Source organism: Lathamus discolor, chromosome 2, assembly GCF_037157495.1.
Source record: "Lathamus discolor isolate bLatDis1 chromosome 2, bLatDis1.hap1, whole genome shotgun sequence".
In the NCBI taxonomy this organism is placed as follows: domain Eukaryota; kingdom Metazoa; phylum Chordata; class Aves; order Psittaciformes; family Psittacidae; genus Lathamus; species Lathamus discolor.
Genome location: NC_088885.1, coordinates 126,480,522 through 126,624,700, shown reverse-complemented (window position 1 = coordinate 126,624,700; position 144,179 = coordinate 126,480,522). Strand labels below are relative to the sequence as shown.

General features: G+C 39.0%; 1 protein-coding gene across 10 annotated transcripts; it reads left to right on the top strand.

Moving 5' to 3' along the window:
- The first annotated feature begins 24,586 nt into the window (after positions 1–24,586).
- On the top strand, positions 24,587–114,119 carry EYA1 (EYA transcriptional coactivator and phosphatase 1). Of its 10 annotated transcripts, XM_065669395.1 has the most exons (19): positions 24,587–24,636; positions 30,147–30,196; positions 31,585–31,712; positions 33,552–33,614; positions 43,419–43,499; positions 45,414–45,483; positions 45,854–45,999; positions 50,174–50,311; positions 56,749–56,831; positions 57,240–57,426; positions 68,577–68,719; positions 69,862–69,945; positions 75,985–76,074; positions 100,533–100,591; positions 100,780–100,940; positions 101,145–101,259; positions 101,578–101,699; positions 103,650–103,750; positions 111,902–114,119. In XM_065669395.1, exons 3-19 carry the CDS (start codon positions 31,589–31,591, stop codon positions 111,980–111,982), a joined length of 1,848 nt encoding a protein of 615 aa, XP_065525467.1. In that variant the 5' UTR covers positions 24,587–24,636; positions 30,147–30,196; positions 31,585–31,588; the 3' UTR covers positions 111,983–114,119. The 10 variants fall into 10 exon arrangements, with proteins under 10 accessions (XP_065525467.1, XP_065525466.1, XP_065525465.1 ...); XM_065669394.1 differs by lacking the exon at positions 33,552–33,614 and having other exon boundaries at positions 45,857–45,999; positions 50,189–50,311; positions 68,580–68,719; XM_065669393.1 differs by lacking the exon at positions 33,552–33,614 and having other exon boundaries at positions 50,189–50,311; positions 68,580–68,719.
- The last annotated feature ends 30,060 nt before the right edge of the window (positions 114,120–144,179 follow it).

Here is a 144,179-nt window from a genome sequence, read left to right as displayed (position 1 = left end):
TTTCAACTTATGCCCATTGTCCCTCATTCGCCCATCATGCACCACTGTAAAGAGCCTGGCTCTTCTCTTATTGATGACCTCCTTGCAGGTACTGGAAGGCTGCTATTAGGTTCCCCTTAAACCTAGTAAACTTGGTAGGGTTTGCCTGATTTAATCCACTGGCTGAGCCACATATTACTTTGAGGAAAAAAGGCTGGTTTTAACCTTTACATAACTCCCAACAGCTCACTGTTGGCACATGTTTATGTCCTTCAGACTTTTTGCCCTTGCATTTGTTTATTAGTACTGTGCCTATCTGCTCTGGACGATTACTGGTCTGACATCAGTGAGCAGCTGTGAGTGTTATGCCCAGAGTTTCAGTGTGGGAAGATGTAAAAGGCTGGGGGGGATGTTTAGGGTGTGGATGCTCGGTATTCTTTGTTGGCTGCAGACAAGTTTTGGTTTCAAGTGCCTCTTCGCATAATAGGAGTAATGTGCTATTTACATTAGCCTCTCAAGGTTCCTCCAAAGGTCAGTGGATCTCTCCTCTCTTGTGTTGTTTCCACTTAATCTATTCAGAAGGACATACCCTCTTTGCATCCTTCTTGATTTCTGCCCTTTTGCGGGGATTTTAAACTCTAAAATGAAAGTCAGATCCACAAAGCTACTGGGAGCACCAGTTCATCTTCAGAGAACTTCTATTTAGCTCATCTACATCAGATTATATGCTTATCTGACTACTCAGTATTTCATAAAACTCTTAGGACATCCACTCCTTTTCCTCTATTATCCGCTTTGCTCTGCATTTCTTTAGCACATTTAATTTTCAACACAGGGTGTTTGGAAATGTTCATACTATGAAAAGTTGTTAGTATGTTTTTATAAACAGCTTTTCTTTTACAAATGAATGAATCTCAGCTTCTGAGAATATGTTTCAAAGTTGCCATTAGCTGTCTTCATTACTTTGCATTCAAAATTGTTTTGCTCCTGTGGCTGGATTGAGACTGGACGGGAGGGAGTAGGTGGGGACGTTCCCATATGTACTCAAAGGGAATTCAAGGGTGTGTCTTACATTTGTTTCAAAAAAAAAAAAAAAACAACACCCCAAATTGACCAAAAATAAGCATTATCTATATCAATCCTATTTTTCACATTTTCCATGTGAAAGAAGAAATCCTGCGTATGCCTAAAGATAAAAGTAAAAATCTGTTACTGGCCAGCAGTTTAAGAGTACAGAACTGACTTGTACGGCTGTATTAACAAGTTTGCATACATCAGTTACAGCATACCAGAAATTACTGCATGTAAAATGTTGGAAAGACCAGATTCATAGATATTTTAGGAGTCTTGCTCATCTGTCACAACCTTATGCTTGGCTCCAAAATTTCTACCCTTCCAGGATTGCTTCAGACTTGCATGAAGCTGAAGTTTTCATAAAGCCTTAGTGAAGTATATCCAACAGGTTCTGAGCACAAAGTGTTGACAGGAAATGTGAGAAATTCCTTGAGATTCTCTGATAGGTTTCTTTGTAGATTTTTTTCTTCAATATGTCATATTTCTAATGTAAAGTCTCAGTTTATTGTGGCTAGATGTAGAGGTGGAAAGCTTTTCTTTTTGATTTCTGCTTTCATGGAAATGATTGACAGGATAGCATTTTGTATTCATGTTCGGAAGACTTGTAGGAGATTTAGTGCCACATGAGACTGGAGATATATATAAGATGGATGGATAGAAAAGCATGAGAAAGGAGGGGAGCAGGTCACCAATATTCTGAATATCAGAAATTGTGATGATTTAGATTTGGTGATAGCTACTGATGAAAAGTATCTATGTATGGATAGATGGTCAGTTTGCTCTTTGAGCAGACTTTTTGACTTCTGTTTGATAGCATCCCCTCCAGTGCCTTAGGAAGGCTTTAGTTAGCAACATATACCCAGTCCAAGTTCTACAGATTTTGACTGATTCTATCAGAGCATCCCTCCTATGCTGCAAGCAGGAAAAAATCTCAGTGTTTTTATTTCTTTCTATTTTAAGTAGACTTTTTCTGCAGTGTAACTGAACTTTTGTTGTTCGTTATGCCAACTAGGATGTCTCATGGAGAACTGAGGTCATGGAAATCATTGGGGGAAGGACTTCACAGCAGCAGGAAGGAGTCCAGAAATGGCAGTAAAACTGTGGTTTTTCATTTGGTTATTGAGGCCTATTAAATTTATGTTTAAGTGAGCAAACTTCTGAGATATGAATCGGTACCCTGAAAATAAAAATTTGGGGTCCTTCCTGTATTTTGATCTTTAGCAATTGGAAGTATAAATTCAGGTGCTGTTGCTTGTTGTTTTATGTAAAAGCCAGGCTTGGATGACAGTTCATGTGATTTGTGGAAATGCTAAAATATATACTTATTTGGGAAGTAATTTTCAGGTTTAATCTGTATATTGTGCATAGGTCTTGCAACGTTTATCCCAATGTCATCATAAAATAGATTCACTCCTGCTTTAAGTGATAGCAGTACAACAAAGTTTTGTTTACAGAAGTAGATTTCAAAAGGAATACCAGAGAAACCAAATAATGGGCAAATGCACAATATCTTAGGTACAAATTAAATTTTAATAATGAGTTTGAGGATGCATTTAATGGGAAAAATATTACATGTATTTCTTCTCCCTCCTTCTAGTTCCTGTGCATTGAGAGTCAGTAACGCATGCAAAAAGCAGAGCTTTATGAAAGCATTAACTGGTATACTCAGTGCCAGATACTGACTTTTTACTAGAAGACGTTGACATGTTAAAAGCATGTTTTCTACATTTCACTAGTTAGAAAAAAACTGGATTTTCAAGCTCAAGTTACAATATTTCCATACTATACTGTGATGATTTTAGTGTTTTAGAATACATGGAGACACTATTCAGCCACATGGCAATGTTAAATTTTGCATAGCGTGGCTATTGCATGAAAACTCTTGACTGCCAAAGTTCGGAATTTCAGCTAGTTGATGGGAATTTTCATGAAGAGAAACCATGAAAGAGGGAATTCTACTTGCTAGATGTACTTTTGATTCCCACCAAAATACCTCCATGTTATTTTCCCATTTGAGTCTTTTTTCTTCTCTTATGACTTATTGGAACTTCTCTTACAGTCTGGGAAAGCATTGTGAGAGGGAGTAGAAATCACAGATTATAATTTAAATCTATGGTATGGTCTCTATTGCAGTGTTGGATATAGCTGTCTGCTGAGGTTTTGGTATAATAATACTAGTTCCTGGGGGACAGCAGAAATACAGATTTTGTAACTTAATAGGAAAAATAAATAGAAGGTCCCACTCTTAAACAAACAAAATTCTTGCCCCTAACCTCTTAAAGTTTGGACACCATTCAATGTAATTCAGAATTAAAGTTTTACTCCTACAAGCCATAGTGGAAATGCAACGTGAAAAAGGTAGAAATAAGAGTCTTATATATTTGTCCTGTATTTTATATGAAGCAGGGAAGGTTTTTGTTTTATAATGCCTCATGTATATTTAGTTTCATTTAGCAGAGGTCTCCTTAGAGAAGCAGAGACATGGATGGAGAACTTCATTAGTTCTTGAAGGACAGAAAAGATTATTGAATAATCAGCAGAGATCTTACTTCCCAGCTGTTTGAATTAAATAAGCTGTAATAAAATGTACACAAATCCTCCCAGAGATTTAAGTAGATAACTGTGCCTGAGGAAGTTGAATTATAGAAGAGAATATCTTAATTTCAGTCCACTGTTCCTGAAGCTCATTTCATAGGCACTGAGAGTATTTCGCTCTCATAGAAATCAGGCTATTGAATTCTGGGCACCCAAGTCAGAAAATACAGCTCCTTGTATTTTCCCAAGACTTGTAGGAAGAAGTTCTCTTATAAATGTAAAAAAACCCACTTTGCAATAATTTTTCTTAGGATCCTTATGGTAAGCCCCACTAGAATAAAAATTCCATCCAATTATTCCTTTTGTTAAAACCAAAGCATTAATCAGTCAGGCTATTAAACTGTGAGAAGCTAAATGTGATAGTGGAGAAGGGAAGAGGCACTACATCTCTGTAATGACTCATGAAGGATTCATTCATGTTAGTGTAAAATTAAACACCTACTTTTCATACAAGGTCGAGGAACTGTTTGTGTTTACAGTGCTGAAGGAGGTGCTAAACCAAATAATAGAACAGCAGCAGAAAGCCAAATGACATTGTATTTGTTCAGCTTAAAATGGTTTGGTTAAAAAAATGAGTAGCAATACTGGAAAGCATTGAGACATATTTTTGTTTGAGGTAACCGGTGTGTGTGGAGGTGTAAATCCCTTGGAGAACATATATGAGACACAATGAGGCTTCCGTGTTCTTCATGTGGGTCACTGAGACAGTGAAAAAAAGCAGACAGATATGGTTTATTTGGGTTGTCAAAAAACCTTTTGATTCTCACAAGAAGTAATTCAGGAAAGATGTTACTGCACAATTTCTGTGTGGATTGAAAAATAGCTGGTATAATAAAGAGCGTATTGAAATAAGGGGTTGATATTCATCATGCAAAAACTTCAGCAGCTATACTACAAGTATTTTTATAAATACACCTAAAAATAGGATGAGTCAAGCAATGGCAGTTTAAGACAAGATAATTTAGGTGAAGAAGACTGAAAAAGACTGAAGAACTCCTGTGGGACCTGATATAGCTGGCAAATATGTTGCAGTCTATTTGGAAAGACTGTGTGAGCTACTGTAGCCAAATCTCCTAGAAAGATTCAAGCATCCTTTTGTGTAGCTCATTGCCACTTCCGCTCAGACCATGACACAAATCAAAAATTAAAGTGGTTTCATTCGTACTAGAAAATCTTTTCTTTGTGCAAGTAGTAAGCCTGTGCTATCCATAGAAGAAAAATTACTTTTTAAGTTCAGAAAGATTTTAAAGAATATTAATACAGATAACAAGAGCAATGTTTTTTGTTTCTTTTTTAATGCTACATAATCCTTACGCTTCAGAAGGCAAAACCATGGGCAACTGTATCCCTTTGTTGTTGTTCTAGAAGAGCGATCGACATCTCTCTGATGAAAATGTCTGGTACCCTCAGATGGGTGAGACCCTCTGGAAGGGACAAACCACAAGGCTGCGGCAGTACAGCAGTCATTGTGTTCAGAGTTCACCAATAAAGAGAAAAGTTTCTAAGTAAGAAAATGCTTGTGCGTGTACAGGTCATTAGAGAGCAGTTCAGACTGCAAACCCACTCCATTTAGCTTTTGATTCTTTCACATTTACTGTCTGCAAGATGCCACTTTTGTCTTATCTGAAAAGATGCAACCTTCACTATTCGTATTAATTCATGACTGATCACCTGCAAATGAGCTAACTACTTAGACTTGTATGGTTTTAGTATCCAAGCCTAGCTAAGTGCTTCTGGAGACTTAAAGCTCAAAACTCAGCCCACTCAAAAAGCTTGTTAATAGGTCCCACATGACACAGCTATCAATTTTTTAGTATCAGATATACATGCTGTATCCATTATAACTTTCACTTAGGGGCAGGCTTGCCCTAACTGTATGGGAGCTTGTAAGGCTTTGCTCTTATTTTTTGGTCTGAAAGAAGAAAAGAAATTAATAACATTAGGAGAGAGTGAAACGGTGTAGTGCAAAACACAATCCTCACTATGTGTCTGGCAGAGGGAGGCCCGATGCATTGCAAAGGGTTGCAAGATTCTCTCTCTGTTTTTAACATTTCCCAGGTTGTTTAAATGTGCATTGTAAGCAATGATAAAATGACAAGTTATCATTGATCTGTCCTTTCCTCCATCTCAGAGGGATTCATTAAATAATGCATGCACCCATGTGAATTACCCTTCTTCACTATACTATCCCCAGACCATTAGCCAAATATAGCAACAGCAGCATCTTTCAACCCTTAGAAACCCTTTGGCTTTCATTTAATTAAATTATCCCATTATGAAAACTCTTATAATGAGATTAAATTTAATTATTTATTAGACACTTATTTGCACTAGGGAACCTATCAATTATGCATGGTTGTGCTAAACATTTTTCAATCCATCACCTTTTCTTTTCATGGAAGGTGCAATTTATTAAGTGCAAGTGAAGTACTGTAACAGAAGAGCTCTAGCAGAAATGTGCATGCCATCCTAGTTCAATTAATTGCAAATGTAATAGGAAAACAGAAATAGGGAAATTTATTCTCTCACCTTCTGAAATGCAGCACACTGACAGAATTGCACATTTTGCAGTTATTTGGTGCGCCTCCTTTTTATATCCTACCTGGTAAAGCTCACGGCCAGCCACTTTAATTCATAGGTTTTGGGTGTATTTTGTGTGCTAATGGTTCCTAATTGCACAAAATTCAGATGCAATGCCTAATTAGAACAATTCAAAGAAATATTTGTAGCATATTGTGGCTTTTACATATGTACATACAAGAATTTAATATAACTTATAGACTAGACTAATATTCTCTTAATGTAAATTAGTGGATTGTGAAGATTAATTTTAGGTAAATTGTTAATTCATATAACCATAAAATGCCAGTCATACATCTTCTTGATAAGAATTTTGTTTTGAAGGCGAAAACATATAAACTACCAATAACTGTTTCCAGCAGAATGACATTTTCTGATGAATCTTAAGAAGAAGATATAAACGTCAATACAGCTCTGAGCTATTCTTTTATAAGTCCTTGTCAATATGTAATTAATTATTCAACTGGAGATCTGTGTGGCTCAGGGCAGCATTTCAAAGATCTTTCTTTTATAAATTGCAAAGTCATCATAAGATCGCTTTTACTTTTTTCCTTTCCTTTTTTTCAAATTTAGCAATACTATGTGAAGAAAAGCTCATAGACACCTGCAAGGTGGCATATGCAGTGCAGAAAGAAAGTGAGGAGCAGTAGGCTTTTTAGAAGCAGTAGGCTTTAGCAGATGCTTTTAATACATTACAAAAATTCTCCCTTGCTTTAAATGTGATCATGTTTCATGTTCAGATGTGAATGGGGGTCAAACAGGAAGATTTATGTCCCTTTATTCCTCACTTATGCATGTAAGAGGATGTTTGCTTCATTAACTTTGAAATTCACTGGCCAAATAGACTGCATATTTTAGAGGATTTGAGTAAATGTGCCCCGAAGTTCACACAAATTACTATAGATTATTTCAATCCTCAACTTGAAGGAATGAGACATGATGCATCGGTTAATACAAAGAAAGGGGTACTGCTTGTTCTTGGCAAATCAGTCATATATTGTACTTATGGCTTTATCGATGTCACTGGATGTTTTATTTGGTGCTTTCTTTTTGAAAGTCGGACTGTTAATTTAATCTCAGTGTACCCTAGTGGGCTTGGTAGGACGGTTTTATTCCTGTAAGGGAGATTATGTGCCCTGGGACAGCTCTCCAGACAATATTCAGAATTGAAGTTCACCTTTTGGTATGCTGCTTCTGCCAGCCAAGAATCTAGCTCTCATTTTTCAAAATACCCACCGATCTTCCACTTGGGTAGATATACTCATATGTGATCATAGAATCATAGAATCATAGAATAGTTAGGCTTGGAAAGGACCTCAAGATCATCTAGTTCCCCCATACTTTGTACATGGTCACACACAAGTATGTTTCTTCTGTTGAAAGTCCCATGATCAGATATGAAGCGAGTAGTGGTATTCTAACTCGTAATTTTGGTCTCTGACACTTCCTCTGCAGAATCAAACCTCTGAGTGAAGCTAAAGAATAGTATCTAGACGAAAACCTTTGCAACATTACACTGCAATGAGATTACGTTCGACATCTTCTCATCCCAAACCCAGCAATTTAATATATTTTTCAGTAAGCTACGGCAAAAACTTCATTTTAATTTTGGCAAAGACGTGATGATTGCTGTATTTTTCATTCTGGAACCTCAGTGCTGCAGTTAACTGTGGAACAGTCCATCTTAGTTTGGTAAGTTGGCAAGGGTTATTCTAATTTTTCCCATTGTACAACCAGTTGGCAGCTTTGACTTCTACTTTGAAATCTCCTTTAAGGATCATATAGGCTATATACTACAATATGTTAGCAAATAATTTTAAATGCATACATGAGACATGAAAATGAGATAAAAATAAAAATGAACGTGAAAAAGCATGCTTGAGACATGACATCTGTCAGCCACCTGCTTGCATGATAGCTATCCATTCAGGCCAGATACACTGGTAGGTGTACAAAATTTTTACACCTACATTATATGAAGGTTTCAGTGTTTGCAAATTGGCTGTGGTAGCAAGTCTCCATATACTCCTCTCTTCTTTTTGCTTGTAATAATATCTTTTTTTCAAAGTGGTACAAGAAAGGTGAGCCTTCTAAGAGCTTCAGATGCTGAAACATTAAAGAAACTCTATCGCCAGCTTATATCATAGGGCAGATTTTTGATACAGCTTTTCAATACTTTGGATAGAAATTTTGTTAGTTTCACCTGGGCAAATACATGATCTATTAGGAAAACCAGAACGGCAGTGGTGATTTCATCACTGGTGTCAAAACTTGTAGGCAGGCTTTTCATTTACAGCTTGCTAACAGCTTGTTAACTTTCATTAACATCCTTTTGCTTTCTAATTTAATAAACCCAGCAATTAATAGGATACTGCATAGGTATCCGTATGTTAAAAAGCTACTAATTTCAGCTGTGTACCTTTTGAGCTTTATTTTTAATACCGATGATGAAGACGTGTGATGTGATCCAGTCTAACTTGTAATAATCTTTGGTCTCACATCTTTATTAATAAAGAACAGCATGAACTTTGTATGGTTCTGAATTAATAGGATTTAAGAATTTTTTCAAAGAAAAATATTGAGTTTAGTAGTAATATTATAGAGAGGCATGGGGTTTCCACCTTTTTGTATGTTTATTGCTTTCCCCTTCCAAAACTGCTTAACTAGAATCAGGTTTCTATGGAAGAACAAAAATAGGAGTGAAAATAATGTTGTATCAGGGAAACCATGTTAAAAAGAAAAAACTTGTTAAAAACGGAGGGAAGTGTGGGTTTTCAGAAAATTGCAGGATGCAGTAAAATTTTTAGGACGCTTAAAATGCAAAGGTTTTTTTTATTCTTACAGTTTTTAAAATATTTTCAGACAAGTGAGACTTCGTTTAGTTTTGGTGAAAAGGCCTCTGAGTTAAGATTGGCTTCTTTCAGGAAAAGATTCCTTATCAACAGAACATTGATGATTTTCTAAAAACAGATAACCAAGGCCGGAAATCATCAAGCTATCAGGTCATTAAGCCAGAGAGAAAGACTTGCTTCCCCTATCCCTAATGCAAAGCTTTTTTTTCCCATCATGTGAGGCCCTCAGGTTGCCAACACGCTTCTCTTTTCCCTCAAAACAAGCTTACATCCTAAGGCTTTCCAGCGCACTGTTGTAACAAACCCCTTTCAAGACCTACTTGATGTAAAATCAGGTTCACCATGAGCTCATACATGGTGTCTATTCTTGTGGCTTTTACTTCTAGTGGTCTCATCCCTCACTACATTCCTATGCTGCCTTTGATTTTATTTTCTGGTATTCATCAAAGCAGACCAAACAAATGTGTGGAAAAGGAAGATCCTTTTCACTGATATCACTCTTACTCATGACCTGCTGCTGCATGGTGAAGAAGACAAAGTCAAGCTGGCCTGTGTATGAAGTGGGGCAGTCCAGCTGTGTGCAGTGTCAGGTCTAAGACGCAAAAAAGTTCAGGTGATCCATAATATGGAAGAAGTGACTTCTTGATCACAGCTGTAGCTGGGCTTTGATAGCAGGCAATGTACAACCAATCTGGGGAAGGATTTTGTGTCTGTAGTATTGTTTTCTTTCCTTCAGCAGCTCTATAGGGTGAACTTGATTTCTTGAGGTACAGCTTTGCTTGTATAGATAGGGACTGAAAGGATTTCCTGTGACAACTGACAGACCTCACCCTCTGGGGAACTGTCTTTCTATGTAAAATGAAGTTGCTTTGTCAGCAAAATTAAAAATTCATTAAAATAACTGAACAGAACTGTAAATGGAGTTTGGGCAGTTTCTTGTTGTAACCTGGTTTCCTAAAGAAAAAAACCTTTTGCAACCACATTCTTTGTACATGTCTGTCTAGCTGTATGTCTCCTAATAATAACTTTTCAATTTGCTGGGAAATCTCAATCCAGTCTGACAGAGAGTTAGCAGCCTCAAAAATATCACACTCCTTCAAGTTTTATGAAAACAGCCAAGTGAACTGTGGGGAATGTGTGTAGATGTCCTTGGCTGATGAAAGGCTACAGGCAAATTTATCTTTCAATAGGCAAATCTGTAAGGTAGGACTGCCAGGTACTGATGATGGCAAGGTTGGAGGGCTGTGGGTCTTCAGTACATGCTAGCTGCCTTTTGGCCCTAGGGGGCCCGTTGGTGGGCACAGCTCATTGTGTGTCCCTCTCCCCAGGCTGGGGTTTTGGTAAGAGGTGCATGCTTGGTCTGTGCCAGCCTAAGCCATACATTCACCCTCAGTGCTCCCAAGCCCAGAGACTGTATATTTAAGCAACTTGCACCCCAAAAGCCAGACCCTTTAATCTTAAAAGCTACAGCAATCTCATCAGCAAACCTCCCCTTCCTCCATATCTCCTGATTCCTTTCACTGAAGCCACATCATGATCTTTTCATGTTTTCCAGCATGGAGCCTTCCAACCCATTGTATCTGCTTCACCACTAGATTTCAGACTGTTTTAAGGTGCTGCTTTGAGCCAGTTGTGCTCCTACTGGCTACCCATGTTCACTGCCCCCACTTCCATGGCTGCTGAATCTTTTGAGGTTATCTGTGTAGGGAAAAAAAGACTTCCCTTCCCCCACTCTTGGCTTCCAGGAGATGTAAAAAAAGCTGGTTAGCAGCAGCAACTGTGAAAAGTGAAGCCTATGAGCTATAAAACAGAGGGAATCTCTGGCAAGACAGTGTAAGTAGCTCTAAGCCTCTAATTCTTTCTACTCACAGCCTTGCTTGAAAATACCCTGGCCGACCTTCTTGGGACATTGTGGGGAAAGTTCAAATCTAGTCAAAAATCTTTCATTTATAACTTGCTGTCATTAGCTTCTGGGGAGGAATGTCAAAGTGCAGTTTCTGGGACTGTTTGATGGGTTACCAGGTTGATTATGTCTTATTCTGGTTTTAGTGGTTCTTTTGATCCTATGTTTTTTGGTAATTGTGCTTTTAATTATGTCAGAGGTTCCCAGGATATTAATTTTCTGTGTATCTAAATAGGCATTTCAGCAAAGGAATTAATGGAAGTATCTTTAGAGATGAGGATTGGGAGCAGCAAGAGGAGTTCAGTAACTCTGATTAGGCTGGAGACTTTTTCTTTTGGGTATAAAATGCCACCGGAGCATCCTGAAGTATCTATGTGAAAAGACTCCATGTCCCTTGTGTATTTATAGATTGTAGAGTGGGAGATGCAGACAGTGCATACTTGGAATTAGTTATGTCAGATGGTGGAAAGCAGGAGGGAAATTTTCAAATTAGAGTGTGAGAATGTAACCATGTGACTCTTATTAAAATTAATAGCAACTGCATAGCATGGTCTCTATGTACCACTTTGAAAATTTCCCTGGGTGTTTCTCTATGAATATTTATGCAATCAGAAATAATATGCAGACAATGAAGCAAAAGCCAGTATAAATACAAAGTGATCACGTAATTTACGTGGTTTTAATTATTGACATAAACTCTACATTTGTCCGGTAATAAAAAATGCATAGGAATGAAGAAAGTAGTTAAACAGCAAAGAAAACAGTTTCAGCAGTTATTTAGAAAGGAAATACTTCTCTGATTTAGTTTCTAAAGAAGTCACTAAACCTGTTTTCACTTTTAACAAAGATACTTAAAGTCTATAGTCCAGAATATGTTTAGGTGCTTTTAAAAAAAAAGACAGACGATTGCATCACTCAGGAGGAGAGGTTTATGTCAATCAGATCACCAGGTATCAACTGACCTTCTAGTACTGTACCAAGAGTCTTAATTTGATCTCACCATAGGGTTAAACTACTTCTTTTTATTCTGAAGATTGTACCTGCACTGAAGGATATGGGAAAACTGTAGGAGGGAAAAGGAAAGGGGTACGCATTTGCTTAAGAACCCACCTATGTACAGTGCCTTCTGATCAGTTATTAATGGCTTACTAAAAGACACAGTGCTTATCTTTAATTAACTCATGAAGAATGTAAATTTTACCATCCACTGATCTCTTAGTTAACAGTGTAAATCCAAAGCAAGGTTCATGGTTCCTGATCACCAGTTCAGGCAAGGAATGAAAGATGAAGCAGTTAGGTCTGAAAAAAATTACTGTATGGTGCCTGCACCCCATCCAAAACTCAAGACCCTCAGAACCAATTTCAGTTGTTAATGTTATTGTACTGTTGTTGCTTTTCCAAGACAGATACAACAGATAAAAGAATAGCAATACCTGAAAGATAAGAATAATTCTGAATCAATAGAACCTTTAAAAGACCCGTCAGGAAAAGTAGATATTCTGCAGCTTGCTCTGTGCTTCACTGTCTGCCAAGTGGTTTCTACATTTTGAAGTCTTGTCAAGCCAAGCAGCAATCTTCTGCCAAATAGTTCCATCACCAATTAGTCTGTCATAGGCTTTGTCAGTTTATCTTAACTTCTCTGCCCTATGGACTGAATACTGGATAGCAAAGAAAGATTAAGAAAAAAGAAATGTTATCTGTCCGTATAACACTGCCTTAATCCAAGCATCCTTCTCCCCTGAAGTTGTGAAGCAGTGAAATTCCGACTCAGGACCCCAGTCTGAAAAAGGAAACAGTCACAGCTCTGGTAGGACTGAGCTGCTTCCAGTGAGACATAGTGTAGGAAGAGTTAAAGGGTAGAAATATATAATAAAATTATCTGTATCAGACGGAGTGATCCCTTATGTGTCACAAAAGAAATATAAGCACCCTCTCTATCCTATGGAACATCTAAGAGATAGATTCCCCCAGGAAATACATGTGGTTCTTCCAGAAGAGGAGAGTTGAATTGGCTTATGTAAAGAAAGACAAATTGTGTAAACCAAAGGGTAAATTAAGAGAGGGCTGGAAAATCATTCTAAGTGAATGTGGGCATCCTCAGCTGTTGACAGCAGCTCAAGAACAGCTGGATAGCAGAACCTGCTATGAAAAAATGCCAGCCAGCTTGTGTTGCCACAGGACTGTCCCTGCTGCCAATCTGATTCAGAATATCTGTGATTCCTACTTCAGCGGTTCAGATCAAGAGAGCTGATAGAGTGAACACAGAGATAGAGTAAATACATCCACTTGCTTCTCTCATCTTCAAAGTCAAGAAAAGGGAAATAAGCTTGTGACACACAGTAAGGCAGTCACCCTTGTGTGAGAGAATGGACTCCTCAGAAAGTATTTATAACGTGGGTAGGGGTGAGACTGGCACGTTGGGCAACACATTGGCTTCTCTGACAAACATTTTCTGAAAAGTAATTTCCAGAGCTAACAACGAATTATGTAAATGGAGAAATAATCAGGTAAGGTGGTCAAGACTGAAGAAATGAAGCACTCTCTCAGGGTGCAGTTACGAAAAGATGATTGGGTTGCATTTAGGAGATTTCAGCTAATGAAGTCAGAGTTGTGATTGCAGGCAGGTGAGGAAGCCGAAAGATTTGTAAATGGTAAATCAGTATTTATGTTTTCTAGACTTGCAGGAAGCTGGAGTTTCATTTGTTTCAGCTCAAATATTTAATAAAAAAAAAAAAAAAGGAAATTTTGAAAATGCTATTTTTAGGAATAGCTTTTTTTTTTTTCTGGGGGACAGGGTTCCCTAAAAAAATAGCTTTATTTTCACCATCAAGCCAAGCTGTTCTGCTGTGCTGCAAGAGATGAGGTGTCTGGTCCTGACAAATTGCATTTGCATGAGGGTGTGGGTGTTGTGATGTCTTCTGAATCTTGGCAGGCTTTAGGCAGCAGAGAATGGTAACCTTGGTGCAGTGCTCAGCTCTTCAAGTGGAGAAATGTCACTCAGTAGGACAATTTAAGCACCAGTTCTTATCTGACATCATTAATCACTTCGTTTGTCTTATATGATGTCCAGCACAGTATTTGGTAGTGTTGTAAGTTAGGTTGCAAGCTAAGGCCAGTTCATGGATGTGGAAGGAGTCTGGGGATATTGATGGGCTTTTAATAGTAAACTAGAAAAAAATGTTCCTTTCACTTTGTTGATCCAGGTCATAATTACCCAGGATATTTACTTATTAATACCTTGTCATAAATTTTATTTTTCATTTTGACTGTTAATTAACAGTCATTAATAAGATGCTAACCTTTACTTGGTATTCCAGCTGTAAATTCCAGGAGTAAATTTTGGGGGATTTTCAAACCATGGAGCTAATCCAAGATTCATTCAAGTGAACAAAATTTACTGGATTTACTTCTTATTTCAGTAGAATTCACCGTACGGAGATGTTAGTTTTGACATCATTGCATTCGATGTTAGGCAAGGCTTATTAGTTCTTCTAGGGTGGGATGAAAGAAACACATTTTCATATGCTAAGGAGATATTAAATGAGTTAGTCATTCTCTGGAGCAAATGACACCTATGTTCTTGTGGCATGTTGATATGTGGAAATCTCATAAAGTCTGGATGTCAATATTTTTATTATTTATTAGGTTATCACATTTCTACTGATGTCTGCACATGTACTTCCATGTCTGTTGACTGTTAAATGACAGCACTGCTTTCTGATTGCCAATAGTTCTCATTACCATTAGTTCTCAGCTATTTGAAGGAAGATTTATCGGTATTATCCACGGTTCTTTCCAGCAAGAGAAAAGCCATATCTTTGTTTAAACAGTGCTAACATCAGAAATTTGGCAGTATCTTTGAGGTCTGCTGTGCACTTTTAGTAAAACAAAGATACTCATGTCTTGCAAAGTTACAAAGAAACTTATGAGAGTGTGAAGGTTTATCAAATCACTGTCTCAAACCAATCTCTTAAATCACTGTGATTTATTTTCTTTTTTAATTCATAGTCATGAATTTCTAAATCAAATGTAAACAGCACTCTTCAAATCTCTTATTCAGGGTCTCTGAAGTCCACTTTTCTCACTAAATTAATAGGAAACATTTTTACTGCGTATTAACTTTCAGCTATTTTTCATTGCCATTTACTTCAAGTCATTTTATGGTACGCACTCAAATTTTGAGATTCTGGTTTCATAGCAGACTTCAGTGCATTCAGACATGAAGAGATAACTGGATCTGGATCCTGCAACCTGGGCTGCGAGGACTGGGTAGACTCCAACATTGTACACAGCCCTTTTCAGGTCAGAAGGACTATTAATGTGTACCACAGTCCTCCTTTAGACCAGACTGCAGGACGGTGGCCTGGGCTGAAGCAGACCCCAGCACTGCCTGACAGGAACCTCATAACATAGGACCTACTGAAATGTATTTCCTCCTGTACATTCATCATATGGCAAAAAGAATTTTAGGCTGCACCATATTAGTTTGATGTAAAAAATAGTTGACCTACCAGTTGTTACTTTATGATGCATACTGCATAACTATTTACTATTATTTACTTACTGACCAGAAAAACAAGAGCCAAATTTATCAACTAATAGAAAAAGATTTGTCTAAAGCTCCTGCTGTGCTTGGTATACCACATATGTCTGAGGCCAATTCCATAAAAACAAACAACATGAAGTTAATCCTATATAATTCAAGCTTTAGAGATGCATACATAATATTTTATAGTATTTTAGAGCTGAAAATATTAGTAATATTTTCTTATCTAAAAAAAAAAAAGACTTTGAACTAAAAATAATGGGGATTTTATAAGAGGGTAGACAGAAGGAAAGGGAAGAGAAATGCACTATAGGGTTATTATTGTGGCAGCTTTCTGGGGTCTTACAAAGGAATGAAAGCTTTATAGTGCCCCAGCTGTACCCAACTGAGGGGCAGCCACTCTCCATGCCTTGGGATTCCCCCTTCTCAGCTGTAGGCACCATGCAGTTCCTAAGACTCTTTCTGAATCCAAACCCCTTTCTATAAATGAATTAAGGTTCAGCAGGGGAAGCCTTTATTCTGGATGCTTGTTTTCCTTTGCAATGAGGAGTGGAGAAGCAATTAATCAGTAACTGTAGGAGCTGGGGATGCTTTCCTGCATGGCTACAGCTTGTTGCAGCTTGGTGGAGCAGGCAGCAGCACCACTGGTGTCCTCAGCCAGGGCCATGGAGCCCTTGTTTCTGTCTCAGACACCATAAGGCATCACCTGAAACACTCAGTCTCCAGCAGTATGATTTTGACTTTATTTCGATAAGTAGTCATCTGTGATGGAGTACATTGGTGGAGAATGTTTCAAACTAAATCTACCAAGTTTTCCTAGGTGCCTCTATTTGTAGGTGCCTCTAATTGCTGCTTTCCAGAAGACCTATTAAAAATCAGCCTAGACACACAAAGGTACCCTGCTTTGAATATAAGGAAAGTGGCACCAGATGCACCCAAGATAAATAAGCATTTCTTTACACATTCCTTATACTGATAGCTGCCAAATCACAATTTTTTAAAAAATCAAATCATGAGCATTAAAAACTGTTGATGAATCTCTGCTCACCCACCTCTGTTTCAAGTTCTTCATACTGTTGTCTTCTGTTGTCTGCATTTCTCTGTCCTCTTCTCCTTATGTTCCTGCATTCTCCCAGTATCACGGTGTGAAAAGCGTTCTGCCTCTGCTCCCTGTGCAGTACCTGTGCGGTGTCTTTCAGCACACAATTTGGCAACCAGTGCAAGGTGTGTCTTCATTTGTCTGTGTCTAGTTCAGCAGCATTATTTAATGGAGGTTGTTGTGTCTAGGGATTCCTGTATTAAAGCAAGGCATCTTTAAAGACACATTTTCAGAACTTCATCAGGTGAATCACTTGGGTAGATATGAAGGCTCCAGTCTTTTGTGCATGCAAATGTGGTACAAGACAGAAGGGTGAAGTATACGGTTTGGGGTTTTGGATACTGAAATAAAACTTTTGCTTGTTCCTAATTCTTGTGAGACCCTCTTGAAATTCTTATTTTAACCTATTTCCCCCTAAATTAATGACAGGTTTGACTGCCCTCTGTGATTTTTTTTCACCTTGAACCTAGATTTTAAAGGAATCTCTCATTTTATGTTTGTGGGTTGAAAAGGTTTGTGTGATTATGAATAATTGCTTTAGGAATTAAATATTTCTTTGGGAAGGTAGATTGTTAAGCAGGAAATATATGTAGAAAATCTGTATAACGCACTTAATTAAAAAAAAGTCTGTATTAGTAGCCTGGAAGTATCCAAGCAGTAAAAGGAGTTTAAGCTTTGTTTACATTTTGGCTGCAAGAGGTGCCTCTCTTTAAGTATTTAGATAAATAAACCAAAGCTGCTGCTTTCATTAGCATGTGACACAGAGCCCAGTTCCCTTACCTTGGAGAACATTAAACTAAAATTCAGTGGCAGAAAGCAATTTGATCTCTTGCAAATACGAGTCCTGATAAACCTTACAGTATAGAAAAAAAAAGCCAACCAACCTTCAAATTTTGTACCTATTGACATTGCCTAATAAAAACATCTAGAGTGCTGGTGCTTCTGGGTGTGTTTCCAATAGCAATGTGATTGCAAGGCTCTGTGGATAAAGTTACCAATCCTTTGAATTCTGACCTTCAGTCTAAAACAGCTTTAGAGGTTACTCTTTTTCCGATTTGTGAGATTGCAGAGAAAAAGTTAATGCTGCTGGAAGGAAGCGGGGGAGGGAGCTGGGCTTGGAGATGAGAACTGGGACTTTGAAGCCATCTGAGAAGTCTTCCTCTGGCCTTGATTTGTAACAACAAATATCGGCAGTCTGACTCTCTGAGTAATTATGCGAAGTTTCAAAATCGAGCATGCAGCAATTGAAATTTCTGTGAATACAATTGCTATTGAGTCTTAATTGATTTTAAGGCAAATTATATTGTTGGGTTCAGCAAAGTTTGGATTTCTGGGGAAGCTATAGCCATCAAAACCTGGGAGCTACCTTGAGCCCATCATCTGTGTCTATGCGGAGGGGAAACCTCAAAATCGAGCTCCCTCTAGACACATTGACTGAAGGTCGCCCTCCCTCAACTGAAGATGAGGGTTGGGATGGTCATCTTAAACTAAATGCTTAATTGTGGATGGTTACAGTTAGGTGAGAATCTAACCTCTGCTGAACAAATGAGGGCCGTGATATAATTGCTGTGCAGCTCAAAAGAATTTATTGTAGTAAATTTCTAAAAAATGGTTTACAAGAAAATCAATTGATGTGAATATAAAATAAATTGCCCTTGTAATGATTATTTTAACTTAGACTTCCACTTTTTCCTTTTCATTACAAGGCCCAAAAATGTGGAATGTTTATGAACTTCACTTTTAGAAGATACTTCACCCTTCCTGACCATCGTAAGAAAAATAAGTGTGACAATGTTTGAAGGTTAAGGACGTACATATTTACTGTATTCAACTAATGCAAGGTTTGTGATCTGACTGTGTGTTTATGAATCACGTATATTAGTCATAAATGCAGGCTTGCGTTAATTACTTGTCAAAATAATTCATAATTCTAAATGCTTTTACTAACAGTTATATATATATATTTATTTGCCTGTGCAGTCCTACAAGTCAGCAGCTGAAAAATTATGCTATAATTGACACAAATAACTAAAATACAGTAATGTTCCACTGCTCCATCTACTGTTGAACAGTAACATGAATAATGCTCCAGGAAAAAAGTACGGAACACATTTAGGAAATAATAACAAAATGGAGTTTGCAATAAATAAACCTATTGTTTCTGTGGTTAGCAAACAAACATATTTTTCTTGCAGAATTAAGAATTCTGAGTACAATTTTAATTCAGAACTGAAAAGCAAAGAGGAACTCCCTTTTCACCTTATTGGAGGTGCTGACAAAACTGGTTTTGTTCATGTTAATGGAAAATACTTTGAGAAAAGACAGTCTAGCATTACTGAGCTCACTCATGTTATACAGTGCGCTGTATTTATATCACTGGCAAAACGTAAGTTATTGCTGTGAAAAAAATTTGCAATGGTTTGTAAATTCTAACTTTTTTCTAGTAGCACTAAATGAAAGATGAGGAAGGCTTAAGTAGTCATGGGAGGATGAATTACAGAAAGATGGCATGTGTGTGAATTGCTGTGTTTTATAGTATTTAAAGAACAACAGGACTTGATTATTTTGTCAGCTCCCTGGTAATTTCTCATTTGTACTGCGTTCTTTGTGCAACTTTATCTTCTAAGGAACTACCAAGTATAGCTTTTATCGCCTCTTAAGAGTGCTAGCAAGCTGCTCATCATCATCCCTGGTGCCTTTGATTTGACTTTTTCATTTTTTGTAGGCAAATTATTATTCACACATGACAGTGAAGGATGATTATTTTCAGTTTTTAGGCAGTTATGTTTCCATGCTGAGCTGGAGTAAGAGCTTGAATGTAAACTAGAAAAATTAGCTCTTTCTCAAAGATGCTCACAGGTTGCAATTTGCTCCTTTCATTTCACCCCCTATCTTGCAAACAGCTAATTCTCCAAATAACTTTTTTCGAAGATAATTACATTGCCTTCAGCAGGACTACTTTTATGAACAGTTACTAACATGTTTATGAATCTTCTGAGCTGAGGTTTTTATGGAAAAAAGAAGTGACATTCTTACTGGTTCTTAGGACCGTAGACGGGATTAAAAAAAACCCTTGTAAAATTATTGAACCTTATTAGAAAATGGAAAGTCATTTAAAGTCATTTTAATCTTAATAGTTAAGGCATTGCTTCAATGAAAGCTACTGTAGTTAGAAAAGCTACAACACTACTCTTAAATCAAGAGATCTCAGAGCTCTGTCCTCAAAGTGTCACAGACCTTGTGGCTTAGTCTTTAGGGAAGAGGAATGCTATCACTTTCGGGTAGAGCATCTACTCCAGAAGGTCTGGACTCCAAAATATATCAGTGTTGTTGTGTGGTGATCATAAGAATAATTAACTTCGTGAGATTTCTAGAAGAGAAAAGTGATGTAGGAAGTTTTCAGTTGGGTGTTACAAAGTACCAAAAGAGAGGTGACAGTATTAGATGCATTTAAAACTTACCTTCATGTTGGAAATCTTCCCTTCACCTTCAGCTCACCCAGTTTGTCTCCATAAGTGGCAAACTACATATTTATTTTACAGTTTGAGTACTGAACATACTTATATTTCACACTGTGTCTATAAACATATGTATATATGAAATGTATTTTCCCCTGTTACATAATGCTCTTAAGATGCAATGAATGTATTGAAAAAAACATGATTTGGTGAAAAAATGAGAAACTCTAAGGTATTTGCTAACAAACTAGACTTTGATCGCTATATATACGTTCATTTATATCATAGCTGTCAAGGGCTATTTCAGAACATATGAAGTCATGTGTTCTTTCAAAAACCTAAAGCAGTATCTACTGAAGATTAATAAAGACTACTATTTTGAATTATACAAAATGATCCTGTAGTTCATACTGAAGTTGCTGATTAAAAACAAGTGCAATTGCATGTAAACTGGCAAGGAAGTCACTGGGGCCAGCAGTTTATACACATTTTGACTAAGGATGATGGTTAAGAGCATGCACCTTTTCTTATAACATATTACACATTCATTATTAATTTCATCCAGTGTATCTTGACAGAAAAGAATGAAATTGGCCTTCTCAATCGCGCTACTAGTTTTTTAACAAAGCCGTTAAAATGGTGGATTTCTGTCACTTTTTTCTTGTTTGTATTCACCAAGGTTTTTCTACTTTTGCTCACGTGAGCAGCATGAGACAATAAGGGCTCCTGTCAAATGCTGCAAACTTCTGCTCCAGCCAGGGACGTCTCTAGGCAACAGCTGCTATGTGTAAGATAAAACTTGTGTGGAAACATAGGAGGGATATTGCCAGCTTCAGAGGGTTCTGACGTTGCATTGCAGTTGTTACCGGAAGAGCCAGGGGGTGGCTTTCAGGAGCTATGGGGGACATCTTCTGCTTTAGTGAATTGTGGTCTTTAGGACCTATTTCTAATGTTGAATATTTCAGTAGCATTTACTGCTTGGAGACAAATGTGCAAACAGCCCACTGTTCCATTTCCATCTTATAATTATTTTTTCTTAATTATTAGCACAACTGATAATAAGTGCATCTAAGCAGCCAGTAAATACTGTGTTCAAGACAGACACACTTTTCTTGTGCTACAGCATGTGACACTGCACATAGAGTTAAAAAACATGTTGCATGAGTAATAGTTGTAAAAATATACCCAATAGCTTGTTGTGCGTTTGGTATTACATATTGGTCCTGCCTTTTCTTCTTATGACTCTTGAGATGCCAGCAGCATCAGCAGGAATGCAGAATCAGGGCAGATTCAGGCATGATACTAACATACACAAATCCCACTGAAATCCCTGTTCCAAACCCAATGTTAGTGTAATTGTGGTTTAAAATTGATGTTGGGTGCCAGTGATCAACAATGCAGCCTTCACTGATTTGGTATGCAGTTTGTTGGAAGAATAAAACAAAAAAGCTAAGTAAACAAAGCTCTTTCAAACAGGTTTCAAATAGGTGAGGTGTTCAGCTGGCATTATTAGATTAGCTATTGAAATAAAAAAAAACTGTACTCACTTAAACCAAATGAGGATCTGGTCCATGGTATCAGCTGTAGGATAAGTTCATAGGTTAGATCATACCATGGGGTAATGATATACACTAATCTGAAGTCCAATCTTCAGACATCAGATAAAGAACTTTAAGACACTGTTTGATGGCTGTATAAACACAGAGGACCCCACTTTATCTTATATCCCCTATCTGGATCATTTATATGGCTTCAGTTCCCATACTGCCTACATGCCATATTACAGAAGAGATTAAAAATTCAAAGCTGATTCTTTTCTTGCAATGCATCGTCAGCACCCTTTCCCTGTCATCTTAGCCTCTGTGTAATTTATCCCGTGTTTATCATCACATCATCAAGCTCTGTATGTGTGTGGGGGGATCTGTCTTAGTTTAATTAAATACAGACTGGGCACACTCCTGAAGTTATTACTCAGACAAAACTGCCATTAGGGACTAAAACCTCTGACCAACAGTAAACCTGTTTCAGTAAGCTTTACATTTAAAACAAGAAAATTTATTCATCTATTTGTGCTATTTTTGGGTTGTTTTGGTTTGGGTTTTTTTATTTTTTTTCAAATATGGAATGAAATAGGTTCCTGAAGAAATGCACATGCATCACTGGAAGTTGCAGTCATATTTTTTTTAAAGATCATTCTTTGATTTCCATAGCATCATTTAAGTGTCACTGTTTTTGAGAAAGTGTTTTGAGTTACATGTACAACAATACGATATTTTTCTATTTTTTTTCTGAAAAGAGTAGAGCTTCTGCTTCCTGAAAATATGTGCCTGATCTTTTTCATGTGATAGATGGGGCTCCTAAAGACAGTGAAGCAAGATATGTGTCTTTATCTAGGATTCCGTAGGGGTTTTAAAATGATCTTATTAACACTGGTAAAGACTTCAGTGGTAAGCATTTTCCAGAGGATCATGGCTGTTCCAAAAAGCACGTAGTTCGGAATGATTACATCACCTTTTATTTCAGGATTTCTGTGAATTTTACCTGACAAAACTGCATGTCTCTATAATGAGTAATTTACATTTCGTTCACAGTTTAATGTAGAACATCATAAATAGTTTTCTTGGCGCGAGATGTGGTCTGTGGCTACAGAGAAGTGAAGGGATTGTGTTTGTGCCGGCGATGAGGACGGGCCCAATGGAAAGCTGCTTATTTTGACCTGGTCTCCCATATATGGTGTGTGGCTTTCCGAGATCCCTTTTCTCCGCTAAACAAAATTAAATCGTAGGTGTCTTTTCAGCTTGAGGTTCATTTGTAGCTTTGCAAACCGAGCTGCTTTCCTGAAGTATTCCCCATGTACTTGCTACAAAATAATGTCTCACTTACTGGGATGTAGTAGCCAGAAGACATTTCTCCTCTAGAAGTATTGCTTTCATTCACAGATTAGTTAATTGAAGGTAAGGATATACTAGTAGTGAATAACCACGGATTTTTGTAAAGAAAAAAAGTACTGTTTCGATCTATTTATACCGTATAAAGTTATATTTTTTTCATTTAGTGCTGTAGACCTGGCATAGTATTAAGACTTCTTTTTTTTGGTACTGCAAACCATTATGCTGTTTTCCTCATCATATTTGGATTACGTGTACTGAAAAAGTGTAGAAAAATCAGTGTTACATGAATTGAAAGATACTGCCCAGAGAGTGGAACTGCTCCAGAGAACCCTGGTCAAATTTAGTTATTGTGTATGTTAGGATGTTTTGTAGCATAATGTATGTATCTTTAAAAGAGGGTTTTTTTGAATTATGAGCATCTGAAAGTGCTGTAATAGAAATGTATCATAAACCCATTTCAGTTTAATGGTTTACTAATTAAATTACTTAATTACTTATTGATTGTTAAAAGCTAAGCTTTGAAGAGTTACTGTTACTTAATGCAACTGCTGCTCTCTTCTTTGGGAGTGTTTGTAAGCTCTGTGAAAAGGGCCTTTCCACAGCAGTAAATTTTAAAACTTCAGTGGGTGAGTAGTAATAATTTAAAATGCAAATTTTACCATCTTTACAGTTGTTTCTAGGGGCACAGATACTGAACATACCTACATGGTTTAAACCGTTTAAAAAGTTCCAGACACTTTATTTAATAAATACATTTACATCGGAGAACGCTGGCTTAAATAGTTTTAGCAGACCCTTTCTTTACAAAGTTGCAAGAATCTCAGATATTTGAGAACAAATCTGTTACATATCCAATCAAAACTGCATGTCCGGACGTGCATGCTGGTTGTATGCCTAAGAGACTCTGTGAGTATCCTTATTTAGCTTCTCTCATTGATAGAATGTTGGTTTAATTCCAGTTATTCTATTAGTACGGCTTTTGTTTAAACCCAGCTTACTAGAGGGGACGCATCTACGCGCAATTAAGCTTTTTAAATGAGGGAGGACCCGAGGGATTCATTAATTGTTCTGGGGTGAGGCTGAAGAAGGCGCAGAAAAACAGGGGTTTTGCCGTGCGGGCTGGGGGCAACCGGCGGCCAGGGGCGCTCAGCTCCCGCGCTGGTTCCGAGCCGCCGGCGGAGCGCGGCAGCGTTTCGCCCGAGCAGGAAGGTTGACTTCAGACCGCGCAAGCCTCGTTGCAGTTGTTGCTTTTAAGCCAATAAGGTTGGGACAAGAGAATAGCTGCGGTTTGCGTTACAAAAACAAAAACAAAACCCAGAGAAGGGGGGGGGGGGGGGGGGGGGAAAGGAAAGGGGAAAAAAAAAACCCAGGCGAAGGGGAGTGAGGAGCAGAGGCGCGGAGCGGCGGCGTGCCCCCAGGCGCTCCTGGGCAGACCCACGAGGCTGAGCAAACAGGCGGCGGGGTTGGGGGCAGCCTCCTCCGCCTCGGCTTTGTCTGCTCGCCAGCCCCGCTCCTCTCCGGCTCCGGCCCCGGCCCCAGTCCCGGCCCTCGCCCCGGGGCGCGCCTGCCCCGCCGCGCCATGGGAGGCGCCGCCGCCGCCGCCCTGTGAGCCCGCGAGCGCGGAGGCTGCGCGGCGCGGAGACGGCGCGCCCCGGCACCGTGAGTACAGGCGGGCGGCGCGGGGCAGAGGGAGAGGCGGACAGGGGAGGAAACGAGAAGGAAAAGCCCAGTGGCAGAACAGCCCCGAGCGGGTTCCGCAGCGGCAGGGACTTTCTGCCGTCCCAGTACAAATCAGTGGGTGCAGGAGTTAATTTTGGCTGTGTTTCAGGCCGGGGTTTGCAGGCTTCCCACCAAGCAGATATTAGGCGTTTCTGCTTACTGTGATCAGCCAGGTTTGGGGATTCCTCCGGTTTGATTTCCTAGAGTGCTAATGGTTCGGCAGATAGGAACGACGTGACGGTGAGATGTTAGATGGGGAACTGGAGAGGGGGGAAATAGGCACGTAGAGTCGGAAACCTTTCTGAAAGGGACAGGAGAGCGTGAGAAAAAGAAAGAAAAAATTGGGAGGAAGAATGCCCGACAGAGATTTTGACAGCGCTTTCTGAAGCAGGAAATCCTGTCGCTTAATATGTTTAAATTTCCCAAACACCAAGGAAAACACACAGATCCCCACAGGAGAATTCTTCAAGATGACAGAATAAACATCTATACAACTGGAGTATTTGACGTTTATTGACATTTTAGGTGGCTTAGATAGAAAGACAGTCTTAGAATGAGGAAGTCAAATACCTTTTGAAGCCTCATTACATGTACCTCTTGCTTTTGAGCAACCGAACCCCACAAAACATCCCTGCGTCTATATTTCTCTCGGTGTTTCTGACAAACACCAGCAAGACGGAGGACTGTACCTTGCACCGAAAGGTTTGTTCTGGAGAAGTAAAGGTGTTAGTGCGTTTAAAAGTGTTTCTTAGAAGGTGGTTGGGATTGTTAGTTTTTAATAAACACTTAATAATAAAGCAAGCAGAAGAAATAAAAGTTTTCAGGGAAAAAAAGAAAAAAAAGGATAGTATATTTCATGTACTTTGTTTCAATTTAGAAATGACCACAGAGAGAAATCTGGGGTAAGAAATGCTGTGCAGTATACCACTGGAAGACTTTAACGTTAGATACCACGTATAAGGAATCTTTTCTTTTCCATCCCATACTGAGATGGTTTGCAAAGCATCTGCCGGAACATAGACTGCTGAGTTGGGGTGTAGAAGAGATTCATGATGCATAGATATATCAGTAAATATGTATATGTGTGCTTATAGACATTATATGCTTTTGTGTATATAAACGGACATTCACACAGCATTTTACATACTGCTCACAAACCCAAAGCATGCAGTCTTTAGGCAGGCACCTCGCTGCCGTCTGAGTTTTCCCAAGGCCTGGTAGGGTCTGGAAATGAGCAGCCATCCTCTCTCAGCAATTCTGTGCAGTGACAGGCAGCTGGAGTCATGCTTTGCCTTTGGAGAGCAGAGAGAAAAAAGAATGAGTAATCATTTTGTTTGAATTGCAATAAGTATTAAATATTTCTCGGGAGCCAAAAAAATCTTGGAAAAGCAGAAAGACATTCTTAAATGGCTGGTCATAATAGCAGCATTGTCACATTGTAGTACTTCTTTCTTAAAGGGAAGAAAGTGTTCGGATTTCGGAATGTTTCATTCATAAGTGTATGAAATGAGCATGCAGGATAGCTAGCGCTTTTAAAAGAATTTAAACTACCAATTAAAAATGAAATAACTGTAATTACCTGCTTCTGCTTTAATAAGTGCAATTTGTCTTTGATGTATTTAGTGAAAAAGCCCTACCTCTTCCCTTAGAACCCAGCAGCAGGATTATTGGAAGAGTGAAAGTATTACCAAGTTTTATGTGTTGCCAGCAAGGTGCCTTTTTGTAGCCAATTTGCATTTTAGTTTTGTAACATTTTGGCTGTTGAAGCCATTATGTCTGTAGATACTGATGGTGTAGGGCTTTTAAGGAGGCAAAGAGTGCTGCTCTAGGGGAAAGTCCTTTTCTCTCCCTCCCTCCATCCCTTGCTAAAAATGACAGATACATATATATGTGTGTGTGTGTATATATATATATATATATATATATATTTATCCTAAGGAGAAACAGTCTGATTTGAAAACTGCCATTGTCTTTGAAATGTGCTCCTTTAAAGTAGAACCGCACTTTAAGAAGAAGCGCGTGTGCTGGCTGTAGTTTTCTGGGTTAACTTCTTATTTTCACTTAGAAAATTTCTTTTCAGCTGAAAAAAATGTTTTAAATTATAGCCATTAAAAAAAAAAAAAAAAAAAAAAAAAAAGAAATTGCTCCTAGCAAGCAAAAATGCTGTGGAAAACCTGTAATTTAGACAAGTACCTACATTTTATTTGCTTTGTGCTGCTGAAATTTAGAATCCCTTCCCATTTACAGTTTACTTTTCATAGAACATTATTAACTTTTTGGCTTCATACATGATCTTCTGTCAGATGCTTTTGATTTGTAATTTAGCAAAGTATAATAAACAGTGCAAAAGTCATGAATTTTCCTCCGCATCCTGAGCTCTGTGGTAGGGAAAATGTGATAAAATGTGTACCTTAAGTCTTGTTTGATGATCTCTCAAAGCAAGTTTGCCTTCTGGAAATAATTTCTGGGGTTGAAGAGCATGGTATTAACAGATTTAATGTGGCTATTCAATGGATTGGTGGAGTACTATGTGAGGTTTAACAAAATGAGAGAGACAAATTGAACATCAACAAAACCTACATCTGTGAAGAATTATAAATTTAATTAGGAAAAAGGCAAACTTAAAAGACCTCATTAACTAATCAGAATTTGATGTTACTGATTTAAGAGTCTTAACTGGATGAATTTTAAGTAGCTTTGCTATCATTGTCCTTTTTTTCTCGCCATGTACTATGTAGTGCCCAGATTTGCAACATGTATTAAGGAGAATGATGTGAATGTTACTTACAACAATCAGATTATGCACAGTAATGTTTTTGAGCTATCAAGGAGAATGTGTATGTCATTTAGCATATAAGGCATTTCTTAGTTTAAGCAGAGTGCAGAGTATGAAGGGTGAGTGACAGCTCCTTTTTTCTCCTCTTGATTTTATTTATTTATATATCTAATGTGCCCCTTTGGCTGGCTGGGTAAGGCCATTTCATTTTATTTTTTTCTTTCACTTTTTGTTTGATATGTGAGTTATGTCGCAGTTATCCAGAAATCTGTTGGCAAAGTGGGAGAATATATGAGAGCAGGCACACACCACCCAGAAATGTTTTTATTCTATGAACCGGTCGTCATAAGTGTGGTTCCTTACTACGTTGTAATTTTGCACTACACATAAAAAACTGAAAGCATGTGAAGTGTAGCATTTTGTAAACTGTAACTAATTTCACTCACATCTGTGTCTAATTGTTGTCTGCATTCGCATTCTTGAGAGTAGATTTATTTTTCCTGGACCACTCTGTGGATTCAGCTGACCAGCCTAAGTGAGGATTAGTTGTTTTAAAGTTATTTTGATTAAAGAGTCATTTTTAAATATGGTAACGTGCAACACATGGTTTAAATAATCCTTGAGACACAAAGGAATATATCTGAAGTATATCTAATGAAAATGAAGATTGTGGATATGAACTTTCACAAATCATGGAGTGTTAGAGGACATATAAGGTACATATTTAATTCACTTTGAATGAGCTGTATTATTATTTTTTTTCCCTCTCCCATGAATCTGTAAATGAAATCTCTCTCATTATACACACACATCCATGTGTGTGTATATATATATTTGTAAGTGTACAGAAGTTATTATTGTTTTTAATTTGGGTAAATAAAATAGTGAGGATTAAATGTATTTTAGGGGTTAGTGAAGAATAAATAAAATTGTAGCGTACTTTGGAAAATATCAATGAATTAAAGCATCTATTTGAAAAAAGAAGTTTTTTACTGTTATAAAAGATACGTTTTTAAGGATCCTGTGCAAAAGGGAGTGAAGATAGCTCTGTAAGCAGACTTAGTTCTCACCTATAATTTTTTCCAGGTGTCTAAAAGTAGCAGCAGAAACATATCCTAAGGCACTGTGCTGCAGTTTCTGGGGTAAAGAACTGGGAAAAAAAACCCACTTTAAAACAAAATGCACAGTTTTGAATGTATCTGCTCATCTAGTTTGATTTGGCATGCAATGATGTATTGAAAAGCATGTTATGCAGTACTTTACCCAGTTATAAAAAGATTGATGTTTTTCAGTGTGCATTATTGTATGCTTCTTGACATCATTTGTAATGCTCTGCATTGCCTGGCTGCCCCTAGGAGTTGTTTACTCTTGCTAGCAGTAATTCTGTCGGTGATTAAAAATAACAAAAAAAAAAAAAAATCAACCCTACAGACACATAAGTAGGATTTGCTTGGATGATTTTTATGGCACTTAAAATGCCTCATCTCTCTTGTCTTTGCTCTGTGATCATTTAAGAGATGTCAGTTCAGGTTGAATGCAAACGCACATGAAGGATTCTCAGTGCAGACATTAAGAGGATATATACCTTGCTTGGAGAAACTTTGGTGTGCTTTTAAGTTAACAGCGTCTAGCAGTGGACCTTTACCTGAATTTTATCATCTGCTGACAATCGTTACTGGGTACAGAGAAGAGTCTGTTAGCAAAGCAATGGTGTTTTTTCTAATAGGATATGAAAATCTATTACTCACCTGAGTTATAAAAGGAGTCATTTTATTAAACTGGAAAATTATTGCTGGGCTTCCCAGTGGAACCAGATTCCTTTCCTTGATGAGTGACCTCAGAGGTAAATGCTACAGCTTCCTCCTATTTATTTAGCCAGAAGTGTTCTTTCAAGTCATTTTATCAGAAATCTCATTAGCGACTGGAATTTTTACAAGTATGACTTTGTGCAGTAATGTGTGGGGTTTTTGTTTTAATTCACCCCAGCTGGAGATGGGCTCATTTTGGAGATAATTGTGTAATACTGTTTGTCACAGATTGAAGATCTTTACCATAGGTAGATCTGCCCCTTGTTGTCCCCCCAAAAAAATTAATGTCAGCCGCTCTGGCTTTCTTCACCCCTCACCTTTGGGGTGAGCTGACTTGTGGGTTCCCCGTTGCCCAGGTGCAGAGGAAGGATGGCAAAGAGCATAGGAAGAGGAAAGACAATGTTATAAGGGCAAGAAGCTGTCAAGAGTTAAGGGGATGGGAGGAAAAGATAAACTCAGCTAGCAACAGCAAAAGGCAAGAGGGGTGGAGGATGGTGGGGGGCTCAGGGCTGGAGCGGCGTGGTGGGGTTACCTTTGTGGGGGTGCGTGGCAGAGCCGTGCCGTGCCGTTCTGTGCCATGGGAGGAGTGAGCCCCTCTGCAGCTGTCACGGGCCCCTGATGAATCACTATCCCGTCACTTGGCCGCCATCCCCCGGCACGGGGAGGAGGGAGAGAGACCTGCCGGGGAAACAACAGTTGAGCCTTCAATTTAAAGACAATATGCCTTTCACGGGCACTGCGCCCTCCTCCTCTCCTTTTGGCTTTAAAGGACAGAGTTGTCATCCGCGGTAATATCCTTTCTTTAAATTAAGGCCTCATGGTAAAGTGGAGTAATAGAGGCTTCTGTTTGTTTCCCTGGTTTACAGGTGCAGAAGTCCCAAACCAGTTCAGATGTTGCTGTTTCATCAAGCTGCAGGTAAGCATTTGATTGAAATTTGCTATTTTTTCTGCAAGCCTTTTATTCTCTTTTTTAACTTCAGGTGATAAGTAAATATTTATCCGTGTTTTCCACATTAAGCAGATGAGTAAGTGCTCGAGCATCGCTTTTAGGTGCATGCAGCCAGGTCTATAAACCAGGAGCACATCCACTTCTTTACTAAATTGTTTGACTTTATATTAGATACTGGCTTTTCAAACTCATTATGATATCATCCTTCTTTATGTGTAGGTTGGTTTAGGCAATTAAATGTAAAATGAAGGATTTGTGTTTACAGCTTGTGATAAAATCTCACTTAAAATGTGAAAGCTTCATAGCTGATATGACAGGCTTAAGGATATTTATACATTGTGGTGGGAGGAATTTTTTTTATATAATTTTATAGTCTTTAAAAGAACCTAAGCATTTCTTTTAAAGTGAAAAATTACTGATTCAAATGCCTTGGAGGCAGAGTAACCTGTGAAACTTCTACAGGGAGCAATTACTTAGATTGAGTACATCAAATAACATTAGCAAAGGTTTTAGGTATAAATAAACGAAAGGTTTGGGCACTTCAATCATAAGCTTCCCCAGCATATGTCTTGGTGGCCACGGGTCTGGGCTTTTTTTATATAAGGCTGTTGAAAACACAAATCGGAGATATTCAGCTGCTTGTGTGCTTTATAAATGTGTAATTTTTGCTTTGAATCGGAATTGCTCTCTTCTTACTTTGACTAAGCGACAGCTGTAGAGATACAGCAGAGTGCTAAGGCATACTAACGCCTATATGGATCCACTGTATGTTGGTCATATCCCTTTTCAATTGGGCACGCTTTATGTAATCCACAAAGCAAACAAGTGAGCAGACATAATAATGTTTTAATGCTGCATTTGTTTCAGCGGAAACAGAGGAACAATTAAGTAGTTTGCCAGAGTAAACACATACGTCAGGAATATCTCATTCCCTGTCAGTAGATGATAGGTTTCCACAATTGCTTCAAGTGTTTTATTTGGTTTGGAGGCCCATTATATTGCCACTGAGTGGTAAATCTTGAAAAAGCAGAGTGTTAATTTGTTTTTAAGAGAGTCTTCATATATTGGTGGTTCTGTCTTTTTACGTATCTTAAAAATAGAAGGTGACACAACTGTTCAAAGTACAGTACTTCATATCTAAGATTTATTCTGTTTGAAGCTGCAAAAATAATTATGGTAAACTGGTCAGTCACATTTTGGAGAGCTACAAATGAGTTTTGCACTAGAAATGACCAAGTTAAGAGAAGCTGTTCATTTTTTTGCTGTTTCCAGGATGTTGATTAATAGCAAGCTGCATCTCATATAGGTAATTCCTATTGAATATGTCACTAAAACTAGCTGCATATTATTTTCAGGTCTATGGAAATGCAGGATCTAGCCAGCCCACATAGACGACTAAGTGGTAGTAGTGAATCCCCCAGTGGTCCAAAACTTGATAACTCCCATATAAATAATAATTCCATGACACCCAATGGCACAGAAGGTGAGCCACCATTATTTTTAGTCTTTCATGGTTTATTTGTTCTTCTTGGTGCATTGATGTTCTTGCAGTAAGTAAGCTACATAGAGAAAATGTTTTACTATTTTAGGTGTTCTGTGCTTATGTAATATTGTGTGGGAAGCTGATGATCAATGTTTATCAGTAGTTACTCTAATCAAGTTTCAGCAATAGCTTTCATTCCAGGTTTATGTTCCTTTCATGGAGTTTGAATGGACTGAGCATGTAGTATGTTCGGAGCTTGAAAAAACCTCCAAAGAAACCTGACAGGGTAGTTTAGACATGAGAAAAAAGAGCGTTTACAGTTGTACTACAAAACTCAGTCTTTCAGTGTTTTTCACTATATGGGTATTTCTTGATGTTCTCCCTTTTTTTTCAAGCTCCTAAGGCTATGAAAGTTTTCTCAAGTCGGCTAATAAAACTAAGTGTTGAAATTTCCTCGGGCTAGCTTGCTGCTCTGATGGAGTGGCCAAAATTCAAACAGGTGTAGTAATTCAATGGGGTAAACTGATACCTATTTTTCAAGAAGCAGTCAGGCAGTTTATAAGTTATGTTTGTTCTCAATAGAATGCTAACAGCAGAGCAACCTAACAGCTTGGCCAGTAATACAATACATATATAATACATACAATAATACGTATAATGAAACACAGAAGGGTTTATATAATAAGCAGCAAAAAATAGTCTTTCCTGTAACATTTCTATGGTTATAGTAGGAAAGATTGTACATGACATTTAGGTAGCTATGTCAATAGAGATTTTAATGCATTACGAGAAAAGTCACACAGCTTCAATATTACTGTTCAGTATAAATGTATAGTTAAACAACTGTTGTAGCAAAGATAGGCCTTTTTTTCCTAAGAACTGGGTCATATTAGTGCTGTCAGACTGTTTAGGATTATGGACATGCGTTGCATTCATCCGGGAAAGGCACATGTCAATCAAACAGATGTCATCCCCCCTCAATTCCCCAAACATCTCTGTTATTCATTCTAATTGGAGTCCTCTGTAGTGGGGAGGGTTTATGGGTTATCAGATTAACAGGCATTTGTGCCAGAGTTGTGTATAATTTACTTTTTGCTATTGCTATAAAAGTATTGCTGCAAGCAAATTTTAAGTCATTTTGGAAAAAAAAAAAACAAACCCACCAACCTCCAAAACTTGCTTTTTAAAGAATAAATAAAGTGTTTAATGTGTTAAGTAGTTCAAGCAAAACAATATTTCATGTCCTTAGATGAGTCTTCTTCCTTTTAAAAACCCAGGTATATTATTATATTTTAATATTAAATTATCAGGTGTATACTAGTTTTGGTATAGGATAAAATTGCTTGACCCTTTCAAATTAAAATGCCTCTAGGTCACAAAGGCCTTTGCTGTAAACTTGACCAGCTTTTGTACCTTCTGTGTTGCCTGAAGGTTCTCTATTAGCATAGAAATAAGGAGTGTTCCTTGAAACACGGAAAGACACTGATCAGCTGGCTTGACTTTTTGTTCTAAGTAGTTGTTGTATGTAAGCATACACCCTGAAAAATGGTGTGCTTAATATTACTTTGACAGGAAGCAAGCTGTATGTTGTATCTAGTCATGCACTGACCTCAGGTAGCAAATAATTTTGGAAGTAATATCCCAACTTCTGGGTGGGTATCAGAGCCTATTGAAGAAAGTAAATTAAGCCACGGTAACTAATTTATCTGACATGAGAATCTTAAAGTTCATGTTTATTAATTTGGGGCGAATTCTACCCAGAAAGCTGTAACTTGCAATCTGTGTTTACCTTCTGAGTTGAAGCCAAACGGTTTTCTTTTGTTTGCAATTTTCCCTCAGGTGACATGACCCTCCTGAGCACTGCAGACTGGTTGCTAAGCCCTAGCACACAGAGCCCTGCAGGTTTGGGGGGCTGTGGTGGGCGCAGCAGGCGTGGGCATTCAGCATGCGGTTTCAGATGTTGTCCAGATAGCGTCCTGAGAAATAGCTTGTGCTTGGCGATTCTGGTCTAAACTTTCTAAATTGAAAATTCCTGTCTCTGATTGCTCTTAAGTGACAAATAAGGAAAAGTTTGTGAAAGAAACAGAATAATTTATTTCTGAATTAGATGTGTGCCAAGAGACAAAATTTGTGAGTGAAGCAGATGCCTAAGAATCTGAAGGTGGAATTTTTACTGTTAATCTGTTTTATCTTGGGAAAATGCTTGGTTTGGGTTCCTTGAGCTGCTAAACAGGCTTAAGAAAAAAAAAATGGAGTGAATGAAGCTAGGGTTTCATATATTTTTTTTTAATGAAGGGTGAAGTAAAATTATTTTTTCCAAGATTCTTGAAGCAGAATCCTGCTGAGGCACAAGTGGCTGAGGCACAAGTGGCAGGTTGTAAGGATGCGGTTGTAAGGGCTTGCCAAGCACCTTTCTTAAAATGCTGCAGTGTGGTTTGCTTGCTTTTTGCATGTGGAGTGGAGATGTGGGTTGCTGAACATTCACATGTTAAATAGAGTATGTGAAAATGACTTCTAGTCTAATACGCACTCATGCTCACTAACATGAAGGAGCCCTCCTTTTCTGGCATAAGGGACCTTCATGTGAACAAGAAATAGGGCCTCTAGGTATTTGCATGTTACAAATATCTTGTAAAGATATGTTAAATTTGATTTGACTATGGGTGTGATTTCGGCAGGTTTCCATACCCTGAAGTGCAGGATATGTTCACTAGATGAGGGGTAGGAAAAAAAAACAAGGAAGAAAAAAACCAAAACCCTGTCCCAAAGTGAAATGGCCCTGTTTCAAACAAATGTTCATTAATTCCTCTAAGGCACATTTTCAGACTTGTCTCTTATTGATGTTCTGCGAGAGGATGTGGTTGGAAGATAGCTCACTGTTATTAGCTAATATTTTTAGCTTCACACTTAGTGGTAAATTTTCAAAGCACTGAATAGGGATTTAGTTGTGTGATTGAGTCTGAGTTTAATCTCTGCATGCAGCTTTTATATAATAACTCTTTGTGTGCTTAATTTCACTTTGGTAAGCAACATTCCTCTTCTCCGGGCCAGGCAGCATGGTCTTTAAACCAGTGATGGGGAAGTAACAAGGAAATTATAGACCTTGACCAGTCGGAAATTTCCCAGGATCAAATGCAGAGGAGTAACACTAAAATGTCTGGCTAAAGGCACTCAGACAAATCAGTCCTGGCATGCCAAGGTGGTGCTGATGATACAAATACTGCAGTATTTGACTTTTCCATGTCCTTTTTAAGTGTTTTTTCCACAAAATCCCCTCCTTTGTAGGGAGCAGCAGACACTGGACACCTTTCAAATATTGGTCCTGTATGACTTGCCTGAGAAAACATGTTAAAGTGGAAAAAAATCATATATAATTGAAGTAGGGACCAAAATGTTCGTAGTTGTGCCTTATCTCTAATCTTCCTTTGTCAGAGAATTGCTGTGGTGGCTTGATACTGAAGGAGTTAAAGAAACAATAACAACAGAAGCTAATAAAATTGTCATTCATTAAGTTTTATCAGACAGCTAGTGGCTGTTCCAATAACAGTGCCCACTTTGGTAGATATACTTCAGAGGTGAAAGGCTGAGAGTAATTAATAAATTTGGAAGGAGTAGCAAAGGTGTTTTCCATAGTGGACAACTGCATCCAGTTTCTGCCTACAGTGATCTTGCCTTTTATCTAAATAAGGTAAATCAGTTCTGATGGATAACACAGAGTGAGAAACAGATGCCTATGGCCCACCATGGTGATGTTTTATGCACCTGGAATGGAAAAGAATAGATGAAGATGGGGAGAGAAGGAGCTGTGGTTTTCCAAGCAACTACTCTTCATTCATGTTAGGAGCATGGAGCTACTTCTGCCCTCATTTTTGAGTGTTCAGAAGGAAGAAGAGAAGGCATTTTCTTACCAAGCAATAAGGGAAAATGGATAACAAATTGAAGATCAGATTTTCAAAGATACGTAGGAAGGGAGGCTTCGAAGGGAGGCTTCAAAGGGAGTTGGACATCAAAAATCCTTTGGAAAAAAATGTTCTTGCTCTTTAAGTACCTGCTGCAACATGAGAATGAGATCCCACACAAAGGCAGTCAGAACTCCCCACTACGTGACTATCTGATGGGTGGCCATTAAAAAGGCTGTTTACAGTCTGGTGAACATAAATCCATCTTCAGGGTTTCAAAAGGCAGTGCTGTGTAGTATGTTTGCTGTCAAGTTGCAATATTACAGAATGAAGAAAAAGTTGGTTTCAGTATTTTCTGAGATAAGGATGGAGTAAGATGTTGAAACCCATAGAGAAGGTATGAGCTGGTCATTGTTATGGCACATTATGTAAGTTTCTGTAAGTAAATTATATGTTAAGAATTCATTGTAATTCTAACAATACTTTGTAGCACTCTTTCAGTATTGCAATCAAGCCTGCGCATGGGCAATGGATGATTTTAAATTTTGTGTAAGTTATTTGTAGTTTTTAATAGTTATTCATAATTTTGTGTACTTTGGCGTATGAAGTTGCAGTAGGTGATGGCAATCAGAATGATTCTCCTTTGGGAGATGCTTGGGTTCTGCTACTTTTAATTGCTCGTTTCTGGAGTTTCTGCCAATTATGTATGCTGAAGCTTCTACACTTCTGTTTGTGATGAAGAGCTTGATGGTATGAATGTAACTGAGGCAGGAATGCCTCCATATTTAGACATCCTGAAATAATAGTGCTGTAAAGGTGAATCTAGTGTTTGCATTTCAGAAGGGTGTATCAATAACTATTGATGCTAACTTCTTTACTCGGCCCCAGAAGAACACAAAAGGACAGTTGTGTGGCCAGAGGCAAAGACTGCATTGGTCCCAGGCCTCAGACTGGTAAAAGCAACCTGGGGCTCTGTAGGGGTTAGTAATAATCTTCAAGATGCAGCCACTTCTGGAGGATAAAAATCAGGTACACATTACTGCCCATTTACATGAAGGCAAGGGGCTGACTCGGACTTTTTTTTCTTCTTTGCTCCTTACCTTTTTCTTCTTGCTGTGTTACATTGGCTTCCTTCCAGACTCTTTGTCTTATCTGTGCTTTTATTCTCCTGCTTCCCCAAGAGTCCTTCTGTCTGTTCTGAGCACTTGTAGCATAATGCTCTATTATTCCTCTTTCATAGGTTTCTGGCCACTGAAATAACTACTTGTCTACTCCTCTGTTGGCTCAGTCCAGCAACGCACTGTTGCAAGGTCTTGAGGAGGAGACTGGCTAATAAACATTTCTGTATTTATTGTCTTTTCTGTGTGTTTGTGCATCTATTTGTGAAAGCTTCGCCATTTTGTTTTCTCCCATAACATTTTCCTGGAAGGACGGACCTCATTAAAGGGAAAAGTTAATAGCAATACTAGTTCCCACAGACATTCAAGGGAAACAAAATACTGTAAATGACAAATGACTTGGAAAAAAGGAACATCATGGAAGCACCATTTATTTTCATATCACCTATTTCTGCAGCTTCTCATAACCCTTTTCACAGCACATGCTGTTCCAGACCCTGGATGGAGAGCGTGGTGTTGTGGAAGGACTCTCCTGAGTGTGTCTGAGGGTCCCAGAGCCCTGCTAGCACAGTGGCTTTGCACAGGCTACGGGATGTCAAGGACCTGTAAAGATATACAGTACTTTACTGAAAACTGTAACTGCAACACTTCATGCTAGGTGCAGTGTCTGCCCAGTGGGACCAACCCGTTACGCACGATCTGCATGTGTGCAGTCGTGTGACTGCAGTACATAAGATAAAAATATCATGCACCTGGCCAGTAATACCAATGAGAAGGAAATCCAGCCCCTGCTGTCCATGTGCACCAGCAGAAACTCCAGGGAACAGGAGTAGAACATCTTGATCTAAGATCACACATAAATAGACAATAAGGTGGTATTTGAAGAGCCTTTGCATCTTCAGAGACTTGTGAGTTGATGTTTTAGCACTTGCATTTGCATCTTGTAATCTTCAGAGGGGTTTTGCTTATCACAGGTAGATAAAAAAGCATAAAACTTGGTTACACTTCAGGGTTAGCAGTGTCTCCCTGGTCACTGAAGGAAGTACCTGTGCCACCTGGTTTGGTGAGACAAGTTGAGGAGTTTGCTGCTGCTGGGTGGAGGGGAGTGCAAGCTGCTGCTATCCCACTTTGTCCAGGTGAATTTGACTTTAAGTCTGACAGTCCTGGAGTTCAGACCCTGGCCAAAAGTAGAGGATATTATTTCCCACTTGTGGAAGGTCCCACCCACTTTATCATTCTGCTTCTGTCTTCATGTCTTAGTCTTGTGTCTTGTACACCTTACTGACGGAGTGGGCTTGACTTCTCCATGATGCTCTCTGTTCACTTGAAGCCCTAGAGGTTCCAGAAATTAGCTGAAGGCAACCTTTTTTGCTGTCAGTGTCTGGGGCTGTGAGTCTATGTGGTCATTCTGTCTGTTTTTAGTTAAAGAGTACAGATATTTCACACAGATGCCTTGCAAACTGTTATACATGTACTGGGGAGTTACCATGGTCAGATTCCCAATCAAGGATCGGGAAAATAAAAGAAAATAAAAAAATAAAGGAAATAGGCCATAAGATCTTAAAAAGGAGTGTTTCTGGGTTTATGCTGCCTCTTTTGTGATAGAAGAGATACAATCATCAGGTATAAATTGACGAGTGAGTGTGAAGGGGTAAGAACATTAGTTTGACCCAGATATTCTCACCTTCAACTGCAATGAATGAGACTATTTTAACCCATGACTGTACTTGTCAGATGAATATCCAGGTTAAATCTTGATTACCAGCTACAGATACAATCAAAGCTTGACTCCACCCAAGTGTTTTTGAATTTTCTTCCTGATTTTGCGCTGTAGTGATGATGCCATTTCTTTGCAAATGTAAGGTTTTTACTGTTAGATGAGCAGGTTCAGGAATATTAAAAGCTTTTTCAGTTGTAATGCTCAACAGAAGAGGAGGATGAAGGTCGTGGGGTAACCGTGCATGCAGGGAAAGCTAGGTGTTAGGTTAGTCACAGCCCCGGTACTCAGAAGTTTTGAAGCCTCCTCACATCAGTGGAGGGGGCAGCAGGAAACAGTCTGGGCTTGAACTAGAATGTGCTGCTTTGAGCAGGGACTTTCTTTCAAAAGAAAACATAAATTTAGGCTGGAAATTACCTTGTAGTAATTAGCATCTGGTAATTTCCAGACAATGAGATTCAGAAAGTGTCCTCTGCTTTGAGAAGCAGGAGCAAGTAAGTTTATCAGGCTTCACGCTCAGGAGCTAACAATTTGATAGTCTGATAAAAAAAGAGTATGTCCTGAATAGAAATTAGTGTAATTGAGTAACCTGTTTTATAAGTAGCTTGTAACCTTTATTATCTGTTCATATTTGCAAGATTCTTCAGTACAGAGGAGATATGGAAAATATCATCAGCTTAGAGATTCAAGGTAGAATTTTTGTCCCATTAATGACAGTTGTCTTTGAACTTTTAGGATGAGCTCTGTGTTTCTAGTGGGCAGAGAAAGAGCAACAGTGTATGAATAGTAATGGGTACATAATCAAGATATCTACGTGGTGTTTAGCTGCTAACATTATTTTAAGACATCACCTTGAGACAAACCAAAATAGGGCTAGCGATTGTAGTTATGTATGTCTATAAAGCTAACAGCCTTGCTTACTTTGTTCACTCCTTGTGCCCCATATGTTGTAAGTCAGCCATGTTTACAATATTTTTATTCTGATTTAATGTCTGTGTCATAGCTGTTAACAAAGACTGTTCAGTGGATCAAGTCTTATGTCTATTTTAGATAATGAAAGTAATTTTAAAAAGATATTTTAAAAACTCTTTTTCATGCTTGCAGTCTTTAAGAGGTTTTTGTATGACTTTTGTGTTAACAATGGCCAAATGTTAGGTGTCTAAATCCGTATTTAAGATAACCAGCATCTCATTCTTCATAGCACTCTTTACTGCTATATACACCAGTGACTGCATGACAAGCTGTGAACTCAGGAAATTGTTATTTGGCCAATGAACCACATGAACTTGTAGGTTCTGGTCTGAAGTTCTTTCTCTTGGTGGAGTTCAGAAACTGCCATTTAAGTCATTTTTAACCATCTTTTGTCATATGGCTGACAAAACAAGGCACATTGCACTTGCAATCTCTGGGTGTCTTAAGAAGAAATATCTTGACAATTGATGTAACATTAAATCAGCAATTATGTTATCTCAGAATTTTGTGCCTTTTTTTTCTCAGGGTTAGCATGTGTGTTATCTGATAATTATTTTTTTCTGTTATTCTGTTGTGGGGTTTTTTCTTGCACAGTTTCTTTTTGAATCTTGTTTTTATAATCTCATAAATGACTAGATAAGAAAAAGAGGGAGGAAAAATGTCTCTCTGACATAGCTTCTTAAGCTCCTAGGTATATAAACCAAATCTGTATCAGTAATTCTAAATGTTGAATTTTTGCAGCACATTAGGAATATGTTAGATTTCTTCTTTAACTTCTTACTGGTAATCTGTTTTATTACATGAGTGATTTTGCTGACACTAAAACTTAGCAGCATATTACTGAATCAGTCAATCTCTATAATGTAAGTCTGATAATTCTGCACCTCAGTAAAAGTCTGTTTTGATAAAGAAGCAGCAGAAATGGGACCTCTCCTGTTTCACTTTCTGCGGTCTCTGCCACAACTGGGCACGCTGTTGGTAGTTACAGGCAAGCTTGCAACCTGTTCTGTGTAGATATTCCCACTCATTGCCCAGTGTCATCCTGTGAAAGCTTAGGACATGTTGCAGAAATGTTAACTGTCATGGAAAATGTGGAGAGCTGAAATCCTGAGTATGCTGAAGGAGTATGTGGCAGGGTCAGATGCGTGACTGTCCAAAGCCTTGCTTCCTTGGACAGCTCCATATGCCTCTCATCATAGACATGGATTGCTGATGTGCTACTGTGATAGACTGGCAGATTTTAACCTCAAGCAATCCCTTCACAGCTCTCTTTCCTGTGATTTTGGGGTGAAATATGCTCCACTGAAGGTCAGTTTTTGCCTTGGAAAAATTAAAGACATTCCTTTGTGGTGAAAATACACGTGGTAAATATTTCCAGTGGGTAAAACCATGGCTGTTCTCAGTTTTTTTCTTTGTATAGCAAGCTTTCATCCTCTTGAAATATGTTGAGGCTCAGATACAAGAAAATACGCTGTCATTTTCTGCATTTTAATTCAAATGCGTGGGTAATGGATGGCTTTTCAGTTCCTGTCCATCTTTAGTACATTCCCAGCTAGCTGTGGTGTCAAGGTCCGTTAAAATCTTCAACTGTAACAAATGATGCTATAGGTCTTTATATTGTGTGAGGTGGCTCAGCATTGTCCTTGGACTGCTACTTTGCCATGATCCAAATAATGATTTTTTTTTTTTCAAGGATTATAGATAATTTTTTCTCTGGAAAAGTGAGTAAATGTTTGGAGAAAGTGTATACTGAAATCTTCCACCCTGTACCCCAAGTTAGTTGTCTCCCTCTCTTTCCCTCCCCCACAGCTGTCAGCTGTAGAAAAAAGCATGTTTTTTTGGTCTTTCCAAAAGTATAATTGCATTATGGAATTTAGGTTCAGAAGACTTGCATATTTTGGGGAAAGCTGGAGTAATCTACGAGGGAAATATTAGTCTGACTGTAAAATGCAGCTGTGATAAACATCTAAGAAAAAGGAGAAGATAACGTAGATGCTATAATTCTTTGTATCTAGATTAACAAACTAGAATTTGGTGCAAAAATCTGGCCATTTCTGGAATTACTTGAGATAGACACTGCAATAACTATTTTATTGTATCTGTGTGTTAGACGTTCAGTATTTAGTTATAAACCGGATGTTGGATATGTTCTATGCTGTGATTTTAAGAAATACATTTGTATTAGAGTTGAAGTTCAGATCATGAGTGCGCTTTTGAAGTGAACTTCCTGGCCACCCTTTCTTACCACACAGAAATTCGCCATGAATAAATTCACCTTGGAGTGGTTTCTCCACAATGGAGTCTCTCGGACTTCACTTCTTTCAGAAAAAGTGCTCTGCAGAAGTGCAGCTAATGTTCCCCAGCTGCCGATGGGTGCTCACTCCTTGGGCAAGTCTAAACTAGCATGTGTAACCCCCCCGAAAATGCCTAAACTGTGGATAGGGGACCCTCTGCAGCAACCATTTAATTCCATGAAACTTCTTACTGTGCTGCACTGCTTGCTAATACAGGCGTAGCAGAGTTTTGTTTGGAGCTAGCATGGATCTGTGTAAGTGTGTACAGACAGAACATCCTGCATGAGAATCAGAAGAAAATAGTGGGTGATTAGGAAAATCTTGAGAGATTGCATATAAATCCTGTGGATGACATTGTGCGAAGGGAATACTTAGGCATGCAGAAATAAGAATTTGGATTGACAAGGAAAAGAAAGGTCCTTTGTCAAAAGGGAGAAATGCCTCTCCCTTGCCCTTTCCAAGCCTGGTACCAGAAGGGTTTCTGCTAGCGATGGTTGCAATTCCTGAACACACAAGTATAGTCAAACATACCTACATTTATGTACACCTATGTCAAGATGGCACTAAAGCTTTGCATGTCAAATGAGGTACAGTTTACCTTAGTTATCTTCGATTCATGTTCTGCAGTTTTGCTGAATTGCCTTGCTGAAAGGTCAGGTATGCACTAGTGCTGGTGCATGGGCAGTGGTGGCTGTGTGTGTCAACAGAAGTGAAAGCGGTGGGATGTTGCTAGTAAGATCAGCTCCATAGTTTTCTGAAACATCCTCCTCCATTGCTTTTGGTGTGCTGTGACTCCAAAAGCTAGGGGTGTAAAAATGGATCTGAGAAATTGCTGTGCTGATCTGATAACTCCCTGGGAGTAGGTATTGTGCCTGTTTGCATTCATGCCAGGTCAGTCCCATCCTTATGCCGTGGATTGGAATACTGATGTTACTGCCATTGTGCTGGAGTAAGAAAGGCGAATCTGTTTATTTACTTCAGACTTTGTTAAAAGTCATTAATTAATAATAAATTATGAAGCAGTATGAGCCAAGAGAGAATATCTCATTTTTTTTACTCTCTGACAGCCGTGTTGGGTTGCAGAGGAAATAAAATGTAAAAACATTCTCTGATGGATCTGCTTCGGGCTGTTTCCCCTTTGTTTATTCAGGGTTGCTGAGTATAAAGTTGGTTTCCATTTTGAGAGGAGAAATTCACTACAAGTAAGGTGTTTTACTTCATCACAAATTCTCATTTTTCCTCTGAAAAATTATTTGGATGGAGAAAAAATATTGAACAGCACTCAGAGAAACCCATTTGAAAACTATTTCCTTTTTTGTCTTACTCAAATTGCTGTCTTTCAAGCCTTTAAATGTCTGCATGACCTGATCTAAATGTGGACCCTTATTGTTGGGTCTGCAGGATTAAGAGGAATCAGGACAGGTGCAGCAAGTTGCATGGGGACTTCTGGTTTGTTACAGTGGCTCTTATTCCCTGGGGACAGAAATAACCCTCCCGATCATTTCATATGTATGTGTAAATCATAGCTGCCAGTACTTTGCATTGTTTGTATACAAAAATGCATAAATGCAAAATGTTGATAGCCATGATTTAAAACATTTTTTGAAGACTTTTGTTTTATTGAATTTGTGGCTGTAGTGAGTGTGTGCATGTGTGTGCCAGAATATTAGGTGCATATAGAATATATTTTGTTTATATTTCTGTAGTTAAAACTGAACCAATGAACAGCAGTGAGATTGCTACTACTACTACTACAGACGGGTCTTTAGACAATTTCTCAGGATCAGGTAAGGAAAAAACAAAGATTTAAAGCTCAGCATTTTTTCATTTGCTATTTTCTTATCCCATGTGGTCTAAACCTGTGCACAGCTGTTAAAAAGCCTTGTGCACTTCGCAGTTTATGCCTCTTTCTGTTCATCTGATGCAGCCAGTGTAAGTCAATAGGCGTTTTCCCCAAGTAGAGAGAATTACAGCATCGGGCTTATTAATGTCCATTGGTGTCTTCAGTGGGAGTCTCACTGGGGAGTATTCTGGCCCAGAGTAATTACTGTTTTGTTTTCTGTGAGTAAACATACCTGCCTCTGTGATTAGTGTTGCAATTGAGGGGTAGGTCTTCCTCATTTATTATAATTTATTATTATCAAGGTATGCGTTCTTTTGTCAGGCTTTTTTTTTTTTTATTTCTGGAAGCCAAACGCAGCTTTTAACATACAGGACAGAAACACTGTGAGAAAAATCCTAGTATGTCTGCACAGTTTTGCGTACCTATGGGTTAACTGTGGTATTTCCAGCACATCGTTTTTATGACGCAAATCAAATAAAAAAGGATCTATGCCATGTTGTGGGATTATATTTTCAGAGTAGCAAAATTCGACATCTCGCAACCAGTCAGCCTCCAAGTAGGCTACCCTTTTCTGGTCTTGTCGCATCCTCCATTTTCTGCACATGCTATTGAGTATGAAAGTATCAAACTTGAAAGCCAAAATGTTTCTGGAATATTTTAGATCTCTGAAAGAAGAAAAGGTAGTGTGTTTAATAGTAGCTTCATATGTCTGTGGTGGTCTGACTAAAAGTCAGACTGTAGTATTTGATGTATCTGCAGCCTCACGGGCCACAGGAAAGAAAAATTTATCAGGTGTGGAAGGCATGGAAAGAGATTCCCGGCTTCCCTCCATGCTTCGCTAGTGCTCCTGGAGTGTAAAGATGATGGATTTTCCCTGTAGTTGGCCAGGAAAAGGGTAGCTGGCAAAGGGTAATTATCCGTGCCTTGTTTATTTCCAAGTACTTAGCAATAGGGCCTGTTGTTTCTCTGGCTGTCTGATTTTACAGTAGTCTCATAACCTGCCACTGACCCCTTCCTGGCAGAGGCTTCAAAACCCACCTTGGGACGTAGAGAAGAAGTGGCACCCAAACGGTAACCAGAGAGGGAAGAGCTCCCGAACATAACCCCTAGAGCAGAGCATGCCAGCACATCTGCCACGCTCTCAGCAGCACCCAAAAATACCGAAAGAAATTGGTATGGATTGGCTTAAAGCTCTGTGTTAACAGTGGCTGGGCTGCAGGGGAGAAGCTTACTATTTAGCCTCCTAGGCTTCGTTGTTTCACTAAGAACATTTGCACATTGGACATCTTTATGCAATGCTGACTGTTTTGACGGTCTGAAAGCATTTTAGAAAGCAGATAAGGTGGGGCAAAAGAGAAGGAAGTGTAATATGGTAATACATCATCTGTATTATGGATTATTAAAAAAAAAGGAAGCATGTGCTCTTAAGCTGGCCATATGTTTTCAATTGAGGCATGCATAAAGCTCCTTCATAAAATGTAGGTCTTAAAAATTCTAAAAGTTAATAAAATGTTGCACTTGAGATATCAACAATCCTTTGAAAATATGGAGGGAAATGTTTCCATTCGGAAATAGGTTGTTTGCATTGAAAATGTTGTCTGTGTGAGAGCAAAGAATAAACTATTGCTCAGGAGTTGTACAAAGGGGCAATTTAGTATTTGAGATTTGTAATCAAGATTTTAATGTTAAGCATTCTTGCATAGTTCCTGGTAAAATATTATTTTCTATCTAAGGTATCAATGATATTTGAATTTAATTAAAATCTTGTTAATACTCTGAAATTCTATTAGGAAAAATAATATTTATCTTTGGTGTGTGTATTTACACTTCTGTGTGCTTTCTTTTCTCCTTGGTGCAGCAATTGGAAGCAGTGGTTTCAGCCCAAGACAAACACACCAGTTCTCCCCACCACAGATTTACCCTTCCAAGTATGATATCTTTTAAAATAATAATAGTAGTAATAATAATAACTGACATAGGCAGATTTTAACTTCATTTAAAACAATAATTGGGTCCATCTGTTAAGTCATAATTTAAACTGCAGCAGCTTCTGGGGAAAAAATATATTTTTTTAAATGCAAAGAATGTATTTGAAAAATATTTGGAAAGTTCTTATTTTACTTATTATTTTATTCTTGATTTCTTATTGTTGTTTTGTCTTTGAGAGGTTCTGTTGTTTAGCACAGGCTATAATTATGTGTTAATGAAGTAGCGGGATAATAATAAGGCTAAAAATAAGTACACAAATGTCTGTCTAATGCAGTGTCTGTCTTATTTTATGTCATTTGTAATCAATAGCAGACCATACCCACATATTCTTCCTACCCCTTCTTCACAAACGATGGCTGCATATGGGCAAACACAGTTTACAACAGGGATGCAACAAGCTACAGCTTATGCCACTTACCCCCAGCCAGGCCAACCCTACGGAATCCCTTCATATGGTAAGAGATCACATCCGTGCTATTTTATTCCTGAGTTAAATGTTTTTTAGATCAAGATTATGTGATCCGTGCATTACTGCTTAGTGGGACAGCTGTGCTCTCTGGTGTTTCTTGTGGAAGACTGGTAATTTCCCCATTGGAGAGAGTAATGCTTATTTTATGTAGAGCTAAGAAGCTACTCAGGAGGATGACTCTGTCTTGGGATCAAGGGGAGAGATTCGTTAGGATTTTAATGATGTTAAAAAACAAAATGGGAAAAGAGGTCTAGGGACTTCCTTTACACAAGCACAGCTCCTGGTGACTTGCTGAGGAGCTCTGCTCTCCAGCAATGCAGTAGGGTACATTGGTACATAAAACACTGAATAGCAGCTGATCCAGATTACGGAAACCCAAATGAACCAGTGAAGCTGTCTTGATTTTCAACAGGTGAAAAAACTGATTCAAAAAGACCCCCTCAAATGATAAAATAAATCTGACTTCCAGTGTTTGAAACTCCCTGGAGGTGAAAATTGAGGTAAATTGCCACTAAAGCCCTGTCTGCCTGATGAAGGAGATAGCACTAAGTAGAAAGATTTCCAAAAAAATTTAATTTAAAAACAAGTGGCTGTGGGTGAGACCATTTTGCTGCCAGACTGTCTGCTGGCAGACCACAGAGCAGTTCGGCAGCAAGGATGCATTATTAGAAAATAGGTCTTATATTCCTCTGGTGGAACGTATTAAAAATATACAATCCACATGTTTTTAGCAGTATATTTTGTAAAGCTACATTCAGGTAATGTGAGTTTTATACCAAAAGAACAGAATTTACAGTACAAGCTGTACCCCTAAAAATCAGTAAAACTCTCCAAGTGCAAAACCGGTGAATCTTTCATCATGAAATCTGCGGTTGAAACAAATGGGTCTCAAGTATATCCTACAGCAGACTATTGTGAACAGTAGGTACAAGAAATAGATTATTATTCCCCCTTACTTTAAAAAAAGTGTTTCATTAGTATATCATCAATAATTACAATCCAAGGAGACATTCTTTCTGTGGCTACAGCCTTGATTATTTACTGCCAAAAGTATGGCTATAAACATGAATTGCATGTTTCAGTTTCACTTCAAATCCACATATTTTAGACTTAAAAAATACTTTAAGGATATCCAAACTACATTTTCAAGGCTACAAAAATGGAGGTTCTTGCCCACACCCTCCCCCGCAAGCTCATGCTGCTGATGAGAGCTTCTCTGCTCTTTCCCACTGGATCAGGTGGTGTGATAACAGACAACTCCCTTCCCCACCACGGTTTTCTTGACCTGTTTCTCCTGTGGACACCTTATGCTCATACTTGGCCGGCTGTGGTGGCTTGGGCAGCCCTAACAGTGACTTTCTGTTTTTTGCTTGGTTCCTCTGGATGAAATCCTGACCTCACTGAAGTCAACTATAAAATTCCCACTGACTTCAGCAAGGCCTTGATTTCAAGATTTCAGGACTTGAGTTCAGCTGTCTCACTGTCGTCTGAGCTACAACTGAGAGTTGTTTCACTTGGCAACTGCTCACCGGGGGTTAACATGCCTGCCTCCTCCTTTGTTTTGTTTTCTTGCTCAGTCCATCCCTGAGCCTAGGACCTCAGGTAATTTTTGCCTAACTTTTTATGTTGCAGAGATGATTTTGACCACTGAAACCCCTAGCTCCTAAGCTAAGTGGATTTTAACACGTTTTGTTCTTTTCAGACAGTGCTTCATGACTGGGGCTAGGGTGCTCCTTGCTGATGTACTTTATAGGAGTCATATTTAAAAGTAAACAACTATTAAGAAGTTTTGGGACCTAACACCATATATATTTTGATATAGCTAAGGCACATCATGCAATCCGTGCTCCCAAAATAAATTACATGGGGAACACTGGGATGCTCATTTGCCACAGTGAAACCTGTTTAGAGCCAAAATTCTCGTCTCTGGTCTGAATCTTAGACCCCATGTTCCATCTGCCTCTCCTTTCTCTCATCTAGGCAGAAAGCTTCCAGCAGGTATAAAGAGAGTAGGCTTATGACATATGTGAAAGGAAAAACTGAGTTGGAGTGGGGAACTTCTTTCTTTGTGTTTCTTTACTCTGGAGCTCACTGGAAGAGAAAATATTCATGAATTCCCGTATCAACCTTCCTCAGGTTTTCTCTCTAGGGCAGAGTTTGGAAAGATGCTGTCTCGAACGCTCCTCTAGCCTTTTCATTTTTCCACTCCCCCAGCTCCACTGTGGTGCAGCCGTGCAGGCAGGAAGGGGGGTGGAGGGGAATGCCACTGACAGCTGCCTCCCAGGGGCTCCTGGCTCTGGTTCATCTGCAAAGCCCCTGAGGAGGCTGGAGAATTTCCTGAAGCTCCTTCTTCCTGCCTGCTCTGGTACCAGCATCTAGCGAAAGCTTATCTTACCAACTTTTTTCTTCCCATATTTTGGCAGTCCCCTTATGTTTTCTCACTGTCCCTTTCCACATCCTTGCATAAATTAGACTTGGGAGAAGAAGAAGAGAGCATCAGGGTATGATGAGTGAAGGCCTTCTGGATGAGAGCAGGTGGGAAGAGTAAGTCCCAGGAGATAAAAGGGTCTTCATAGCATGGAGGTTTGCAAACGAGCATGTTGGTGCCAAGTTGTCTTCACTCAAGTGGCATCCTCCTGCTGTTGCCTTTGATTGTCTCCTCCTGCTTTGTCTGAGGTGGAGAGTTGAATCAGGCTGTTAAACCTGGACTAGAAATTTAATGCTTGATCTAGTTAAACTTTCTCTAAGCAATATTTAATCAGCATTTCAGAAGTCCTTAAACAGGACAAATAGAACATTGATACCAAAACATCCATAGCAGGAGTTTCCCCTTGGAAATGAGGTGTCAGATTCGTCACTGGGATTGTTTAATTGTAACTTGAAACAGAAGAAGCAAGCAAACAGGGTCAGTCTGGCAGTTAGCAGGTCTGGCAGAAGGAATTAAGGGTAATTAATGACAGCAGTTGAAAAATAATGATGTAAATGGCAGAAGAAAACATGCTGCCAATTGTATATAGGGAGATATTGAGGCTCTGCAAGCACAGCGACTTCTCAGACCTCTCCTACCTTCAAGCATTGAATATTGTTTAAAAAAAAAAAATCCAACTAGGAAATGGACTTAGGTTAACAGTAATTTTCAAAGGAATGTTACTAATTCACACTTAGTTAATTCAGTTCAAATAACGGTGGTTTCTGAACAATGAGATATCACTGAATGCCACAGTGAAACCTAAGAGTATTGTATTACTTTTCCATTGCTTTGGCTATAATTATTTTTAAATGGTAGTTCATGTTGGGACAACCTTATAATTAAAACTAAGAGACAGAGGCCAATTCGTGTGTGTTTCCTCAGTGTTTCACTTGCTGATATTTACTTGCTTGTTGCCTTACAAACTGGGGGAAGAATCGCTGAAGTTGGGAAGCAAGTCATTCATTTAATCGGACTTTGGATTCTTTTATTACAAAATTTGGAAATGAGAGGGTAATGTGACGTATAATGGATTTCCCTGTCAGTGCAGATTAATGACTCTCTGCTATGTTTTTCCCAGTATGGGAGATCGCTTTAGGAATAGTTCCTCTCTATTAGGTGTTTATTTGTTAAAAGACTGAATGCCTCCTATAGTGTTTAATTAGCTTTGAAAATCATCATTATACTTGATACTGCTAGTTCTCTTTATCCACTTCCAATTCCTTAGAAAGCCTTTGCACTCACAGCCACGTAATTTTCATGTAGGAATATTACACAATGCAAATCTCAGTTATGTCAGTAATGGGTAGATGGCAGGAGGGCTTGGCTATGCTATGCTTCATTAAAATCTTATAAAGTTGCTGATCTGCCTCTGTGAAATGTCATGAATATATGGAAAAGTTAGCCTCTGGCAGGAAAGGAAAAAAGGAATAATGCAACTTCCTGTTCATGTATAAATTTCTTTTGCAGTTATTGGAAACACAGTTTTGAATTTAACCTCTCCCTGGTGAACTTCAGTTTTATGTGTGCTTTTAGGCTGCCCTTACCCTGTTCATTTGTGTATGTTCTCGATATTTGTTCTCTCATGCATGCAGTAATACTTACATGTTAAAAATGCTGTTAATTAAGTGATTTTATTTTCCATCCCTGTTTGAATATGAACAAATAGATTTGCTGTCACTAACTGATTTAGGTGCATTGTGGGCAGGCATCAAGACAGAAGGTGGATTGGCACAGTCACAGTCACCTGGACAGACAGGATTTCTAAGCTACGGTGCCAGCTTTAGCACACCTCAACCTGGACAGGCTCCCTATAGCTACCAGATGCAAGGTCTGTATGAAAAGATATTACCATTAATTAGATGTATTTAATACAATGTTTGGGTTTTTTTCCCTTATTTCTTTACATTCTAGAATAAAAGTGAATGTTTTCTTGAGCACTTACCTCGGATGTTATTGCAGTTGGAGTTGCAATGATGATTGCCTTTACTGAGAGCAGCGACAGGCCAGCTCTCAGTAATTTCAAAGATCACTCGCTTCATTAATTTTTAAATAGTGAAGTGTTGTAGTGTTATTACAGTAAAAATTTATCTCCGAATAGTAATAGTTCAGCAAATGAATGTGACAAAGCAAGTCCTGGAAAACATGTCAGGATTATGAATTTAGGAAGTGCCAAATATAATTTGACACCTGAGTGTGTTTGGGGAGGGAGAGGAAGATAAAAATACTTACTGCAGCTGTGGAAGTAGCTAAGTAATGATTGAAGTCTGTCTCTTTGAAGTCTATTTAAAAGCTGTAAGCCTCTGTATGTGCGGGCTATTATTATCAATTATACTTTGTAGCCTTACTTGCCTGTTTAGTTTACTTAATATCTTTTCACCTTGTTCTCCCAATTCCTTGTTCCCCTTCTATATCAGGAAGTCACTGGGTGTGCCTGGTTCTGGGTTTCCACCACTTTAAGGGATATTTAAAAAAAAAATCTTTTTTTACTACAAATAGTTAATTTTGGGTGTCTGCTGCAGGACTTTTCACCCCCGAATTTGTCGGTTGAAATCAGGTGTATTTCAGATTTTAGGACTGTTGAAATAACATGATCGCTGACAGAATCAGACCACATTTTTTTTAAAAGTTCGGTGCTTCTCTTTGTTATTATCATGTTCCGTTTAAACTGAACACCATCATGTAAATGCTCCATGGTATGTCTTGAGGCAGAAGTGCTTTCAGATACCAAATGAATGAGGTTTTGATTTTGTTACAAGGCTTTAGAGGTATATTGATCCAGTTCTTTGCTCAGATAGAAGGGAGATGTTTTTTGCTTGGTTCTGTTTGGGGGTTTTTTAAATCCCTTTTTGAACTATGTGTTGAGTAGTTCTGTAGGGCAGAAGCTACCATCTGACATCTGAAGTATTGCTTACTTGTAGTATGTTCTGACAAGTGAGAGGAAGGTAGTATGAGTAGTATGCAAACTTTCATCTACATGCTGAGTAGTGATGATCTACTCATCAGAGTAAATATAACCATAATCAGGCTATTGGTTTTGCTTTCTGCAGATACCCACACTAAAAAAACTAAACACACATATCCCCTTGTAAAACACTACCTGTCTGTAGGACAGAGCTCAGAATGCTTGCCAGGAGCAGCAGCTATGAGGAGCTCCTGAATCAACATTCCAGCTTTTAAGGAACTGATAATTCATGGTCGCTAGGAAATAGTTATTGAAAAAATCATGTCTATGTTTCCTATAATTTCTACTGCAGTAGTGCCTTCATGCCACAGTCATGTATCAGGATCTTCTTGTGCCAATTTATACAGCCAAATGAAAATATAGTTCCCACAGAAGTTGGAGGCTAAAATAAAACACATGGGCTAAGAAAGCCTAATGTAGCAATAAAGCTGACACTGCTTAGGCATAATAAACAGTCGTCACCCCATACTGTTTATCTAGCAGTTCCTAAGGTGGGGATTTTGTAAGATATAGAACAGAGGGATGTCAATAAAAAGTGATTTTAGGGAGGACAATGAAATAGTTTTGCATATGTCTATGGGAAACTCATTTGATGGAGAGAGGAAAGGGCAAGCAGCACGTGATAATGTGAAAGAGTGCTTGTTAGAAAATTTAAGTGAATTCTGGTATTAGTAGAGCAAAACTAGGGCTTGGTCAATGGACTACATAGAGGTCTGTCATAAAGGTTGTTGCTTTGTTTTCTGCAGTGTGCAAAATGTGTATAAGACTGGAATTGTCAAGGTCATGAAAGGGTGGCAGTTGTCAAGAAATGGAACAGTAAGATCTTGGAAAGCATTTCAGCTGCACACTGAAAGGCAAAGATCTAAAAATATTCTGCAAAAGAAATGTGTTAAAGATGACCCAGTTGTGAAGCTCTAATGAGAGAAGGGTCAGAGGCATTGATTTCACGACAGTATTGTCTACAGGGTTGAGAGAGGAGGGGGTTTGAGCCTGGGTTCTGCTCCAGCTGTGCTGTGCTTAGGCTGAGAGCTCCCCTCCCGTGGAAGGCAGCAGAAGAGCTGTGCTTGGGCAGAAGAGACACAGAGTCTGCGAGTCTCTGTGGTGGCTATGTCATTTTTGTTGTGCTCAGAAACAGCGTTTCGTGTGGATGAGGGAAGGATTGGTCTCCTGCAGAAACCTTAGAGTCCATAAGTATGGAAATAAGGAGAATATTTCAAATTAAAAACTTGGCAGAGTTGTTAGAAGCTAAGTAGAAAATAATCGCATTGCTGAACTTCTTGCAGTTGAATGTTGACAGTATATATCTATACTGTACATGAGAATATATATCTTTTTAATGTTTTCATTGGGCTAAATTTTGAATTTGAAACAACTTTAAATTAACTTAATTCTTCCATTGGATTGAACAGATGTTAAAAGTAAACAGGAACATTTGTTTCCCTTTCCTCATTCAATTTTGGAAGGAGAACCTATTCATAGTTTCAACTATTATTTAAGGATGAAATTGATTCTCTTGACAGAAGACGGGGGTAGTGCTGCTGCTGTTCGCTGTTCAGTTGTTTGTGCAGAAACCTCCAGAGGGAAATGAGTTTATTCTCCCTTTCCCCTCTAGCACTAGATGGGCAGGCTGCAGCCTCAGCCTTGTCACAGCCTGCAATAGCTGTTCTTCATCTCCTGCGCGCGGCTGCTGAGCTGCTAAATGGGGATAATGGATCCCACAACCTCCTTCACAACCAAGCGTTACATGACAGTGTGCTTGGGGCCCTGCTGGCGTTCCGGCTTGCAGTAAAGGGGATTTCCTAGCAGCCTTGCAGTTGCCATGACTGTGCTTCCTGAGTGGGGTTACCTTGTGCTCCAAAGCCTAGGAGTTCTTCAGGTTCCTCTCCCTGGGGTGAATGTCTCCCTGCAATGTAAAGGCGCTGCCTCGCAGTGCGTGTGCAGCCAATTAAACCCAGTGCTTTTTCTGACCCTGCTAAAATTACAGTGTGATTAGTCACAAAACAATAGTGGAGGGAGAGACTGCCAGCTTCTGAAAAAGATGAGGAAAATTGCTGCCTGTGACTCCTTGCTAAGGTTATTCTGGTAATTGGATTTTTGTTTGTTACAAATTTGTAATTCCTATAACAGGGGGTGTGGAGGTGAGAGGGTGGGAAGAGGACCTAGGTGGTTCTGCCACCCCATCTTCCCACTCCCTCCCCCCTTACTTTAATATGTTCCTTAAGCTGTTTTTCATATAAGTTGCCTCATAGATGTTGAAAGACCACTTACATGACTAACGGCTGTGGGAATGGGCAGTTGTTCCTATATTGGCAGAGTTGTAAGGATTGCTCATGGAGGATAAATGAAGTGGAGAAGGGCTTGGGGAAATGCCAATAGATGATCTCCATTTGCAACTCTCTTCTTGGGTATCCTTTGATTGTGACAGAAGTGTGGCTTTTACCCTGCACCCACCACTGGAAAGGTACTAGACCTGTGATGAGCACCAGCATTGTTTTAGTTACCACGACTGTGATGGTTGAGAATATACTAACCAATTGGTTTGGGAATTCTACCATTAAAAAGTAAATGTTAAGGTATTCGGTTATTATTATACGGTATAAAAATATTATGCTGGATGGCTAAGCAGTTACTAGGACAACAAGGGGGAGTTTGCCAAGGATTTTTAAACACTGTAAGTAAACGGAAGAAACCTTGAGCTTAAATAGCCCATCTGGCCATCTTAGGCTTTCCCAGGAGAGCTGCGCTAAACTTCTGCCACATACATTGTACCCTGATGATAGACATAGCCCATGGCAAGGAGTCTGAGCTAGAAAAGCAAATGGACTCTTGTGGCAAATACCCAAGGGAGGACCGCATCCCGCGCCTCGCAGCAGCAAGGGGGCAAGCTCTGCGCCCTGGTCCCAGCAGGGTCCGGCCATCTTCCGATGCTGACTGGGATTCCCAGCTTTAATGTGAGTCTGCGCTCTTTGCAAAATAGACCTTTGACCTGCAATTTACAGCTTTTATCACATTTTAAAGCTACGTAGCTGGCCAACTTGGGGCAATAAATCCTGTGCGTTTTGTAGCGGTTCTTATTTTTGTGTTTGCTCAGCTAAGGCAGGACAGCAGCCCTATGCTCTGCTGCGGCTGAGTATTTAAGAAACAAATGGCAAAATTGGAGTATTTTTAAAACAGCTTTAGGCCAGTAGTTCTGGGTGGCCCACAGAGCTGTTCCTGAGAAACGTGCTTCGTGTTTGTTACGGTCTAGGAGACCCCTACCCCTCCTCCATAGGAGCCGGTGCTGACCATGAGATGAAAGAGATCTGCATGTTAGTATGTGTGTGTCTTTGTCTGAGAGGGAGAGAGGCTGGCTGGCATGTAATTACTTTTCTCATTTGCTCTTGCAAATTATTTGCCAAACTTTCTGTGGAAAGATAATGTATTCCTCAAAAAAAAGTTGTTTTTTTTTCGTTAGTTTTTTATTTCTTCTTACAAGAGACCTTTTATATCTTTTTAGAATGGCTCAAACCGTGGACCTATAAAACCTGTGTTTGAATGCATTAGTGCGTCACTCAGAAATAACTATAGAAATAGACACAGCGACTTACATTCTTCCAGCCAAAGCACTATTAGAAATAAAATAGTATTTCAAAGTTTTGCAATTTAAAATATTTTTCAGCTGTATTTTGGCTCTGGGGTTTGTTATAATAAAAAATAACATCTGTTTTCCAATTTGAAATTAAACTTAAAACATGTTTTTCTCATTAGTACTGTTTATCTGTACTATCTGCTAAACTTGGATGTCAACTCTTCAGCTGAAGTAATCTTATTTTAGTTCACAGGATTAGTGGCATCTATCAACAATCACAGAGCTTTTGCACTAATAGCAAATACAAGGGAAATGTTTACAGTCATTATCACACACACCTTAAGTTTAAGCTTCATTTTTTGCTCCCACTGCTGTTGGACTTCACATCTCCTACTTTTAGGTTTAACTTCTGTGTGGTTTTAGTATCTTTTGCAATCAAAGCATGTAAATATTTTTCCTCCTGACTTCTTATGGCTAGGATAACTATTGGTTTGGGTTTTTTGTTTAAAAATGTAAATAGCTCACAAATGCCCTTGAGGGGTTGTACTAAGCATGCAGCCCTGCCTGCATTCCTCACTGTTTGGAGCTGCAAGAAAAATCACTTTTTCCAATGAGTAGCCACTGCATAGGATTTGGTTGTTAATTGGGTCATGTTGGGGATATCAGAGGACCAGTGCATCTGCATCTAGCTCCCTGTTGATTTCCATCCCTTCTTGCCTCCTCTGCTCACCTGCAAGCTTTTGCTCCCAAGGTCTGAGTAGATCTTTGCACTGAGGCAGATTTTGGTGGTGAGAGAGGCTATAAACAACCTGCGCACTGGTGCTCTCCCGCTGGACGAGTTCAATAGGTTGCCTCATTACAGACTTTCTGGTGGCTTACGTAGCTTCACCCTGTGCATCCATATGTCTCAGCTGGTGGCTGTGTCACTCCCAGGTTATAACCAGCAAGGGAAAAACAGCTGAAAGGGGGTTGCTGCCCTTTTAGTGGAACAGCTTCTCAGGTTAGGTATTAAACAAGAGCCCCATCTGTCTATTTTTGATGGCTCATGAAGGGGCGGTGGAGGAGGTGAACATGGTAATTCAGTCCCTGGGTTAAATTCAATCTATCTTGGGTCTCCCTTCTCAGAGAGGTACTTTTTTCCCTTGTGTCATGCCCGGTAGACTCTATCAAAAAAGAAAAAAGTTTGCAGCCCAAGGCTGTCTATGATCGATTAGTGAATCCTAATGGCTTAGCAGTCTTGCCAAGCTTCGGAGCAGGGAGCTGTGGCTTTTGCTGTTCCTGTGAGGAGCAGGCTCGGGGAGAAGAGAGGACCGAATTCTCAAAGGTGGTAGGAGAAATGGATCCAGTGAGCTTCAGTGAGGGGAGATGGCATTTTCAAGGTAAAGCCCACGGTTACTGTTCAACAGAAGCAGAATGTAAAGAAACCCTCATTACTTCCAGTGATGGGTATTATTTTGAGGGTTGCGATAGCCTAATAATCAGATCTGAGATGGCTCCAAATTCCTGTCTAAATTTCAAGTTTTATCTTTTTATTGCAATAATGAAGCACAGGGTATAGCAGTGATGAATTATCACTTTCCATATATTAGCATGTTACAGAGATGTTGACAACCAAATCGGTCAACATATGGGAATAATTACAAAAATGCCATATCCTTATGATATAATCACATGGTGGAAGTTATTTTCTGATACTATGTTTTAGTAATTCACATAATTTTTCATTTCATTTCAGGCACCAGTTTTACAACATCGTCAGGAATATATGCAGGAAATAATTCACTCACAAATTCTACTGGATTTAATAGTTCACAGCAGGTAAATTTGTAAATATGAGTTGAGGAAACTTAAAATTCTCAAACACTGAGAAGAATTAAGCCCTTAAATAGCTTTTTGAAAGAAATTAACATCCTTCCAAGTTAAACTAATGTTTATAAATGTTTTTCTTCAATTTGTCATCTTCCAGTAGAAGAACTAATTGTCTGGGGTTGGTGTTCTTACTTATATACCTTCCGCAGTGTATCTAATAAACTATTTGCATGAGATTATATGTAATTTAGATTTCATTTTTATGCCTCACAGTTTTAGGACCTACAGCATCTAGTCCAGGAAGCATACGTGCTGAAAGTCTGACATGTGTTTGTAGTTATATTTTGGAATTTGTACTAAAAGGTAGCAAACCTTTGATGGACTATTCAGTTCCTTTTTTTTTTTTCATTCTTGCAGGAATATCCCTCTTATCCCAGTTTCGGCCAGGGCCAATATGCGCAGTATTATAATAGCTCACCATATCCTTCACATTACATGACAAACAGCAACACCAGCCCAACAACACCCTCCACAAATGCAACATACCAGCTTCAAGAACCACCATCTGGCATCACCAGTCAAGCGGTTACAGATCCTACAGCAGGTAATTACATAGATTTTATGGTCCCTATGAGGCACGTTTTTGTAAGTTAAAAGGGGATTGAATTGGATTTTTTTTTTTTATGTAGTCGATTTTTTTTTAATTATTATTTCTTAATCCTGAGCCTGTGGCACATCTTGCGCAGATTCTAACAGAAAATAGACTAAAGAAAAACCAGGATCAGTACCAGCTTTAAAGCTTGTGTGAAATACAAATTGTTTGTATTTTTTTGTAAAATGCTTGTGTTAAAAATTGCAAGATATGAGAAAGTCTTTACACTAAACCAAAACCTGGTGCATTTAAGCTCCGTTATTATTAAGATAAACTCCTTTGATTTTTCCTAAGTAAGACTGAAATCAGGCAGCCTTCAGACCAGAGCCCAACTGTCCACTTGAAAGAGAACTTTCGTGCTTTTCACTTTCAGGGGACATAATAATGCTTGTAATAGGGAGCTGAAATGGCACAAGTGTTTCCATTTTGAGGAAAGATTTTCAGTGGTTTGTCCTTTTTCCCAGTCGTTTTACCTTTCTTGCTGGAATTTGGCAGTCCTTTACAAGTTGAGATATTTTTTGAACATTTATGCCAAACTGCTCCAGCTGGTTTTGGAAATGAGGGATGAAAAATACTTTTCCCATTATTAAACACCCCCATTTTTTAACAGTTCAAGCATGTCAGTAGTTGGTTGATGGCAGAAGTTTGAAATCTGTCAGAGAGAAAATCTAATGTTGCAGATATGTTTTTCAGGAATGCAGTAAAACCCAGCTATGATTTGGCAATGTTATCAGGAGGTTTTGTTTCGAAGTTTTGTTGGGGAAGGTTGTTTTCAGTTTTCTTAATGTACTTGATGGGACCAGTCTTGCATGTGCAATGTGAGTTTAAATTTGCTAGGACTCTCGTTTTTCTGCATGTTTATACCTAAAGAAAATGTATGCAGTGTTGTCTCCTTTGATACATTTGCTGAAAGTGAGTAGGGAAAAAAATACAGTTGGTGTGTGTGTTTATATGCAGAAGATCACATGGGTTTGCAATGTATTTGAGAAATGAATCTTTCTAAATATATAAATGAATATTGGTGTGCAGCTTTTAGAATATATGGATGCATATTGGAGTCTACATAATTACTCTGCTTTTCACTTTGTTGTTAATTCTTCTTTTGTTTGTTTTCTTGTGGGTTTGTTTGCTTTTCTTTTGAAGTTGGAAACAGTGAGTTCCTCTTACACCCAAAACCAAACGTGATCAAGTTTTAGCTTTTATGAAGATACTGAAGTTGAATCGTTGTATCATCTGGGTCTTGATCTTTTGCAAAATCTCTGCATATATTTTTAAAAAGTAGTTGATACTTGCTAAAAGCAACAGTAAATGCACATACAAAGAAGAGAAGGTATATTTTTCCCAAGCTCAAACTGAGTGGCTTAAAGGCTGTTTAGTTTTCTGTGCTCTATAAGCCTGGAGAAAACTTTTCTATCAGTTCCTTTTAAAGAACTCTTTCTTTTTTTCTTTCAAAGCTTCCACACTGTTATTAACAAAGTTTTGTCTAAACATTTGAAAGAGTTAGGTAGGCACCTAAGAATTTGTCTTGCACTAAGCCCTCTTCTAGTTTATGCTTTCACGTATTGAAAGCTGTACATCTGTGATTCTCTTCCTTAGCCATTACTTCGACATGTCCTCCTCTGGCATTGCTGGGACAGTTGGCTCTTTCCCTGAGATATTTATGTTACTGATTTAACAGTTCTGAAAAAGTTAGTTCAAATGGTTTGCAAATAAGAATTCAATGTGGCTATGGGGTTATCTTGGGCTGGCTGCTTGTACTGCAGGCAGGGACACTTTTGGGAAAGTACCTGCTGTGGGCCACTTTTTATTAGAAGGAAACCATCTTTCTGTTCCCCTTCACCAGCAAGGTCGCAGTTGGCAGAAGGTATAGGGCTAGACCTAGATTTCTCCATTTATCTTTATGCATTCATCTTTATGCATTAAAGTTAGGATCAAACCCATTTAGACTCCTCCTGTATTGAGTGGAGAAGGATGAGTACCTCTGTTTAGTGTTCAGTTTAACTACAGCCTTAATCCTGCTTGCCATTTCCCCTTGGACAGTGTAAATTTTTTTACCTTCTTCTTGCTGAGGGGTATTGCAGAGCCTCAGTTGAGCTCATACACAGTATGCTTGGAAGACAAAGCAAGGTTGGGGTCAAAGCAAAGAGGGATCAGGATGGAAGAAGGGAATTCCGGTGGTGTGGGGACAAATGAAAGGCATATTAGAGAGAAGGAAATTCATAGTTGTGTCAAAAACATGGAACAAAGGTGCAAATTAACCAAATTTTAATTACAAGTAGTTAAATTTCTGTAGGGTGTTTTGCCACATCCGGGCAAATTAGGCTGCCGATTCTCTACCACAACAGGAACTTTGCATATGACGGATGGTCAGGAGCAGTGCAGAGCCATGGTATTAGGCTACTGTACCCCTTTAGTAGGATGGGCTCCAGCTGCTGAATTGCAGCTGTTCTTACTTGGATGTTCATATTCCTGCATATCTTCTATATTTAAAAACCTCTTGTAATCCATGTGGTTCTGAACTATGCCAGGAGAAGCACAGAAGAACCTTCAGACTTTACAGAGGCACCAGAATAATTTGAAAAATATAGATGGTTCCTATGAATTTGGGCCAGTAAGCGAAGCAGAAGTCTGGTAAGAAACATGCGAAAAGAAAGAAAGTAATTAAGTGCTCTTGTAACATTTTTAGTAGAGTTTTACAGACTTAGAAAGCTCAAATAATTCCACTTTAAAAATGTTTAATTCTTGTGTAAATATAAAATAACCCTCTTATGGTTTCCCACAGTTCCTAGTTACATAGGCAAGTTTTTGTCATGCAATCCAGGACATCCAGGGATTCTTGCAGAAGAAGCTAAGATTTTTCATGCTCAGTGTTTCTTCTTTCTCTTCCCTGCATGGATCTGAAAAATTTCTTGTAACTTAGTCTGACTAAACCTTTTGATTGGGCAGAGGTTGATAGTCCCAGTTTCCATAAAACAGACATACAAACAAATGTTATTTTCTCATTAATAGAAGGCTGTACTTTTCCTAGTGACATGAGAAAATTATTAAACAAAAAAAAAAAAAAAAACCCTCAGTATGCTTTTTTTTTTTTTAATGTGCTTTGCTTCAGATTTCATTGGAAATTTTGTTTCAATTCAAAAGTAAGAATTTTTCAAGTTTGGTTTTGGGTTTTTTAACCACTTGTAGGATTCTAACATTTACTTTACAGAAGACAATGTCTTTGATCAGAATAACAGTAGAATATTAGGTTCCTTCTGGGATGAGCTTTTAGTCCATACATGAGTAGATATTCCAGATATGAACAGCAAGTTGCCGATTTTTGTGAGCTGTGTTATGTAAGAGAAGAAATAATGATTAAAATTATAAAAAATAAAAAAGTAGACTAGTGAGCAAAAATTCATTCTCACTTCCAATATTCCAATTCACTGAAGCGGGTTCAGAGTGAACAAAAGGAAATATTTCTTTACGTTGTCTCTAGGTAAGCCGTGCAGCTCTTTGCTGCAGGATGTTGTAGATGCAAAAAGTTTATGCAAGTTCAAGCACTGCCTAGACAATCTGAAAGATTGGATTTACACAGATGCCATGTCAGGTCAAGAAATTCTTGACATTAAAAAATCACTGGAGACAGTGGATGACTTAGCACTGTGTGTAGGTGTCCTTTTTACGCTCTCTCAACTAATCACCTGCTTTTGGCCAGTACTGAAATTTATACTGGACAGAAGGAGTTTTGCCCCAGTCCATCATGCCTACCCTGATGTTCTAAAATAATTAGAGGAACATTCATAATGTATTTCTTAGAGTTAATGTAGAAAAGGACTACTTTTTCTAAAGCTTTATTAATTTTCTCTTGCAGTATGTCAGTTCCATCATCACAGCTGGAAAAATGTCTCGATTTGTGCAGACTTTTGTTTAGAAATTCAGTCAGCAGAGTTGAATTCATCCTTCTATTTCATAAGATGCTGTATTTATAATTTATTAAGCAGTATTTCTCACAAGAGAGACTTGCATTGTTCTTGAGATTTGATCTCTTTCAATTTTCTTGGTTTCTGCAATAAGTATGTTTAAAATATTACTGGAAGAGATTTTTTTATATTACTCATATACTTCACAATGCAGATTAAAAACCCCACAAGGACCATGCTAGCCAAAAAAAATTGTTCTCAGCCACGGGTCACCATTTTGCTCTTAAAGACTAAACTTCTTTTTCCTTGAACACTATATCACATGTAGTATTGCAAAAGGCAAAGCCACTTTTGCAGTTACTCCTTATCATATTTCATAACAATAAATTAGACATAGCATTGAAAGCTGGAGAAAAAAAAAATCAACCGCTGCAGGGCTTATTAATATAGTTGTTGCCATCCATAGTTAAGGTATACTGTTATATGTAAGATATACTGTTAGTATGATATGTTGTCATTATTTTGAGTATACAGTCCTAAATCAAAAAGTCACCTAAGCCTTGAAATAAATAGGTATTTTTGCCAATATTTTTAACAGACTGTTGAGGATTTCTGCTTATAATAATATGCTTGTGGTCCTGTATAGACAAACACTGGATTCGTTTTTCCCGTGAAGATTTTGACATTTTGTCAAAACAGCACTAAAGACATCCATCTATGATCCTGTCAGCAGGCGTTGTTGTACTCCTTGAAATATTTATTTAGCACTTTTACTTACTACTAATGGTGTAGTCATACTATTTTTATGGGAACGTAAAGAAAAAAATTAGTCTTCAAATACCTAATTTATTGTGCTGCATTGTTTAATCATGGGCGAGTTTTATGTAAGCACTAAAGGGATAAGTTTGCATAGTGCTCATGGAATTTTGTGTTTAGCTTTATTTATGCAAAAATAAACTTTATGCAAAAGTAAGAAAATCATAGCATGAGACTGACATATTCAAACTACTTGTATCTTATATTTTTATTTTGGTATACAAGAGTTGAAATGACACTGGCCTGAGGATCTAAGGTCTTTATTCAAACTGAAGTATAAGATTTGAGGGGAAACTGTTGCTCTTGGCACAATCTAAATGGAAAATATTTCTACATGCCTACTTGAATAGACATTTGACTATACTGGTCATCCTCAGCCCATCTCATCCATGTGATTTACATTGTGACATGAGATATGATTACTTTACTAATGTGTGTTTACTCTTTTTTGCATACTCCTTCAGCATAGGACGAAAAAAGTCTGTTGAAATTTGCAATGCCTTTGTCATCAGCAAGAGCTCTACCTGCCACTCACCAGTTGGATTTACCTAGAAACAGACTTGATCTGGGGATTTCTGGGGTAGCTAGTTTTCCCCAGATCTGTCATTTGATACTGCTGCTGTATAGTACATTGAAAGCTATAGTAAGAATATTCAGTAATTACTTAGGGGGGAATTCCGTAACAAACCAAAAGGAATTACAGAATATAGTGTTGCAAATGGTATATCTGTAGCTTTGTTGTCTATTCATGAGTAATCAAAGTATTTTTTTTTATGAGATGATGAAAAATTGTCCACTGTGACAAAAGCATCAAAACTGCCCACAATAATGTAACAGGGAAGCATATGCTTACAAAATATTACGTCAAGTTGCAATAATACAGTGCCTTGAAGCACAGGGGCAAGTCTGCTACAGTATGGTTCATGTATTTTAGGTAAACCAGAATGTGAACATATTTTATTCCTCACAGTTATGTGTAGTTTTTGTCTATCTTGGTGTTACCATACACTACAGGGATACTACCAGGGGTTAGGAGCAGGAGGTACCAGTCACACCTGGTGAAGGAGGCATAAAATTGTAGAATCCAGATTCAGAATGTTTTTCTGATGATTGAGTCTGTTATGCTTGGTCAAGGTTTGAGGAAGTTGCTCAGTGTGAAGCAGAAACAAGCAGTGCCGTTTATTGTTTGCCTGGGGCAGAGTGCAGAAAGGTGTCGTAGCAGAGAGATCAAAAATTCTGTGTTTTTTAATGAATATCGAAAAATAACTGTTGCTACATTAATGTAATTTTGTGAAGGCATATGCAGCACACAGAAATGGCTGTAGTAGTCCTGACTGATGGATCAACTGGCCCCGTATCCTGCCTCCACAGTGGCTATCAGCAGACGCCTCAGGAGCAGGCTAAGTTTAGATAAGACTTTCCCTAAGCACTTTTCCAGTTTCCAGATATTTTCATCTCAGGTGATTTCCAAAGCTGATGTTGTTTGTATGTTTGTATGTCGCATTAGCATTTTAATTTGGAGCAGGAGTCTTGATGCAAAGCTTTGGCTCAGCAGAGTGGTCCAAGAGCACCTGGCTGGAGTCCTTCCAGTCAAAACTGTCCTCTAAGGTAGCTCCTAATTGTTCCAGCCCCCATTAGGGATGATCAAGAGACTAGATCAGGCTGGATCTGCACTGAAATGACCTTCCAGAAACAGTGAAGTCTGGGGTCATTGCCACCACTTGTTTGGTCCCACAGAACCAACTTGCCCATGTGGCAGGGCTGTAACACTCCTGATGCTTCTCTTCCAGTGATGTCTTCAGGATACTCTTGAACCTTTGTAATCCTTTAAAAGCCTGGCATTTTCTGGCAAAATATGCCACAATTCTTCTAGGTTTTATCTGAACTCTTCTGTCTTATGTTTAACCTGGCTACTGCCGGATTTCCTTTGGTGATCTTGCTGTAATACTGGGACAAGCAGTGGAGAGCTCATCCTCACCCCCTTTTCCACTTACAGTTTTGTGGAGGGCTGGGTTTTTTGCTATGCTTCCCTGTGTTTGTGATGCTCAAGAACAGGATAAAAATAAATTCAGTGTTTTAGAAACAATGATTTCTGTTGCCTAGTACTACAATATATCTGGTACCATAAAGCCAGCTGAGGCTGAACAAATTGACCTCCTCCTATCAATGAATGTAGAATAATAGGTATAGCAATAACATGTTTTGTGGATATATAGCTTGACTTCAGCAAGGCCTTTGCTGCCCTGGCAGTTAAATGTTTTCACTTAACAACTGATAAGCAATCTAGGCTAAAGCAGCCTAGCAGAAACTACAGCAGAATGATATAAAACTGTTTAGGAAACCATGTCCAGAGAGAAGTTAGTGAGAGCTCACTGTTAAAATAGAAAGATGGCTACAGCAACATTCCTCAGTGTCTGCCTTGGGCCTAGCACCAGACTGCATTTTCATTAATCATTTAGATGACGGAACAGAATGTGTTTGCCTATTAAATATGTAGATGACACCATGCTGAGAGGGGCTGTGAGTTCTTTGGAGACAGGGTGAGAACTCAAAAAATGGAGATGTGATCTGAATAGGAGCAGGTGTGAGGTATAGATTTAGGCAGGAATGATGAACTGCACAAATGTGGGATGGGGAATGTTGGCAGCTCCTTCCAGGCTTTACCTTTCCCCGCGAACTGCTCTGAGTACTCCAGATATTAGTGGCACACTGAGTACCCTCAGCCGCTGTTGTTTATCTTGCTTCAGAATTTGTCAGGGCTTGGGCTTGTCAAGGCTCAGGGCTCAGCTGGATACTGGATTCTTTAGTTAGGTTTCCTTATGAGGACCTGAGAGCGGCCATTGGGCAGGGAGATGGTAACCCAGCTGTGCACCCAGAGCTTTAATCCAAAGAGTACATGCTATGGTTTCCCTTTACATACATGGAGTGAGCTTCTTGCACACAATGTCATGTTTTTCCCCATTGGTTGTTGCCATCTGTCACACTGTTCATAACTGACTGCTCTCCTGAGTAGGCTCAGAAGCTCCAGGTATTAGCAATGCTGTGTATCCATGTGCAATATTTGGCCAGGTCTTTGAGAAACTACCACTTAGGTGTTATTTCCTCCTCAGAAGATGGCCTGAAACTAACATTTACTGAAAGTATTGTGAAAATGGAGATTGTCTTCTGCCAAGTGGTAGCCAGGGGAGAGTAGGCTGTGGGACAACTTTGCTTTGTATTACTGTGTACAGTTCAGAGAGACTATAGAGAGCATTTATCATAACCTAGAAAGCAAGATCAACAGGGAGGGTTAACCTAGCAAAAAGAGTATCTAAGAACAGTCTTCAAGTGCATGCAGATACAATGAAGAGAATATTTTTGTCCTTCACTTTCACAGATTTAACTTATATTGCTGTAATGAATGCTGAAGTTGTATGTTCTGTTTCTAGTGGCATGGCTGTTAAAACAGCAGAGTAGATTTCCTGAAAAGCACTACAGTCAAATCTGGGAATGATGCAGGTGCAGCTGTTCCAGAAAGGGTGTGCAAAGGTGTTGCCCAGCCAACCTTGGGGTCCTAAAGTAGGGTTGGGAGTCTTTCTGTGAGATGAGGGTCTGGCCTGTCCAGACGGATGGTTTGCACACTGGAAGGAGAGATAGAAATGAGCCTCCACTCAAACTTGCAGCCCTGTGTTTGAAATTTTGAATGCAGGATGCTTAAATGAAGGTGTTTCTAAAAATGAAGAGCTGGATGGCTCTTACAAACAGACTTTCTTCCCTGCCCTCACCATGTTCTGCTCTGTGTGCTCACTCTTTTACATTTACCTGGTTTTATTCATCATGAAGTTTTCTTTATACTTTTTCCATGCTCTCTATTCCCTATTTCACTCAGCATTATTATTACTGTCTCAAATTTCATACTTAAACTTTTTAGGCATATAATTTCTGTGGAAAGAATTAATAAAAATGGTATCTAAAACCAAACTCGTAAAATCTTGTCAGGCATCAGGAGCAACCCTAATTTAAACTGGTCAATAGGAAATGTAATTTTTCATTACATCTGCATTTTAGAGCACATATTTGGAACATCATTGGGCAATATGCCAGTTGAAGAAATTCTGGTCTGTTTATTTACCGAGTTATAATTTATTTCAACACTTTTGTGTGTTGTTTTCTTTCTTTTTGCTGTTTTTTTTTTGTTTGTTTGTTTTAAGGACTTAAATAATGTATAGCAGATAAACTCATTTAAATTTAAAAGATTAGGAAGTTCGCACTGGTTGAGTTATGATTTCTTATCTATGTTTAAGTACAGTAGGTGAAAGAGCAATCTGCATGCAGAGTTTAAATAGTTTAGATACATATTCTGAAGAATACATTTTCATAGGAAAAATACATATTATTGGAATGTGCGTGGTCTTCAACATTTAAACCTCTCTCTTTAGGTATGTAGATTGATGTGGTTGAGTGTTTTTTGTTGTTTGGCACATACACAGAATCACTCTTTTATGTATAGGTTGAGTCTCTTTTGAAGATTCTTTATTTTACCTTGAGTTATATCTTAACTTGTTATTCTGGTTTGCCTAATGTAATCTGAGATACTTAGGTAAAAGTATAATGCGAAATATATAATATATACTGATTTCCATGAAGCGTAGATTTAAATGCTGAACATGAGAGTTTGAAGGCCTTTTCATTCAGCACAAGAAACCTTATTATTTTTGAGTAATTGTGCATATATGGTGTTACACAGATGTCCAGAGTCTCCTTCTTAATCTAAACTTTGACCTCTATAGGATGTTATTTTTAGGAGAAAGAATCACTTGTGTGAGAAGTATACCTGTCTCTTCAAACTGGAATGCCACTGTCTAGGCTGATTAAAAAGAAAATTAATATTGATACAAATATCCATATCTACTGAACTCTAAACAGCAGTTAATTTTGGTGGAAGCAAGGACAGGCAGCCTGGGAAGAATGCAGGGATGTTGTCCGTGAAGCTAGGGACCCGGTTAGGAAAGCTAAGGCCCAGTTAGAATTCTGTGATTCTAATGTTAACTGAGAAGTGAAATTGCTAAATACATTGTATCCTGAAAATTTCATCTGCCTTCACAAAAATAAGGGTTGGCTGGGGTTTTTTTAGGAAAAAAATCAACAGTAACCATCAAAATAAAAGTCTTTTCTCTGTGAACTTCAGGTTGTGAAAGGAAGTCCTGAAAAGAGATTTTAAAATGTGTTGCATTTCTGAGGAGTATGGTACTGCTAGTTAAATGAACTAGGAAGGATAGTCTCTGCTTAGTGTCTGCTTTGTTAATGTTCAAGCACTTAGACTCATAGAATAGTTAGGGTTGGAAAGGACGTCAAGATCATCTAGTTCCAACCCCCCTGCCATAGACAGGGACACCTCACACTAAACCATCCCACACAAGGCTTCATCCAACCTGGCCTTGAACACCGCCAGGGATGGAGCACTCACAACCTCCCTGGGCAACCCAGTCCAGTGCCTCACCACCCTTGACTGTTATTAGGTCCATGAATGTTAAGAATAGCAAAACATCTTCCAACTAGCATGTTTTTGGGAAAACTTTGTTGTTCCTGCATACATAAATCATTGCTCTTTTTTACCTATTCAACTGTAAATATCTTTGTAAATAAATTTTGCTGAAGCCTGATAATTAGCCTGCAATATTGTTTATGAAGAATAGGATCTTGTCTGGAAGTTACACATTGGAAGAATTCAGTGTTGAGTAGGTCTTTGAAGAATACTATAAATTTATTCTTCATAGTTAATGCATATTTAAAACTTATTAATTGAACTTACCCTGGGAAAATAAGGACTCTATTTTATGCCATATTTAGAACTTCTATTGATCTGGCTCAAATGTGGAGATCTAAGAAAACTGCCTGAAACCAGGCAATTTGGAAAAGTTTACACTTTCTGTGTGTTTGAGGTTTTTTCACACCTGGATGTTTTTTTCTTACCAGCCACCATGGGGGTTACCTTAAATCATGTTCAAAAAGCTTAGAATTAGACCAATGTTCTGTAAAAAAGGGCTGGTATACCTTATCATTGTCCGTTTAGAGTTTAAGCTTCTCTGTGAAGTGATACACTCTGTGATTTGAAGGAATACACATAGAGTGATACACTCTATGATTTGAAGGAATGAAGATTTTTTTTTTACTTCCTCCTTTTTATTTGTTTACTGAAATAGTTTATATCTCTGTTTTTACGTATATCTTGATTGAATTAATTTCTGTAGCAGTATTTCCAGTTATCATTGTAGATTTAATTATTTTAGTTAGGACTCTTTAGTGAACATCCTGGGTTTAGTGTCACATGTCACATAAAAAACAAGTAAGTTGAGCGTTTGTAAGTTTAAACTGGAAGTTAAAAATGTCATTTCTTTACCACAGCAGAATACAGTACAATCCACAGTCCATCAACGCCCATTAAGGATTCAGATTCAGATAGATTGCGTCGTAGTTCAGATGGGAAATCACGTGGACGTGGCAGAAGAAACAATAATCCTTCACCACCACCTGACTCTGATCTAGAGGTACATTATATTAGATGTCTTTGACCTGTTATGGACTGTATTTTTGTCTTTATTTTGCACAGAGAAGTAATATTTACACATAAAAAATAAGTATCATTGGAACTCTTTTATTTTCTAACAGCATTTTTGTAGAAGATAGTTTTTCTTCTAAAGAATCTTCTTCATGAAGAGCACATACTTTTTCTGAAAAATACTGGGAGGTTCTTTCCCTTTTTTGGTCAAAGAAGATATGAAAAGGCAAGCTTTTCCCATGTCAAAGGAAGGTTTGCGTTTGGACAGGAGACACTTCTAGCACAATAGTGGGTTTTGTTCTCTCAAGCTATGTTCACATTCCTCCCAGTGGCCCATGCTTTATGTTGAGAGCCCATCTCCAATGACACACCACAGCTATGAGTGTCCGCACTGCATTACTTTTCCTTTCCAAAATCTTAGCCCATTTGTCATCATGGGACATACAATCTCGCCAGGAATTAAAATACTTCTATTTGAACACTTTATTTTTCAGTAAAATATCATTTTGTGTGTGGTCAGAGGACAAATTTAAAACACATATTTTCCATTGGTTGTAAGTGAAAGAATTATTTACTGATGCCATAAATTCTTACACATGCAGCATCTAAGTTCGTAATTTTTGTTCTTCAGGTGCCTAAAAATCCATTAAAAGTGAACATAGATAAATTAAGGGAATTTAAGTGCTTAGCAGCAATTTGATTTATTTTGGTTTTAGAGCTAATTTTCAAGAGCAGTTATATTAACTTTGTTTTATAAAACTTGCAGAAATACAGAATTCAAACTCCAAAGATTTAATTCTCAGAGGCCTCTCTTTTATATCTCACATCTGGCATTAAAATAATGCATTGTACAATCTCATGTTCTGTGTGTATTTAAAATAGCTATAATTCTATTCTAAAAAGAATAATTTGATATAATAGCAGCTGTAGTACAAAGCTAACAGATTGTATTACCTTATTCTGGAAAAAACTTGCTAGTTCTAAAAAAAAGAGATGAGGAAACTAAGGTTTTAATACATAATCATTTCAATACAATTTTCTCATTTGTGCACTTACTGATTCAAATTTTAACTTTCCATTTCAAGTATTGGCTTCACAGAAGAACACATTGATTTGATTCTCTTTTTACAGAGAGTATTCATTTGGGATTTGGATGAGACAATCATCATTTTCCATTCCTTGCTTACAGGGTCCTATGCTAACAGATATGGAAGGGTAAGTGTCAAGAAAATGATGGAATTTCTCTATTTGCTGGTTTACAGTTGATTCACAAAGAACAGAACATTAGCTGATTTTCTAGAGGCAAATTGGTACAGGTGTTTCAAGACAAATATCAAGGAGTAAAGCTGTTTCATGTGTCCATTCTTTGCGCTTACTCAGCTCTTATATTCAGTAAATAATTAAATTAAATACGTTGACCACTTGAGGTTTGGTTTGTAGGTACAGAGTGTCTGAAACCTGTTGATATCATCAGAATCTGCAAAGGTTTATCTCCCCTCAGAGAGTGAAGAACTTCCAGGAGTGATTGCTGAAATAACATTTTAGCTCTGAGCGATCAGCAATGAACTGTGCTCTGTGTTGAGAGGGCAAGAGGAAGCATACTTTTGGACACAGACAGATTAGTCTAAATTTTTTTATCTTAACTTTTTTTTAATCTACATATTGACTGATGTTTTTGAAAGTCTGTGAGTCAAATCTTTCTATTATGCACAGTCTGTAAATCATAACTGAACTAATGAATGTATCTACAGGCTGTGGGTTTCCTCTAACTCTCAGAAGAAAAACACAGACATAGGTGAATGAGAATAGTTTATGAATGGAATGCCCTTGTGAGATCAAACTTTGTTTTTCCAGGATTGTATTTGAAAGCTAAAGTCTTGGCTTGTGCTAAAATCTGTCATGCCGTTTCGTGTTCACCTCGTGTGAGGCATAAGAATGTGAGGTTTTGGTAACCTTAAAAAAGTCTACGTATAAAGAATAACCAGGTAGTTTTGCCTGGCTTTATGTAATCATTCTGTTTTCTTGTAAAGCTTATATTTATCACTACAAGATTTCATCCCACACCCAGTTAAGTGAAGAGCAAAGCTGCTACTGATTCAGTCCGTGCCTGAGTCAGGTTCTGGATTCCTCATAACAGCTTTATGCATTGTGAAAGTCTAAAGCAGGACTGTTTGCAACCTTTCATGCTTGTTTAGGTGCAGTGTGTTTTTGGAAGTGTTTGCTGTAATAGCAGGTTACCTGTTTGAGGACTACAATTAGCTTTTCTTCATTATATGTCAGAAAAGCAAGTTAATTCGGCAACCTTGGTTTCCTTGGTATTACTAGTTTATATTTACCTTGCAAAAAGACACTAGAACTTTAAATGCTCCAACAATTATTGTATGGATAATATAGATGACAGCTTTATAGAGTATTAAACATTCACTGAAAGTTATTTCCCATATTTTGGGCCAAAACCTGCTTTTGCATGGCGCCCCAAAGTGATCAAATCTATGACGGTTCAGTTCAGAACGAGGAGGACAAATCCTAGTGATGACAAAAAGAGCTCAGTGCAGGCAGAATCTCACCACTTGCTTTTGGGCAGCAGGGCCCTGCTGGAAAAACCTAATTAGTCATTGCTGTAGAAGTACTTGTGCGAGCACATTTTTTTCCATTTGTTACTAGTTCCCTAGAATGGTTTCATTAATTGAGGCCTGAACATAAACACCTTTCTTGCTGGATGCTTGAGGCTGAGGCAAGTGGCTAGTACTGAGCTGCAGGGAGATATAAATATGTATGCTGCCAGGAGGTGGGTGACTCCTGATGGCAGCTCCATCACTGCAGACACTGTTTACTTGAGATGTAGCTTTCACCCAGCTGGCTTTCATTGCATGGCATGCAGCAGGATACTTCTTCATTGCTAAATAACAATCAGCCATTGCTCTTAAGAGGAATGACGGCATTACTGCTTATTCTCTGGATAAATATTAGATCTTTTTGGTGAGGGGTAGCAATGTGCATGTCTTTGGCTCTGAAAGTCATGGAAGTGTGCCATTTTTGCTTTATTTTCTTAAAAATTCATTTGTATCACAATTTCTCTTGGTTTATTGGTAGCTTCAGACAACAGTTAGCATTTCCAGAGACATTAGAGAAAGATAGTGTCAAATGTTCAAAGCAAACCTGCTAAAACTTGCATCTGTCATATGATAATTGTAGGATTTATTTGCAGCAATGGGAGGTGTACATTTTTCAAAAGAGTGTTTTCTAATGATTTCTGGCCTTCAAAATCAGAAATCCAGATCATAAGCCAATCTGAAAAAAAAAAAAAAAATAGTTGAGGGGAATTTCTGTTCATTTCACCTGCATTCTGCTTTTTGAGCAATCTGACATCACCTGCTCATACCTTTCTGCACTGTGATGAGGGCTAGAAATGCCCTTTTAAAAAATTAAATCTAAGCTCCTCACATAATCATTAAAATACAAAAGCTGAATCTTCAAACAAGCAAAAATATCCTCATTAAGTAATAGAGGATTTGGCAACTTGGTATTCATCTCTTTTCATAATGCCTGAGTGAGTTTCATGGTGAATGACTATGAATGATGAGCAGTCCTGCTGCTGAAGGGATTGATTTTCTTTTCCTTATTCTCTGTCTTTTTCCTCATAACTTCTTGCTTGTGCCACCCTTTTCTGTATATTCTTACTTTCTCATCTGTTTTTATCACCTGCTCTCCTTTTGCTGTTATTGTGCTCTGCTTTCTCCCTGCCTTTGTCCTTCAGCATTGTTGGAACAAAATCATGCCTCTGCTTTTCCATTTGCACAGTCATGGTATAAACTGCTACATTTTTATTTAAGGGTGATTTCATTTTTGTGAACATGAAATGTATGCAACTAGTATAGGAATATGCTATGTCCTTCCAGAAGAGGAAAAAAAAAGAAACAAAACTAAATATTTCCATTTGCATTTGGATTTTTATTTATTTATGTACAGTGAGAGATCTATTGATCGAATATAAAGTTATCCGTTACTTTAATTGGCATTAGGGCTTCTAAGACCTCAAAAATTATGTTTTGAGACAGATATCGAATGATTAAGTTTTGGAATTTGGAAAAAGTTGGAGAGCTTCTTTAGTCTCTTGGAGCAGGTGGAAATATGTCTCAATATTGGCACTAGAATATTATGGTCCTTATGTACATTTCCATTCTCCACAAAAGCATTTATATTCAGAGGCTTTAAAGGAATTTTCCTTTAAATTATAAGCTATTTTAATGTGGTTTAATATATTTTAGAGATTGAGAAAAACAAAGCCTGGTTTCACTTAACCCTTCATTTGTGACCTGTAGGCTTAAGTGGAAAATAAGCCTTGTACCCAAAGTGAACTTTCCTGTTTTTCAGCTTCTTGTTTCTCCACAAAACAAAGAAATCAAGTGGGTAGAATTTAGAAATGACATACAGACAATGTTTTGGCTCCAGTACCAGTATTCAAAACAAAGGCCTGCTTAAGCAGTTTGACATTGGTATTTCTTTTCTGTAGCTAAACTGTACCTCCCTCAGAGATTTGTACCTAATTTTGACCATACCTGAAAAGACACTCCAACTGAACCTGCAAATCCCAATCAACGAGGAGAGATTGTTAGCTTTCCTCCTCATTGTGTGACACCTCACAATAATTAGTTAGCAATTAGTGGCTTAAAATTTCAAAAGAAGGTTCAGTATGGGATTATTTAAAAAAAAACAAATTTATTCTAGCCTTGTCTTTTTTTAAAGGTTTCAGCCCCCACTGTAATGTCTGACATCAGGGTTTAATCTGCTGCAGCGCCTTAAACCCATGCTCTTGTGCTTTTTACTAGGGCAGTTGCAAGTTTGTGACTATGCAGGTATTTATAACACTAATGCAGATAAGACTTTTGCCTCTGTTAAATATGTGGGTATCCAGAGCTGCAGCTTAACATGGTTTCTGTGCTAAGTGGAACTTTCTATAGAAAAAGATTGGTTTAAGTCAAGTCAATTAAGTCAAGAAATTAAAAAGCTACCTGTTTTGTTTCTTCTCTTAGCTCCTGTGGTATTTAATCTGACATTTTCAGTAGGTGCCAATGATTTTCTTATTTGTTTTTCTCCCAATTAAATTAACCTAATAAATGGCGTTATTTTAGTATTACTTCAGAGAAATACCCATTCTGTTTTGTCTGCCATTTAAAAAAATACCTTGGAGTGAGATGGGTCACGGAAAGCTTTACAAAAAAAATTTTTTCAGACTCAGAAGTGTGATAAAATGTTTAATAAAAATATTTAAGTTGTGTGTACATTGAAACTTAAAATATATATTCACAGCCATCTCTTTAAAATTAACCATTTGGGTCATAACCAATATCATGCTCCATCTGCCCACTTATTCTGCTTTTGAAAATGATGTTCCTATTTATGGATGGAAACTCAGAATGGGATTAGTTCTGCCCTGTTACATTAGCAGTTGATAATCAAGATGTAGCTAGTGATCTGCATTTGCATCTTAGACCCTTAGTCCATCTAACTCCTTTTAATAACTAAAGCAGAGACTTTGTGGAGTGACTCCTGTTAGGGCTTAGGCACAAGAGAAATCATTGTCCAGTTTAAAACAAAAAGAGCAACGAGCTATGAAGGATGGTGGGGTGGAAACTGGGAACAAAGATCAACAGGAATGTCAGAGGGAAAAGTAGCCTCAGGTCTAGCTGGAGACAAAATCTCACCTGCTTTCCACCTCACATGCCTGCAAAAGTAAAAGAAAGGGAGACATATGTCTACAAATAGACCAATATTAAAACAGAGGGACAGAATACTTCTGTTCATATTTTAAAGTCTTTCCATTTGAATTAGGAAGCCAACTATTCTTTTTTTGGCAATGCCAGTTTAAATAGCTTATTTTTGAGGGCAAAGCTTATCAAAATAGTATGATGCGATTTTTCTCTCCCATTTATTAGGGCTTTTTTTTTTTTTCTCTTTTATAGACTTGATTACTGATTTGCTTTTAATGTATGTGAGTTCAAGAAAAGATGTTTTGTCTGTTCTATGTAGCTTTGTTTCGAAATGCTTCTTTCCAAAATACTTTTTTCTGGTTAGTTTTACTTGGATTTTGCATTTCCAGAAAGCAAACAGACTGCCAAATCACCATTCTTTTCAAGTTCTTTGCTACTGACACATTTTGCTTTTTAACTAGTAGTTACAGAAAAAAATGTTTGAAAGTTCAGAGATCATGTTGAAACACCTATTAATTTGATTGAGAGGTGGAAAAAGAAACTAGGGACTAAATCTCTTGTTTTCTAACTTTTGAGTTGTCATCAGGTTTAGAATATTAACTTATTTTAAGTAAAATATGAGTTGTCACTTCTGCAGTTCTATTTAAAATATAATTCCTAACAAACTAACACTGTTAATAGAGGGTGTCATGAGATGATAGAACATGTTCTTTCAAACTCATGCTTCTGTGCGCTTGGATATACTTGGCATTATAAAGGAGAAACTCTATATCAAGTGTATATATCAGGCTTTCATTTCAATTTTTCAGATTGAAAATATATAAAACACAAAAAAATCACAACAAGGCAAACATCTGCAATGCATTTGGTAACCACAATGCTGAACATGCTTTTTGAGTTTATTAGCTCAGTAAGGAATAAGTTGTTATAGTAATTTCTGTAGAGAAGTTAAAGTGTGTTATGTATTAATAACAAACAATAGATTTGTTCACTCTGCATGGGTGGGCCAAGCTGAAAGCGTAATTAAAGCATCGTTTTGTGGAGAATCAATGAGTGGTTTTTAATATAATTGCCATTTGCAAATAAAACATTAACGGTGATTCGCTTTAAAGTCACTAGGTATTCCCAAGACTGAATCCTTTCACTTGTGACAAGGGAGAGTTTAGTTTGAGTAGCAATAGCATTATCATGCCCTTGGTTTATCATAAAATTTGTAAGCAATTGTAAAATCTGCAAAAGTTTTAAGTGAAATCGATTTGGCCTTTCTGCACAGAGGGCAGAGAGCCCATGCCAGGGGTGCACAAGGGTGACCACAGAGGTCCCGCTGCAGAATCATGGGATCACTCAAGTTAAATTCATATTTTTGAGTGTTACTGGTGTTATAGTACAGGATTAAAGAGAGTTACTGACGTTAAACTGAAGAAGCAGATGTTGCATTTAATACATCATACAATCTACCTTGAAAAATAGTTCCTTCAGTTTATATTCTGGTATGTATGTTAGGCATGATATTGATGGTGTACTCCTTAATTTCTTCTTGAAGGATCCACCCACTTCTGTGTCTCTTGGACTCCGAATGGAAGAGATGATTTTCAATTTGGCGGACACTCATCTATTCTTTAATGATTTAGAAGTAAGTGTTCATTCTTTTGAAACGCATAAAGGTGATTTAATATTTGTCTCTTTTTATGTGTTAGATGGCTTGGCAGTTACTTTTGGTTTCACAGTTTCAATATGAAAACATTTAGAAAATATCTGTGTTGTTTTGTCATTAGGATATATAATAATATTTACAGTAAATGGCCACACTGGCATTCAAAGGTTACAGTAGTTTAAATGGTGGAGTTTTGTCCTCACAGGTCTTAGTTTTCATGACCACAGTAGACAAGTTTGAGAAGTGGATGCACCAAAAGCATCTATAAACTTTAGAATTCAATAGTCTGCACAGGCCATTAAATATTAATCCTCAGTTTCTATAAACAGTTAATGGCTGGGTACAGATTTCTCACTTGCATCCCGCTGTGGGCAAGTATTACCTTAACCCTGAGGGAAATCATTAATGTTGTATATGCTGTCTGTCTCCATGGGCTGTTTACTGGGGGTCCTCTGCCTTTCCTGGGGGCACATACTATTTGTTACGTGCTAGGGAATCTCTGCTGTGCGTGCCTCAAACCTGCGGCATGTGGCAAGGAGCTGGTGTCGTCATGCCAAGGTTTTTTTCAGCCTATGCAGGCTCTAGTTTGGTAATGCTTGTGAGATAGTTCTAAAACTACCCAAACTGCTGAAAGAGGCTGTCACCATAATGCCTGGCTGTTTCATCTTAAAAGGGAAGAAAGCATTTTCTGATCATATTTTAACAGCATAAAAACATGAAAACAGTCAGATTTCTTTCCCATCATAGTGAAGACAGCTGTTTATTTAAAATCCAGCTGTTAAGCAAGCTTGTGGTGGGGCTGCCAACACACATTAATCATCAAATTGTTGTTTTGCTGGATTTTAGAATAGTGTGTTATTCCAGACAGGCAAAAGAATCTTAAAGATTCAAATGCAACTTTTGCTGATCAAAGTTAATTGGCAGCAATTGGCCTTTAAATATTTCCTGATGTTTCCCTTTTCAAAATCAAGCAAAATACACCTTATTTAATAGATGAGCCAAAATCATTTGAAAAATGCCAGTGTGTGATAGACCTCAAATGTGGTTTGTCCAACATCTGTCCTATATTTTGATTTCTTTTAATCTAAAAAGAAACCACTCACAGATGATTTGGCATCTTAGAATGTAATGAAATTATTTAATGTGCTTTATTTTTACTTCCATTCCTTATTGGAGTATTTATTTTTTATATTTACAATAAAATAGAATATTTCTTTACATTTTAAAGCAGCAATTTCTTTCATTAAGAATATGTAAAGATATAATTGTTTGGGATGTAAGAAGCACCATTAGTGAGTTTCATGTATAGGACTGATTTTTCAGATTTTAGAAAAGTACAACAAAGCTAGTTATTTTCCAAATCTGTTTCTGATTTCTGGTTATATTTCATTTTCTCCAAAGCAGAAAGTACTACTCTATCTTACCAGCATAATCAACAGAGTTCTCTGTGTTTTCATTTGCTGTGTGTAGCCAGCAGACTTGTTGCTACTTCTTTGTACATGTTTGTCAGCATCCCTGACCTTAATGGAAGTTAAACAATCGACCACATTTTAGGGGTAGTAGATTATCTTCTGCTAATTGGCATGTTACAGCCTTAACAATACAGCATAGCAGTTTATTCTGTGAAGAACTTTGAAGCTGTGTATGAAAAAAATACTGATTCACATGGTTCATGAAAGCAGAGTAGCTCACTGGATGAGCTTGGTTCTTTGCATTCCCCCATAACAAGCCAGTTTGTCTTGTGTCTTCAAACTCAAGTGTCATGGTGTCTATACCCTTAGTTGTAGTCTTCATACACAGAGGCATTTACAAGTGAGCAGTTGTGTTCATGTTTTTGCATGAGCTTTGAGTCCTTATTTCTGAGGAACCCAAGCTCAAATCTGAAAGATCTTGCCCTGTCCAAGGGAGTGAAGAGCATGATCAGTGTGCCAAGCAGTAGGTTTGTGCTTGTTCTTCAGAGAAGTACACAGGGAAGGGGCATAAGAGAGCCTGTACTTTGTGGGAAGCAGCATGTAGGGACTAGACTTGGCCACAGACTGATCTTTCAGTTCACCAGAAATGTCAGCGGTTTTGAAACATGTCACAGACACATATTGTTTTTGAAGGAATATGCATACATCCTGGACCCGCTGTTGTTCTTGTGAGCATCACCATTATTAGCAGGGCCTGCCTGGTTCCCAAGGCTGCAACCTCAGGGCAGACTCCTTGCATTCATCTCAGAAACCTAAAGTTCTTGCTTGGTGGTTTGGAAGATCAGGCTGCCCTGCAGCTTGACAGACTTCCATGAAAACCGCGGGCAATTTGGCTTGGCTGTGACTCAGGCTTAAAGCATCTGTTCTTGCCGATGAAGGACTGAGTCTGGAAGATCTAGTGGTGACCCTGCTCACTCATAAGCTTTCCAGTTCACGTGCACAAGCATCTGAGCTGTTAGGAATCATAAAGTTTGTGTGCAGCATTTCCAGCGAGCCACAGAGCTTGGGCATCCTTGCCCAGAAATAGCATGAAAACAGGCAAAGCTGGACTTGGAACTTGTCTAACCCACAGTGTAGACATGTCTTTGGGTCTAGGCATAATTCAAAGTGGGAAACTGAAAGCTGATGCTCTCTGGCTCACCCAGGCTCAGGGGGAACCCTTCTTGGCATAGAGAGAGGCTGGGTTTATGGGCAGGCAGTCGTCTGTCATAACTTTGGCTTATGATGCACATTTTTCGAGATACCTCAAGTTAATGATTTTTAATAAAAATCTTTTTTTCATTACATGTGTTCCAGAAAGCTCTAATCAGAACAGCTCTCTTGCTATCCAAGTTAGGGAGAAAGTATTTTGTCCTCTTTTAAGCTGCTGAAGACTGGTTTAACATTTGGAATGCAAAGGGCAGAGTTGCAGCAGTGATCTCTGAAGCACTGCTTGAGCTCAACCTAGAGTTTTACTTAATGTTATTAGGTTAAATTCTAAATTTCAGCAGTCATTTTTTAGTCTGTATAAAGTGAATCAATGCCAGTGCGTATCAGTTGCAAACTAGTTTACCCATGCTAATTTAGTAGGGGACACAGCCAGGTAAATGAATCATCTCATTTTCTATTTGTTGCTCTTTATGTAACACTACTACTATTATTATTAATAATAGTAGTACTACTATTTGTAATTGGCATTGCTCAGATTCAATGGAAAAAAATCAATCAGGTCTTACTGTCTAGCTCTGAATGTGTGAACTCCACTTAGATTTACAATTAGTTACTGCACCCTCAGTTTGTAGTAATTTTTTAGTTTATTGCTTTGAGAAAAACTAGAGGAGATGCCTTATTTCCTTCACTTTATGCACATTTATTTGACGTAATTAATTCCAAACTGATATAATAGCAAATACCTGACCTTGAAGGAACATTTCTTAAACAGCATGTTAAAGAGGCATGGCAGGTTTTTTAAAATCCTGAAAAGAAAATATTAATGTTTACTAACATATAATTTGATCTAAGTGCCATCATAAAGAATATTTTCTTGTGTTAGTAGTAATTTCATAATGAAATTATAGAAGTATACTAAGACAAACAATACAAAATAGTGCAGTGATCTCAAAATTTAGATTCCAAAATCTAACTTCAAATTAGGAAGTATAGGTTTTCAGTATTGAAAATCTTCCTTTAACTATCTCATACTGTGTTCTATGGTAGAAATTTAATTGCATGCAGGAGGGAATAACTACACTGATGTAACGCTCTCAAGAGAGACAGAGTTATCTCATCAGAAAAGAATGCGTGATTTTACATGCTGATTATGTTGTGATAGGGATAATAAGGTATAATATTTTAATGGTATATATGGAGCAATTACACATATTAGGTATTTTAGGATGTATGCCCCAGTGTTTTAGGGAAATTAGCAACTTGATGATGTGACTGAAACATGACATTTGCCTATCTCGTCACTTGCCAAGGCGATCAGCTCCAGTGCAGGTGCATTCCAGAGCACAGTGGGGGATTGCAGTGTACGTGGGTCATTCTTGTGCCAGGGAAACCCCAGGGGAGCACTGAGACCCACCAGGAGCCAGCAGCTCTCACGAGAAGGCGGGCAAGGCCATGAGTAACGGTAGCCACAAGGGCAGCCCTAGGGACTAGCGACTAGGAGCACTGTGACCAGGATGGGAGAGCACCTCTTCAAAGGAGGGATTCCACCAGGCAAGTGGAGAGACTTGAAGTCCAGTAACCTAGCAACTGGGCACCATTCTGTAACCATCTCCATAGGTCAAGGGCACTTGTCCTACCTGACCCTAAGACTGAATGGTGGACGCTCATCTGAGAGCAAAGGCTGCAGCTCCAGCTGGGGGATGTGCACCATCTACCCCAGCAGTGGCTAATGCTTCTGCCCAGACAGAGGTGCTGAAGGGAGAGGCTGCAGTCCGGACCTCAGGCGGCCAAGGTGGTGAAGAGAGCTTTAAACTAAAGTTGCGGGGGGAGGGGAACCTCAATCCATCCAGCTCCTACCAGTTTTATGCCAGTACCAGCAAGAGTTGCCCAGAGCCTGGAGAGGGATTGCAGGTCAGCAGGAGAGTATCTGAAAAGCAGCACAAATTAATTCCAGGCACTCCATCCAGTAAGTCAGCCTCATCAGGGGCCCAACTCAAATGCCTCTATGGAATCAAACATAGCCTTGGGATAAACAAGAGGAGTTAAAGGTGTGTACACGTCTGCAGGGCTACAATCCAACTGACATCATGGAGACTGGTGGGATGCCTCCTGTGACCGGAGTTTTAGAATGGAAGGATACAGGCTTTTTAGGAGAGGCAGGAGAGATGAGGAGGAGGTGTTGCCCTCTGTGTCAATGACCATCTGGAGTGCATGGACCTCTGCCTGGGGGTGGATGGAGTGGCTAAGCCACCATCCATCATATTTGAGAAGTCACGACAGTCCATTAAAGTTCCCATTAACTGCAAAAAGGGAAACATAATACCCATTTTTAAAAAGGAAAAAAAGGAAGACCTGGGGAACGACAGGCCAGTCAGTCTCACCTCTCTGCCTGGCAAGATCATGGAGCAGATCCTTCTGGAAACTGTGCTAAGGCACATGAGGAAAAAGGAAGTGATTGGTGACAGCCAATATGACTTCACTAAGGGCAATTCATGCCTGACAAACTTGGTGTCCTTCTATGATGGAGTTACAGCATTGGTGGAAAGGGAAGAGCGACTGACATCATCTACCTGGACTTGTCATGCAGGACAATGTTAAATGCTTTGCACATCTTTGTCTCTAATTTGGAAGAGCGTAGATTTGACACAGACCACCTGGTGGATAAAGAATTGACTGGGTGGTCACACTTCAAGAATTGCAGTCAACAGCTCAATGTCCAAGAGGAGACCAGTGACAAGTGGTGTTCCTCAGGGGTTGGTATTGGGATCAGGCCTCCCATGCTGAGGAGCAGCACAAGGGCAGCTGTCTGTATTGCTTAAATTCTCCTGCCTCTTTACTCCATTAAGTTAGAATAGAAAACATTTTACAAATCCCACACCTTACACATATGGGAACATACCTGGCTCTCATGAGGCATGAAGATACTGACTTACCTGTATGCATCTGTTCACAGTTTAAAGCAAAGAATAAACAGCGTTTACATCCTTGCACTCTCACACTCTATGTTTGCCCTGTAAACCTCCTTCCTTCACCCATATGGCAATAAATCCTTCCAGGACTCCTACAAGTCTGTAACTTCTGTAACTGCTTGCTTGGATTTACTCAGATCTAGAAGTTGATAGGGAGGAATTAACTGCCAGGTATTTTTTATGAAAACTGATTTTGTGGGTTGTTTCCTGCATCATTTACTATGTGGATGTGCCTGCTCCCCTTGTTTGTATCTCCCAGTCACTGGACCATCAGTATTTATCAACACTATGTCTCCCTCATATTCCCTTGCAAGCTCAGGGCTGTGTGGAGGGCAGCTTTTTTACTTGAAATGTGACCAGGATGTCTGACACCCAGCAGTGTGCAGGGCCTTTCAGCTCTCTGAGGAAATATAAAGGACCGCTAAGATCCACATTGCAGTGCAGCCTCATGGCACTAAAGCACTTACTTATACCTTCTGTACTAACACCAGGCACTAAAGGGGTTGCTCCAAGAAGAGGTTCTCCTTCACAGTGAAAGCTCAGGCCTAAGAAAGGGAGCAACTAAAATCCAGCACAGCAACTGTGAAGCCTGATCACAGAGCAGAACTTCCTTAACATTAGTCCCTTTTTAGCCTTTGCCTTCAGTTCTTACAGGTGAAACTAGCCTGCCTCCCTGCTGCTGGAAGCAAATGCACCATATAAATCACTTCTGGGCCTCAAGGAGTGCTTTTCTTCATGACAGGGACATATATTCTTCTTTTCATCAGCCTGAAAATTTTCTTCTTTGTAGGTATCAGTAACACCACAGGAGACTAAGTGACTTTCCTCCCAGGTCCTTCAGTGACCGTGCACACAGCTATGGCCCCAGCGAACCATGCAGTGCCCTTTAGGAATGCCTTTGAAGCAATACAGCCATATGTTCTGTTTCTTTAATCTGAAGGCGAAAAGGAAACTATTTCCCTTCAGACCTTAGTACTTTAATATGCCACAGACTCAGGCTGGTAACTTTTAGCACAGTAGCACTCTGAAGCATGATTTGGGATCATGGGCATTATGATAATACACATTATTGAATAATAACATTCAGCAGACTTATTGTGTGCAGGTTACTGCACATCTCAAAGAACCATGACCACTGTAGGGTAAAATGCTCCTCTTTCTGAAAGCACTACAGCACATCTGGTCCTAGAGTCAAGTAATCTAACAAATGAAGTGCTTGGATGCAAGCCAGCCCTTAAGTGCAGGCTTTGAGCAAGCTCCAGAGCAAGCTGGGAGAGCAGGTTGCCCACTCTTAGCAGTGTGGAAGTCCATCATTTATTCTCATACCTTGTGGAAATGTCGTGGAGCCAGCTTTGGGCAGGTGTGACAGGTATGATGTTGCCTAGATTTAAACTTAGTTAAGTTGTATGAAGGTCCAGTCAGTGACGGATGTTGGGGGAGCTGCAGAGGCACAGCCAGGCAGGCCAAGGAGGCAGAGGAGGAAGACTGTGAAAATGAAATCACCAGAAAGAAAAGCTTGCTCAACTTCTCTGCATGCTAAAAATTGGATTATTTTGTGTCTGAATCCTGCTTCAAGCTTTGAGCATTTATAGGGTAAGCCTTTGCTGGCATTATGTACTAATCACTTTTCTAGTGTATGTATTTTACATACATATTTGTGTTGACAAAATGACATAACAGCCCATTTTTGTGATTGCCACTACTTTGTAATTCCTGATCACTTGCCTTAGTCCCCTTATCTACAGATAAAGATGGTAATGGTGAGAAGGATGATAGCTACAGATACAAGGATGATAATTCTGTCATAAAGTACTCAAGAGGGAAAAGAGACAGCCAAGTCCAGTGATTGTAGTAGTTGTTATTGTGTACAGCTGTAGTTGGCTTTTTAACAATGCTTCAGCTTGGTCTCTTGAATGTCTTAGTCCTCAGGAACATCCTGGCATGAATGTTCTCTCTGCTGACACAATTAGAAAATGTGTGTATTCAAAACAACTTTAAAGAAAAGGACAAAAAACCATTGCAAATAGTCATCCAAGAATACTTTCCAGTTTTCCATTGTATTAGTTACTTTGTTTTCTATTGGTTTTTTGTTTTGTATTATTTTTGTAAGTTGTAATTGTTCCAGTTTGAGTTACTCATACATTTCAAGGAAAGTCCATTTTTTAAAACCACAGGTTAAAAAACCAACCTAGCATTTAGAGCACAAGGGCATATCAGTCATCACGAATCATGGCAGTGTTTCAGATGTCTGTATTTGTGAACTAGTAACCAGTATGAACTCCACACACTATTTTGCTGTTTGGTACCAGGGCTTCTGTTTGGGATGACTAGATTTTGCTTTAGTACAAGTGGGCTAAATAGTAGGCTGGAATGATTTGTGAAGAAATACATTGACACACCAACTGCCCAGTGTAGTAAAGAGCATTTCATAGAATCATAGAGTGGTTTGGGTTGAAGGGACCTAAAAGATCATCCAGTTCCACCCCCCTGCCGTGGGCAGGGAATCCTTCCACCAGACCAGATTGCTCAAAGCCCCATCCAACCTGGCCTTGAACATTGCCAGGAATGGAGCATCCACAGGTTCCCTGGGCAACCTGTTTAGTGTCTCACCAACCTCACAGTAAAGAATTTATTGCTCTTATCTGCTGTAAGTCTTTTCGTTCAGAACCATTACCTGTTGTCCTACCTCTACAGGCCTTAGTAAAAAGTCTGTTCCCATCTTTCTTATAAATCCTCTTTATATATTGAAAAGTCACAATAAGGTCTCCCCAGAGTCTTATCTTGTTCAGGCTGAACAACCTCAACTCTCTCAGCCTTTCCTCATAGGAGAGATTTTCCAACTCCCTGAGAATTTCTGTGGCCCTCTGGAGCTGCTCTGACAGATCCAAACCTTTCTTGTGCTGGTCACCCCAACCAATGTTAGACGCAGAACTCCAGGTCGGGCGTCAAGGGAGCAGAGTAGAGGTGTGGGATCACTTCCTTTAACCTGCTGGTCACGCTTCTTTTGATGCAGCCCAGGATACGGTTGGCTTTCTGGGCTGGAAGAGTACATTGCTGACTCATGTCCAATTATTTATCCACCAGTATCCCCAAGTCCTTCTTGGCAGGGCTGCTTGCAATCAGTTCACTACCCAGCCTGTACTGATATGGGTGATTGTCCCAACCCAGGTGGAGAACGTTGCACTTGGCTTAATTGAACTTTATGAGGTTCACACTGGCCACTCCTCAAGCCTGTCAAGGTCCCTCTGGATGGTATCCCTTTTGTCAGCAGCATGCATGCTAGCCAAAAAAGGTTTGTCATAGAAAGCAAGCTAACTGTTGGTGGTATTAAACCCATCTCAAAGATGGTGCCCTAAAAATAATTTCCAGCAGTTACAAACATGTTTTGTCTACATACTCTCTCAAATTGCTCATTCAAAGGTATTCCTTCCAGTGACAGAATTAAAGTACTTGTCACCTTCCCAGGAAATAAAATGACAAATGCTTACATAATTTTCACTATAACAATTGTACTTGCCCGTTACCCCTAGGTTCTGCAGAGCCTGAAAAACCAGATTTAAGGATTGGCCAGTACAGGAGATAGTGTACTGAAGGGCAGCAGTAATGTACCTGGAAGTCATTGTGATATCTGCATTAAAGCAGTGTACAGACAGGGTCTGTTACTGGAATCACAGATCTACCCCAGGTATGGCAGCTTTAATTGCAACAGAAACCTCAGTGTTGTGCTGCAATGGCAGTCTCTGAAGGGTACCATAAAGATTGCTATATAATGAATGACATGAGACAGCACTTTGAAAATTCTCTTATAAACAATAATGAAACAATGCAGTTCTAAAAAAATTGTTTAAAGCTTGATGGAAATTAAGAGTTGCAAAACTGTAAGAAATATAACAGACTGAGAAGTTTGCAGTCTATTTTCATACTTTTCCTGTCAATCCATTAACAGATTTCAAAATCCTGACTTAAATATTGCTGATACATATAAGCACCTGCCCTTAATGAATTTTTACTTATGAGGATTTGCAAAGCCCATATGTGTACTACAGAGCTCTTTCACCAGTGCAGGTGATGTCCTAAGCACAGATGCGATACACTGCTTGATGGTTTAGTGCGTAAGGTCCAAAACTAGGTAATGATGTGATTCATCTTGAAGGCCTCGTAGAGCCAAAATTGTCATTTCAGATATGAATAGGCCTTTTTTATTATTTAATTCATCCAAGCAGTCTTAAATAATAGAACAGTGATGCCAAATAATTGAATAAATAGTAATGGTAAAAGCAGTTTATATTGCTATTAATTAATATACTGCTTTACATTTATTCTTGCATATAGAGGCTTCTCTTTGGCTTTTGGTATTTCACAGAACTGATGTGAAGGAAATTTTTTTTTTATATTTGCTTTAAATATCATGACTGCTACTGAACAAAAGCCTATTTACTGCTACAGATGTCAATACTGTAGTTATGACTTGTTCATAACACATTCATAAGTTTCCTAAGCAGCCCATTATTAGTTTGTAACCTAAAAATCTGAAAAATTTCACAAACATCATTCTCGAGCTGTAGATTTTGAATTTTAGTCTCTGATTAAGCTGAGAGATGTGTAAAATCTCATGCAGCCAGTCAAGTCTGTGGTGCAGCTACAAGTGGGGAAGAGTGTAAGTTATTCCAGGTAAGATCATCATTAATTTACACTCAAATATCTTTCCCGGCCCATCCTTTCTGATCACATAATGCAGTTATTTTGTGCTGATTCCACTGCTTTGAGGCAAACAGGGTTTTTTCTCACTGGACTCTTACAATGCAAACTGAAGAGAACATAATAGTCACTTTTAAAAAATACTCTCCTTGTTGGTTTGGGTACCATCTTAAGCTCAGATTTGCATTATTCAGGTTGGTGTTTTAAGGATTAGTCTCTGAAAATAATATACTTCTATTTTAGAAAAGCAGGTGAAACTAAGTGTCATCCTTACATGCCATTTTGTAGAATGGGAGCACATTAGCTAGTCCTTGGGCAAGTATGAAGATTTCAAACCACAGTATAAGTATCTTAGCAGTATGCATGGTAGGTAATTTCTAGCAGCCTCTTCAACCTAGGTTTCATTTTAGCATGAATTTACAGTGTTATTTACAAGTTGTCTGATATCTTCAGAGCCACCATGCAGTTTGTGCTCTTGTGGTTGAGTGCTATGATTGTAGTGTAAATTTTAAGAAAACGTGCATATGCATGTATTTTAAACAAATATGTTTCTGCTGGGTTGTTTAGTTGGTTTGTTTGGGGTCTGAGTTTTTATTTTTGTAGGAATTCTATTAAAATGTTGCTACAGGGAGAAAAATTAAGAAGTGTCTTTCATTCATTTTCTGTTAAAAGCACGGAAGGAGTGCTTGAAGTTGGTTCCCAAAATGTTTGAGTTTCACGGTCTCGGGAGATTTCTACTGTTTCAGTCTGGTTACAATAAGGCCTTTATCTGAATTTCATCCAGTTCAATGGTCTAATGAAACTGTAAAGAAAGGGGGAGGGGATTATGCCCTTTATTCATTGCCGTATCACTTTTATTTTTGTGTGGTTTAAAGTAAAATTTGACTGCTGTTAGTTGCATTTTTTAAATTTTTCTTTAGATATGGTCAAAAATCTCGGTGTTTCTGTAGCGGACTAAAGTGATCTTAATGTGTGCTGTTAAAACATGAGGTTTTTTTTTAAAAAGTAAATTAAAAATTTAACAAAAAAAAAAAAAAACAATGAGATATTGAAGGAATGGAGTATTTGGTTTAATTTATTTATTCTGCCCCCCCCCCCCCCCCCCCCCGTATTCTTGTTCTGTCAGAATATGGCAGTCTAGGCACTTCCTGACTGTTACCTGCAGTACTATATTGTCAAAAGATGATAGTTTCTACATGTTCAGTGACAGCAAAGTACAGACTGCTGACATGAGTCCTGAGCTCAGCTGAAATATTATTGCCACAGGAAAGATCAGCAATATCTAAGCAAGTGATCTCTTCTGAACTGTAGAAAATCATTTCAATCAATTGAAATAGCTCCTCTTTTTCTTCTACATATTTGTATAACTCACATTGCAAATGTGGAATATGGATACCCAGAGGAATAACGCCTTCCCTAGGATTAGTAGGCAAAGGGAGAGCCAATTGTAGCAGCAGTTACAATTCAAGTAAGAGGCTTACTAAGAATTTTCTTTGACTGGAAAGTTTAAAAATACAAGTCAAATATTTCAACTAATTTATTTTCTTAAATGTGTGTTTACAAGTCCAAAACTTCCATTATGGCCTTGGTCAAATGAATAAGGCATAAATTAAGCCATAATTACCCACAAGTAAAGGCTGATGAGCAGAACAAAAATGGCAGAGAAAAAATACCCTGACTTTTTTGTTTCATCACTTTAATAAATTCAGACAGAAATTTGAATACAAGCAACCTTTGACTCCCAAACTGTCAAGAGGCCTGACTGACAAAACTAATGTCTCTTTCCTGAATCTAATCTCCACTAGTTTGGTCTTTAACAAAGCAAATATAAATGACTAGCAGAAGTATCTTCCACAATACAACATAAAGCAAAAGGGATTTTTCTAATTGTTCTTTTACATTATAAATTTATACATCTTTCTTTATCTTATCTGTCTTTGAATTTTTAGTTTATAATCAAAGCCACACTCACCCATCTGTACTAATGTATTATTGTATATATTGGGAAAGAGCCTGTAATTTTAAATACAACATTCTAAATTATAAGGAAAAAAATTATAAGAAAAAAACAGACAACCAAATGCTGCTTCATTGATTCCAATTCAGTCTTTTTTTTTCTTTTTACTTAAAGAAGTACTGTGAAGAAATAAATTTAAAAACTTGCCAATAACAAGAATGCTTTTGCTAAAGCATTTAATCAGCTGTGTGGTAATGCAAGTTTTATGTATAAACTTCATATGGTCATGCAAAGGGTTAAGCTATGTGATTTCAGGATAAAAGGTTTCCTGAGTTGACTATTATTCCTATAGTCTGCCAACAACTTTGCAATAAATGGAATGATTTTTATGGGAATGTGGTTATTCACAGCAAGACTACAGTTGGTGTCAGTATGAAAAATTCTTCTTTAGTAGATTCTCTCAGCAGGGATAACAGATCTGAAAGAAAGGGGAAAAGTAGTTACAGGGAACTCTGGCTGGTGTTGGTGACAAATTATGTTTACAAAATGATGGGGTAACCCATTGAAAAAGAAGAAATCAGACAACAGTAAATCAGTCTTGCTCCTCCAAGTACTGCTGTTCCAAAACAAGTTACTTGTGATTGTGTGTATCATTTAATAGCTTCCATTTCTCTTGTCCATAAAGCAAGTGATACTTCTAGGCTTTCAGTTGCAGGGGTGTGGAATAATGCTTCAGAAATCAGTATAATTAAGGAAAGGTATGCCATTGTCCTTGAGATAACCTAAAATACTGACAGGTATGAATTAAAATAATTCAGGAGAAAAAAATTGTCCTTTTATTAGATTTAAATATTATTTAAATAAGATATATACTAGTTGTAATTGCAATCTTTATAAAATTTATTATTTCTTAGTATCACTTGTCTATTTTTTTACTTTATTTTTTTTTGAAGTAATATTATTAGAAGGAAAATGTGGAGGAGAAAGCATTAAAATATCAATGAAATTAGTTGCTATTAACAGTTATTCTGTTTAGGTTCAGTTTGTGATAAACTGTCAGAATGCTTTAAAGATTAAACCATTGCTTAAGTCTGTAGCACTGACGTTAGAGATGGTATTATCTTCCACTCAAGATGAGAAAAATTGCATAGAATTTAATGATTATCCCCAAACCATACCGCAGCTTTATGGTGTTTAATTGTTTGATCTTTCATAAAGAAAGTTGTTGGAGGATGAAGGGGTTTCTTAGTATTTGGGTTGGGATTTCTTCTTTAAGCAATGAGTAGTGGCTATTTAAGAGGTAAACACAGCAGGTTTGAGTGCTTCCTGCTCTTTGTTTTCCTCATGCACAATTAACCCCGCTCTATTTAAAACATTGCATTTGCAAACTTGTCTCAGAGCACTGCAAGACCTCGGTGTAGCCTTGTGGCATCAATTTCCTTTGTTGTGCTGGGATCACCACTTATGTACCAGCAAGGAAGAAAATCAACCTAGCTGTGTCAATCAGGAAAAAAACACTGTTTGTCCAGATCAGAGCAACAGTGTTGTTGATAGGTGATTAAGCTCTCTTGAGGTAAAGTGGTAGCTTTACTGACCCAAAAATAAATATTGACTAAGATGATGCCAAAGAAAAAAAAATTCTTAGGAGCATTACATTTTGTATTCTCTCAAACCATAAAAATACCATGTGCATTCTTTGATATTCTAAACAATATTTCTTCACTAGAAATATTGCAAAACAATCTATGAAATAAATGGGTTTTGTTTGAAAATAATTTTCAGAAGAGCGTTACACTTAAAGGTGCAGCTGAAAGCAGAATCAGCTCTTGGTGACTGTTGAATGTAATCATTCATTTTAGCCATGTGAATATTTATTGCTGGTAGTATAAAAAATGAGAATATATAAAATATAAGAGTATAAGATTTGGCTGTGTTTGGAGGATGGATCCTGGAAAGTCTTAGTGAACCTTTGTCCCTCTACATCCTAATTGGTTAGCTTGACATCACATGAGAAACAACTGTAGTCACTTATTGCAAAAACAGGTAGAAAGGGCTGTAGAACATGCTGAAAATGGATTTATGGGCAGTCAAACTAAAAAAAAAAAAGTAATTACATGAAAGGCTGCTGAATAAGCTTGTTGATTAAGAATCTCCCACCCACTTCCAAATATTATAAGGATGGCAGCTCAGCTAATCCCTGGTCACCCAGAGTAGAGTCATCCGCGGCCCAACAGAGGAATATCTATTCAAAAATGTCTTTTCTCATTTGGCTAAAACGAGAGTTCCCCTGCTCTTGATGTTTGTAATGTCTGTAATGAGAACCTCCTGACCAGACTGTGGCTAAGTGTGCTTTAGGAAGAGCCTGTGATTCAACTTCTGATAGTTCACCTTCAGCAACAGAGAGCTCTTGGAAAGCTGAACATGATTATTTCAAAAGCATCAGTAGAGCCTTTTTTCTACAGGACTCATTTATTTGTAGATGTAAACCTAACTTTTAAGGTACTTGAAGTCCTATGAAGAGTTCAGTTTATAATGACCCATCAACACATGTGGACTCCCAGCAGGCATTGCGGCAGTCATCTTAGCACATTCAGACTGAGACACAAAGCCCATCTATTTGCATTTCGTTTTCCACAGTAGCAATCCAGGAACATCTCAGTTCACTGCAGGAAGGAAGGAAAGAAAGGAAAGGAAATACAAATCATGGTAAGGAATTTTCCCTGATATGTATATGATGGAATAACTGGAAATAGTTTCTCATCTACATGATACTACAACCGTGGGTGACTTGCAGAAAGCTCATGCAGTTCCATTTCATGAATGTGAGGCTAAATTACGGTACATATAGTTGTAGGTATATGAACAGAAATGCAAAACAAAGTCTTCATTCATAGGCAGAACTGTGGCTTTGCTGGTGTGCGCAAAACCCAGCTAAAAGCTTTGACCCATCCAAAATGCATGATGCCTGACTGTTGTGGAATGTGCTACCGTGGTTCTGTGAATCTTAGAGATACAAAAAATAACAAATACCTCCTTAGTTTACTTGAGATAATTCCTATATAAGTTGCTTATGCAACTTATTAACCACTTAACTTCTTTCACGTCACCAGTCATGAGTACCTTCAAACTAGGTGCCTCTGAAAATAGATCCTGTATGATTTCCTTTCTCAAGAAAATCAGATGGAGTAGTCTTTGTACACATGCAGCTCAGCTGAAACACATGGGACCCTACCAAGCTCATAGCATCACTTTAACACTTTATTTACCTTCCTGTTGCTCCTCTCTTTCTCTAAATGTCAGGCTGTAAGGCATAAAAACTCCTGCCTATCCACCTGGCACTCTGTCCTGGTTTCAGTTCCCAGAGGTAGTCATCCACTGCTCCATCTGCGCAGGGCAGCGGTGCCTCAGCTCACTCCCTACTTCTGCTACTGTGAAGTGGCAAAGGGGTCAACAACCACCCCACAACACTGAGTGGAAAAAGAAAAGGAAGGAGAAAAATGCAGAGTTGTGCAAAGGTCTTCAGGCTAACCATAGGTGCAAACATTTTAGATGTTTGCATTGCCCAGGTTAGCAGAGAGAATTTTAATCCTTGTCTTCGCCCCATTAGCAGATAATTACAAGGATGGGAGACTTGCTAGCCCAAAGCATTGTGGTTTTCATACATTTAGGAGATCATCAACAGCACCAAGACAAAGCAAGTTTAAATTAATTGGTTGCACAGGACTGAAATACAGAGTTAACATCTTCTTGTGAAAATTTCCATGTGAACCTCTCATTTCCTGAGATGTGAGATGTTGTTTTCAGGCTTTTACGGAAAAATCATTCTTTTTATAAGCTTAATTTTGAAATTGTTTAAAATTTAAATATATTTGAACAACCTTTGGTATATAGTTTTAATAAAATGTGTACGTTGTAAAAGTATACTTTCAAGTTAATGCATTTGGGAATAATTCATTACATGTTGACCAGGTTCATGGCTTTTGTTACTTCTTTAAACACATTCATATTTTATTTTCACTGGCTTTCACTAGTCATATAATTTTTATCTTTTTACAAAAGTATATATCCACAGATAACATGAACCATGTTGTAAAGAAGGTATTTACAATGTGAAGTGCTGAACTTTTAAAGTGAATTTGACATTTTGAACTTAACACTGTCCTTTCTAGGAGTGACACAGACTCTTTAAACAGATAAACTTAAGTCTTATTTAGCCATTTCTATGTATGGGCAAAATTCTTTCTCTGACACCCTCCTCTTCCGTTCTCTTTTTCTGCAAACTATACAGAAATAGAACAACAAATTATTCTGTCAGAGTTATAGCAAGAATTATTTGTTAGAGAGGCACTCTCTAGCACTTCCCTGAGTAAGATTATCCCTTACTGAAATAGAATAGTTTCATCTTTTATCTTTTCTGTACAACTGCAATGTAATGAGCGTATTCAGAACCACAGGGAGTATCTCTGAACTGGAACCTGAATAACTAATTTACACCCTAAATCAAGCAAGAAGGCTCTGGGGTTTGGAACACTGCACTTACTGTGATTATCCTGAGCTTTTCTGACCCTTTTCTAGCAGTAGAGTTTTACATTTTCATCTTCCTTTTCAATAGAAAGATTTCAATGTATCAAGTAAATATACCAAGACACTATCGGTCCTTGAAATATCTGCTTCATGACAGTTATGAAGAAAAGGAAAGTAGCAAAAGAGAGTTTTCTTTTGCTGTGGGAATGTAACTGGCATGCTGTGTTTGCTATATAGTTACTTTTTTAAGTCATGTTTTAAATTGGATTCTTACAGTTACAAGGTGCAGCTGAAATGAAAATGTAAACTTTGATTTTGGTGCAGCTACTTCAATAAACAGAAGTTGCAGAATAAGAGCTGTGTTTATTTTGGAACAAGCACTGTTTACTTTAGTAGTATGATATTTAATCCGAATGCACTTGTTCGTGTGACCAAGCAAAATAGGATTTTAATCACTTTTTCTATTAGAAAAGAATGGCATCCACTGAGCATTCTAAAAGTGTTATGTGTTCAGTGCAAGAGAGCACTAAAAAGTCATTTGCTATGAAAATGAGTTTGTTAAATAAATTCAGTTCTTAGTCCTCAGTGTTTATAATACCTAATAGTGTATATAGCTAATAGCTTTAAATTGCCTTTTTAGTTTTGATGTGCTATTTTAACAGTAAAAGGTGGGGTTTGATTTGGGGGGGGGGGGGGTCTTGTTTGGGGGGGGGAGCGGAATTTTTTTTTTACACTATAAGCTTTGCTTTATAGTCTTAAATTTAAAAAGGGAGTATTTTGAAAGCCTTCACAGCCCGATTTAATTCCTTGACTGTTCATCCACAAATTGTCAGACAGAATGAAGTGGATTTCAAGAACTCTTTGTTCTTCATATCCTGTGCCTGACCCACAGGTAATCTGCACCTTTTTTCTTCAGTGCTGAATAATTGTGGTGGGAAAGAAGAGAAAATGTTAGGGTCACAAAGTGCAGGCTAGACAGAGATGACAGGTCCTGCCAATTGAGTGCCAGTGCTGAGAACCTGCGAACCGTAGTCTCTGCTCTTTCACATGGATTTGTGTTGTATGTTAACAGGCACTGCGCAATGATGGGCTAGGAAGTTCAGCACTTCAGCCTTTGTTTTCTTGGCTTGAAAGGAAGTGCAGAGGGTTTGATATTTTTAGCAAGTATAGAAGTACAGTAGAAGAGCATTTGGCACAGGCCATACATGTATGTCTATGTACATACACAGGATATAGGTGGGCTGTTGTTCTGTGTAGTTCAATTTTGTAACCTGTACACATACCACAGATTTTTATATCCTTCTAGTCAAGTGAAAAACAGAGATTTGTCAAGTTTAATGACTACTGCTAAATTATGTTGGGATCCTTGTATGTTATTTTTCTGCAATTAGACTAGTGAATAGTTGAAGCAGTCTGCTTTTTATTTTGCAGGGAGATAATCCCAACTATAAGTAAAAATATGTAGAAACCAACAGATTTATAATAAAAAATGGTCATTCACAAATTGTCATTCCAGCTTTGGAATATTCAATTTTTGCTTGGAAAACCAACCTCTGACAATCTGTAAGCACATGCCTTCTGAAAAAGCACGCTGTGGTGGCTTATAGAAGTGATGAGTATTTGTGGAGTACATATCTTAAAGGGTGTATATCATATTTCTGGAAAAGACATAAACAGAGGTACTGCTGTCATAAAACTGCATTAAAAGCACAGCAGTGTACACTTCAGGATATTTTTTTTTTTCAGTTATGTTTTTTTCAGATACATCACATTTATAAAGGATTGCAGCTTTGACTTGTTATGCCAGATCTGTTCTCACATGTACATGACCGAATTTCTCTACTGTTCAGTAGGGAAAATGAAGCAGTGGATATAATTGCATAATGACAGATATGAGAGGAACAGAGAATCCCAGCAACCATTTCCTGTGAGTTGGCCAGCTTCCAGGCTGTCTCAATGGGCATGCTGATGTAAAGGCAAAATGAAATTAGCTTCTTCTAAAGGGTGGTTGTTGGTTGGGGGTGGGTTTCACTCCCATTTGGCTTTGCAGACTAAGGTATTGAAACAATTAGTTGACAGCATAGTGTTAGTTTTCTCACGGTAAATCAGGATGATTAACCAAATGTGGAAATGTATTTTAGCTATAATCAGCAGATTTGGGACTGTATTACTTTGGCATCCTCTGAGGTTATGATCATAATACTATTCGCGTTATTCCTTTTCATAATGTGCAAACTTGTCCAGAGTTATCTTACAGTCAGTGATTATTCAAAGACGGCAGAATTATTAGGTTTATTTTTGTTGGGTTTGTAACATGAAATGTAGAGGATCAGCACACTAGCCATTGCGTCACTCCACTTGGCATGTAGTATTGGCACAGATAAGAGGAACTCTTGTAGCAGCCTTAATATCTTTTTTTATTATTATTAATTTTCCTACAGTAAATTGAGTAGTGAGGCATATTTTACATAATTATGGCAGAAGTGCACAACTTGACGGGTGGTAGTGAAGGAGCAAAGTAATGTAAATATTTGTAGAACTTTGCTGCCATAACTTAATGCTTTGCATATGAATCTTTATAGAAACCTTAAGTTAGTTTAAAAGAATTATTCCAGAAGACTACATAGGTCCAGGCATTTTAGGAGCTGTGAATGATGACTGTGGAGCATCTCTGGGAGTTTTTGGCTCGTTACACAAAAACAGAAATGAGAAGGAGGAAAAGTTAGCAGGAAGGAGTTAGCAAATGCTTTGGGAATGGAGAAAGGAGAAGACACAAGCTTTCCGTGTACAAGTCTTAAGCTAGACTCATCTAGTCATTCATTTTTGATTGTTTTTCTTTGGCTTACTGCATTTCACTGGAGACATATTTTCACTTAGCAAAGGATTGCAGCAGTTTTAAGGAGCTCCTGCAAGCATGTATCTGCTGCTGCTTCAAGCCCCAGAGCAGAGCTGATGGGAGGGAACATAGCAACAAGTCTCAGTTAATCCATGCAATGTCTGTTGGTTTAATTGAGCTGCTGCAGGAAATTTGTTTCAAGCTAAGCTACCATTTGTGGCACTGGAAGGTCTGAGGGACACAAACACATGGATCCATGCAAGCCAGATGTGACAGATCTGCAAAGAACAGCATGGATAGTAACTTCTTAAACTATTGTAGGTAGGCTTGCTGAGTTGTACGCGCTGACACTCTCATTTTCCCTAAGGCTAGTTGGTAAATCCACAGACAACCCTTCGATATCACCATTAATAATGTTGCTCTAAGTATGCTTTGGGCATATTACTAATACTTTATATCACCTATATAGCATCCTGCCTCATCCAAACTTGCAATTTAAAATTATATAGGAAATGTCACCTTTCCCTCCCTCGACAATAGTTTTTGCTGGGGTCTCCCAGCTTTTAAATCCTCCTGCATTTCACAGCTTGCTCTCTCCCGTGCTGCTGTTCCAGGACTTGCTCTCTCACTTGCAGAAGATGAATTTTCTCTCTGCCTCGAACTCTTTATTAAAATGTAAATCCCCATGAAACCTTTTGAACAAACCTCCCCAGCTTCCAGACACCACTTATTTGACACAGCTCTAGGGGTGCCGCCTTGGGCAGCTGCCAGGCAAACCAGTCCCACTGCGACTACCCAGCCCCATTCTCCTCCCGTTTCCCACAGCACCCATCAACCTAGTGTGCTGATTGTAGGAAAACCCCGTTGATTCAGGTTTCTGACCAGCGTGCCCTATGATATCTGGCCATGGCTGCAAGAGATCTGTGGCAGAGATCTGAAACAGAGCAGCGCCACTTCCCTGCACTAAATAGCCCTTTGTGAATACTTGTCCTATCCTCTGTCTGCCCCCATACACAGAACATGCATGTGACACCATGAGTAAGGCCTTTTAAAACTTGTGTATGTTTTAGTAGCCTAACTCTCATTTTCAAATTAAAATTAAGCACTCTGGCAATGGTTTCATTAAAATCAGTGCAAATTAGGTAGACTTATATGAGAACAGAATTTAGACATCTAAGATGCTTTGCCCTTCTGAAAGTGCTGTCCCTAAACTATACCAAGTTCATTTTGCTTTCCAGGGATTGATCCCAAAGTGCAGAGCTGCATCTTAGCCTGTCTGACTGAAATCCAAACCTTCAGAACAAACATGTCATCACTTGTAGCCCCTCATGAAGGTTTCAAACTGGATATACTAAAGCTGCAAGGTCAACACCTTTAGGAGCAAAACACAGCTAGCTGCATAATCTTTATACATAAACCACAGGATATTTTGCTCCTTACTTGCCAATTCAGCCTATTTTAAAAAAGAATCCAACAATTCTAATGTTCTTCTTTGGAGCTGGCTGCTGGATGTTTCTATCATAATAAAATACACATGCATAAATAACATTTATTTATAGTGCTTCTACAGGGATTTTCAGTATTAATTTCAGGAATTGCTTTATCAAAGAAATTGGAGGGAAGATACCAGTACTGTATTTCCTATGAAAATTTTACAAAAATGTCAAATATATCTGGTAAACCCGCTGTTTAGCTCTAAATTGGCTCTTGTCACAGCTTTTTAGGGAAGTACTTGAAGACTTTATGAGTCTTTATATTTTATTAAAATACATCTTTTCCAAAATGTACTTTCTGGACGTGTATACTTTATTTGTTGGTCAAATTTTATTTTAGCATATCCCTGATTATGGTGCATATTGAGTTAACTGCAATTTTAAAATGTTGAACGCACGGGTGCTTGCTTATAGCTAATCAGGGGACTGAACAGTGTCTCAGGTAGTCTTTGCTCATGAACAAAACAATACACAGAAAGCAAGCAGGTAAAAACAAATATAAGGTGTTCTGAAAGAGCACTGGACCAGATCAGTTAGTGGTGGGCAGGTAACTGGCTTCTTTGAAGAGTTATTTCTTAATAACTTTACTGCTAAAAGAGCAATTGCTAAATGAGTGGTTTTCCTTCCTATGTTCAGGGTTGAAAAATGCACCCATCACTCATTAGCCCAAAGTCTGAGTCAGCTAGACTGTGTGAAAAATACCTGGCACTCAAAGCTCATGTTTAGCCTCAAAGCCGTGTCCTGCCACTCAAGAAGAACAAAACAGTCTTGCACTGTTTGTGACCTTCCTTTAGTTGTAACATAGTGTCAATCACATTGGTCTTTAATCTTTTCCAAATTATAACATGTATCTCTTATGTTTTAATTTTACTTCATTCACCTCCTCGCTTGATTTTTAGTTTATTCCTGACAAAAGAGGATACTATCTCTTTCTATTCAGTATTTCACCTGAGATTAGTGATGTTCGTGACCTTTTCTTCTCTTTGCTTGCTCTCTTTACACTGTTTCTATACCTTTAGCCACCAATATTTAGTCTCTGATTTCTTTTCTGGGTTTTTGTCTCCAAAATCCCTCTTTCTTTCACTACCGTGATTTCTATTTCTAGTGCATCATTTCAGTTCTGGCTTTCTACCCACCAAGCAGATGGTTAGACAGACGGGGAGGATGTCTGTGATGTCCCAGGGCTTGTGATGGTCCCAAGACCTTACACTGTCAATTAAAGTTCTAAGTCCTCAGGTTATCTGGAATTGTGGGATCTAAAATGTAGTGGTCGCATCCTCCCTGCCTGTATCTTTTGCCTGAAAGAGTTAAATTTGGAAGTTTGTTCAGAAGGTGAGCTTCTGCTCTTTGGGAAGATCAGCTTCTATTTCTTCCTTTAGTTTTGTGCTTACTAAACAAATTGTTTCTTTTTCACAGATTTCTATTTTGAATCCTCTTCTGTAACATTTTTTCCAGTTGTCAGTCATAGTTTCCAGGCTGGGGAGAAGTCTATTGACTTGATAATTTTCAGTGCTATATTGACAACTCGAGCTTAAGTTTTCTATCCATGAAGAATTTCAGAAGTCACTGAGCAGTGGAAAAGATAAAGTGGGAAACTCATGGATTCAGGAGGGTGTACCTTTGTTAGCTTACACTCAGTTCATATTTGAATGGTTAATTTTATAGGCATTTAGGTGGACAGTTGCTTTCAGTTTTAAGCAAAAAGAAAACTTAATTTCTCTGAATTTGATAACTTGCTGAAGAAGCTTCCGTCTTTTTTTGTCTTTTTTTCTTCTTTTTTTTTTTTTTAGGTAAGTTGATTTTCAAAGCCTGGCAACATGTGTTCACACTTGTAGTTTCAGCTGTGTCTGTACATCTAATACATTTTGTCTGCCTGAGGAGGAAATTCACTATATGGTAGTTAAATATGAGCGAATGTAGTATTGTCTTTCCTGTGCTGGTTGTCACTCTTACATATCTTTCCAGCATAAGCTTCCTATGCATAAAACAGAAAAGAGTAGACATTACAGTAAGAAGAACTATACGTGCAAAAGACCATATGTAATTATTCAAAGTATTAGAAAAGTTTCAGAGGTGTTTTTTGTAGACCTATGCTTTTAAAAAGCTAGAATCCACAGCCATCATGTGAGACCAGAGAGACTTCTTCAGCTTTTTTCTTATCTGAGGTTGTTGACCTCAGGAGAGGAGGAGAAGGTTACAAGGTCAAAGTCTTTTCCTCCTTGGAGCTTGCTGCTTGCTGGGAGAGGGTTGGCTGGAAAATAGATGTTTTAGAAAAAGGGTTGAGGGTCATGATTTTAATTCTGTTTGGGAACAGCTGGTTTGAGTTTCTTTCCACTTCTGTCTTCCCTCCCTTCCTCACAAATCCATGGAGAGAGAAAAATTTGTTCAGAGGAAAGCAGTAACACAAAAATAAAGGATTGCAGTATTTTCATGTTTAAAATACATCATGTTTGTTATAGGACTTCACATTAAAAGAGAGAAGAGGAAATTATTAAAATAATTGAAATCCATTATTGTTTCAAGCACTGAATTGAGATTGATCTGGAGCGCCAGAGGTTTATTTGTTTTCCTGCCAAAAGTTAAACTGTTAATAATAATGTTCTAATGGAGTTCTTCTTTTTTGTGGATAAACTGTGCATTACAATTTTTAATTTAATGATGGACAAAGCTAATTATAAGTGTGCTGTGTTAGGCTGCATATAGTCACTGAAGAAAGATGGTTTGATTTGGCTATTTCTGTTCAGATTTTCTTCATCTTGGCATGCTGCTTTCATGCACTAAGACCAAAGAGAGAGAAGGAAACTCACAACTCTCAAATGAATGGCAAACTAGGAACAGATTTTTCATCTGTGCTCCTCTGAAACACTGGCCTCAGGCTGTGTTGGTGTGTGGCTCAACAGCAATCAGAGGTCATAATTTCATTGGCGGTTAGCATCAGGTTTAATTTTTCTAATATGTTACATTTACCAAAATGTCTGGTTTCAGTTACACTTATGCACTGACTGAATCAGCTTTGAGCAGCATGATGTTTTAAGGTACCTGAAAGGCTACAAGAACGTTTATGGAACACATATGCTAATTGTTTTTAACCACTTTCCTTTCTAAACACAAAAATGTGTTTTTGGAGGGCCATTTAACAGTAGTAGCTAATGATGGTGTGCGTTTATTCCAAGAAATGAGTACAAGGAATAGGTAAAATAGTTGTTTTAACAAGACTGCCATCTACTGATTTCCACAATTAAATATATTCCTGATGAGTAGATTGTTTGTAGTGTTTTATAGCTTTACTTTTGTGATTTGCAAGATCAAGAAAATGATAAAGTCTTTCTTTTGCCTTAGGAATGCGACCAGGTTCACATTGATGATGTGTCTTCAGACGACAATGGCCAAGATTTAAGGTACAAGAGAACTGAACAAGATAAAAAGTTGCTTTGCTCTTCCTTCCTGGGAAAGTGGTGAACTGCTGTAACACTTACAGTAGCCCTCTCTCCTTTTAGCTGTCCTAGCCTTTGCAGCCCAGCAAAGTGGTGGTTGCATGTAGCCTGTTGCCTTTTGTTAATCTGGGGGTTTTCTTATCTCTGACTAGCACCTACAACTTTGGAACAGACGGCTTTCCCGCAGCTGCCACAAGTGCAAATCTGTGCCTTGCAACAGGGGTGCGCGGAGGAGTGGACTGGATGCGAAAATTGGCTTTCCGCTACAGACGAGTAAAAGAAATATATAATACCTACAAAAATAATGTCGGAGGCAAGTGACTCTGGAGTATCTAACAAATATAGAAGTAGTAAAAGGGAAGGACTTCTGCTTTCTGTTCCTTTTTTAACATGGTAGTATTCAGCAAGCTGTTTAGTTTGCAGTGTATGGAAAATTGTATCTGAGCTAATGAAAGCAAAGGAAAATGACAGAATGTTACTTAATTTCAGTGCAGACATGCCCTTATCTACTCTACAGGTCTTCTTGGTCCAGCAAAAAGAGAGGCTTGGTTACAACTAAGAGCAGAAATTGAAGCTTTGACAGATTCTTGGTTAACACTTGCATTGAAAGCACTCACTCTTATTCATTCTAGGTGAGTACAAAGTGTACGGGGTAGTTAGAAAACTGTACGATGCCTGTTTATGATCTAGGAAAAGCTGCCTGGCCAGGTGGGCAAAATGCTGAACCTGAAGGACCTCCTAACTCCTTGTTCTAGTGTGATCATGCCACTATGTTGCTTTCCTGTAAGATGGAAAAAAATAATAACCTTCTTTGAAAGTGGAAGTAATAATAGTGAGGGTTTCTGATGGGAGGCATAAGGTTTTCCTTTTTCTGTTTTTGGTTGGTTTGGTTTTTGGTTTTTTATGTGTTGCTTTGTTAAAAAAGGATGTTTGCATTTTCTCTTCCATAGGACAAACTGCGTGAACATCCTTGTGACAACTACTCAGCTAATTCCAGCTCTGGCAAAAGTCTTGTTATATGGACTAGGGGTTGTGTTTCCCATAGAGAATATTTACAGTGCAACTAAAATAGGTGAGCTATTTTTTATAATGTGATACATTTGAAGCTATAATTCTAAATAAAAGTATGTTGTAGTGTATGTTTATTACATGCATTCACTAATTACTGACATTAGTAATACCTGATCTTAAGAAACACTTGTCATGGTAAAGCATCCTAAAAGTGCTTTTCAAATGTCTTTCACGATCCAGCACAGAAAGTTTCTATAGCTCTATTAACACTGATGCAGCGTCTGTTAGGATGAAGTATAATTGCTTTTTGTCATCATTTCTCAAAACTGGGAGTCTATGTAGCAGTTGAGAAGGCTTCTTACTAGGCTGTAAGTACAGAACACTAAAGTCTGCCTGTATTAGCAGAAGAAATTCTATAAAGGTAAGCCCTGGCTCCATTTGTTGTCATGGGCTCTGGCACAAATTCTGGTAAACAATTTAGCAGAAGCAAGAATGTTTTGCTGCAGAATGTGATTATTTAAGTTCATTCATACTGGCTGTAACAAGCTTCAGCCAGGCAAATGTTTATTTCTGTTTTCTGGTTCAATATAAAAGATGTTATTCTGAGTATGTAGAAGTACGTAGGACCAGATGGCAATGGTGCTTGTAGTTTTTAACGTGATTATGACAAATCTGCTCTGTCTCAGATTCCCTCAAAATTGTGGGCTGCATGAAAACATTTTTCATGTGTTCTTAAGTATCTACATACAGGAAGCTTAAACGGCTGAGAAAAAATGGTTGGTTATTTTGTTTGATTTTATTTAAAAAAACCGCCAACAAAACTTGGTTGAGAGCTTTATGTAGAAATTTGAAAGCAATACTATAAAAGATTTAAAACTGTACCCTGGATAGGAATCTTATGGTACTGTCTGTCAAAACTTTAAAGTAAATTAAAACTTTGAATTATAATACTTGAAATACACATTTTAATTAAAATGTATTTTAATAAATATTCACTTGTGACAGGGTGGCAGGTTTGTTTTTTTAAAAAGATGCATTCAATCACTAACCTTCACAGGAAGCCATGAGAATTTTGTAACATGGCATGATTCATATTTTTCAAGCACCTTTTCAACCTACTTAGTGTTTGAGGTTTCTTATGCCTGGCACTGTTATTAAAGGTTGTCATTTAATAGTTTGGCTTCTCTGCTGGCTAAAAACCTTTAATTTCCATCCTGTTTGCTCTTACACTGGTGTTTTTCTGTAGCTGAAATAGCTATTTTGAAAAATGCAATTTTTCCCATCGGTTGCTGTAGGCACAAAGGTAAGCACATACCATGACTACACTGAAGTGATCTTTCAGAATGGGGACATTAGAGAAAACTCAGCTGTAAGCATTTACTTTCCTTCTGGCTTACCAATACCTGAAGTTTACCAGTATCAGTACCTGTGTGTAGAACTGGAGTACTGGGATCATTTCCCTAGGTCTGTGCAGTGAAGCAACTAAGCACATTAATGGATCCCAGTGCAGAATCAAGAACCTTGCCCATGTATTGGATTACAGGCATTTAAATCTAAATTTTTTGGGTGACATTCTAAGTCAAGTGTCAGGAGCTGTGATTAATCTTGTCACAGGTTGTGGAGAAAAAGCTAGCATTTCAACTCAAATACAATCAAATTGCTCAGTTCGGGATGCTGGCTACGGAATTCTCCTGGTATGGAAATTCCAGAAACCTGTCTCAGATTAGGGAAGGAGACAAGAAAGGTGATACTGTAGACCTCTAGTATGCTATGTCTACCATGGCGTGTGTACTAAAGGGCCTCACAGAGCAGATTTTAAGGATGCTTATCAGTTTCTGTGGCAGCAGGAAAGCTTCAATCAGCCTTGATACACCATCCCATGGGAGTGGCTCTTCTCTCCCAGTAGCTCTGCTTGTATGTTCAAAGTGTTGGGGAGATCATGCTAAAAAGTGATTTATTTGATGTCATCCCATCACCACCTATCCTGAATAGCCTGATCTTTTTCTTTCAGGAAAGGAAAGTTGTTTTGAGCGAATAATTCAAAGATTTGGAAGAAAAGTAGTATATGTTGTTATAGGGGATGGTGTCGAAGAAGAACAAGGCGCAAAAAAGGTAACAGCCCTTTTTCAGTATGGGTTGATATCAAGAGTCTGAAAGCAAAATTGTCTTTTCTTTGATATGGGACAGTATGCATTGATTTGGGTTTTGTATCTTTGCTTTATGAAATATGTTTTGACTGGTAGAAAGCGGCATAAAACTGTAGATGATGACGTGCCCAGCTGTTCTCCGAAAGACACATTAAGCTAGCTATGTATGTTTGATGTATTTCAAAAAGGAGCCAGAAAATGGACCCCAGCTTTTGTGCCAAGAACTAGTAGTTCTGTTTTCATTGGTATCCCAAAATATGATATAGGATGTTATGAGTATAAGCAAAAAATGGCAGTTCTTACTGGTCAAAGGCAGTGTGCAAATTGGCTATTATGAAATACTTATATGTCACACCTTGAAAAGATATGTAGGCCTGGAGTAGTAGGTATACATAAATTTCAGTTTTCTTAGAATCATAGAACGTTTAGGGTTGGAAAGGACCTTAAGATCATATAGTTACAACCCCCAAGTGGGTCAATAATTTGGATTCTGCATTGAGGTAACTACTTGTGGCTTGTCCTGTTCATAACCTCATTTAACTGAGCAGAGGATACTCTTTGACTGTGTCTTCTTTATTTTTTGCTTTCCTTATGTGAGAAGGAAAAAAATTCACTTTTTTATCCCAGTATGGTGTGAGCTTCATAAAAAGCTCCAGTAAACCCCACTGCTTTCCACTTACAAATAGGCAGTATTCCTGGTCTTGCTTTTCTACCCAAGTACAGCAGATACAGACTCTGCTTGGAAGAATGAGGCATAATACTGGCTATTTGAACAGTAAGAGAGAGAAAATGGGCATTTCTGTTCTTGCTTCTTTTTGCAGGTATTGCTTTCACACAGCTGCTTTTTTTACAATGAAACTCTCTGCAGTACTTCTATATCTGTTTCCACTATAACTTCCTAAATTGGAGAAGTGAAACTAATTAGTCTGCATGGTGTTTTAACAACCATTGACTGGTTTTGCTTCATGAAATCTGGGTTTTGTGCCCCTGAAGCATTGTGGTTAGGTTCCCGGCTCGTCCCAGCACTTCGTACAGTCTCAGTTTCATATATCCCTTTGGCGGACTGAGGGGAACAGTTTGCTCCTTTCTCTTTCAGAAACGCCTTTCATCTTTGCAGAGAAATGTTTTCCCGCTGTAAATGATTACATTTTAAAAGCTGCATTTAAGATCAGGGAGGGGGGAAAATTCTTCTCTTTGTTCCTTTTCTGGTGGTCGGTGAAATAGTGTTGTATATGATAACGGCAGGAGTAGTCCCTTCAGTAACATTATCTAATTCAGTGCTTTTTTTCAACAGGAAATGTGATTCAGAAAAGCGTAAGAAAAAGCCTCTCCAGTTGCTAAGACAAGTAGCAGTATAGAAAGTTCCTTTGTGCCATTAGTTCTGTGTATTCTTACTCAGTGGAAGGAATTTTCAGATTCAAAGCATGTTAGATGCTCTGGATTAAATTATCTGCCGCAGCAATGCCAGAGAAGTCAATAAGTAGACCAGCAGCCCTGCCTTCCTGGAGAAACTATTAATTCGATTAAGGAAAATGCTTATTTGATTCTTGTCCTGCTCATTACTCCACTGAAAAAGAAGCCACCATATCACACTGTGAAAGCAGTATTTGCCTCTTAAATTTGGGCCTTGCATCTTGCAAGAGCAAGAACCGCATGGTGCCCTGCAGTGCTAGGAACTGCTCCCAACTCAGATGATGCCTTTTTGGTTGTCACCCCCTCAGGTTGTTTTTAGAGTTATTAGGAGGAGTCTGCATGGGAATGCTCCTTAGTGTAGGCTGTGCTTCAGTTTAAAGGTGTATGCCCTGTTTTAGGAATAAATGGTATCGCTGTATTAGAAAACAATAAAAACCTAGACCTTCTGTGGAGAGTGTGCAAACAAAACAGGAAATTTCCCTCCCAAAAAACATGCGAACCCCAGCAATCCAAAGTGGCATGATGTACATATCCATTGCATTGCTTATCTCCTGATAAGCACTTTGCTGAAAGGATTTGGCCTGAGGTGAAGCTCTTAGTATATGTACGTTTCTTTACACTACTTAGTAAACGATACACCCTTCTTTAAATAGAATTTCATTGACAACATGTAAACTATAATGACTATTTTTAAGTGAGCATGTAAATTTGAGTGTATTTAATTTGAGATATTCTTTAATTCTGTGTTTGTGTAGTAAAATAAGCTGAACTTCCAGCTTAGGAGGTAAGAAAGTTAAGGTTTGATATTTACCAATTATTTATCAATTTCTTCATCATAAAACAAGATTTTCATTTATGTCCTTCATTCAGAGAAAGTCCTGATCAATACAACAGTAGGAACAATAAAGAACACATTTTAAATCTCCTTTTTTATTGGCATTATTGTAAAAATCAATAGTAGAAACTTTTTAATCATGTTTAATGTCTCATTGATCTTTTGAGAAACATTTTCATGATAGACTGGGGTTTTGTCACAGAATGCCCCTTTTGATTGACGAAAACAGATACAATCCACTGAGGAAACCACACGCTCTTACATTTCACGTAGCATGGGACAAGCCGTGGTATCAACACCTTTGTTTAGCTGTTCACCTCCAGCAAAATATTTTATAAGACAATTAAAATTCTCAGGATGTTTGCGCTGCAGACTGAGGAATAATCGTACCGTTCTGGATCAGTTCAGCAACCAGACAGCTTGGCTGTAATGCCAGGGTTCACATGGAGGTTGCTACCTTCAGATGAGCTTCCCTGGGCAAAGAGGGAGAGGAGGGGAGAGAGAAACCGGTGTGAGAGCCAAGGGGTGCTTGGGACAGCTGCCGACATCCCTGTGGGTGCTGTGTGTGTCAGAGCCACTGCATCTGAGTGCCACTGTGGTGACACAGCTATTAGCAGAATAAGTTTCTGGGGTTTTCTGCCAGAGACTCCATTGTCTTGGCATTTTGTTTTGCCTTGCTTTGGTTTGTGTTTTGTGATTTTTTGTTTTGTTTAGTTGTGTTTTGTTTTGTTTAGTTTTGTTTTGGTTTATTTTGTTTTGCTTTGTTTGAGCTCATCTTTTGCCTTTGCCTTTGGAGACACAGTAGGGAAATACTCATAAGGCAGAAAAAAAACCCCTCAACTCCTGAGTTTTTCTACTTAAGAGAATACTCCAAAGGATTTCTAATTTGCGAGAGGAGACAAAGAAGGAGGCTCTTTGCACTGAGAAGCTGGATTTTACATCAGGTGATGAGGGAGAGCCTGGGCAAATCGGCTTCTCCCTTTGTCTCCAAAATGGTCCTGCTGCCTCGGAGGGAAATTGGGAGGAAAAATCATAAATCTTTGTGGAGCAATAAATAGAATATAAATGGGTATCCAATATGCCACTGCTTTTAAGCTCACAGTCATACTGTGCTGGTCAGGTTTAGGGTAGGAAGTAAAGACGACCGCTCAGCAAATCTGGCAGGAACACAACAAAAATACTGTGAAAGATGACAGAAACTGATGAGTTTTCTATTCAAATCCATCACAAATCTCAGGAGTACAGTTTTTGTACAAATATGTATTCATTTAAGGGAAGGAGTATAGTCTGCACTTTTTGAAGTTGCTGTCAAAAAGTGGCTTTATTTTGTACGTGTAATTATAGAAACACTTTATTTTGTTGAAGAAACTAGTTGAAGTTTGGTTCTTTTAGTAAATACACATCGAAAAATAATATTGCTTCTATGGCAGAAATAAAATACCTTCTTTTCTGAGTTATTTAATAATATTGCAGTTATTAATTTACTAAATAATTTCACTCTTCATGTTTTTTACACCAAACCCAAATTCAATCTTTTGCCACTATATTTCATTTCAAAATGCCATCGCAATTAAATCATTAAAAATTTCATAAATGTATTTATTACCAAGTATCATCTACAAAGCAGTTAATGTTTTTTAAAAGACGAAAGGTTCATATTTACTTGGAAGATATCAAAATCTACACAAAATCGTTGGTTTAGTACCAGTCTAGATACATATTCCAATATGCAATAAGAAAAGCTTTCTTATAGTTTCATTAGATAGCATAGCATCCAGTTACACCGCCTATTTATTAGTGGTTAGCACTTGTCATCCATTCTCCCACAGCAGTAGATGAGATACTGCCATTTTTCAGTGTGCTCAGAAGACACACGTTGTACATGACATGTGTGCTAACTGCTGGCAGGCGTGGCTTTCTAAAGGCAATATTTAGTAAATATATATACAAAGGAACTCTTGCCCAGTCACTCTGTAAGAAAAAATGTGCTTCTGTTCTTCCATCTCGTGGGTGTGTTGCCACTTTTGACAGGGCTGAATACTTGTGGATGAATGGAGTGTGTTAATACCAGAATAATGTGTAAGGTTTAGTATGATAATTTTGTTACTTTAAGTGTTTTAGTTTTGTACAACCATTTGTTACTTTAGATAAGGTGAAAATTACCTTATATGCCCTGTGAACATATATGCATATATGTGGACATATATGTGTGTGAGACTGCACATACATACACAAACATGTACATAAAGATACATATAGATCTGTATAAGGTTTTTAGCTGTGAAGCTCCTTTTAGATATGAAAGCTGTGCTATAGAGTTAGACTGATAGAGATCTGAATCGGCTGTGTTTAGCCATGCAAAGAGCACCAGTGCAGATTCCAGCCCTGTGCAGCTGCCGCGTTCCTGCCTTGCTTTATTTCTGGGGAGTGTGCTGCTTGTCTTTTGACCTATATGCAGGAGAACTGAAAATAATTATGATCCTGAGTTTTACACAACCTCTTTGTTTTCATGGAACTCTCCAGAATCATTCCATACCTCACCCCTGTAACTATATGTAGTAAATGGAGGTATGCTCCTTTTACAGATGGGCATAAATAAAGCAGAGAACACTTAAGTGAATTTGGAATAGAAAGATACAGCCAAAATAACAATCACTTAAAGTTTTGGTTTAAAATCTGACCATAAACAGCTGAAGGTAATCCAAAACTCGATATTGCATATGGGCATCTAGCAAGAGTCGCTGTAATTTGATTTAGCAGAAGCTAAACCTTCTGTTAAATCAATCAGGGTCTTTAACTGCCCTAGCTGCCTGGTGTGTGTATGCTCTGTGATGCTGAGGTTGTTACTAGGGAAGCAGTATAATGCTGGAGCTGCATGAAGTGGGAACTGGAAGCCAAGAATTTATTACTACAGTTCTCCCTATTCATTAGTTTGCTGTATGACCTTGGAGGGCATCCATGTCACTGGCTCCTGGCTTCTGCAGACACACTATGCAATGGCAGGTGTCCACCAAACTCCTGACCACACCATGTCTTAGGCTGAATACACCTCTCTGACCCAGTGGTTGTGGCAGAGGTGGTGCCAAGCTGACTAGGAGAAGCAGGGAGCTATGGTTGGCTGGCAAGGGAGAGCAGGTAGGTCCTACCTGGCTGGGGGCTTGTGAGAGAAGGAAACTGCAGTGTGCAAGGAAGGGAGGCAGCACTGGTAGGCACTGCCGGCCAAGTGCAGTTGGATGACAAACACTGCATGGACCTGCTGCAAGCACAAACCTGTGCCTATTTGTCCTTGATGTATCCCCTATCAGACGCTATAAATTATGCCAGGGATATCTCACAGCCTAAATAAGAGATAGGTGCATAAAAGCTTTTGGAAAGTCTGGAGAACATGAGGTATTTTTATTTTGTTTTGCTCTTGCTGTTTCATTTCCTGATCATGGTGAGAGAAATTAATCTTTAGGAAAGATTTGAGTTGGAAAGCAGCAGTGTCTGACCTGACAGAGCACAGAGGATAGGCTATCTATAATGTAGCTGGGAAGAGACACTGGGACGTGGAGTTGTGAATGAGCTAATTGCATCTAGTTTCTGTTGGTGAAGTACAGAGACAGTACAATGGAAGTCTGTCTGTAGAAATTGTTGGTGTCATAGTGTTTAACACTTCCTCCTTAAGGAAAGGATTAATCTGTAAAAGTGCTTTGGAAATATAAACGTTTTTTTCCAACAACATCTGAATTGCCTCTGAATTTTTGTTCTCTCCATAAGCAGCTATTGCTCATGTATTTATCTTCAAGCTGAGATTTACTCATCTGTTTCTTAAGGCTTTGTAACATCCAGAGTAAAGAGAAGCCGAACAGAAACTCTTCCAGAGATGCTTCCTTGTGGGTCATTTTATTTTATTCCTAAAGAAATTTCTTTGGTCTGAAAGTTTGGCATACTCTGAATGTGGGCATCTGTTAATGCATCAATGTTGCATTGTAATTTAGATCAGGAGTGTCATATCAAAGTGGACCTTCCAGTCATTCCCCCTCATTATCCTTTGATTAACATCCTGGACTGGTTTTAAGGGGAAAACAAACACACAGATTTCTTTTGGGTAGAACTAAAGAACAGTATACTGTCCAGGTGCTCATCAAATGCTCTCCAGCTGCTAATGGGAACTTTTTTCTATGTTGGCAGACTAGAGCTATACTGAAGTGAAAGCCACTTCCTTTACTCTGCCATCCTTCTAATTGTGCAACTCTGCTTGCTAACACTTGTCCTACACTGGGTGCACATTTCCCAGATTCCTTACAGCGCTCATTTGCTGATCATGTGTGACTCTTTCGTCTTGCTTATTAATAATTGATTCAGTAATATCTGCTCTGACTCTCACAAGAGCAACAGTTGATTATTGCACAGTTGCCATTTGACTTCAGAGAGACTTGCCATTACTAAATGGTTGCATTTCTTTTTAAAATCTCTTCTTTATTCTATAAATTCAACCCAATTCGTCATCACACCATTATCAGATGAAGCAGCATTCTTCTAAAATAATAGCTCTTTATAAACTGACAGACAGTTGTTTTTACCTGAGCTTCTAAAGACAAATTTATGATAGGCTCTGTGCTAAGGTGTCTGCCTTCTGTGGTAAGTATAAGGTCATATTGCAGGGCTTACAGTAAATATGCAGCTGGAAAGAGGGAGTTTCACATTGTTTTCAGATTTGTTTTCTAACTTAAAATTTGAGAAGACATGAATGAAAAAAGGAGGTCAATGTCGAAGTGACAATTGGAAGAGATGGGAGTTTTGCCACCAATTTTAATAGAATTAGGAATTAACCCAGGAAGTGCTGAAGCAGGATGAAGAAAGCCTCAATAAGAAGTTGTAGGTAAAATGTTTGGGGAACTCAGAAGCTACTGTGGTAATACTGCTTGTGGTTTGCCTCCTGAAGATGCCAGGACACAAGATGACCCAATGAAAAGATTAACATGATTGCGTTAGCCTTCAGAACATTGTTGAATTGAAACTGTTTTCCCATGGGATTTATAGAATATTTTCCTGATGGAAGTTGATGGTTATCTTTTTTATTATTATTTATGCAAAAGTTCTTGCTGACACTATAATCCCTGATTTAGAATATAAAAATGGTTCTTAATCAGATTTTTACCCTTCATGGATGGGGTGATTTGTGCTCTTTCCCAGTATTTGTGTTTTTGGTTTATTCAGGTTCTTTACGAACATCTTTGTACTCCAGACATATTTTATTACAGCTATTAGGGGAAAAAAAATGCATTTATTTTAAAATTGTCCCATATGGAAAATATATTTTAAGATCAGTGCTAACAATGAGCGATGTTATACAAACCACTCGGGTAAAATTCCTTGCAAAGTGATGTGAGCAACACATGAGCTATTCAGAATCACCATGGCTATGTTCTTAACTCACCTGACAGGGATAGTTCCACAAGGAACAAACACATTTTGATAGTAAATAATACTTTCACTTCCTCTATTTTTTTAATCAGGTTTTGTTCCCTTCCTCAAACTACCAACATGCCTCATGTATAGGTTATTTTTCTTCTTTTTTTCTAGAAACAGTATTTTGTTCTGCAATATGCTAAAATCTGTTTTTCCTATAAAGAGATGAGAACCCCCTCACTTCCTTATGATCTCTTCACGTTTGCCATTGTTGGTAAATAGATTTGCTGTTACTGAGAATTTATGCTGAGGGGGTGGGTCAGAGTAACCAGAGATAAATGTGAAGGTCTTGAGGGTTTTAAGAGCTCTTTTTCTCTCCTTGCAGCATTCCCTTATACTTGCGAAAGACAATGGGTGGGTCTAAATACCGGAATGCTTGGGGTTATTTTTACATGTTGTCTGTGCTGTTCACAGCATGCTATGCCATTTTGGAGGATCTCGAGCCACTCTGACCTTATGGCCCTTCACCATGCCTTGGAACTGGAGTACTTGTAGCAGCTCAGCAGCACTTTCAAACCTCAGAGCCTCCTTCTGCCCATGGATGAGATGCCTGTGTCTTGTGTCAGCACTGGACTGCAGAACTTTGTGATTTCAACATGTTGACGTACAGCTGCAATTGGTCTTAACCCTTGCCCTTTCAGTAAATGGAGGAGCATGTCTTTTTCTTCAGAACAGCTGTTGACTCTGGTACTGCAAGTCCAACGAAAATAAGCCATGCGAGTGTTTGAACAACTCATCTTTACCGTATTTGCTACCAAAAAGAAATAGAGAAGGAAAGGAAAAAAGAAAAAAAGAAAAAAAGAAAGGAAATAAAAGGTTCATACCTGTGAAGAAAAAAAAAAAAAAAAAGACCTGCAAATGCCTTCTATTTAGACTCTTCAATGTGACACACACCGATTCTTCAACACAGCAAACTTGATTGCACAATGAAGACTGAAATTTTTCAGAAATACCAGTGGAGTAATTTTCTTGTAAAGAAGGTTTACTTTATGGTTTCTCATACCCAGGGTACTCTGTACATCTTTACTTATTTATGAACAGACTATATTTTGACATCATATAACTGAGGATATGTATAATAGGATTGAAGGCTATTATAAGCCTTTGCCTGATGGTACAGCAACTACTTTTGATTTTAGCACATTACAGAGTAGTTTAAAATATGTCTAATTTAAACTAATAGGTACATCACTGAGACAATCATGTACAGGAAGAATTTTTTGTGTAAATTTGTAATAATGAATGATTCTTTTACATATTGTTAAGGTAAATGCTATTGAAAGATAGTAATGCCTTGTTGGTGAAGAATGAGGCCACGTGTGCGCAAACTGTTGTGCAGTGCCTTATCAATGCGTTGGATATAAATATGTAGATATTGGATTTTTTTAGATAAATTTGTCAAGACCAAAAGCATGGATGTCAAGTGTCAATAGGAATTGGGTTTTGTTCTTTCAGCTGTTTCTCTACCTTTTTCTTCTCACCTACTCTGATTATTAAAAGATTGATTTCTCCTCGCTAACCTTAACCCTCCACCCCCCCCAGCACAAAGGAAATACAGCTAAAACACAACTGAAGAGGAGTCCTTTGCTGTCTTCTGTTTCCTCTTTTAAAGTTAACAAATTAACCCTTTTTTAGAGTATTGAAAAGTGAATTGAGATATTCATTCCATGAAGAAAAAGAGAAAGAACACAGATATATTTTAAAATGTGACTTAAACTGGAATCTTGGTACTGATTAGTTTTTGTCTCATCAAAAATGAAGGGAACTACCATCATTATTATTTTTAGAAATTAAAAATGAAAATGTTTTGAAAAAATTGAACAGAAATACTTACATAAATTTAAGTTTTTTAATCCTCTTCCACCAGGAGTCAGATTTTCCTAAGATATAACATCCATTGCCGGCAATGGAAATACTGAAATACTTATCTCCAAGGAGTTAAAATTTGCTTTTGTCTATACCTATTTACAGGACAAACCTAGACTCTGTCTGTCTGTGACTTGTGACTTTTCTAGTCTTCAAGGCCATGAGCTACTCAGTCGGATAAACTGTTAGTCTGACTTTTTGGTTTGAATTCTGCAAATTCCCTTTGCCTGATTTAAATCTCTTCCTTATAAAGAAGCCTCAGCTTTGTTGGATCATTCTCCAGCTTTTCTTCTTGTTTTCTTTCGCTAAGAACACCAGCCTTGAAACAGCTACCTGCAAAGCTACAAAGCAACACCTCACTCTATTGGAGGAATCATATTGCTGCTAGAATTCAATGTTTGTGGATTGCTTTATTACCAACAGAGAGGTTTCTGCCCTACCAAGAGTTGCACATGTGCTTTACTTTACCCTGTATGAGTGCTGGAGTTCCTGCAGTACTCACATACGTGCATAAATCACATTGTGGGTAGTTTTTAGAACTGAGAGTAAGATTAGCCTTTGTTTCCTCAAACGAAGTAGACAGTGTTGGGGGGTGGTTGTCTTTTTTTTTATCTCTTTTCAATTTTTAGTCATTTGCGGACTGAAAAATAAAACAGTTTATCTGGGCCTTATTGTACAAAAGTGTGTTGTGTCCACAGTTGTGTACAGAATTCTTCTTCAGTAACTTTGTTTTAAATTAATAAAATTGATTTGTGAACGTATTAAATCTTGTCTTGTATGCAAGTCTGTGGTATTTCTGCTCTCTAGGTCAGGAACGAGGAGACAGCTCTCATCTCTGTGCTGTTCCAAGGCAGTTGTTCACCTGCTTGTGCTCAGCTGAGACATTCAATAGGATAAAAAGTATATCTAGTTTGTATCTATCTAGTTTACAGAAGGCCCAGTTCGATGGGCAGCAGTTGTTTCGCTTGGTGACATCAGTGCAGAATAGGGACTTGGTGCATAGCGTCCTACAAATTGGGTGCCTAAATGACTCAGAAGTAAATGGCTGAAAGTTAGGTGCTTCTGAATGTCACCCAAAGCAATCCGTGTTCTGAATGGATGAGACCATTATTCTCTGGGCTACATGAATTCTCTCATCCTCTGAGGAGCAGCAGGCTTGAACATCTCTGGGAACTGATGCACTGACTGCAGTGCTAAGATGTGTTCCTGCGCTGCCCGTAAAGAAACGCTCATTCTTCTATTGAAATAATTTTGGAAGTTTTGGTATTTAGGCTGGTGGATGTTGACCATGATTTAGAGACATCCTCTTTTATCATTGCTTCTGATCTCAGAGCAGTCTCAAAGCAAGAACAAGAAAGTGCAAGTTTCTCTTAGCTCCAAACATTTGCTTCCAGAACACTGGCAGGCCTGCAGCTAAACATTATCTTATGCTTATATTAGGCATGTAGCCTAAATATGCTGCACTGTGAATCAGCTACTTTGATACGTGAATCACATACCTGTTTTAAAAAAAGTTGCCTCCAGTCCCTCATTTATTTTAAACTTTTGCATCTTAAAATGATTATATGTACAGTACTGTGGACGTTTTTGAGGTAAAAGAAGCCAGATGCAATATATTATTCTGCTGTAATCTATGACAGCATTGAGTTTACAGTGGCAAATCACAATTACAGCTTTACAAACTTTTGCTTATACTGTGAAGATGAAATTGAGCTTTTTGTTTGTATTTCCATACCTTTCTTTTAAAGCTGACCACCTAACAAATGGATGCAAAACAAGACCAACCAAGAAACTGCTTCTATGTATGTGATACCACCATTGAAGTTGGATGCTCAGAGTAAAAATTATGTCTATATGTTTTTAGTACAGCACCAATGATGCGGGGAATGAGTCCAGTGAAGCAGCCACTTAAATCCCTTCTGAAGCCACTCAAAGCTCAGAAAGCTAGTTATTTTTTAAGGAACTTCATATGAAGACCCTACTTATATTGAAATCTTGTAAGAAAGCAGAGATCCCTGCAGAGTGAAGGGCATCATGTTATGATGTATGTACCTCATAAGCTTGGGATCTGCTTTTTGGAACGTATCAGTACTCCTTGAAGTCTCCATTTCTTAGATGCTCACTTATAACAATGTTCAGCTGTAACAGCTTTAGTTCTAAGAATATAATGCATCAAAATCATTAGACCTGTGTAACTTTGAGGTAGTGACAAAAAAGTGAAATTAATAATTATTATTCATGTCTTCATTATTATTCAGGGTCATCACTGAGCAGATCAGCCAACACTCCCAGACGACCTCCCAAGCAGCTGCCTAGTGCTCTGCCCAGGCATGTGATGGGGCAAGGGACTGGTGAGAGACCCTCACAGTCTCTTGGCTACTCCATCCCACCATCTTCATAGTGTGGATGGCCAGCATGGCCATAACAAGGAGGACAACAGTGTGCTGTAACAGTGTGGGCCTCGGATGAGGATGGTATAAATCAATAAGGGGCTGGTCGCAATCCCTTTTCTGACCCCCCCTGAAAATCTTGCACTGCCCCTGTTACCTCTGCACAGTTGGGGTACAGCCTCTATGTGTGCCAGGAACACCACAGTAGAAAATGGAAATCTGTGGGGTACGTGTTCTGGAGTCCCTCCGCAGCCTGCTGTGTGAACCTCCCTGTAATACATATCTATACACACACGCATATATATATGTTGCTAAGCTTGATTATGACACCAGATTTTAAATGGTGTGTTACTGAGCCTGTTGCCTGACTAACTTTAAAGCAAATGTTTGCAATAGAAAATGCCCCTTACTCTCATTCTCCAACAGAGCAGGGATAAATAAAATTCTTACATTTGACTACTCAAATCATCCATCTCTATAACTGTTTGTCAGCATTTCTTTCTGTGTCAGTGCAAATAAACTTTCACATTCTGGTAGATTAGGGAAAACTATATTTTTCATATTTTACTAATATTTTACATTGCCATTTCTGGATTTTAAGTGGCAAGTAGTTCCTACTAATGGTGTTAGAATAACAGCAGAAGGAAAACAAAAGATTTGGATTTATCCAAAGGAAAATACAGCTCTGCCAGCTCCCATGGAAGCCACATGATACTGCCAGCTAACACCTTGCAGAAGTCAGCCCAAGGCACAAGTATGTATGTTATTAGCGATCTGCCCTTTCCATTGCTTCACCACCACTGGTGGGTGTTTTGCTGGGAAGAGGTGTTTGTGGCTTTGTTTCTCACCCACTCCTTGAAATATTTTGCATGGACTGCTGTCTACTGCTCCCTGAACGGCTGGCCTTTGATATTGTGCTATTTCCAGTCTCATATATAGATGCAGCATTATTTTCCAGAGTGGGAATTGAACCATTTGCAAAGGAAGGCCCAGTCTGCTTCATTTTCTTCATTGCCAACACATGCCAGAATTGACATGGAAGTGAGGTGAGATTTAAAGATTGCATTAAACTGAGTAGCTGGGAGTGCAGAGACAGGAAAGATAATGCAGAGGAGATAGAGAGTGGTTAGAAAGAGAAAGAAAAATAGTATTTTGTTTGAAAAATATGGGATAAAGATCTGGTGTAAAATAATCTAAAGCAAGGAGTAAGGAAGAATGATGAGTTGTCTGGCATAGAGGGAATTGGCTTTATGTTTAGGAAAGCAAATTTCACTTCTTGGCTCTGCCACAGAATGACCCAGGTATGTTGCTAGGGGCTCCATCCAGCAAAAGACTTGGGCTCAGCAAAGCTGTGTCCCACTGGCTGGCCACTATCCAGAGATTCAGCTGCTCATGTGTGCTCTCAATGAAGAGAGCTGGGAGCCTGAGAGTAGCTGCTGAAGGCAGCTGCCAGCACCAGACCTGTGCCTGATATCCTGCCCTCACCAAGAGCTTGGGTACCACCTCTCACCCTTTGGCTGACAGCTGGGAGCCCTTTCCTGTGCAGGAGCAGAGGCTGCCTGTGCTAAGACACATGGCAGGAGGTGCCCCATGTCCTGCATGGCTCCTGCTGCTCACTCCCCCTGCAGAAACATAATGATTAGTGACCACTCACACAGGATATTGGTGACTTTAAACCAAGTTGGATTTCAAGCTTATCCAGATGTATATGTTCTACTCTTGGGAATCTGTCTGTTGTTAATACTCCCAGAGGGTGAGAGAAATCTTGTGGGAGCAGAAGATGGTAGAGAGGGAGCAAGCGAGCATGCAGGCTGTCAGAGAAGCACACAAGGATGGTGTTTGCAGAGCAAGAATATTTTGCCTCTGTATAGCTACTAAATGCAAAATAGAGAAGGTCCTGGGAGCTGGCACTGAAATCTGGGCTCCTGACCCAGAGGCATCACTCACATGGCTGAATTACAGTGGTGCACTTTACTTAGCTCAGCAAAATCTGCTGAGTGGACTGAAACAGATTCAGCAGGAGAGAGAAATGATACCTGTTTTCCCTCTTCTCGTGGTTTATCTCCAGCTTGCAACTATGCATCACACAGCCACTTCCTCACTTCCCCTAGGTCAGGATGAGGGAGAGAACTGGAAAGGTAAGAGTGAGAAAACTCAGAGGTTGAGATAAAGACGGTTATACAGGTAAAGCAAAAGCCCCACACGCAGGCAAAGAAAATGAATTCATTCACCACTTCCCACATGGCAGGTATGGAATACATATCCCTGTGGTCAGTTGGGGTCAGCTGTCCCAGCTGTGTTCCTTCCCAACTCCTTGTGCACCCCCAGCCTACTCGCTAGTGGGGTGGTGTGAGGGGCAGAAAAAGCTTTGACTCTGTAAGCACTGCTCAGCAGTACCGAACACCTCCCTGTGTTATCAACACCGTTTTCAGCACACATCCAAAACCTAGCCCCACACCAGCTACTATGAAGAAAATGAACTCTACCCCAGCCAAAACCTGCACACCGCCTCTCCAGAGTAAACAAATGCAGTTCTCAGTACCAAGATGAGCAACTGAATAGAAACAAAATCATGACATTCCCTTTTACCTCAGTAAATGCTGTCATTCCAGAAGGGATTATTAATTTTGCATTAAATTTATGTTCCAGCTCCTAAATCTATCTATGCAGTCATTATTTATATGTGACTCACTAAACATTCAGTAGAGCATCTGTCACAGATATCAGAGGTCGACTTACATGTCACTTGGTGCTTGTCATTAATTTGGGGTCACAGGAGGTTAGTCCAGTAATATCCCTGCTACACAGCACTCCACTCCACTACACTGAGACAACTCTAGGACTGCTCCTGATGTTTTCTTATAAAACGAGAGTTTGAATTTCAATTAAACAGGCACAGATTTAACCTCTGTAACAGCCTTCCTGAAGCATTTTTGTTTTAAGACAGAATGTATTTGAACAGGAGTTGAAAAGAAAACCTAAACTGTACAGTTAGTTCTCCAAAAGACAAGGAATATAAAATGAAAACAGAAGTAACCAAGAGTGCAATATCCCTTTTAAATGGCAAATGCATGGAAAAAAAATAAATTTATGTGATTGTTAGCAATTCTTTTTTGTGTTCCTACAGTCCAGCTGAAATCCACCTTTCTGTAAACTTTTGGTCCATCATTCTCAAACACTTGCTCTTGTGCCACCTGATTTCTCTCCCTATTGCTCCAGTTGCTGTGTGAACCAGAGGATTTTGCCGAGTGTCTTTGGGCATTTCCCTGCAGAAGACCAAAACCAGGAGATGCACACGCAGAGCAGGTAACAGAGCCAATGTTAGTATCTTCTTGGGAGATAAGGTGTTCTTATTACCATTGGCTGTTCTTGCTTACCATAGGCAACAAGCTAATATATTTGCACATTAGATAACATCTCAGTAGTTCAGCTTTTAACTGTTTTTTGTGATTTTGTTTCTTACAGATAAGCAGAATTGGAATTCATTTATAATGCCTATAAATTTACTTCCATTGAAGTCAAAGACTAAATTTCCATCAAAACCTGAACATAAACTGACTATTACAAATCCCAGACATTGGGTCACCCATTGGTTTCTATAAAAGTTATGGGCATCTGTGCAGATCTGTAACTGTAGCAGATCCTGGAAGCTTATTGGTATTTTTGCTTAATATTTGCTCTTTTTTCCACTAGGAATAGAAACGAGACAAACCTGATGATTGCTATGGCAACCCCGAGCCAGAGATTTTTCTGAACACTTTTATTTGGTTCTTGAACCTTGTTTTCCTTGTGAATGTGGTTTGATGTTATTTCCTCCTTCCTGCTGAGCAGTCCAAATCCTGAGCTGGGCTGCTGGGTGATGAGAGAAGACGCTGACCTCATGCTCCCGTTTATTATTATTTTTTTTATTGACCATCTTTTCTCCCACATTTGTCTGTAAAGAACTGATCTTCTATGATCCTGTTCTTGCCATTTTAACTTCTTCCTACCGGGTGCAATATCCTCCTCCATATACTATGACACCCCAATGTTTTAAACATTGACATCTGAGACAGAAGCTATTTAATGCTTCCATAATCATATATAATACATTTCCTTCTGTTCCAAGATGGAGGATACCGTACCTGAAATGTGCAGAAAAGTTACAGTTCAGATACTAATATTTTCCACAGGCTTCTAATTACTCTTTCATCTGTAGCAAATATAGACTGATGTTCAAACCTTGTGTAGAACTCTGGCAGGACTTTGAAAGCTTATGTTGTCTCTGGTCAAGTTTCTAAAACCATTCTAGTAATTTTGAAAACACGCTGGCAAAAGGAGTCTGTTCCACAAGACGCTGGTTTAATTCTTAGACAGTGGCTTTCTGCTGAATATTTGTGGCATCATTGTAAAGTGTGGAAGTACATGGGATTTCTAAACCCTCAGTTTCCTGGTGGGAATAGTTCTGGACAGATGGTTTTACTATTCAGATGACAAACTAATTGACAGTAATTTTGTAGAAATAAAAATCTTATTTGAAATTATGACCTAATTGTTATTGAAAAGAATAGACCATTGTAAATGCTTCATTGTGTAACATAAATCTAAATATGAGTTACGAATGCTGCTTTCAAATCAATCATCTGTTAATTGCACTTTATTAAACTTGTAGGTGAGATTCAGGGGATTCTGTTTATTCAAAGGCATAAAATATAGCAAGATTTTGGCTCTCATATATGGAAAAAAATAATTTAATCCACTCTTGTCTAACTGTAAATGGAAAGTAGACCCCCTTCAATCACACTTTGAATCAAAAATGAGGGACAGCTGCAGTCTGAAGTTAAATCAAATTATTCCCGCAATTCAGTAGAGATTGAGATATGGATTTCATCCTTTTGATTTACAAATTCACCTCAATAGCCAAATGACATTGCTTTTAATCTACAAGGTAAGTCAGAAAAGCTAACTAAGACGCAGTATGACTGTGGCTGAACTGGTTCATGAACATGCTTAAACGCATGCAATGAGTATGCCCTAGATCTCTAATCCATGTGTTTCCATTCCCACTCACTCAGATTTCACTTCCAACATCAATTGCAGAGTTAGTGTGGGTATACAGAGTTCCCAAGTGGACCCAGGGCCACCATGTGTCCTTCCCACGCATCTTCAGAAAGACTGCTGTGAATCTGCATTTACACAGAAACCAGTATTTTAGCCACCAACCACCTTTTTCTTCCATCATTTGTGTGACACCACGAATCAGGAAGCAGAGGCAGCAGCTTATGGGTCCATGCCCATCTTACACATTAACAGCCTCGGTATTGCATATGCAGGGACTGGTCTGCCATGGCTAGGTTCAAGCTATTCCATATACAACCCTATTTCATGTATCGACAGTATACATTTTTTAGCTGCTTTGGTCTTGGTCTTTTAGTATTACATAGTAGTAATTTACTGTGTTCCCAGTTAGTATAGCAATGCTGCAAGAATGTGAGTTGTGAAACGGGAGAGCTGTGACTTGTCATGGAATATTGGCTCTTCTGTACAGGTTGGATTCCTGTTTATTATATTCAAGACAAGTCACTGAGTCACATGTCAGGTCCTCATGTCTCACTCATATCTTCACTTGAAAGAGAATTTTCTGTTTCATCTTTAAGTTGAGGGTTTTCCAAAGGAGGCCTGTTTAAAATACACAAAATACCAGGTATTTATGTCTATAGCTAGAAGAAAGGCTTTGTTTCAAACTCATCATAACAGTCCTTAATAACAGTGGGCAAAATGTAAGCCCGTCTAAAAAATGCCAGGAGGAAACAATTGCATTAAGTGCATAAATAAAATTGACCACTGGTTTTCCAAAACATAGATTAAGCATGCTGTGATATAGCCCATGAAAAAATAAACTATGGAGCCGTAGTGGTCAGACTATAACCAAGTCTGTCATCCTTATATATTCTTGTAAACCTACAGTGGTTTATAGTTTTCTTTGCTGCAAAGAGGAAGGCAAACAAATATAAACCAAAAGGCACTGCTATGATAAATTACTCAGCCAAAAGTTGAGCCCATGCAACTGTGTCATTTTATTTATCCATCAGCACTGATGTTCTGTTGTGCCAGAACTCCCAAAATCCTCACTCTGTAGCAGACAGTAAATCCGAAAGAACCATGTTTTAGTAGCACTAATTGGCACAGCTTCTGAAAAGACCAAAGACCCAAAAAACCCAAATAGGATAATGATAAAAGCCTCTGCCCACAAACCTAGCTTGTGGTCTCTGCAACTTTTCCACAGCATTTCAGCTTACCAGATGCTGACTGCATCAGTCTGCAAATACTCTGCTATTCCTGCAAATACTGTACTATTCCTTCATTTAAGAGTTGTTGAGGAGGCTGGATAGATAACAACCATTCTGGATCTTTAAAAATAAAAGGTTGGAATAGGATAGGATTAAAAACTGAAAAATAAGTAAATTGTTTTGGTTGAATAACACAACCAATGGAAAAACAGTAATTATTTCTCTCCCAGAAACTAAAAGACAGGCAGCACTTTGGGAGAAATGATAAGCCAGGCTAGGAGAAATTATTTGGCTTAGAGAGCATGCTGCATGCCGTGCCAGCACCTGTGGTTAATTTTAGAGTTCATGTTAGCTGAAATATCTTTTAATAGTTTGGCTGGGGCTTAACCCACCTCTTTCCAGAGTGGGAAGAAGAGCAGCAGGAAGTGTTCCACAGTGGGAGCAGCTGGGCCACATATGACCCTCTCTTGATCAGGGATCTTCACTTGTGCCTTTGTTGCATTTGTAGGGACAGCTGAGCCCCTTCAGAGCTACAGCTATGATACTGAGCACTGTGCAGAGTTCTACAGCATGTGCATCCTCCAGACACTGCCTTAGGTCCCATAGGAAAGCAAAGCATGAATATAGCCAGCAGCAAAAAGCCCCTATCCTTGTCAACTGTTGTCTTCCAACCAGTGCACATAATGGAACTACATTTTCCAGGTTGATATCTTTCCTGAGCCAACAGTAGTTTAGTGGAAGGAGAATGAGGACTGATGCAGCTCCAGTAGCCAGGATGGCTGGGTTATATCTTCTGATTCCCCATGTCATACTAAGTAAGTGACTTACTAACTCTATCTAACATCCCTTGCCTCTTAGTAAATTAAATACCATACTCAAAATAGTTGCTGGAACACTGGCACGATTGTGAAGTGTTGTGTCCTTCTCTGACATACAAAAAGGTGAAATGTTTTCAGTGATGTCAGTATTTTATTGTATGTACATTTCCATTTTAATGGTAGTGGTTTTTCTATTTCAATTTTTTTATTTTCTTTACTACCCACAGATCCCAGTGGATCAATCAGATGTCTTAAAGTTTATGAGACAGTCCACCTCCTCTTCCTCCTCCTGCTGAATGTTTTAGTTACTTGAGTGTGTGCTACTGTGGCCTGGCTCTGTTTTGCCATGTTGTGTTTAGGGTGCAGTAATAGGTAGAGAAAACGGTCATCCTTGGTGACCACACAGGAAAAATACAACATGGACATGAGATTTCCTGCTCGCCCACCCCTCTAAATTCAAGGCTAGTGGCTCTGCAGAGAGGAACTTCATCTCTTGTTGAATTTGGTAAGATATTCACAGGAAAAATCCTCCTACAAGCAAAGCTCATAATTCCACCTCTGCCCCTGGCTGTGGCTCCCACGTTGGCTAGTCAAGGTGTGTGTGCCAGATAACTACAGCCCAGTGGCTTTCCACATTTCATGAAATTTGAACTGGAATTGAATCCTAGAGTTACTGTGCCAGCTAAATGTAAGGGTGTTGTGAAAGGTTTGCTTTTGTCTGAAGTAAATGACCTGAGTGTGAGGGACAAATTAAAAAACAGTTATAGAGAAATAGCTGCTTCAATTCCAGTACCATTAGACCAGTCCTGATGCCACTTTTCTCTCTCCCTTACTAAATATAATCCTTAACTCCTCATAAATGTCTTTTTCTTCCTCATATTTTTCATGCCTGATTGGCTACCCAGTATTAGGATTGCTGGGCAAGGAGTGGTGGAGCTGATTTCTCCCCCCACCCCGTATTTGCTATTTTACAAACCATGAGGTTAAATGGGAAGGAAGCCTTGACAATACGAGCATTTGATTAAACAACTGTTAGAAATAATACATAAACAGTTTTCCATAATATTTGTTCTAAAATATAGTATCTAGCAAGTCAGCTACTTCCAAAGCTGTGAGTCTTAGTGATGTATATCAGCAAGAGCTAGTGCTTTGGAGGTTCTTCTGAATGATGCAAAATTGCTTAATAGGGATTTATCCATTAAATAAATGTAAACCTTTAAGGACCGGTCAGGTGCCAGCAGAGATTACAAACTCCATGAACAAAAGGGAAGATGTTACCCCTTCCACCATCTGACCTCCATGTGTTGAAGGATATGATGCCAGAGCAGCAGTGTCTAAGATTTAGTTTAGAAAAGATTTAGTTTAAAAGGAAAAGATTCAGTTTAGAAATCCTTCTCTCTCTTGGTTTTATCGTCAGAGTATTTGTGTGCGCACCACAGCCTGGGTCTCTCAAGGAGGCTGGGATGACAATACCTGTCTCACTCAGGATGATGTCATTTCTGCCCTGATTCATGACCATACAAAAAAGCTCACCTGTTATAAATTGCCAAGAAGAATATGATCAGGCTGTGAGCCAAAAAAAAAAAAGAGTTTTATTGGGGATTTCTTTCCCTGCTGAGGGATAAATGGGAAGCAGAACTGGAACATGGAAGAACCACTCTAAGTTTTCTGGAATATCTATGTTTATCCAATTGTCTAACGCCTATTCTGCCTATGTAATTTCTAACAATTTCAGTTTAAATCACACTTTTAATTTGATTTTGTTAAATGTAATATTCCTATGCTATTCCTACACTATTTTGCTTCTTATACTTCAGGAGTCCAAGTTCTTCTGCTTGCTGTAGAACTTAATTCTACTGGTATCTACACTTGTCAGCTGGGGAAAACAAAATGCCTCCTATACCAGGTGAAAATTTGTGTTCCCATCTACTCACCTGCTCTAGGTGCCTGCAGTCACTGCCCATCATACCTGTACTAGTCCCACTTTCCTCTTGCCCACCCCAGGTGCTACTTTGGTGCATCCCTCCTTCTTTCAGAGCATTCCCAAGCAGCAGCAAGGGGGGAAGCTCTTGGTCTGTTGCTTGCACCTGTGGTAGGGTACTAGGAATGCATTTTTGGTTTTGAAAAGCATCTAGTCAAGCTAAATCATGTCAGCTATTTTAATTTATACTCAGAAATTGATGATTTTTAGAAGGAAAGCACATAAATCAGGTGCAAGTTGCTAGAAATGTTTTATTTTTATCAGCATGAAGTAAGAAAATTTGTGGCCTGATATTGACAGAACATGGCTTTCCTGGGTTAAAATACACATTTACCTCTGCTACTGGTTTAGAAATGCTTTAGGAATACACAAAGGATTTTTAAAAATAAAAGCATGGTACCTCAGGGAGTACCGCTAGTTTAAATAACACATGAAAAATATTTATGAGCCTTTTTTTATGAGGTGGTCAAAGCAAAGACCATCCAGCATGTAACATAAGACTGGCTAAAGAAGAAAGGTTTTTCAAAACCACATTGGAGAGTTGAGCATGAATGGAATTTTATTTCAGTCTCTATTGCTTATTTAAATTAATGATGTTTTCAGGTGGAGTCTAAATGATAATACAGATCAAAGTGAGTTTTGCCAGGGAGCTGGACACTGGTCTATTATTCAAAGAATGTTACTGACTAATGCTGAAATAATCCTTGACAGATAATAGGTTTAGTGAAAGGAAACTTTTAAATAGTTTCAAGCATTTTCAAATGTACTGGAATTATGTCAACTCATTCGTTAACAATGGAGATTAATACTCCTGAATATATACCTTAACAGCAGATCTCCCAGTATTTATCCAGCTTGTCCAACCACAGCAAAATACAAAATAAAGGTCATTCTATCTTCTTTGGTCAGGCAGTATGACCTCAGTAGTTCCTGCTGTGTTGTTATAAAGTTAATAAGGTCTTCCCTACTACAGGAAGAAGCTCCAGTGCATCCCTATGTCAAAGGATCACCTCCAGGTTTAATTCCTGAGATGTACCAAACCCTGGCCCGTTTCATGGAGCTCACAGAGGGTTTTAAAGTGCTACCACTCCAGAGTGGCCTCTCACACACTTTCGTTCCACTTTGTACACACTCACACTCTGGTTCCAACTTTTGTCTTCCTGTCCCTAACTTTCTTACCTCGATACAGATCTCTGAGCTAGAACACCGGTTACAGAGACTTGCCATCCCTGGTGTTTTCTGAGGTGTTAAAAGTCTAAGGTACCTACTGACCAAACACACCAATCTCAGTAAGGTGAGCTTTATACTTCCTGAACTATACCTCACTAACCAGGGAGACTGTGCCACCTTCACATTATTCCTTGATTCTGCATTAAGCTTCACTGCAACTGCACAAGTACTTAAAGTGATTTCGAGAAAGGGTTGATGAGGAAAACTGGTGAACGGACATCTTTTGTTTCTGCCTTAACTATGCATGTATGCATTTAGCTAATTAGGACATTCATTTGCAATTATTTTTGCAACAGCTATGCTAGTAAGTAGGGCAAAATTCAAGAAGATTGATTACAATGGAACTAGCCTTAACTGCTTAAAGTAAAACATGGATATAAAGCCTCATCATATCCAGAACAAACTTTATCTGAAAAAAAATGAGACTTTCTAGCCTGTTACTTGTGTGATTTCATTGTGAATAAGATTGGTTTACTCATCTGGGTGCAAAATAAGATACAAAAAAATGTTTTTTACCATGTTCTGTATTTTTCCTTTTAGCTGGGGAAACTTCTATAAAGCTGGTATCACTGTTGACCATTTTGTAACTTCAAACCACAGCCTCCTACAGGAAATGTAAATAAATCCTGCCAAGGGTGGCATGGAACTTCAATACCCTTAAACCATTTTACACCTAAATGAGAGCATCTGTGGAAGGGATTAGCATGCTGTAATTTATGTGCAGTGACTTTCTAGCTTGCTTTAACTTTCCCCTGTGTTCCTAGTCAGATAAGCAGACATGGAAACAACCTGGGCTGTGCTGGTTCAGTCACTTCATGGAATGATTGCATGGATCTGCATATTTGAAAGCAATCCTGCACGGAGACTCCTTGATTTTGGTGGAGGAGCTTCACTGGACAGACTCTCAAGGCTCATGGCAACATTGCAGCTGAATAGGTTTTTCAGCAATTTATCGTTAGTGATGAGGACAGTATGTCTGTCTTGGTAACTATTGTTGCTCAAGAGCATGCTGTTGGCTATGGTAATGGAGATTAAAAGCATCTTAAAATGAAACAGCTGCAGTCTCTCAGTTGTTATTCATTAACATTTCATTGTTCAATCTGTTTTATTGATTTTCATAGTGCATAAAATACACAAAATGTGCAGAAAATCCGATACGAAATGAAAGAGCTATGCATAGAGGGAATCATGCAACCTAAGGAATGGGTACAGCGAAACAGGCAGTCTGAAACAGGCTGAGCATGAATTCACTGAAGGAAGTGGACTAAGCTGCCACCCTTCATTTAAAAAGGCTGCAAAAACTATTAAGTGCCTCTGTGGAAGTATGTAGCTGAAATGATAGCAGCCTCCTAAACCACAACACAAGCCTGTGCCTTCAGTCAAAGAGATGTAAAGTCCTGCTCAAAAATGTAAACAGTTTGGACAGAAAGACTTTGGCCCAGCATTAAGTGGGATGTCGCTGGACACACACATGGACTTGTGTGTGTGTGCTCCTTGTAGAAAGGGCTGCGCATAGGCAGGAAGCTCAAAAACAGAAAGGAAGCTGAAGAATGGCCTGATCCAGTAGAGTCATCAAGAGGAAAAAGAGCTTTTGTGGAGAAGCTGCCCTAAAAATTTTGCTTCTTAAACCAAATTTGTCTCCCATTGCTTAATATTACCTGAGTTCAAGAACACAGGGCTTGTAGCCAGAGAGAACTGTACACAAGACTCTCTCATAAATTTCTCTTCTTAAAGAGAATAACCTTCAAGTCTCCAGTTTTTTGGCATAGCTAATCAAGTTGAAAAGGGTAACAATATAATCTGCATGAACAGTACAAATTGTGCCTGGTGGTCAGGGAGCCAAACTGGCATCATCCAAATCCTAGGGAGGCCAATGGGATGACTCTGATTTCACCCAAAATGTGCTTTGGGTAGAGTCCAGCAGTAGCATATGTATTGCCTAAGTGTATACTGCTTCCCTTGCAGGGTAACCATTGTTTTAAGTGGTTACGAAACAGCAGCACCCTGATAGCAAAAATGTTACCCTGTCACTATGCTGCTAGTTAAAGACAGAGAAGATGCTTTATATCAGTGAAGCACTTTATCCTGTCAAGGACCACTCCTGCTTTGCAAAGCAAGGGCTGTATCCAGATCAGGGCCATGAATGTACACAGACAGCATGTGCCCCAACAGGGATGGGAGCATCTAAGGCCTTCAGGCAAATCTCATGAAGTTCCATAATGTGATTCGCAGACCATCTTGGACACTCTTTTCCCTTGGACTTCATGCACAACAAAGCCATAATGGGATTCTCAGTGTGCCTGGGCTCTGTGCCATATGAACAGCAGTTGTATCCTGGCAAAGGAGTAGTCTAGTCCTGGGCATTGCTTTTCTGTACTTTGGGAGTATTTCAGGTCTGGCACCTTCATGAAATTGGCCAGAGAATAAGATTTGGCTAGGTCACCCTTGCTGAACACATTAATTAACATTCTTGTTAAAGCGCCTGACTTTTTCTGTAGCCATGCAGTGCTAGTTGCAATAGAGACTATCAGCTTTTCTGTATGGGAGCTAAACTCTGACCTTCTTCTATTTCATTCTCCTAGAGCCCTTTTATTCTGTGATTTTCATGTATGTTGCTAAATAGTGCAGGCATACATAGACAACTATCTGTCTCTCTCTAGAATACAACAGGCATTTATCTGGCACTATAAATGTAACAATGATATTAACAGAACTTTCTCTAAGTGTCTATTTGAACACACCTGGTAAACCCAAAGGAAAGGCTGAATGCAGCAACTTATTTCATTAAAAGACAAATGATGTTTTATTTAACTCAATAATTAAAAGTTTTACAAAGATCACCTCAGGGTGTGTTTTAATAGCTAGGTTTCAGCTGAATGCCCAAATCAACAGGTATATAATTGTCCAAGAGAATAATTTTAATATAAGCAATAAAGTTGCTTAGAGATTCAGATACTTCCCTTAAGACATGAGAAGTGTTTCTATAGAGATTATGATTACAGTATAAATTAGTCCATCATTCTTCTGAGCACAAACTAAGGCTCCCAAATCATTTGAATAGACAGTTTACTGCAGCAGGTCAGTAATGACATGGAGCTGTAAAACAACGGTACTCATTTGGTTTAGCTCTCATTCAGAGAGGATTTTTGCCTCTTGGAAGGGCAATATGTTGCTTAAAGTAGAACACGGAAAGAAAAGAGATGCCAACTGCACAGCTGTCAGATTGCTTTTCTTGTTTTTTCTTTGTAAATAGGCTAATTTTTACAAACTGAGGATTTTTGGAGGGACACCAGAAAAGAAGTTAGCTTAGGGCAATGCCTTGAGAGCAGTTAGTTGGTGAGAACATAACATGAAAGGGGGATAAAACTCTCTCTTGATGGAATAGATGCTAGCTCCTGCATGGTCTATTCCCAGCCTAGTGCAGAAGCTTGACAGCCCTTCTCATGCTGCCCTCCAATTTCTGGCATTAACTTTACCCTCTTAATGTCCTCCCAATCTTAGCTTTTTTCCCCCTCCATGCTGCCATTTTCTAGATTAAATAGTTCTTATGCCGTTTGTGACAAATCACTTCTCCTTTCTGTATCCCGAAGGGAAGAACTAGTTGTTATGGCGGGGCACATTTCTCTTATGCATGACACATTTACCTTGCAAACCTTGTGGTGCCAGAAGATGTTACTCGCCATGACAGATGTTTTCCATGCCAACACAGCCTTAGCAGTAAACATGGCACATATTTCCTGATCCATTTCCATGCAGGTTTAGTGGATTAGCTCAAACCATACTGATGAGTTTTGAAGTTTATCTGGCCACATTTACCCTGAGCAACCTGGATAACATCGAGCTGAAGGCTAGGAGAAAGACCAGTGATCTGGCAATGGAAAAATTAGGATGGTTAGGTCTTCAGGTGCTCTGGTTTGATCTGGCAGAAGACACTGTTCCATGCCCCAAACTTAACTTTACAAGCAAACCTTGATCCCTTAGTATTTTATGCCTCATCTTTTATATATGTAAGTATGGCTTAAAATAACTGCAAGGCAGGGATCTCCACTTGGCATTAGTTACACCAGTATTGACCAAGTAAGAGCTTGTCCTTTTGTAATTTAGACATGTGTGTGATGATATACATGGTAGTATATGTGAGACCTCACCTGGAGTATTGTGTGCAGTTCTGGTGTCCTCAACATAAAAAGGACATGGAACTGTTGGAAGAAGTCCAGAGGAGGGCCACGAGGATGATCAGGGGACTGGAGCACCTCCTGTATGAAGACAGGCTGAGAAAGTTGGGGCTGTTCAGCCTGGAGAAGAGAAGGCTGCGTGGAGACCTCATAGCAGCCTTCCAGTATCTGAAGGGGGCCTATAGGGATGCTGGGGAGGGACTTTTCATCTGGGACTGTAGTGACAGGACAAGGGGTAATGGGTTAAAACTTAAACAGGGCAAGTTTAGATTGGATATAAGGAGGAAATTCTTTCCTGTTAGGGTGGTGAGACACTGGAATGGGTTGCCCAGGGAAGTTGTGAGTGCTCCATCCCTGGCAGTGTTCAAGGCCAGGTTGGATGAAGCCTTGTGTGGGATGGTTTAGTGTGAAATGTCCCTGCCTGTGGCAGGGGTGTTGGAACTAGATGATCTTGAGGTCCTTTCCCACCCTAACTATTCTATGATTCTATGACTGCATGTAAGCACTGCAGTGTAAAGGAGAACAATCATAATCTTAGTAAAATATGAACACGGATTGTTACAGAATTACCATAATAGTGTTTATAGTAGTAGGTATAAATGGTACCATGAGGATGATTAAAGCTAAAGAGCTACTTTTCCTGCTTGCTGATTACAATTAGCTCTTCGCTGAATTGCTTGCCAAAGGACTCCATTAAACTACAGTCAATTGACCTTACAGGCTGTATTTTTAGTATGCTTTGAATGTACAGCTGAAGTTTTTCACATGGAGAACTACACATACTCTGACCACAAGTATGGTGATATGAGTGGAACAATCTACCTACAACAGCAGAAATAGGTGAAGCTTTGTACATAGTGTTATATTACACACTTATAAGCACATATGTGCTTTAAAAAGTCCAAATCTATCAACTATTTAGCTTGTGGATAACTCCCCATCACTGCTCTCTAATTTAGATATGTCACAGGATTATATTTCAGGAGTTTGAGGGGAGGGAATAATTTCTGTATCCCTAAGGGACACCAACTGAAAATGTGATCTGGGTGTTCAGGTTCCGAAAGCTCATACACTACTCATGGTAATTTTTAAGACACTGTACTTGTACTTGATCAGTCCTTATTTTCAGTATAGGAGCAGAGCCTTTCACCTCACAAATCTCACTTTCTCCATTTCTCTCCTCCAAACAAAACCTCCCCCCACCATTCCAGTAACAAACCCCAATACTGTAGCTGTTATATAGCCAGCTCTGCACTTTGCTGGTATCTGCTTTTGCTTTTGTAACTCAGCAGGGTCTACTGCTTCCTCCTAGCTCCACCTCAATTTAACATAAATTTTCACACCTCTTCTTTGTTTTAGTATTTGATACCCCTCAAAATGGTCTTCCCTGCTGATTTTCTTAAAGAACCATGAAGGCTGATTTTGATCTTGCTGTGAATCTGACCAAATAAGATTAGCATTTAATAAAAAACTCTTTTAGAAACAAACCCCTCAAGACTAAATGCAATCATGCTCATTCTTAGAGCTGCAGTCATTTGTCCTTGGCTTGTTTTTCCCAGAAATGACTGGCACAGTCATATTTTTTCATAAGGGTAGTTGGCTCTGCTCTCACTTGGCTGGTCTTGGGAGATGATTTCAGTTACAGTTTCATCTGCCAAGTCCCATATTCCCTTGCGACCTAGTTTGGATTTTAGTTCTCCAGCTAGGCCACCTGCCTAGTGTTAATTAGTTATGGTTTCCTTTTTACATGCAAAATTGTTTTAACTTCATGAGCTGGCACAGATTTGCATGGGTTTGCCTCCCAGTCCTACTGTACAAGCAGCACTGCCTGCCTAGTCCTGTCATCTGCACTATAAAATCAGCCAGGCTCAATCAGATATGACAAATTGTTCAAGGTGAAGGGGTAGGAGAAGAGAAGCAACAATTAACTTTTGTGTTTCCCACTTTGAGGCTGTTGTGCTCTCTGGTCTTAGAAAATCCTCATCTGACTGAGTTGCTGCTCTTTCTTCTAAAAAGTTGCCAGTTTTAACCCAAAGCTGAAGGACAGGTAAAATAATCTTTAATATGCACTAGAAGCCCATGTGCCCAGCTATTTATAAGCAAGCTATAAAGCACTGGCAGGGCTCTTCTTTCACACCCAGACTCTGCTGTCTACTTGTTACTATATCAGGCTGGACTGATTATCCTGTCTCTTTGATACGTAGCCACAGCAATCTGTGCATCCTACCCAATCTGTCCCTGTCGTAACTGGTGTTAAGGGAACTGTTACAGGCACACACCGTGGAAGAACCCTCCCAGACAAGCTGCATGTTACTGAGGCTAGCCACCAGCCTGATCATCACAAGGATGCCACACAGGATTCTGAGTTTACTCTGATCTGAATAAATAGCCAGACTCTTACTTTCTCAGTGTCTTTTTCTTGGCATTGATTTACTGTCTGTTCTCCCTTCATAGCAGCCTTTTGCCTCTGGATATGACCAACAGATTTCCCTACAGGTTATACAGAACTTATTTCCCTGGATTTTGTTTCTCCACTTCTGGGACTCAAGATTTACAGTTCACTTGTTGGAGGTTTGTCATTGCTGATAAATGGTGGTAAAGGTGGTAAAAAAGTGTTTATCTTTTTTCATGTCCTGTCAGCTTTCTCAAATGCCTTCTAATCCATCCTAGCAGAAAATTCCTATTTCTTGGTCAGAGCTGTATTACTTAGTTATTTCCGTTAGTGCTTGGTTACCCCGAGTCTGTTAGAATTGTCACCACATCCAGAGTTTCATGTGAATAACTAATCATCAAATCTCTGCTATATACCTGGGAATCCTTTGTGTTATGGCAAAGTTTCCGCTAACACTTCTTGTAAGCGGCAACAAAGGCAACCAAGACCCACACTGAAAACAACATTGTTGTTAAAGCTGTTTGGCACAAATGCTGTATAATACTAAATGATACCAAGTCATATACTGATGCTGAATATGTACCTTTGGATTCTGGTTGAAACAAACATGCATATATGTGTGTATAGTATACCTGCTTATGTGTCTTTCTTGTTTCATTCAGCGCATGTCATCTCTGCAAAATTTCATTGACCAGTAGCTTGGAAACCCAGAGGTACTCTTAAGTTCCACTACTATGAACCACACAGTTTCACTGAATAACTCCAGACTCATTATATCTAACTGAAACAGCAACTATTTTCAGAAAGATATTCAAATCCTCACATAAGGATTTAAAGTAGAATTCACTCCTAGCTATGTAAGAGTCAGATCTGTATTGTACAACTTCAAGGTATACTCAGAAGCTTTTCATTTTAAGACCACTCTTTTGAGTTATTTAAACTTCCCTTAAGGGTACTTTGTTTCTCAAATGAAACCTAAGCTAGGACAGATTAGAGATCTAGTTTTCAGATGGTTAAAATGAAGTGAAATAATTTTTCTCTCTTTTCATCCGTGAAAATGTACTAACTTTTCTGGTTTATCATTTAAGATGGAAATGACAGCTGTCAGTTTCGAGTCAGCCATGTTAGTCTTCATCTATATGGGCCCTGTCCCTAAACTGTGCAGTTTTGAAGATGCTAGTTTGGATGACATCATGGGTGCTGTCATCAATCTGCTGGGACAGGTGACAGCAAGGCACCACTTGATGCCTTTTTTTGCTTCTATACTGTGCAAGTTCGATCTAGAGTAACAGTACAAGTGGCCAGAAACCAAGTGTTTCACTATAGAGAGAGCAGTTGTACTACAAAAGGCCTCATTTCTGAATTTGGGTTAAATTTGTCTTGTTTTCCTCAGATACTTTTCATGATGTAACAAGAGACCATCCTGTGAAGAACCAAAGTCAGTAAGTCAGTCACACTTTAGGCCCCAACCCAGAGATGTGACGAGGATGGAGCTGACCACAAGCATATGAGTTACACTGCTGACTGTCACAGAACTACTTACTTGGTTAAGTGTCCTGATACATCAAAGTGTCTGTGGGTCCATTAACAGTTCCCTTGAAACGAGAGGGGTATTTTATAGGTCCTTCAAATATCAAAGAGGTAGAGGTCCCCCAATACCACTCAAATTGTGTCTGAACTAATAAACTAAACATGCTTGGAACCACTTTCTGGCAGTGAACACAACTGGCACATGGGTTCACATTGTCACACTTTTGGCCTCCAAAGCAGGGTCCGTGCATTCAGCTTGACCACTGGGAAGACTTTCTTTCCCCTGCTCACCCTCAGACCATGCCTGGCTATTGTTCAGGAGACTGCTATCTGACATGAGACAAAATCATCCCTGGGATCCTCTTAAAAATTTAGGAATACAGGCAATTGAAGCCCAGTGCCTGGGAACATTCCTTACCACTTTTTAATTTACTAGAATAGTTGTAGCCTCAGAGGCTGAACACTCTTCTCAGGTTACTTACACAAGCATGCACAGAGGCAGGAGAAAATTGAGAGGCAGATAGTTAGGGAAACAATTGTGCTTTCTACAAAAGCCACATATACTTAACTGTGATAATCTGGACAAAAGAAAATAGACTTTTGCCAGGCTGTTGAAATGCTGAAAGATTTCAGACCATGGAACTATCTGTGTGCCAAATCTAAATCTTTGCCCAAGAAGTACTTAGAATCTACAGATATTGGGGGGGGGGGGGGGGGGGGGGTAAAGGAGTTAGTATTTCTTATAAAATCAAAAACTGTGCACTTAAAAATTAATAAAGCATGTTTTGTAAAATAACAGAAAAATGATAAATAAATGGCTGCAAAATGAAACAAAAAAAAAAACCAAAATAAACTGAAGCAAAACAGCCCTTCAGGAGTATAATCCAGTTTGGAAGGCGAAAAGGAAAAGGAGAAAATTCCTAGGCAGCTGTAAGGTCCTGTTAAATCAGTAGCATTACTGTTCTTATCATATAGCATTGACAAGACAACCACTTCCATGGGCTTACAGCTGTACAGTCATGAAGGAAGACCATCTGCACTAAAGACCCTCCATTCTAAACAGATCAAGTGAATCACCTTTCTTCAAAGGCAGCAAATCCCTGCAAACAACTTACTATAGGATACACAAGCCAAATTGCACGCTGTGAAACCTGTACAACTTACTCTTGCAGAGCACCTCAGAGAGTAGAATATGACCAGTTTCACTATATGGCCTCATTTTTGAATTTTCACAGAAACTGTGTCCTTGTTCTAAAAATTATGGCTTCCCTTCTCCATCAATTCTCTCATTGCACTTTCAGGCAGTATATATAATTTGCTGACGTGAAAGCTACAAATGCAGCCCTGCTACCTGCTGGCCCTGAGGCCCTTGCTGAATCTTTGCTCTTTTCAATCAATTTATGTATACTTTTGTGAAACTCGATACATTCATCTGTGCATGCTCTAAGAGTACCAGCTCTTTTGAAAACTGCTCAGAAAAGACACCGGAGCTGATGTACCTTACAGTATATGACTCTATTGAGAATAAATGAAGGAGGACTAAAGAAGGGAAGGAGGATAGCTGGGAGTCCCAGCAACAGCAGAAAGCTGCAGGAAGTGGCTAATGAAACCTAATCCGACAGCAGCTGTGCTGTGTTGCATACGGTGTCTAGCAAAGATTTCACTGGACTGTCCAGAACATAATAGGAGGATGTACAGCCTGGCATGCACATTACTAAAAAACAGTTACAGAACTTTTCTTAAAGGGACTACTCTACTGAAAAAAAAAAAAAAAGAAAAAAAAAAACCCACAAAGCAACAAACAAACCAACCAAAAACCAAGGTGACAAGGTTTGTTTGAAAAAAGCATCTACTTGCAATTTGTGCAAGTTCTGGTAGGGCATTTTCAGTAAAGATCTTTTCAGGAGGGTCTTCCCTTCACAGTATTCATGCTGACACAGAAGATGTTCAGCTGGTATGGTTGAATTATGAGAAATGTAGTTACATTATTTTACCAGCTAAGATCAAATAAGTTATCTATCTTTGAAATTCCAGAAGCAGTGAAAACCATCTGAGGTATACTTCAGGAACTGAAAGTGGGGAACAGTGTGACTTTCAAAATTGACCAGTTCTTGAGAGTTACCAAACTATCACATGAACAGGATGGGCTTTGAAATGCTTTCCAGGTCTGTGGGTTGAAAAGGAGGAATTTTTCACAAAGAAAAGTAAAATGAAACCTGTAGTGTAAAGAGCAACCATTCCACTTTCTAATTCATCATACATAAAAGCCAAGTGCTGCCCACAAATTGAGATGGGATTACTGTGGGTCTTTTAATAAACGACAGCCTTTCTAGGGCAAAGTCTTTGTCAAAGGCTATCTGGAGCCTCATTTGGGGCTGACAGGGAGAAAGATCGTGCACATTTCATTACTACATAGGTAACCTGTCTGTTACAGCCTTAGGTTTTGAGTAGCTACTGGATACTGCTGTGGGTGCAGCCCTATTTGAATGTAGTGCTGGCTTGAGAATTTGTTACTTTTCCTTTATTAAGACAGGTTTTTCAGCTTCAGCTGACCTCCCTTCTGATGTCCCTACTTGCTAATGTTCTCTAAGATTATTAGTTTAATGACAGTATGGCCACGTTTATGCCACATTTTCTTTATAAAAGCCAGTGTAGCCATGTTTTACCATATTTTCCTTTAAAAATCCAATTATTTTCCTTATATTTTAACCATCTGATGTCAGATCGTTTAATCTAGCCATCTAGGGTAGGGTAGCTTGACTCTAAACAGAGACTTAATGGTTATAATGGGAATGGCAAATATGGCAGGGATCATGGCGGGCAGAAAGTCTCCTGTCCTGCTGCAAGTCTGAAATTAAAAGAGTCATACCAAGGAGGAAGACATATCCCAGGTGAATATTCACTAGTGTTACCAGATTCTGGACAACATAAAAGCTTTCTCGGATCCCTGGATGTCCCAGACCAACCCCTATAGCCTGGCTGCCCTAATGAATGCTTTCACCATCATCCAGAGAGACAGATTCAGATGAGCTGCTCTGCACCTAAGACAGAGAAACTTCTTTCTAGAGGTACTTGTTGCTTTTCTATACACCAAAGGGACTTTAGCTCATGAGCTAGGACAACCTCACAACATTTAGCTGGGTAGATGCATGTGAACTCATGCTAGTGTAATTCAACACCTCCAGTTCGTTGTTGCAACAAGCTAAAGCCAGTTGTGGTAGGCAAATTAAGTCAACTACTACTGATGCCCAGCTGCTTGTTCTTAACCTCCTCCCTGAGGCTACTGCCTCCCCAGTTCTGCTCCTGTTATTAGCTGTCAGTGAACCTAGGGATCATGAAACAACCAGGGGTAAAAATGGCTGGACAGAGTGACCAGGAGTGCAAACCACACAATGTGAATCAGCAGCAGCTGGGCTACATCATCTGTCCATTACTGAAGCTTTAATCCTGTGGGCTTGAGCCTCAGCCCTGCATGGCCAAGTAATATTGTGCATATTGTGGGGGTTTTCTTTTCTAAGGAAAGGGGGAGAACATTTCTCTCCTGCATGTTAGTGCACAAGAGAAGTAGAGAAAGCTGGTGGTAGCTTCTCAGGCAGGCAGCAGGAAACAATGACCCTGCAAGGGTTCTTCAATGACAAATCTGAGAAATCAGCTGTGTGGCCACACTGATGACTCTGCACAGCATGGTAACAAAAGGGTGGGCTAAACAATTTAAATTCCAGCTAGTTATTTGGTGACAGGTTTCCAGAAATATCTTCCCGTCATCTGTAGAGAAAATGCTCAGTGGTAGGTCACGAAAGAAAAGCAGTATGTGTGCATATTCAGCTTCAGCTGAACAGCTCTTATTTTTTTACTAGGTTCTTCCATACACAAGATGCTACAAATAATATTCAGATGATATTATGTCGCTCCTGGACCCCAGAATCCCTAGTGGGTTAAAAGCTGTAAGCTCTGTGCAATCACATCCCCTGGAAGAACTACAGTAATATGCAAATGGCACATGTCATCACTAATTCCTGGGAAGGACAGAGAAAATATACAAAAAGTCTAATGAACGGAAGAAGAAAGAGAAGTGGTAACTGACATTTCTAGCTAGGGAATATGACAATCAACAGCAGGGCTACCAGCCAAATCCTCTTATAGGCCCGAAAATGCTAAAAGCTTTAGCGGAGTGTAAACAAATGCCATGTTCAGCGAAAAACAGTCTTGAAGGACAGATCTGTTAACTATCAGTGGGCATGTTTCATCTCACCGCTCCTTTCAAGCCAGTTAAAGGGAGCTTTGTGTACCTGCCTACAGACAGGAGCTGCGACTCTGTAATGCAGGAAACCATTGCCTTCCCCTTAGGCCTAAAAGTGGAGACTGTAGCTGCTGCCTACATATATAAAATATAATACAGACCATTTATAAACACAGAATTCTTCAAACGCCTTCCCTTAGGCTACCACTTTGCAATTTATACACAAAGAGAACAAGGGAAATGTCAAATTCAGAGAGATTTATTTTTTATTTTGTGTATATAGTGAACCTGTCTTGTTATATTAGCCTGCAATAGCATGAAGTATTGCTTAGTGTTTAAAAAGTTGAACCATATCTCTGCCTTAAAAATCTGCCTTAAAATCATGCCTTAAAAATCTGTGCAAGGTAAAGCACAAACCCAGGAAAGCATTTAACTGTTGGTTTCACCCTCAGCTCAAGAGCAGTACCTCTGAAGTCAGTGGCTCTCCTCAGGTAGTTGATATCCTGCCCATGCTTTGACGTACCTTTGCCTCAGGCCTCAATGACCTTCCTTCATGAGAGAAGCCAGTCTTCCCCCTTTTGAGTAAATATGTTCTTCATGCCTGCATAAGCCAAAAGTTAAGTCATTCAGATCATCCCAAGTTCCCAAAATGTTTATTCAATTGTCACTTGTTTACAGTCAGTGAGCTGTTCAGCTGGTGAATCAAAGCATCTCAAAGCAGATATTTACAGAAAGGGACAGTGAAGTCTGACTTGTAGGGGAGGTTGGACTTTTGCTCCCTACAGCTACCTGAAAGGAGGTTGTAGTAAGGTGGATGTCAGTCTCTTGTCTTAAGTAACAAGCAATAGGGCAAGAAGAAATGGCCTCAAGTTACAGCAGGGGAGATTCAGATTGGATATTAGGAAAAATTTCTTCACCAAAAGGGTTGTCAAACATTGGAATAGGGAAGTGGTTGAGCCACCATCTCTGGAGGCATGTAGATGTGTAGATGTGTTTAGGCACATGGTTTAATGGTGGACTTGGCAGTGCTAGGTTAACAGTTGAACTAAACGATTTTAAAGGTCTTTTCCAACCTAAACGATCCTATGATTCTATAACTTGGCAATCTCCAGAGAGGTCCCTTCCAACCTCAGCTATTTCGTGAACCTCTAAAAGAAAATCTGAAAGAAGCTGCAGCAATGCTAAGAATCTCTCCTAAGGAATTGCTCAGACTGTGCTTGCTGTCCTATGAAGTCTCCTTCCTGAAGCAGAAACTCACTGGGATTGACCCACTGCCCTGGAGCCCTACTACATCAGTAGGGACCCACACAGGCACAGAGGTCAAGCAACAGGAGGTGGTTTGTTGTGGCATTACTCCACTGTAGTGCAGGGAGCATCCTGGCTGCAAACCAGTTCCAGGGATAGCAGAATCCACTGGAAGCTGATGCTCTTGATTTACTTGCTTATCACAGTAATAAATCTGTCATTAACCTAGTGGTGTTAAATGTTAAAAAGAATTGCAATTTGATGAAAAACTCTTGAAAAAAATGTTTTTAGCAAGAAAAGATGTGATTGAAAAATAACACACTGATACAGTCAGGTCAAACCGATTTAATTTTCTGAGGCTGTCTGGCAATGCTAAAGAGGTACAGGAGTCACACAGACTCATTCTTTAATTTTTACACTGTAATTTGAGTGGAGCTCTCCATAGCTGTGCTTTTATTCCACCAAAAGGTGAGTTTGGGGATATCTCACCTGATCTCACCTGCAGACTAGGAGTGTTTACAGGTATTTTCCAATTTATTTTTCTCTTGATAATTTCCCAGCACTAAAAACCCTAACCTTGTGAATTCTTCTCTACAGTGGAAAATTTTCGTGCAATACCTAAAGGTAGTACATTAATGATTACATAATCTGTGCCCTGAAACACAATCTCTGCTGAAGAAATCATTTTATACTTTTTAATCTCAGCCAGTTGTGTCATAAGGATATATCTGTGGGTTACCCACCAGGCACAGCTACTTGCCTAAGAAGTTGCCCAGACGGATGAATTTAAATCAAACCGTCAGTGGTGGTCTGTGTCTGCAGGATCTTTGACCTTGCTGCCAGCCAGAGACGCATAGTCAGCAGTCCCTGGGTGGGATTCCCAGGTTGTTGCATCCCAGTCCTAAGCACATGCTGCTTCCCACCTTCCCACATCACAACCTTACCTTTTTACCAAATCTTACGCTTTCCGGGGCAGGAGATGTGTGATCCATCACCACTTCTTGCCAGGAAAACAAAAATGCAGTGCTTTCCAGGCTCAGCCCAGCTGGAATAGACGCACTTTTTCCTGCTGAGCTTCCTTCAGGAGAATTACACTGGACCTCTGTTACAAAAATAAAAATGAAAACCCAGCCCCACCTGCCTCACCTCCACCCAAACCCCGAGTGGCACTGCTACAGGCATTTTCTTACATGAAAGCCATGAGTTTGTCTTCCCTTTCTGTTTGACAGGACTCTGGAATCAAGCCAAATGAATTTATTTTCAGAGTCATGTCCACATGCAGAAAAAGTGATTCAAGTTTAAGGTGTTATCACCTATAAACATACATTTGCTTTGTTAAGTTTCAGACCTACCTCAGGGATAAACTACAGTTTGGATCAGTTATTACCTTGGTTACATCCACTAATCTGTCTTTTCTAAAACTCCTTTTAACAACTGAAACCACTCTGAGAAATTTCAAACAAACTTTTTCATGTACAAGAATGATCAAGTGGCCAAAAAAGGCATCTCTCTTTTCCCCTTCAGAGCTGAACTTTCTGGTGTAGTGACATAGGCATAAGCCCTCTGGTCCCACTGCACATGTCCCACTGTGCATGGGATGTCATGCAATTGTACAGGCAGTTTCTGGAATGGCAGGGGTGGTAACAAACTATTATACATGCACAGTCCAGTGACTGCAGACATTCCAGTGACATTCAAGAAAAGTTCTGAGGTATATCAGTAGTGTGAATAATGTTGCAATTTTTCTTTCCTATATAAAAGCTCAGGAACTCTAGGGCCTTAATATAAATTGTATTGCTTTACAGTAATAGCTAGGGGATGTAGGACAGTATTGACAAAATATTCAGTGAATCGAAAAGCGGCAAGGCAGGGTTTGAGACCTAAGGAGTTTGGGAGACTTCATGAGCTCTGATATTTGACTGGACTCACATTCTGATTGTAGGTGCAGAACTTGAATAAGACATAACCAATATCTGTAGTCCAAGTGAGTACATTCTAAATCATGAAGTTATCTTAAAAAGAAACATTTATTTCAGGAAAGCTCTGCTTTAAGTAGTAAAAGCAAGGAACGGGTCAAGGAAAATACAACATATGTTGGCAAATTGTCATGAAACGTATACAAGTATGCACTGGCTTTGCTCTGCATACTTTCCAAGTACCTGATGCTTTCAGCAATCATTCGTGGAATGTATCGTTAAATTATAACTATGTATTTAACAAACAGAATAAGTATTTGAAAATGTCTGTCAAATGTAAGGAAATATCTAAGAGTTCATAGCCAAAAGGGAAGCACTTGCCTATTGTTCAGTAATAGGTGTGTATGGGATTCAAAATATATCATTAAGGTAGCACAATACCATACAGCATATGACTTGCAAAACCATAGACTTAAACTGCTACTGGTCTAGTTAGAATCATAGAATCATAGAATAGTTAGGGTTGGACCTTCAGATCATTGAGTTCCAACACCCCTGGGCAGGGACACCTCACACTAAATCATGTCACCCAAGGCTCTGTCCAACCTGGCCTTTAACACCGCCAGGGATGGAGCATTCACAACTTCCTTGGGCAACCCATTCCAGTGCCTCACCACCCTTGCAGTAAGGAATCTCTTCCTTATATCCAATCTAAACTTCCCCTGTTTACGTTTCAACCCATTACCCCTTCTTCTATCACTACAGTCCCTAATGCAGAGTCCCTCCCTAGCTTCCCTATAGCTCCCCCCTTCAGATACTGAAAGGCTGCTATGAGGTCTCCACGCAGACTTGGGTGGTGTGGTCAGAGCCTTTGCCAGTGAAGGCCGAGGCACAGAAGTCATTAAGAACCTCAGCCTTCTCCAAATCCAGAGTAGACAGTTCTCCTGATAGCTTCTGGAGGGGGCTTACATTGTCCCTACTCTGTCATTTATTCGCTACATACCTATAGAATCCATTCCTGTTATCCTTAACATCCCTAGACAAATTCAATTCTAACTGGGCCTTAGCTTTCCTAACCTCATCCCTAGCTTCCCGGACAACATCCCTGTATTCTTCCCAGGCTGCCTGTCCTTATTTCCACCTTTTATAAGCCTCTTTTTTCCTTCGAAGTTTCCTCAGAGGCTCCTTATCAATCCAAGGAGGTCTCCTGGCCCTCATGCTGCACTTCCTTCTAGTCAGGATGCAGCACTCCTGAGCTTGCAGTAGGTGATCCTTGAATATCAACCAACAGTCTTGGGACCCCCTGCCCTCTAGGGCTATATCCCATGGAACCTTACTAAGCAGGTTCCTGAAGAGGCCAAAGCCTGCTCTCCTGAAGCCCAGAGCAGTGAGTTTGCTGCACACTCTTCTCACTGTCCTGAGGATCTCAAATTCAACCATCTCATGATTGCTGCAACCAAGGCTGCCCTGGAGCATCACATTTCCAATGAGCCCTTCCCTGTTGGTGAGCACGAGATCAAGCATGGCACCTCTCCCTGTCGGCTCCTCTATTACTTGCAGAAGGAAGTTGTCTTCCACACAATCGAGGAACCTCCTGGATTGCTTGTGCCTGGCCATACCATCCCTCCAACAGATATCAGGGTGGTTGAAGTCCCCCATGAGAACAAGGGCTTGCAAGCTGTTCCTATCTGTCTCTAGAGTGCTTCATCCACAGATTCCTCTTGGTCAGGCAGTCTGTAACAGATCCCCACAGTAATGTCTCCCATCGCTATTCTCCCTTTAACCCTGACACACAGACTCTCCATTGACTGATCACTTGTCCTCAGGCAGAGTTCCATACTCTCCAGCCTATCCTTGACATAAACAGCAATTCTCCCTCCCCGCCTGTTGGGCCTGTCTTTTCTAAAGAGCCTGTAACCTTCCATTCCAACACTCCAGTCATAGGAGCCATCTCACCATGTTTCTGTGATGCCTATTACATCATACCCCTGTAGATGTGCACACAACTCTAATTTCTCTTGTTTGCTCCCCATGCTACGCGCGTTTGTATAGAGGCATCTGAGCCGAGCTCCAAATGAAGCCAGCTCATTGGCTGGAGTGGCTGGAATATCGCTACATTGCTCCAAGCATTTGTTATAGGTGCTGGCAACTGACTGGGTGTGTTGGGATAGAATGATGCCCCCCTCCCCCAACACATCTAGTTTAAAGCCTCCTTGACCAGTCTGGCAAGCCTCCTACCAAAACCTTCTTCCCCTTATTTATCATGAGACCAGCTCCATCAGCCCCCAGTAGACCTGGCCTACAAACTTGGGTCCCGTGTTCAAGACACCCAAACCACCACCTGTCTAACCATTTATTAACCTGGCCAATTCTCCTAGCTTTTTTTAGGTCCTCCCCTGTGTCCTGAACAATTGACGAAAAGACAATCTGAACTTCAGAGCCCCTAACCACCTGTCCCAGGGCTCTGTAGTCCTTCTTCATGTTCTCCAGGCTTTTATCCACTCAGGGCTGGTGCCGCTGCTCCTGGCTCCGCCCCTGTGAGTCCCTGCCCGCGTCCTGGGCAGGTCCTGTCGAGGACTCGAGGCTCCCTGGGTGGTCCTCGCCGCTCTGAGTTGAGGCTCCTGGACGCTGATCTCTCCC

Excerpts from the sequence above, each read along its gene's own strand:
- EYA1 (XM_065669395.1), top strand. The coding sequence starts at position 31,589 with ATGGAAATGCAGGATCTAGCCAGCCCACATAGACGACTAAGTGGTAGT. Across the intron at positions 46,000-50,173 it reads CTACGGAATCCCTTCATATG|GTGCATTGTGGGCAGGCATC; the intron begins GTAAGAGATCAC and ends TAACTGATTTAG. Across the intron at positions 101,700-103,649 it reads TTACAGTGCAACTAAAATAG|GAAAGGAAAGTTGTTTTGAG; the intron begins GTGAGCTATTTT and ends TTTTTCTTTCAG.